Source organism: Sceloporus undulatus, chromosome 2, assembly GCF_019175285.1.
Source record: "Sceloporus undulatus isolate JIND9_A2432 ecotype Alabama chromosome 2, SceUnd_v1.1, whole genome shotgun sequence".
NCBI classification, from domain to species: Eukaryota; Metazoa; Chordata; class Lepidosauria; order Squamata; family Phrynosomatidae; genus Sceloporus; species Sceloporus undulatus.
In genome coordinates this window covers 102,999,769-103,135,405 of record NC_056523.1, presented here as the reverse complement: position 1 = coordinate 103,135,405, position 135,637 = coordinate 102,999,769, and the positions used below count along the sequence as shown (strand labels likewise).

The 135,637-nt window shown below is 40.8% G+C and overlaps 2 protein-coding genes across 6 annotated transcripts; one reads left to right on the top strand and one right to left on the bottom strand.

Moving 5' to 3' along the window:
• Positions 1-14,071: 14,071 nt before the first annotated feature.
• On the bottom strand, positions 14,072-16,618 carry SOWAHA (sosondowah ankyrin repeat domain family member A). Its single transcript, XM_042447685.1, has one exon. The coding sequence runs from the start codon at positions 16,457-16,459 to the stop codon at positions 14,864-14,866; it is 1,596 nt and encodes a 531-aa protein (XP_042303619.1). The 5' UTR covers positions 16,460-16,618; the 3' UTR covers positions 14,072-14,863.
• Positions 16,619-41,907: 25,289 nt separating this feature from the next.
• On the top strand, positions 41,908-128,296 carry SEPTIN8 (septin 8). 5 transcript variants are annotated; one of them, XM_042454075.1, is made up of 10 exons: positions 41,908-42,048; positions 82,165-82,279; positions 88,459-88,654; positions 92,233-92,413; positions 98,828-98,989; positions 100,865-100,961; positions 101,710-101,878; positions 102,178-102,310; positions 103,596-103,786; positions 126,782-128,296. In XM_042454075.1, exons 1-10 carry the CDS (start codon positions 42,019-42,021, stop codon positions 126,945-126,947), a joined length of 1,440 nt encoding a protein of 479 aa, XP_042310009.1. In that variant the 5' UTR covers positions 41,908-42,018; the 3' UTR covers positions 126,948-128,296. The 5 variants fall into 5 exon arrangements, with proteins under 5 accessions (XP_042310009.1, XP_042310008.1, XP_042310007.1 ...); XM_042454074.1 differs by having other exon boundaries at positions 92,227-92,413; positions 126,785-128,296; XM_042454073.1 differs by having other exon boundaries at positions 92,227-92,413.
• The last annotated feature ends 7,341 nt before the right edge of the window (positions 128,297-135,637 follow it).

The window sequence follows — 135,637 nt, the reverse complement described above, 5'->3', positions numbered from 1 at the left end:
AAAGATGTTGAATAGCACTGGGCACAGGAAAAAACCATGTGAGACCCGCCTGGTCACTTCTCTCCAGGATGAAAAGGAGCCATTGTTGAGCACCCTTTGGGTTTGGCCAGTCAACCAATTACAAATCCATGTAACAGTTACCTTGTCTAGCCCACATTTTACAAGTTTGTTTGCAAGAATGTCATGGGAAACCTTGTCAAAGGCCTTACTGAAATCAAGATATACTATAGCTGGTAATTTTATCAAAAAAAGATTTGTGTGGCATGACTTGTTTCTCTGAAACCCATGTTGACTCTTTGTGGTTATGGAATTGCCTTCTGGATGTTCACAGACTCTTTGTTTAATGATCTGCTCCAGAATCTTTCCTGGTATTGATGTCAGACTAACTGCATGATAATTGTTGGGATCCTCCCCCCCCCCCTTTAAAGATGGAGACAATGTTTGACGTCCTCCAGTCTACTGGGGCTTCTTCTGTTCTCCAGGGACAGTCATCCCACTCTGGCATCACTTACCTAGAGGAGAAAGTGAAGTAGCAGCATCAGAAATGGTGGTGGCTGTGGCCCCTTCACCTTCAGGGCCAAGTGACCAGTTCTTCCATTTCTTTGCCAGTGCCTTTTCCTCTGCCTGAAATTCTCCAGGCTGGCCTAGAATGGCCACAAAAGAGAGGTGTCAGCCTCTGGGTGCAGGTCAACTTGGGGCAGGTTAGGTGCTGCTTGTGACAGACAAAGACTGTGTATTCCTCCATCTCCACAATCTGCCATCATTTCCTTTCTCATCCCTGTTTGAAGAACATGAGATACAGTACTATCAAACTTTAGAATTTGTAAGAAAAGCTATATTTGTTTTTACAATGAAGACTCAAGTCCAAAACAGACTGCAGAAAAAATCTAGTTTGAGATCGCTTTAACTACCCTGGCTCAATGGTAGGGAATTCTGGGAACTGTAGTTTTGTGAGACATTTAGCCTTCTCTGTAAGAGAGCTCTGGTGACACGATAAACTACAATTCCAAAGATTCCCTAGCACTAAGCCAAAGCAGTTAAAGCTGTCTCAAACTGTATTATTTCTGCAGTGTATTTTGGACCTAAGGTCCCCCACCCCACCCAACTCTGATGGCTCCTGTGTGTGTTGGGTGGTTACATGGAACTGGTAGTTGCTCACCTTCTGCTTTCAAATACAATACTAATAAATCTAATTGTGAGAGACACTACTATCTCACATTCCTCAACTGTTTCTGTCTCCCATGTTACTTCTGTGTGCCTGTGCATATGCAGTGTTTGTACTGAGGTGGGAAAATCTGAACATGATTCTCTTTTACACACAAGTACAGTTCAGGAGAAAAGGCATACAATCCTTTACTTGAAAAGTGCAAAGTTGAGGAAGTAACTGCTGAATAAAATGAATCAGCTACTTTGTGCTAACACACGTATATGCACACATCGTGGTCCTACCTTCGCAGGCCATTATGCATGCGTGCCTTCCAGTGCATGAATCTCATTATGGGAGAAAGGCAGGTTGTAAATCCCCTAAATAAATAAAATAAAATAAATGGGGGTGGGGAAGTAGAACTGGATGTCCAGTGCTTGCGATTTCCATGTGTTACACTGAACAGTTACACTGTATAAGGCATGGCGATAAGACACACAGGCAAGCAAATAGACAGATAACACACATGAGTAACAGGCCAGTAAAACTAAGTTCATAGATACACCCTCTTTTTCCATCTCCATGGGTTACCTTAGAAGAAATGGCTACAGTTTTCCCTCTACTGTATTTTCTTTTGTTTTTGACACCCACTACTGGGTCCATATATTTCACAGAGCCAATGAAGAGGCCTGTATATTTTATACATTCTCTTAATGGAATTCTTTTTGCCTTTCTCTTCCCCTGAATTTTAGCAGTCCTTTATTGCTGTGACAGCTGCTGCCTTCCTTTGCCCGCTCACTTGAGGAAGGAGTATGTGAGGAGACAGATAACTTTTATGCATCACAACAGGGCACAAAGGAAAAGAAGCTGGACAAAACTAAACTGCAGCCTTGGCCTGTTTACAAGAACATGGATGGATGGCAGCAAAGTTCAGTTTAATCCACCATCATGTCTGAGAAGCACACAGGGCAGAACAAGGGTGGGGAATTTGTGGATCCTGAGATGGTCCTGTATAACAACTCCCATCATTTGCATCCACTCAGGCCAGGGCTGATGGAAACTGGAATCTATAACAATATTCAACACTTCATCCTGTTGCAGCCCATTGGTTGTCAACTCATGCCATTACCAAGGCAGAATCTGTCCAGTTTGCTTTCCCATGGGGTTGGATCTGCATGATTATTATAAATGCTGTACATATAGTGGTTTTACCTGAAATTCCACCTTTGGAAAAGAGATAGTTACTCTCTGCTCCCTCTGTCCTTCATCACATCTGGCTGCATGTTAACTTGCCACCTCTGACCCCCGATTAAGGCAGGCCATGAATTGCTAGATGGGCCTTTCCCCGTTCCCCCCGTCAGTCAAATCTCAATTTTTCCTTGGGCCAAACATATTAGACTAAGCAACCCAGTCCTTTAGAATTCACATTCCAACTTGTGTTCACAGACCTGGAAAATTACTGGTTTGCTGAGCTACATAGGGCAGTGGAACCTCCCCTTTTGCCCAAGCAGCTTAACCAGCTGGCTCAGTAATTGCAAACATTTTAAAAGCCAGATAAAGAATTCATGTACAAGGCACTCCATCACTTACTTTCATCCCACAGGATCTGTGAATAATCTAGGAACAGTCATTATTCACGCGTGGCTTTTCTTGTAACACTCCAAGAGATGAAAAAGAGGTGTCAAAAGGAGAATGCTTGTTGTTGTTGTTGTTGTTATGTAAGAGCTTATAATTTTGATATTGCTAAGTGCAACAGAAGAGTAGGTAGGTGCAGAGAGAATAACTACTAAGCTGAATGACAACAACAACAAAAAAAACTCCATAGCATTTAGTCAGGAATCAAAAGCTGCTGGGTACAAAGTAGGCAGAAGAAGCCTGAAGCCGATACACTGAAGAAAAATGGATTGATGGAATGTTTCTGAATTCTTTGCATGAGTCCCACTGCCACCACTGCTGCAAATACCTCACAGAAAACTAACAGATCAGGGGAAACATTAAGCTTCTCCCCCGACACTCATTTTATATGGGAAAGGAAGGACATTTTCCTCTTTTTTTGCAGGTAGGAGCTTTTAACCACAAATCATGATATGAATCTAATGTTGACAGGCCTAGAACCTTTTCACACTGCACAATTATAGTATTATGATTCCACTTTAAGTGCCATGGTTCGATCCTATGGAATCCTGAGATTTGTAATTTGGCCTGAGACACCGCAGGGACTCCCTGGCTGAGAGTTCTAAAGATCCCTCCCCCTAAACTTCAAATTCCAGGATTCCATAGGATGGGACCATAGCAGTTAAAGTGGCATCATAGTGCTATAGTTGTGTGGTGTGAAAGAGTCCACAGGTTAAGACATAGATTTATCAGATAGTGTCCAATCTATTTTCTGAGATATGGTCAAATTAATCTGATTTGTATAAAAAGTGGAAGGAATATGAAGACAGGGAATCTTACAGCATCTTTGTTTTTTGTTTGTTGTTGTATGCCTTTAAGTCATTTTCAATTTATGGCAACCCTAGGATGAACCTATCACAGGGTTTTCTTGCCATGTTTCTTCAGAGGGGGGTTGTCACTGACGTCATCTGAGGTTGAGAGTGTGTGACTTGCCCAAAGTCACCCAGTGAGTTTACATGGCTGAGCTGGGATTCAAACTCTGATCTCCAGAGTTGCAGTCCAACACTCAAACCACTATACCTCACTGGCTCCTTAGCATCTTTAAGACTGATCTTTTTGGTATGAAATTTTGTGTATTATAATCCATTTCTTTAGATCACAGATGGAGTATAATACACTTCAAGGTTTAAATGTAATTGTGTAAATGTGCATTTAGACCCTTGGCTTGAATATGGCACTCTATCAATGTATCTAAGGGAGTAGATTGCTAAATAAATCAGTTAGTTTCTGTCTTTCTCATAGCTGGTAAAGGTTCCTTCCAGACTTGTAGTTTTCTGTACTCTCTCTTCAAAGTAACCTGTGACATACAGGTATGTGCCAGTGTATGAGAGGGAATTACATGTTTTATCAATCATGGTTATTTTCATACTTTGCTGAAAAGTTCCTCTGGCACTAAATATAAGAATTTCAGAGAATGAACCCAAAAAGTGTTAGATTTCCAAGTCCTGTTATACTAAGTGTGAAATACCAAATATAAGTCCTCCTCCACAGAGAACATAATGAACCACATACACTTTTTCTATAACACTAAATAGAATCTTGGTGGGATGTGAGTGAAGGCAGGCATCCATGTGCAACATCACTCTGGCTCATTTGCTAGCCACAGCTTCAAAACTCCCTTTGGTGAAGAGCATTATGAAGAACATTAGGAGGAACTTCCTGACAGTGAGGGCTGTTCGACAGTGGAATGCACTCCCTCGGAGGGTGATAGAGTCTCCTTCCTTGGAGGTCTTTAAACAGAGGCTGGATGGCCATCTGTCAGGGATGCTTTGATTTGGATTTCCTGCATGGCAGGGGGTTGGACTGGATGGCCCTAGTGGTCTCTTCCAACTCTACGATTCTATGATTCTATGAATCTGAGAAGCCACCAACTGCTGAGTCAATTACTGGCTGATTTACTCACCTTTGTCTACAAGCGAAGGCAAACTTCAGGCCTGTGGGCAGAAGCAGCCAGTGGCCTTCACATCTAAGATGTGGTGAATCTGCTCTGGGTATTATACCATACTTTACAGGCAGCGGAGCTGTCCAAAGCACTGGGCTCTATCCCACAAATAGGATTAGCACTTTGGATAGCTAGCACCTATAAACCAAGCCTGGAATTAAACTTAGAGTGAATTTATCATCTCACTGACCTGGAAGGCTCTGGCCACCCACTGGATGTCAACACACAGCAATCATATGTATGTCAATACACGTTGAAAGTGTGTAGTCCAACACTCAAGCCCCTACACCATGCTTTACACATATATAATTTCTCTTATGCATGCAGTTGTACTTTTTTGGTCCATGGTAGCCTGCCTATTAAGGTAAAGGTTACAGAAATGGAATTACACACATAGTGCTAATGCATGTCATTGTACATTGTGTGTGTGTGTGTGTGGGGGGGTGTTGTGCACTCACTGTTTGGTTGTGCATCATTGCACAGCACACATTACTGATCAATGTGCATTAGGTTGTGCAGCATTGCAATTTTGTAACCTGGTAGCATAGTACATCCCAGACATAACTCCTTGAGTATAAAATTACATTACAGTGCACCCTTGCCTTACACAGGGGATCCGTTCTGGACCCCTCCGCGTAAGGAAAATAGCGCGTATGCTTGACCATCACTGAAAATGGTGTGCACGCCATTCCAAACCTGTTGTGCGGCTTTCAACGTAAGCTGAAAGCCGCATAAAAGGCGCCCACGTATGACGCAGGTGCACTGTATGTCTCTTTGAGGCAGGCCACAGTCTTTAAAGTCTTGTTATTTTCCCTCTGAGATGAACACAGCTATTTCTATGAGGGTTTATCCTTGGAAAGCTCATATCTATCAATTCAAAACTGGTGTCTCCTCCTCAAATTCCCCTCTGCAATCAAATTTTGCCATGCTTTTTTTCTTTTTCTTTTATAAAAATAAAAATTAGTCAGCTTCCAGTAAGCAATTCATAGGCAGTGTTTAGGGCTACAGCCTCTGTGAGATAGACAGTCTTGCCTAGCAAACATGGACCTGCCCAGCTAAGGACAAGATAGCACATACAAGCACTATATGCATAGACTTCCATTAGATAGTGGCAGATGGATCTCACTTTTCTACTGTGACCCGGGCAGCATCCTTCATGGCAGATGACATGAATGGACTAGCTTAAGGGGAGCATGTCAGGCAACATTGTACATGCAGTTCTGTCTGGCAATACGCTGCTGCTCACATTAGAACTTCTACTGCCTGAGGCAGCTACCTTATCCCCAATTCAAGTGCTGGGTCTGGCTCTTGTTTGGAAATGGGAAACATTCTCAAACATTCACCTATACAGCTTTTTTGCTCATATTTGCCTGACATAGTTTAGTCCCACTGGGTGTGGCTCTGGTTTTGTGTATTGTAGAGCACATGGAAATCCATTTAAGCTGCTTTGCCTAGCTCACAGGTGGTTATTTTTCCATATGTTTCTAATAAAAAAGAAGCTGTAGCCACAGGTTTGTGATCAGCTTGTTCATGTGGGGATTAAAAGTGTGTGAAGACATGTAAACATTCACACAAGACTCTCTCCCATGTCCATGTTTTTGCTTGCTCAGTGTGCAACCTACCTATGTTAGGGGGGGAAAGATTCAGGATGGGAGGCTTCTGATCAGAGGAAGGCTCTCTGTGATTTGGAGTCCCAGTTTGTTAATGTTCCTGACTGGATGGACAGTTGGATTTGTATTCAGGCATGTGTGACTAGAATCCACTTGCATATTTTGCTCCTTAATGTGGGGAAAGCAGAAACCTAAAAGATGAGAATTTGGAGGAGGGGTGCATCCATACCCAGACCATGGTTAGTCAAGTGAGAAGGCTGAATGCTTGCACCAGGCACTTTTGTCAACCTACCTGTGTCTGCTGAGTGCTAAGAACCCACTAGAGCACATAATCATGAGTAAACCAGCAGAAGGGAGCAGCAACAAACAGAGGCTGTCCTGGGTACCCCATGCTGATCTGTTTACTGCAGACAATTGCTGTCTTGTTTTTGCCTAACAAATTGCAACTACCAAGGGCATACTGTGAATACCTTCATTTAGCTGTTTCTCCATTAGCATTAATCACTGGAAACATCAATTCCTGTCACCCTGCCCACTTTGCTTGGATTCACATGCAAATCAAATAACAAAAGTACACCAAGGGAATGTAGGCCATGTCACTGCGAGTAGCAGGACAAAAAGAAGTCAACACACATGGAGAATTTAAAAGGGTATTTTCACAGAATTAGTTCTGTGGTGTTTGTGTCTTCCCCATCATGCAACTTAGCGTTCATTGATCACATATGGCTTATTTTCTGTCTTCAAGAAATGGTAGTAAATGACCTGATTTGAGATAGAATATCTACAGAGACGTGGTAGAAATGTCTGAAAGAGACAATGGCAAGCTGCTTGCCATCATTTTTCAAATTTGTGCAGCATGGTTTTTTAATGAGGAACAAGCTTCCCTGAATGAAAATCCAGAAGCAGAGCATTAATTGTAGTTGGTCTAATAGGGAAACTTTCTGCAAAAGGCTACATGAAAAGTTGATGATCCAAAATTGTTAATCTGCATGTTTAGTTTGGCAAGATTATATTCTTCCCCTTCAGCATTTTAGCTTCCATAACTGGATTTCCCTAGGAATCCCAGCAGAGCACTTTTCTGAAGGCTCTGAGCAACTCCTGGAATTTGGAAGATGTTCCATTCTTCTAAGACAGGGGTAGGCAACCTGCGGCCCACGGGCCGGATGCGACCCGGTGAGGTCTTGGGACTGGCCCCAGCCCGGTCCTGCCGCCGATTGCCACCGGGGCCTTTGGGGGGCAATTGTCTATAGAAGCCTCAGAAACATGCATTTATATTAACATTTTTTTAAAAAACAGCAAATTTTTTCGCGTGTCCTCCATTTTTTAAAAAAAAGTGTCTTCCATTTGAAAATTTTGTCCTACATTTGTCCTGGTTTATTTATATATTTAATTTTTTTTAAAAAAATATTTAATTATTTATTTTTTGGCTTCGGCCCCCCAGTTGTCTGAGGGACAGCAACCCGGCCCCCGGCTCAAAAAGGTTGCCTACCCCTGTTCTAAGAGATGGCAAGGGCTATTCATTTTTTCCAGAAAAAATGACCACAACTGGAATCCATTGAATGCCTCAGTCTTCTCAAATCTTAGCAAAGACCAAAAGCATTTGATCATGTGCCTGAGTCCTATTGGCCAGTCCCAACAATAGGAGACACATTATTGAATGTTAAGTCAACACATAGGTAAATTCCATTGATTCCATGCACTAACCCTAGTTGAGACTAAGCATAGCATACAGGCCATAACATGGTACCAAAGCTTGATGTTCCAAAGATGCCATTTGCCATTTATTGGGACCAATTTGGAATGATGGATATTTGTAATCTTTGAAAACTGAAGCATATAAAAAGAACTATAAACTAAAGCAAGACTGCCCATGGTCCACTTGCAGCCTGCCAAAGGATTTGGGTGGCCCACAAGGATTTCAAGGCTCCTCCACTGCCAGGCTTTTTCCTACAAAAGAACCAGGCCGTGAAGGAAGAAGAAGGGTGAATACGCACCTCTCAAGGCTCCTCTGGCACTGGGTTTTCTCCTGAAGGGGGAGGAATGGCAAACACGTGTCCTTCAAGGCTCCTCTGCCGCTGGGCTTTCTCCTGCAAAAGAACTAGGCTGCAGAGGAGGAGGAAGGGTGAACAGGCACCCCTCAAGGCTCCTTTTCAGGTGGGTTTTCTCCAAGGAAAGAACTGGGAGGTGGCAGAGAAGGATGAGTGAATGTTCTCCCCTCAAGGTTCCTCCACTGCTCAGCCTTCTCCCAAGGAGAGAGTCAGCAGAGGAGATGATGAAATTAATACTAATAATTTGTTGTTGTTTCTAACTGCCTTCACATCGATCTTGACCCATGGCAACCCCATTGAAGAGACATCTCCAAGTCTCCCTGTCCTTTGCTGCTCTGCTCAGCTCCTGCAAACTCCTATTTGTGGTCTCTTTAACACTTAATTATTATTACATAATAACAATTATTAATTATTAAACTAATTTATTCATTAATTATACCTTTACTTGGAAAGTGAGTCAGTAAAAACGTATCTGCGGTCCAAAGAAGTTTAGTTCATTTTAATTTTGGCCCCGACTTGCTGCTAAATTGTGCATGTCTGAACTAATGGAAACCACACTTTTAAGCGTGCTGGATTTTAAGTAACAAGTTGCCAGTCATCTTGGTTATATTTCTGGAACAATTTATGTACATTGAATCAACCAGAGTTCTTGGCATTTAGCTCGTTACAGTTATCTTCTGTGCAGTAAACCCTTGGAAGCCAAGGGCAAGATCCTTTGGAAGCAATCACTAGGCATGGGATAGACTGCAATCACTAGATCTTCTACCCACCCCCCACTGCCCTCTTTCCAGGGAAGAAAGAAAGAGAAGTCCACCACAGAGAGGAAGATCTAACCTCAGTTACTATTTGCAGGTATGGACAGGTCTTCAGTGGTACATCTCCGTTGCTGGAACTCTGACACAGAAAAAGGCCAAAAAAAAAAAAAAAAAAAAAAAAGGAAAAAGGAAGTGTGTTGAAAGAGCCCTGTGTTCTCCTTGGAGTTTATACATTTATTTTTTTTAGAGAAATCAAAATTAAAATTGGCAAAGCCCACCATCCCCACTTTCTGCTCTGCTTAAGAAAAAAATGGTTAGTCCACTGCAATTTCTCCCCTGCCCCAGCTTTCCCATGGGACTTCTGAGTCTACCTGCAAACTGAATCATTCTTGTCTATCTTTCTTCCTTTAGTAAGCAAAAGGCTGTTGTACCACCTTTGTAAGCAAAGGGGGGGGGGTATTGTAGCACCTTTGAGACTAAAGGAGAGAAAGAAAGAAATTGGTAGCATAAGTTTTTGTAGATTTCAGTCTACCCCTTTAGTAAAATACCCCTGTGCATACTGTGCTAGAATAACATGGCTATGTCTTTGAATTTCTCCCTTTAGGCTAGAATTCTTTAGAGTTCTGTAGAAGAGCAGTACTTGCTTAATGCCTGTTATGCCTCCAACAGCAGGATCTTAAAACCACTATCACAAGCTGTATCAATTTGGTGTAATAAATCAGGGTGTTTTTTTTTTCTCTTTAGCACAAAGGTGAACACGTAAGCACATATCTAGATGAACTTTAGTCTCTTGTTGCTGGGTGTTGCTGTCTTGTAAAGTTAGGTTCCAGTGAAAGCTTGTTTGAGGTCTGCTGATAAGACAGGCTCAGCCAGCAAACAAACATTTTTGGATGGGCATTTCAGTGGCGAGGAATTATAACAGTTGATTTTCAATTAAGAGTGTATGGAAAGGAATGAGATGACGCCAGAGCTCACCTGAAGCTTGAGATGCAGCAACAAATGGCACTGCCATCCTTCTCTTTCAAAATGTACAAGTACCCAAATCAGCCACATTATTTTGACACATGAGGCAAAAAGTTTGACAAGCCCCTTTCTCCACTTCTAGTGTTCAAAATAGAAGCATAGCAAAATTAATCATTAGCATTCACTGCTCTTTCATGATGCACAAAATCTGCCCACCCATGGCAGTCCCCTCATTTTGCCTAATGGCAGGGCCATTCCTCAATGAGGCTGTTGTGCAGTTGCCCTGCTTCATTCACCAACCCTTATGAGAGGCACAGAACTTTATGGGAGTCCACAGAATCCCTTCCGTTTGCAACTCTTCCTGGGACTTTTCACCAGGTCTTCTTCTGACTTCATTTTTCTTACCAAAAATGGTTAAAGAAGGAAATATGGAATACCTGTACACTGCCTTTTGGGAGGTGGAGCTGGGACTACCAGTCTTGAAACATCCAAAGGAGATTGATCAGATTTCTTCTCCCTTGTCAATCTCTCATAATTTCAGCAGGTATCAGGCTTGTTAAGAACTAAACAAAAACAACCCAGCATGTGGGAAGCCTTTTCTAGTCTAGAGATTCAGTGATGTGAACAGTGTCATATGCACTTCTGCTGCTCTCATATTTTCTAAGGATGGTGGATAAAAATTCTGAGAAGGCTCTGATACAAAGAAAACTGCTGCAAAGTTTGCTAAAAACAGCACAAGATAAAATAATACTAATGAAATACATGTTAATTTGTCTGGCACCTATTTTCCTCTTTTAGAATTTTGTATTTCATTCCAAAGGAGAAACCATTTTTACTTTGTCTCTTTATTCACTCTGCACACATTTCCAACTATTACTTCCAGAATTATAGATTCTAAAGCTACTAAAGACACGGCTTAGAAGTAAAATAAATACGGTAAACTAAGGTCCAAAACATGCTGCGGAAATATTCCAGTTTGAGACCACTTTGATTGCCTTGGCTCAATGCTAGGGAATTCTGGGAACTGTCATTTTGTGAGACATTTAGCCTTCTCTGTCAGAGATCTCTGGTGCCACAATAAACAACAATCCCCAGGATTCCCTAGCACTGAGCCAGGGCAGTTAAACCAGGATTATTTCTGTAGTGTGTTTTGAATCTTTTTGTTGTGCAATTGTAACTTTTTAAGTTACTTGTATATTTACAAGGATGTTGCCTCACTAATGGTAAAGGACAAAATATCACATGATCCATGCAGTGGCTCATATTGCTGCCCCATACTCTTGTTTGCAGTGTTGAGGTTATGATGAGGTAGAGAGGAAGAAAGCATGTTTTGTGTTATAGGACCCAGACCCATTGAGTTTATTGGCTGAATTTAGTCCCAGTAAAACAAACTCTCATCAGTCACTGCTCTTCTGTCCCTATTGCTGATAAAACTTGATCCCTTTGTATCTTAGTGAGGCAGATTTGATGGGTTTTTAAAACAACAACAACAACAACACACGGTCAAATCTAGTTCATCCCTAACTCTGTCTTGCTCTGTGGTCACTGTAACATATTTGCAAAGAAGGGAAACAGAAAATAATTCTCCTGTCACCTCTGCTGGAAAAGATTTTAGTGTCGAAATGCTTTAGTAAAGACTATTATGCATGCATGCACACACACAGTCAGGGGAGAAAAAGAAGGACTGAGTTTATAAATGCAAGGCTCATAGCAAAACATTCCAAGAACTACTGACCTTGAAAATAATTTCTCAACAGTCCAGCAGAATGTGATTGTTGAAATATAAAATACTTAACAGGATGTTAACAAGCAAACTATATTGTGATGAGATTTCCAACGTAATGGATCATTTTGTTGTAGCTGAAAAAGGATTTTAAAATACAAGTGTATGTATGTATACAGTTTAAATGTAGAATCATAGAATCACAGAGTTGGAAGAGACCACAAGGGCCATCCAGTCCAACCCACTGCCATGCAGGAACTATGGCTATGGCTTAAAGGCAGTGGAAGGAAAGAGACTTCCATCAGCAGTTGTTCATAAGACTCAAATTCTGTTCTGAACCCAAACAATCTTCCTTGGTGAAATTGATTTTGGTATGGACCAGTCTACATATAGCCTGTCTTGAGTTTTATATTCTCATGTAGCACAGCCTACAAATGTGTCTGGAATCTTGGTGGGATGTTGCTTGCTGTGGACTTGCATCTGCAGGAAATAGAATTGGAAATGTGTGCAAGATTCATATCCAGCAGATGATTGCCATTACATAATTATGTAGCAGAGCCAGCAAAAGGACCAATGTGCAACAGGACCAAAGCAAATTGGGACTGATTGACTACAGTCCCCCTACACGCATCAGACCCATGGGCACCCCCAATGTACAACTGGTACTTTTGCCAGTGTCCCATCTTGCAACTTTGCAATTCAGTAACCAGGTTACAGTAACTAGTGTGGTGTACTGGTTTGAGCATTGGACTATGGCTCTGGAGACCAAGGTTCGAATCCTGGCTCAGCCACGTAAACCCACTGGGTGACTCTTGGGAAGTTACACTCTCTCAGCCTTAGATGATGGCAATGGCAAACCCCTTCTGAAGAAATTTGCCAAGAAAAAAACTGCAAGTGAGTTGCCATAAGTTGGAAACGACCTGAAGGCACACGACAGCAACAACAACCAGGTTTTTAGCCCCTCTGCTACTTAGTTAAGTGTGGACAAATTTACTGGGGGTGGAAGGTCATACAGGATTCTGGTCATGAATATATAAGTGAGAAGTACTTCCTGGTAAAAACAAATAGATTCAGGTTGGAAGTCTCTACACAGCTTCACTGAATAGACAATGGTATCAATGAGATCAAGATTAACATCATGCCAAAAATGAATTTTCACTACAACTATATCTTTTTAAAACTTGCCACAGAAACATGGGCCTGTTACAAACGGGCCTATAGTACGGACTGGGTCTGTATTAGGGTTAGAAAGGGGTGTCCCTTCTGGACGCCCCTAACCCTAATACGAACCGAGTCCGTACAAAATGGCGGCACCCATTCCACACGGGGGCCGCCATCTTTACATAGCGGACACGCTGCATCCACACGTTGCGCAGCGCATATGACGCTGCGAGTGAGCCATTGGTGCCTCACGGTGTCATATCCGCGCCGCGGAAAGAAGTACCATTTTGGGGCTTCTTTTTACTCCGAGAGGGAGCCGCGCAGTTTGGCTGCTGTGGCTCCCTCGTGGAGCAACCGGCAGCAGTGCAAGACTGCCCCTTTTGGGATGGTCTGTAACGCACCATGGTTTTTCACAAATTGTAAGACTGCAGTCTTACCCACGCTTACCTGCAAGCAAGTCCCACTGAACTCAGTGGGCTTATTTCTCAGGAAACACAGAGATGATTATACTGTTAGTCATTTACTGATACTGCTGATAAAAACAATTCTTTTTTTTTTCTTTTTTGCTCTTAATTGTGATTGATAAAACATGCAACACATTCAAACTTTGTTTAAATGGTCATCACTGGAAATACATCAGTGATTCTCCATGTTCATTCAATGAACACTATAAAAACAATTTGCCTAAATTGTTATTTTTCCATTATTCTGTTCCTCCTATCAAAATATGTACCCCCAAAATTTATCTCCTGTTAACACACTATTTAAAAACAATCTGTTTCACGGAACAGCAGAGGGTTCTATTACATTTCCTCAAGATATCCCTGCATTCAGAATAGCACAGTATTTCGTAAGTTATTTTGTAAGTTTGCAGTTAGCACTGTATAGGTTTTCTATATAAAAGATAAAACTGAGTGGGCCACAAAAAGGTAGCATTGAGGTAGATATATTACTTGATAGATGGCATATAAAGAGATTTTTTAAAAAAAGTTATATATAGTAAAATATCTTCTCCATTGACTTTTCTTCCCTTTTCAATCACACTGAAAACTTTGATATAAAAGCAACATTTTTAATTTCTTGCTTCCACTTTATAAAATAGAGTACAGATTTTTACAGTGCCTTAATTTACTCGTGATTTTTAACCACAGGAATCACAGATACTCTCAAATGTAAGGTGCTTCTCATAAAACTGTATCCATTGTGAACGACAACACAAAGGGCTGAACATTTTTAACATGGAAAATGGCACATCGTTAGAGAAGGGAGTCCTTCTTTCAATTAACAAATTAATCTGCTTTAGAAGAGCTGGCTAGGACGCTATGGAATACTTTTCATTCCCAGTTCAGAAGTGTTCAAAGACTTTAAGTCAAATGTTCTGTTCCTGAAAACTCTTCATGCACTGAATTAAACATGGTGTTTTTGTTTCAAAATGCACTTTATATACAGGAGTACATGCAGACCAGACCTATCCTTGCTTACCCCAATGTACGTTCTTTGATTTCAGCAAGAGACAAGAGTTCAGCCTCACTCATTCAATTAATTTCAATTGAAATGCATAACAGATGAGGTTGAGGCAGCCTAAGCTAAGCACTTCCAGAAGATCCTACATTAAAGTTTGCTCACCAACACAAACCAACTCATCAAAACCCCAATGAAGCTTTGCATCAATTTAGTAAGAGTAACTTTTCTCAAGGCTATCTGTCTAAAGTCATACTCTGGAATGCTGCAACCAATTACAATGTTTAGATATACTCTCACAGAGGATCTACTTTAAATCACTGGATTATTAGACCAGCTAATACGCTCACTTCAGTGTTCATATTATTTGACATCAGGCAGACTAGTGGCCAAAAAACAACTCTGACATTGGTCTCCGTTTTGTTGTTGTTGTCGTTTCCTCCTGATCTTCCTCCAGTGCCTCAGACAAGGAAGAATAAGAAGAGAAAGTTCCTCTGGACTTCATCTTCCTCCTTGGGGCTGTGGCTGCATTCAGAAACTTATTAAAAGAGGCTGGCTTCTTTAAGCCTTTAGTCAGCTCATAGAAAGCTGTATCGTCAGACAAAAGTCCCAGGACGGTGCTGGTGGAGCTCAGAATAGAGGCGGCCACTTTGGGGTTCTTCTTGATGGAAGCGTTGTGTCCGGTGACGGTGTGAAGATGGGGGTCGCGCAAGAGATGCCGGACTGCGAAAGAAGACCCTTCCTTCAAATACTGAAATGGCTTCTTCCCACTGTAGTCCCTCAAGCTGACTTTGGCGTTGTAGTCCCTGACCAGCTGGGCGACAACTTCTTCTTGCCCGTGTATGGCGGCAACGTGGAGCGGGGTGTACCCTCCGTGGGACTTGACGTTGACGTTGACGCGAGCGCCTCCTTTCTCGGCCACCTCGATGACCTTGTGCAGCATGTCGCAGTTCCCGCTCTTAGCCGCCCAGTGCAGGACGGTGAACCCGCTCATGAAGTCCCTTTTGCTCACCAGGTCCTTGTCGCTCAGAAGCAGGCCGTGCAGCTGCGGGGACCACTCTCCAGATGTGGACTTCACCAGCCACTCATGCTCAGCTGCTTCCAAGGGGACAGTGGTTGCACTCTCGGCTTCCTCGCCTACCTTCTGAGACTTGGGCACACGGCGTAGATAAGGGGAGCCCGAGCCCGTCTCCTCCAACTGCCGTCTCTTGGCGTACGGAGACAGGGCACGGAGGGCCGAGGGAGCCACCTGCAGCAAGTCCCTGACTCCGGGCTGCTCTTCCTCGGGGGTGGGCTCCCTGAGGCCTTGACCAGGCGCCCCAGCAGAGGGCACTACACAGCGCACTGGCAACATGCAGGGCTTCAAGGGAGGGCCTTTGGGGGCCCACCTGTCTTGGCTGGAGGGCTTGGGGGCCTCCCCATCCTCCCTTTGAAACAGGCTCTTCAACTGGGACACAGGCAGGGCCTGCTTCTCCTCCTCAGGGAGGGGTCCCTGAAAAGGGCCTGGGGAGCCAGGGTTGGCAGGAGCCACAAGGATGGAGGCAGCTTCCTCTTCCTCCTCCTCCTCTTCTCCTTCCTTCTTCTCCAGGTTGTCTTTTTCTCCTTCTCCTCCCTCCTCCTCCTCCATGTGGTTGGGAGTCTCCTGGAGGGCTCTGGGTTCAGGAGCTGCCAGGGGGCGTCGGTATTTCTTCTTGAGCACCACGAACTTGACCCCTCCGAGCTCCTTGACCACGGCCACGGCGTTGACCCAGCCCTTGAAGCGCTCCCTCCGGGCGGCTGCCTCCTCCTGCTCCTGCTGCCCATCTCCTCCTCCTGCTCCTCTTGCTCCGTCATCCCCAGCAGCAGGGGCCCCCGCCGGGTCCAGCAGGGGCTTGAAGCGGCTCAGCAGCTCGGCGTTGCGCACCTGGCCGCCCTGCTCCTCCAGGAAGCTCAGCACCGAGGCTTGGCTCAGGGCCGGAGGAGGCAGCCCCGAGGCCATTCCCCGGGAGAGAGAAGGAGAGACCCTGGAGGCAGGCCCCGCTGCTGGCCCTGAGGGCTTCTCCAAGAGGGGCCAAGGCTCTTCGTCCTTGCCTGCTTCTCCTCCTCTCCCTCTCCACAGCCACCAATGGCTCCTTGCACCCCCCACTCGGCTGGGAGAAGAAAGCAGGGAGGAGGAGGAGGAGGAGAAGGCGGGAAGAGGGAGGAAGCCTGCCCCCTTCCCTCACGCCTCTCTCTCTCTCTCTCTCGCCTCCTGGAACACCTGCAGCCAAGGCGCCACTCAGGAGGCCCTGGGAGGCAGTGGCTGTCCCCAGGGGGCTGTCACCCGGGCTGGACCCAAAAGGTGTCACCCCCCCCCCCCTTGGCCCCCCCCCCTGCCCCCCCCCCCAGCAGCCCCCTCCAGCCATGCTTCTTGGCAAGTGGCAATGGGCTCCTCAGTCGGCCACCTGCCATGGAAGGACCTTCGAATGGTCGGGAGGGAGCCCCACAACCAGCGCAATTAAAACTCCACCTTTGGATGAAAACATCACCAGCACAACCTAAATGTAGTCACACAGACTGAGGGAAGATTGGGTTAAAATGCCAGGTTTTTAAAGAATTTCCAAAAAAATAAAAATCATTTTTTATTTTAAAAATATGTATTTATTTATTCATTCCTTCCAATGAAAATTTTGAAATTTTAATTTTATTAAAAATATTCCAGGGCCTCCCTCTTACTCCCCCCCCCTCCATCTCTTAAAGCAGGGGTCCCCAAACTGTGCCCTGAAGAGATTTGGGGAGTTCAGCCCCCATGAGCCTCAGCCATGTTGGCCAATAGTCTGGGATTCTGGGGGCTGAAGGCCAAAAGCCCTTAAAGAACACAGTTTGGGGACCAGTGTCTGAAAGCATTTTAAAGGGAAGCGGATGAATGCCACAGCCCCTTTCTGCCAAAAGGTTGGTGTCTGAGGAGATGTTGTGTCACACACACCCGCTTTAAGGTGTCACTCTGCACACACACACCCCAAACACACACTCCCCTCGTGATGCCGCTGGTGGGTACCACACCAATGCTCCCCAAAACCTCCCCCTTTGGGCACAAACAGACTGTGGCATTCACCTGTGTCCCTTTCAAACACCAAAGAGAGGGGCTGAATGGGGTGAGACTTAGTGGAAGGGAAAAGGAGAGGCTCCAAGTTTTAAATTTTAAAAAAATATATATTTAATTTTTTAAAATTATTTTTTCTTTAAAAACATCAGCTTTTACCAATTTTTTCACCTTAACCACATGAAACTATGTATAAAAAAGGAAAGGGTTTCCCCTTTGACAAGGTTTTAAGTCATATCTGTACTAAGCCAAAGAGACAGTTGGGTTGAATTCGACTTCCATGGTCATGCACTGACACACTGTTACCTTTCCACTGAAGTGGTACCTATTTATCTACTTGCACTTTTACATGCTTTCAAACTGCTAGGCCGGCAGAAGCTGGGACTAGTGATGGGAGCTCACTCCGTCACGCAGCACTTGGGCCTCGAACTACTGACCTGTCCATCTTGCAATCAACAGTCAGCATCTTAACCGCTGAGCCACCACATCCTGACACTATGTATATGTATATGTATATGTAAATGCATTGTGGCTGTGTGTATGATATTGTATGAAAGGTATAGTTTTAATTTTGCTAGTTGTTTTATGTTGCAGCTGTGACCATGGCATTCAGTGGTATGTGGGAATTACGATTAATGAGTAACATTAGTACAAAAAGGCATGGCTAAAGATTCTGTATGGTGTGGGTTGGGAATGGTCAAGGGGGAAAGTGTGGCACCATGAGTTGCCACACCAGGTGTTGCCTGGCACCTCCTGCTCCTGGAATTAAGGGGCAGCAAGGGAGGGGGAAGAGAGCCAATGTGGTGTAGTGGTTTGAGCCTTGGACTAGAATTCTCAAGACCAGGGTCCAAATCCCCACTCAGCCACAGAAACCCACTGGATGGCCTTGGGCAAGTCACACTCTCTTAGCCTCAGGATGGCAATGGTAATCCCTCTCTGAAGCTACTTGTCAAGAAAACTCTGTGATAGGTTCGCCTTAGGGTTGCCATAAATTGGAAATGACTTGAAGGCACACAACACCCACACACAAAGGAAGGGACAGAAAGAAAGGCTTTGTTTCTTTTTGCAAGGGTTCTTTTCTTTTTAAGCTCTTCCACAGTGCCTTTTTATTGTTCTTGTTAACTGCCCTCGCGTCGACCCTGACGCCTGGCCACCGTATGGGTGAGATATCTCCAAGCCCCCTGTCTGCCACTGCTCTGCTTAAGTCCTGTAGAATCAGGCCTGTGGTCCCTTTGATTGAGTCTACCCATCTGGCATGGATCCGAACAGAGCAGTGGAGGACAGCAGGGCTTAGAGGTGTCTCACTCCCAGCATTGCCATGAGTCAAGTCAACTGGAAGGCAGTTAACAAGAACAATAAAAAGGCCCGGTGGAAGAACTTTTTTAAAAAATAAAAAAGACCAGCTACGAAAGGTAACAAAGCCTTTGTTTCTCTCCGCTCCCTTGGTCTCCCTTAACACCTGGAGCAGCAGGTCCCAGGTTGGCTTCCACCCTTCTACTACCTTTTACCTTTCCTAGCATTATTATTTTTTCCAATGAGCCATACTGTCTCATGATGTGGCCAAAGTACAACAGCCTCAGTTTAATCATCTTGGCTTCCAGGGAGAGTTCAAGCTTGATCTGTTCCCATTGGTTTGTCTTTTTAGCAGTCCATGGTATCCATTCAACTCTTCCCAAGCATCACATATCAAATGAATTGATTTTCTTCCTGTCCACTTTCTTCACTGTCCAGCTTTCATAACCCTACATAGAAACTGGAAGTACAATGACAGGAATAACCCTAACATTAGTTTTCAATAATAGTCATCTTAGCTTTCAGGGAGAGTTCATGCTTGATCTGTTCTAGAAACCATTTGTTTGTTTTCTTGGCTGCCCATAGTATTCTCAGTACTTTTTTCCAGCACCACATCTCTAATGAGTTGATTTTTTTAATCCATTTTTTTCACTGTCCATCTAACATATCCATGCATGATGATCGGAAATACACTGGATTGGAGCATTCTAACTTGAATGCTCAGTTGTATATCTTTATACTTTAGACTCTTGTCTTGTTCTTTTATAGATGACAGCTCTTTTAAAAACCCTCATTGACAAGTTATATAATTTGGAGGAAAAATCAGAGTAGAATGCTTAAACAAGGAAAATAGCATGAGATTGCTGTTGTCATCAGCAGCATCAGGTAAAAGAAGCAACCTGCACATACCAAGGCCTGAAATATGGGGTGGGTGAGGTGGTTCTGTATTTGCAGAGGTGGGTGGCTTTCAGATCAGAAGGACAGTTCTGGGAGTTTCATTTAAACTTTTGAGGAGCTTTCCAAGGTGCTGGACCTATTTTGAATATAGGATTCAGCATGTTGGACAGTTTGGAGTGGTTTCACTCCTCTACAGATGTAGAAGCCACCAGCCAACACTGTGTGCATGTATACACAGGTGCATATGCAGATGCTCATCTCCTGAGTCACCTGATGACACCAGATATCAGGGTTTAAATGAACAAGAATGGCAAAAAGGAAAACATGAATATGGGAATGAGATAGTATAGGTCATCTACTCATTCAGTTATCACTTTTTTGTCTGTAATATTTGTTGTTGAAAGTCATGCATAGGGTCACCATAAGTTGGCTTGATGGCAATTAACAAGCATTATAAACAAAAAAGTGTAGTGATGACTGAATTGGTGGGTGATCTATATTTTCCCATTCACATATTTATGTTTTCTCTTTTTGTCATTCTTGCTCATTTTAAACCTGATATTTGGTGTCAACCACAGCCCTGCTCAGGTCTTGCAAACTCAGGGCTGTGGCTTCCTTGACTGAATATATGTAATATGGTTTGCCTACTTCCTTTTTCCTTACCAAGCATTCTTGTCTTTTCTAGGGAGACATGTCTCCACCTAATATCACCAAAGTATAACAGTCTCAGTTTAGTCATTTTGGTTTTTAAAGAGAGTTCTGGGTTGATTTGCTCTAGGATCCATTTAGTTGACTTTTAGCAGTCCACGGCATCCATACAACTTTTCTCCAGCACCACATTTCAAATGAGTTGATTTCCTTCTTATCTGCTTTCTTCACTGTCCAGCTTTCACAACCATACATAGAAACTGGATGTATAATGGCATGAATAATCCTAACGTTAGTATTCAATGATATGTCTTCGCACTTCAAGATCTTATCTAGTTTCCTCAAAACTGCCCTTCCAAGTCCCAGTCTTATTCTGATTTCTGGATTTCCCTATGAAAACTTTGGGGCTGGACAGACAGGGGAAAGGGGTGGACAGAGGCCACCCCTTTATCCCCTGCATTGTTGCCGTGGCGACAGCACATCGTGGCAACGATGCACTCATAAAAAGAAGCTGCGAAATGCACCATTTTCTGCTGCTGCCAAGGCACCATTAGCGCCCTGGAGTGGTGTGCTGACATCTGTTGTGCACTGTGCTGTTTGGATGTGGCACACAATGCACATCATTGACAAGCATGCTGTCTGAAGGCACACATACCAAAATGGTGCCAGGAGAGCATGGTAGGGCTCAGGAGCATGGGGACGCTCCATTCTCCTGAGCTCTTAAATCAGCCTCAGGCCGGCGCATAGCACCAGTCTGTACCCGGCCTTTGTTGTTAACTGCCTTCAGGTCAACTTTGGCCCTATGAATGAGAGACTTCCAAATCTCCCTGTCATCACCTGCCCGGCTTTGGTTTGGCAGAGCCATGGCGAATCTATCCATCTGGGATGCAGTCTTCCCCTTTTCCTACTGCCTTCTACCTCACCAAGCCCCAGTGGTGCACTGGTTAAATGCCAGTACTGCAGCCACTTACTCATAAACCACAAAGTTGTGAGTTCAATCCCAGCCAGGGGTTCAGGGGCAACTCAGTCCTGCATTCTTCTGAGGTCACTAAAATGACTTGTGGGGGGCAATTAGCTTACAGTTGTAAACCACTTAGAGACTGCTCAGTGCAGTATGAAGCGGTATATATATGAAGCTCCTATTGCTATTGCCGTTTCTATGAAGACAGGTCTACTCATGATGTGTCCAAAGTATGACAACCTCAGTTTAGTCATCATGCTTTCTAGAGAGGACTGATTTGCTTTAAGACCATTTATAGTGCTTTTTAGCAGACCACACTATCCACAGAACTCTTCTTTTCTCTATCATCATATTTCAAATCAGCTGATTTTCTCCCTACTTTCTATGGAGCAAAACAGAGAAAAGATATGAGCATTTGTGTTTAAGCAATCCACATGTCTTGGGGCACCATGCCTCCTTTGAGTGCTACCTTTTTGGTGTTACAAAGGCCATTGCAACCTCCAAAGTACAAGCTGACATCCAGAGATGCAATATAAACATATAGAAGTATCAAAAATACAGTGTGGGGATATTGGGGTGTGCACAGCAGGACCCCTGTGAAAGTAGGAAAATCAGAAATAAAAAACCCACTATTTTTTTACCTAAGAGAACATGTATCTAGGAATCTCCTGTTCATACACTGAAATTCTATAGCCAACCTCCACTGGAGACTGACCGTAGAATCATGCTGGAGGACCTACAAATGCCTAGAGAAGTGTTTTCTCTAGGAATCTCTACGTCCTTCATCATGACTCTATGGTCAACTTCCTGCTGGAGGACCTAGAGATTCCTAGAGAACATATTACTCAATTCGGTGAATAATCAAATCCATAATAGTCAGAGATGCAAAGTAGAGGGCTTATTGTTTACATTTGTACACTAAATGGAAGTCATAAGAGTGGAGGCTGGTTGGGGAAAAAATAATCTTTGGATACATTTTGGAAGAAGCCTTCAAGTGGTCTTTAGAAGGGTCAATATCTTTTGTTTACTTATGCAATGCTTACTTGGCTATTTCATTTCAAATGTGCATATTGTCAGTTCTGAATAAAAACTTTGCTGGTAAATGTTGAAATGCTCTTCTTTTTTGTAGCATGGAACATTCCATACTATTTTTGCCTCCAGTACCAAATTTTCTGTTAAAGAAGTAATGTCCAGGAATACATCCACTCAGTTAACTGAGATTCGTATGCATTATAAACATCCCAATAAAACAATTGCCACATAATTGTTTGAACAGAACATTTAAACCAGATGTGCTAAATGAGATAGTATTTATTCAGAGTTTTGCTTTTCTCAGAAAACACAATTAACTTCTCACATTGGCTGCTGCTCCATGTAGCAGTTGTGCTTTTGCACTCTGTACCTGTTGGATGTTTCTGAACTGTCTTTGAGGAGACCACTGTCTTGTAGTATCCAAATGAAAGAGGCTAGCTAGGTTGAAAGATAAACACTTGATCCCTGATGTTATTATTAAGATTTCATTGTAACTTCCTGGACTGGAGCAAAATTACAGGCACATAGTTCTTAAGACAGTGAAGATAACACAGGCAAGGACACATCTCTCCTAGGTATCTTAGCATCTTGCCCGAATTTGCCATCTCTTTATGTTGTAGAAAGAGGTCAGAGCACTGCTGTCTTTCCTCACATGAGTCACTGGTAAAGGCAGCATTATCTATAGGTAAGAAGATAGGTGGCTGCTTTTTCCTCTGCTGCTTTCCCCAACATATCATGTTATTTCTAAAATAAGAATGTTACAGTTTCATGAAACCTCCTCTTTCCTCTGGGGCTATTTGGTGAGGGCTGCTTGTGGTTACCTACTGGAGATGGGATGGCATGCTGCATTTCCTCTTGGCTACTTCCTTCTTTACTTTTATCACTGTACTTTAGAAGATTAATTTCTGAGCAATCCAAACAGGTGCAGGAACAAAGTTCCAGAAAGCTAATGAAGCTGCCTTACAATTAAATTACGAAGCTGCTTCATTAATCTAGCTCAACAAATATGTTCTTCTCTGTCTAGTATGCAGTCACACTGTACATTTCATAATTTAAAAATATGATTAAAACATAAAAACTGATCCATTAAAAATACATCAGTTAAGACCACCATTACTGTCATTGTTCAGTCTGTGCCTGGTCAAACTGTTCTCTAAGATTATGTTGTTCAAATTCCAAAAATGAAGGTAGCTGTGTTCGATCCAAAGAATGAAACAAAATCCAAAATCCATAAACAGGCAATAGAGGTATATAAGCCACTTGTTGTTTAAATTGAGTATTCTGAAAAAAGCACTGTTGTATCAGACGGATCCAAAGTAAACTGGGTTGCACAAATATTTCAGTGTTGATAATTAGGTTGCTACATTAACATTTAGCCTCCCTCTTGCCCTCATCAAGGAGTGGATAACAGCAGAAGAGACATCAGAAGGAATGTTAACAACCACCACCCCATTATAGCCAAAAATGAAACTGAGTGTTACATCCAGCTTTGAGTTTTGGCCATTTTCAACTAATTTTCTTTTTTCTTAATTTTTCTTTGTTTTGTTTCTTTGCTTCCATCATTCTGGTAAGTAAGTTTTTAATCAACTTTTGCATTATTTTCACTCAAAACCTTCTGGGGGCTCTTTGTCACTATACAGTTCTAACAATATGGTTGCACTTCAACTATTATGGCAATATCCTATAGACTCCTGGGATTTGTAGTTTATGGGGAGGTATATGTGGAACCCTCACCTGGGAGCTGCTCAGGTGCCTCTGACCAAAGTACAAAATCCAGAATCCCATAGGATGCAGCCATGGTAAGTGGAATCATAGTGCAATAACTGTGTCATGTGAAATAGTTCTGAGTGATGGTGCAACACAAGAAGGATTTGAAAGGTCTAAAAGACTGCTGGGAGGGAGGGGAAAGCACCCAGGAGCTGCATTTTGCCCACCACTGCTGTAATCTTTTTTTAAAAAAAACATGTAGGTATAAACTTCAGAGTGCTGAAAACAATCTTTTTGGATGAATAATTGTGCAATTGTATTATTTTTGCTGTCTTTGCTTTGCCTTGTTCTTGTCAAGGTCACACATTCTGAATGTTTGTTCTGAGGGATAATGATTCTGTGCCAGGGAGGTTCAATGTTTCATGTAAATGACTCCGAGGATCAAAAGGAAAAGGGAAAATGTATGTATGAAATATTAGCATGGCTTTTAGTGGTGGGCTCTATTACAGCTCATACAATTAGCTTTGGACTTTTAAAACATTTTTAACATACCCTTGGAACAGGAAAGGGCTGTATCTCAGTGATAGATCACAGAATTATAGAATCATAGAGTTGGAAGAGACCACAAGGGCCATACAGTCCATCCCCCTGCCATGCCTGTATGCTAAATGTCTCAGGGCTCTTCTAGTAAGGAAGGGGGGAAAGTGTTTCTTGACTCTCCTTCTTAGTGCACTTTCCTTACAATCTGTATATCATGGCTTAAAGTAAAGCAAGGGGAGTTTCCATGTTTGAGGTGCCAGAGCTGTTTCTTTTCCCCAGAAGCCCATGTAGTTTTCCTGGGGTCTGGTAGGGAATACAAAAGCCAGCTATTTAAAGGCAGCCTGGTTGGCTGGTGGTAGATGGAGATCAGCAGCAACTGACGTCTTCACACAACTCCACTTATACAGGCCAGAAGTATCTTCCCTTGCCATCTGGAAAGTCAGCCAGCTTCCATTTTTAAAGAACAGGAAACTCCAAAGCCTTTGAGACCTGTTTCCACTCAGTGTAGACAGTATTGAGTGAGATGGACCAGTGGTCTGACATGGCACAATCAGAATTTGGAAATATTGGCCAAAATCCTGTTTGGCAGTGCAAATATGTAACTTTCAGTTACACATTCACAATTGCTGTGTATTCATGATCCGTATGCAGCCCCTACTTTAGGGGCTATACAGGGGCCATCGAAGTTTCTTAAGCCCCATTTACTGATAAGCAGCTGCAGGGATTGACAGGAGTCTATTCCTTGTTGATCAGGAAACAGCTGCCTGATCTTTCCATCCCCTTTGTGCTAGCGATCTCTGGCATGAGGGGGAATTGCAACAGAAGTCCTTTTTCTACCTGTCATGCCAGAGCTAGTTCACAGAAGAGGGTGGGGATGTCAAGCAGTGGCTTCTCGCTCAACAGAGGAATAGCCCCCTATTGTTTTCAGTGGCTGCTTACTAGTTATTGGGGTGGGGTGGGGGAGACACACTGGAATTCACTAAGCAGAAATGCCATTATGGTGCTATGTATTATGCAATGGTTGCATAGGATTTCATCAGTTTGGGGCAGGCAGGCATACAGTTCCCAGCCAGCTAGGGGTTTCTTGAAACTGTAATCCAAAAACATAATTTTTCCAAACTCTAGCTAATAACATGGCTAAACATGTATTTGTAATGGAAATGTTATCCACATAAAGATTTATTTAAACAATTCAGTGTCTTTTAACAGTTGAATAAACTAATACAAATATTTTCAATAAGAAAAATTCCATTTTTAAGGATCCTGGAGGAGCTGGATAATTGACAAAGTACATTGTATCCAACACCTTTGCTTGGCTCACCAGCACTACTGTACTTGCAATGAAAACTATTGCCCATTGTTCTGATGTAGCAATTTCTAAATCACCACAACTGGGGATGTTGCTTTTCATGTCCCTTTCTTAGAAGCCACAGAAAGCTGGCACTGTTTATATCGTAAACACTTTTGGAACCAGCTGTATAGGCTGCCATTACAGATATGAACAAATGCAGAAATGGGGTGCTCAGCTTTTATGATGTGTAGGGAGCAAAGATATACATTTTAATCTATCTGAATTTCTAATTTCCTTGACCAGAACTTGAGATCAGCTATTTAGTTAAGTATCTTCTGGCTTGACACCCCCCCCCCCCCACTGTCTTAACTTACTGGGCAAGAGCTGTTGCAAATAACAGGGATCTGTTTTGTCAATCAAGAAAAAAACACTAACGTTTCCATTCACTCTTATCAGTAATCTCCGGTGTGAACATCAGAAATAGGATGTCTGTTGCAATTCCTCCTTACATCAGAAATTGCTGGTGGGGTATATGTGGAAATGTCAGTGTTCTGCATTTTGATTTATGGAAGAACAGACCTTCATTACTTGCAGTGGCTGCAGTTAATAGGTCATGGCTTGGATACTTTTACAATCCCTATGTATGGGGAGCCAGCGTGGCACAGTGGTTTGAGCATAGGACTAGGACCCTGGAGATCAGGGTTTGATTCCCTGTGATAGCTTCACTTTAGGGTTGCCATAAGTCGGAAATGGCTTGAAGGTACACAACAACAACAACAGATATATTTCCTACATTTAAATACATAGGGATTATGAATATGAAGCAGTTACAAATGTGTAACTCTCTTCAGAACTGCAATTGTGAATTACAGCCAAAGACTGCAATTTAAATACTCTAAATAAATTTTCTCTGGCCTGGATTTACTGTAGTTTGAGAACAGGGCAAGACATTTTTGAAAAAAGGCTGGAAAAATGCCTGTGCATATGTGTATACATATTTCCAAATACAGGTAATTATGGACTTTTCCTAGTGTGCACATTTTTGTCAGTAATTTGCCCAATACAATAGACTAAATTCAGTAGTTAGTACCAACTGGAGTAGATGTGTTGACTTACCAAGTGCCCATTAATTCAATTCTAACTGGGAGAGACTAGCCATTGGATTTAGTCCAATATCTGATGTATTTATTTTCCCTAGTATACACACTTTTGCATGTACTTTTACTTTATATATCTCTTCTTGTGCACAGTTTGAGTTGCAAATCAGATTACAAAATTATGAAAAACATGCATTTTGGTGCACTGCTGCATTCCAGTTTGCTTATACAGGCAGCACATCTGAAATTTGTTGAATTCATACAAAAATTCAGACCTGACAGCTTCTTCTTAATTTTCTGTGTGCTTTTCTACATTGTGCTTTTCTTTTGTTTTGAGGTGATGGATTTGATCACCCACCTAATCCTCTTTCCCTGCCTTCAGAGGAAGAAATGACAGATTCATTGACTATGCTCATTGCCAAGTGAGTCCACAAAATGCTTTCTCTCTCTATTAATGCAGTATAATCCTTTTGTTACTTGAAAACTGTTCTTGTTCATTGCTTAACACTGGCACCCTGCCTTTCACATTGTTTTTGCATACTACTCCACCCTTTAAGCTACCTGTGTGTGGGAATGTTGTAGAGATGACCTTTCCACTAGAATTTTTTTTTTAACTAAGCACTCCCATTGATCTCATTCTCTGAGTCCCCCCCCCCCTCTTGTAGACACACACACCATCCTCAGGCTCATCAGGTCACTGGGACACCAGGAGCAACCTGTGCATGTCTCTCAATCTGTCCTTACCTACTTGTAACACAAAATAACATGTTTTCAAACATCTTTCCCTACCACCACTCCTTTCCTTTTATTTTGAATGGCCTCTTTCTAGTGTGCAATCTTTTGCCAGGATGTGCTCCTTAATTCTATCTGAACTGATTCCATTCCTAGTACAGGCAAGAGAGAACATTCCAATATTGCTTGATTATCTAGAACATCCTCTACAGATCTATATGAGCTATATATGTGCTATAATGTGGGTGATCACATCTATTCTGTGGGGAGTAAAAAGGCGCAAGCTTAGAGCCCTTTTTTATTTATCTGTTTATAAATAAACTGAATTGAATGTGTAGTGTCAGCTTAAGTTGCCTGTCAACTTAAAGTGGTCACATTAATGTCATAGGGTTTTTCTAGGCAAGGAATAAGCAGAGATGGTTTTACCAGATTCTTTCTCTGAAATACAGCCCACATCACCTTGTATTCATTGGCAATCCAGGTACTAACCAAGGCTAACCCTGTTTAGCTTCCAAGATCAGATGGAAACTGGTGCCTTTAGAACTAAAGATGTGTAAATAGGCTTGATGTACCTTGGCTCAGATGAAATGTTGTGATCTGTGAAAACTTCCCATCATTGTCCCATGGGTGGTGCTAGCAACACAGGGAATGCCATTGGAATTTTCTGAGTTCTTCATACCAAGATCAGGGCCACAGAAAGGGTAGATCCACTGATATGGAACACAGACTGTCCATGAATATTTAGGAATTTAGGAATGGTGCGACTTCTGTAAACTGTGCTTGTTAGCAAAATACTCAAAAGCAACAGAAAATAATTGTATTCTGTGTGCTTGTATTTGGAATCAGAACTCATAATTTCCACTTGTGGGTGAAATTCATAAATAATGTACTAGCAAGCCTAAATACCCTAAAGGCACCAGATCCCATATGATTTTGAAAACCAAGCAGGGGGATCCCTGATTAGTACTTGGATGGGAGACCACCAATGACTACCAGATGTGGTAGGCTATAATTCAGTAGAAGGAACTGGCAAAACCACCTCTGAGCATTGCTTGCCTAAGAAAATCCTATGAAAGCTATGGGGTTGCCATAAATTGATATGTGACTTGAAGGCACCCAGAAAACTGGGGCTTGGGAATGCTTATGTGTGTGACAGAGACAACCAGCAATCTGCATACATAAAATATATAGTGCATGTTTACATACACTATACATTTTATGTACACAGATTGGGAAGTCACATGTGATCACCATATCACAAACAATAATGATGATGATTTTTTTTATTGTTAACTTTATTAATTTGTTATTAACATTATTTATACCCCTTATTTCCCCCTCCAAACCAAGACTTAAGACAGCTTACAAATTAAAATATAATACAGTTCAAGCATATAAAAGAGAAACAATAACATGGAATTAAACTATCATGGCATTTATAAAACAATTTAAACAATTTCACGTTGTGAAAAAGCAACGTACAAATACAAATATAACAGTCTGGTACTCTGTAAAAACCACTGTCTTAAAAAACCTTCATTTCTTAAAAGTCTGTCAGAATTTTTTTAAAAAGTCTTTGCCATCCTTAGGGGAGGGAGATCTGAAGCCTAGGGGCCTGTTTTGCTTTGTTTTGGGATTCCACAGGCCAGCGGCTAGTGAGCTGAACAGGAACCCCCCGATCCACTTTCTAGGCTCACCCTTTCTGGATGGAATGGGGCCACCATGAAATGGTGCCTACAGGTCCCATCTCATCAAGGCTGCTCAAGAAGATACCATGGTCAATAATATCAAAAGCCGCTGAGAGGGATTGCCCAACCAACAGAGACACACTTTCCTGTCCAGTTCATGCCAAAGATCATCCACCAAGGCCACCAAAGCTGTCTGTGTCCTATAACCAGGCCTGAAACCAGACTAGAATGAATCAAGATGACCCATTTCATTCAGGAACACCTGGACCTGGGAAGCCACCACACATTCTATTTACTTTGTCCCAAAATGGAATGCTGCACATTATAAATCCTGCCCCCCCTCCAGCATGGTATTGCAGCCCCTGATCCCTTTTTGGTAGTCAGGAAAATAAAAGTGAATTGGCTTTCCTGGAAGTAGTGGTTCACTTTTTAAGTGGGTGACAGCCCCCTTCCCTCTGTGGTTTAAAATGTTTAAATCCACACTTTTCAAAACATTTAGCCATTTCTGATTTCCTCTTGCCCCATTTTTTGGCAGTTTGTGCCATCTGTTTAGCACCCCCCCCCGAGGGTCCCAGGGGCTAGAAACTGACCCCCAGACCTGCAACAGTTGCCCATCTCTCCTTTTGTGAAACAGAATATTGTTAATCACTCAAACATCTACCAAGTGATCCAGCTTTATCTTCCGTCCATGTCTGTCTTCAAATATCTCATCCTGTGTTTGTCTGCAGCATCTGGTCATCAGAAGAGTACTATCTATCTACATTGAGCTCTTTGTACCACTGTTTGTTTACTTACTACATCTGAAGCCTGCCCTTTCAGCAAATAGACCTGCTAGGAAAAGTAGGAAAGCATAAAAAATATAGATTTTAAAATTAAAACAACAACTTAACTATTGACGGTAGTATTCACAAGCATGTGTCTGAGTCTTCCCTCTCTCAATGAAATAAAGGTAATCCCAATTTTGTCTCCTTTTTTCAAAACAGCCAGTTCGTTGTAGTGGTTGGAGTACTGGACTAGGATTTGGTAGTTCCAGGTTCAAGTCTCTATTCAGTCATGAGATTTACTGGGTGGAGTGGCCAGTCCTCTCTCTCTCTCTCTCTCTGCCTAATCTATCTCACTGGGTGGTACTAAGAATAAAGGGAAAAGGAGAAGAACCACATACACTATTGTGATCTCACTGGAAGAAAAGCAAGATACAAATGTAATTTTAAAAGTTTAAAATACATAAAGATATTTTCTAAGAATAGAACCAACATCTTGGGCTACATGTCATATTTTAGTTCCAGCTAGAATTGACCCATTTAAATTGTGAAATGGTGAACTGACAGATGGAGAAATTCTCTTGATTCATTGGGTCTATTTGAACTGGGACTAGGATTCAGGCCTTCATGTCGATTTTTCCTGATGGAATAATCTAAGGATCAAAGAAGGGTTGGGGAATTACAAGGTGTCCTCTAGATTGTGTTATCTGCTGACATAGCTGTGGTGCTTATTACTCTTTTCATTGTTTGTAAATTGTCCGGAGGTCTACAGGCCTGAAACCAGGAGAGGTCCACAGGCCAGAAACATGAACAGTCACAGCAAGTTTCTGGCTCCATCAGTACTTTACTAACAGTGACTTATATTGGGACTTAAGCTGTTCTGCATAATGGCGTCATTGACTCTACTGGACTGAATGGAGCTATACAAACACACACTATATTATCAAGAAAGTGGGATTTTCCATATTAATTTCTAGATATAGGTAACAGTTGTGCTGTTGTGTTGTAGTGGGCTGAGTATCGGATTATAACACTGGAGACCAAGGTTCAAATCCCCACTCAGCCATGGAAACCCATTGGGTGACCTTGGCCAAGTCACACTCTCTCAGGACTGTATCACATGAGGAAAATTGGGGGTTTAAACAGGAAAAATCACATGAAAACCCTGCAATTAACAATTTCACATGACGTTGTGATTAAAGTGCCATTATCCCAGGAATAAACAGGCAATAAACAGCAACAAATCATGCACGGGGGATCTTGTGAATGATTTGTTGCTGTTTATTGCCTGTTTATTCATGGAATAATGGCTCTTTAATAGCGATTGTGCGATTTTTGTGTGATTTCCGCTGATTTTCCACAGGTGATAAAGTCCTCAGCCTCAGAGGAAGGCCAAGGCAAACTCCCACTGAACAAATCCTGACAAGACAATCCCACAATAGGTTCACCATAGGCCAGAAATGACTTGAAGGCATAAAACAACAAAGTTAATGGTTACTAGAGTAATAATAACATCATCATCATCACCATCGTATATGTGCATAGCAACTTTAAAAGCTTAAAAATAAACTATCAAAGCAAAGGAAAGAGAAAGGGGAAAGGGCAATGGAGGGGGTCAGTGTGGTTTAGTGATTTGAGTATTGGCCTAGGAATTTGGGAGAACATGGTTCAAATCTCCACTAAGCCATGGAAACCCACTGGGTGTTCTTGTGCAAGCCACACTCTCTCAGCCTTAAAGGAAGGCAAAGGCAAACTCCCTCTGAACAATCTTGCCAAGAAAACGTTAGGATAGGGTCATCATATGCAGAGTTCACTTGGAGGCATATCACAACTACAGCAGTTTAATTTCTCCTACTAAAATTTGTTAAGAGTGATATGGGGGACCAAGGGGTTATATCAAAAGCTACTCTGGTGTATTTTACCCTTAAAAGTTCAGGGCCAATATGGGCACTTTTCCTGCCAGATTTTTGTTCCTGCCCAAACTTGCTGTTAAAAACAATTATGCTTCTGGCACAAGGTGTGCCCTCACATTGCAGTTCAGGTGACAAGGAAAGGTAGCAAGGCTGAATGAGCAGGAAGAATGAGATTTTTCCATCCAGCATGAACACATGGAAGTTCAAAGTTACAAGGCTGTTAGCTACCTGCTCCTTTCTCAAGAGCATTAAAAATAGTGGTGGGGATATTTTTAAACCTCCACTGCAGAACAAATCTGCTCCTGGAATACAATCTTATTCTCTGTAGCAAACAGAACCCACAGTGAAAGCTAGAGCCATTGAATTTCCTCATTCATATTTTTCTCCTAAACAGAGAGGATGCTCTGTAAAGGCAAACAGCTATTTCATTGTTCAGGAGAGAGATGCAGTAAAATGTCAATGGATAAACAATCCAACAAGAGCCTGTGGAGGGGATAAGAGGTGGGGGTGCCTACAGATAAAAGGCATTATTTCAGCAAAGACTTGGACACAAATCAAGAGCCTATTCTAAAATGTATCACTTTGTGTTGAGCAGTGGACAATATTACGTGCTGTTTTTCAAGCAGCTAACTGAATTGTGTTCTTGTTGTAGACAAGCTTTTGTTTCAAACTGATTATATGTATGTGTGTGTGCGCGCGCGTGCGCACGCGCACGCACTAAAGGTGAGGGTGGAGATAGACCTGATCTAGCCTTTCTAGTAGCTACGTTGTGATGACGTTGCTACTTCTGAATAGAGATGGAAGGAGTCACAAGAAACCTCCTTACCTTATGAAATGTGAACCTGTAATTTAGGGAACCAACAGCTTTGCAGCTCAGATTCTGGCAGCCTAACTGCAGTGAGGATTATTGTGGTTGTGTGCATTCAAGTCATTTCTGACTCATGGCAACCCTAAGGAAAACCTATCATGGGGTTTTCTTGGCAACAAAAGTGTGGTATAGTGGTTTGAGTGTTGTACTAGGACACTGGGAGGCCAGGGTTCAGATCCCCACTTGGCCATGGAAACCTACTACGTGACCTTGACCAAGTCACATTTGGCCACAGAGGAAGGCAGAGGCAGCCTCACTCTGAACAAATTCAGTCATGCAAACCCCATGGTAGGTTTGCCTTGGAAGACACACAAGACACACAGCAATAACAATTCTTCTCTAGCAATATGTAGTAGCTTCAAAATTGTTAAATAATTATATTATTTTCGATGTGGAAAAGCAATCGCTTTCTTCCAGAGCCCTCAAAATGTCTCCTTTATAGATTATTAGTTCATATATTTGTTGATGACAAATTAGTTGAAGGACAAATAATTATTCCATTAACTGTTTAAAAAATTGTTTGAAAAATGCAACTGTGTTGCAACACACACACAAACACACACATGTGTAAACTGCTTACAAATCTTGGTCTAGTTTCTGCTGGCTGACAAAATTATGGAAATACAAATAGGTGTGAAAGGACTGTCTTGGTAGGCAAATTGTAAATGAAACCTGTGGACACCTCTCTTAAAGAGCAATTTGAACATGACCATCCAGCTGAGTCTGAAAAATGTTCAGGGGTGGTTCTTTTGGATGATATCAGCCCACATAGTACAGCCTGGGTTGCCTTGCAGGGCCAAACTGGAGGGGTGAGTAGACTCTGCCAAGACAAATGGGATGTTGATTCTCTTTCATAAACATTGTTACACCCTGGCTGCAACTATGTTGTGTTAGGAGTGTCATAGGATGTGTCATTTATACCAGTACAGTACTTCCATACTAAACATTCCCTAGCTGTATTTAGGGATTAGCCAAATAGAGTACAAACAACATGCATAAGAAGGACTGGATTGTGCATGCCAGCTCCACCCTCAATGTCTTTGCATGTGCCAGCCCCTGTTTTGAAAAGAGAATTCTACAGGGAGCATGTATAGTCAGCCCTCTGTATTGGCAAGGGTTCGGTTCCAGACCTGCCCTCTGCTGCAGATACCAAAAATTGTGGAACCTCAAGTCAAATTATTGTCAGTGGCCAACAATGTACACATGTCTGTGTTGGCATGCCTGCAGGCACTCACCACCATTGACAACAATGGCATGTGGCCATCCATTGATACTCCAATCCATGGATGGCCAGTCTGCCAATGCGAAGGGGCAACTGTATTCCTATAAACAGAAATGGAGTAAACCCTTTAAGTCTGTGTGTGTGTGTGTGTGCGTGTGTGTGTGTCTTCAAGTTGCTTGTTGACGTATGGCAACCCTGTGAATTTTATAGGAATTTCTTAGGCAAGGAATCCTCAAAGGTGGTTTTGCCAGTTCCTTCCTCTGACACACAACCTATAGTAGCTAGTATTCATTAGTAATCTCCCATCCAAGTATTAATCAGGACTGACCCTCCTTAGCTTCCAAGATGAGATGGGATCTGATGCTTGAGAATATTAAGGCCTCAAACTCTTTAAGTAGTACCCCGATAAAGCAAAATTTCTAGCTGTGTGTAGGTTTTTAGCCAAATTAGAATGAATGGAAGCAAAGGCCCAGGAGACAGTCTTGCTCAATGAGAGGAGGCAGGAACATTGGAGTTCCTCTGGTATGGACAACTCCAACTGTCTTAGGCCTAAGTTCTATTAGTAACTCTCAAGTAGAGAAGTTGTTTGCCTTCAAATAATATCTGACATAGGGCGACTGTAAGGCGAAAATATCACAAGTGTTTCCTGACCAAATTTGTTCAGGGTGCACTTTGCCTTTCTCTTCCTCAAGCTTAGAGAGAGAGTGACTTGCCTAAGGTCACCCAGTGGGTTTCTATGGCTGAATGCAAATTTGAACCCTGGTCTCCCAGTTCCCTAGATCAACACTCAAACCAGTAAACGACATTTGCATTTGCTCAACTAGAATAGACCCATTTGACTCATTTAATCAATTGTTGAATGGCCAGTCAATACACAAGTAAATTCTACTTATTTAGTGAGTCTGCTCTAGTTGTGACTCACCAATAGGCTCTAGGCCCTTGTTTGTACCATATTTGGCATAAAGCCTAAACAGGGTTATACTAATATGGTTATATGTTTGAATGAAATCCAGCAGGCCCATATAAGATTAGGGCTTGGACTCACTGACCTCCTAGTTCATTCTATCTCAGTGTTTCTTGATGCAAATACAGAGGATGAATGGGCTTGAAACTTGTCAAGATCTAGCCTAGAATATTCCCTTTTTGGAACTAAGTGGAAGGATGATGGCTTGAAATGGGTTATCTTATCAATAGACAGCAAATATCTGAATGGGATGCCTCCCCTTCCTCCTAAGAAAAAGGATGTGGCAATCTCAGGATTTGGAAAAGTGTCCATGCTGACTCGAGGTTCCTGGGAGCTGTAATCCAAAAAGTAACTGAATAATTCAAGTGCCTCTGTAAAAAAATAGGATCTGTAGCTTGGAAGTAGGTAGGGACTGAAATAAACAAGGGGCTGGGAGTATTTTAGGGTACAGGCAAGTCCTGATATGGGAACTACAGAGGCTGAGCATCTGTTGGAATGCTATGCATTCCTGGTCTACAACCTGCATATTTCTAAATTAAAGTGGAGAAACTCTGGCCCTGTACAGATGAGGAGAAAGGGGCGACCAGAGCTCCTTGCCACACCGCCACCAAGGAGCCATTTCCGCCCTGGGGCATCATGGTGACACTGTTTGGACATGGTGTGTGTGTGACATCATTGATACATGCGCTGTGTGGACGGCGCTGTGTAACAATGGCGCCGTCCACATGAACAAGGGCTCAGGGGCGTGCAGTTGATGAGTGCTCCTGAGCCCTAGTTTTGGCCCGAGGATGCCACAAGGCACCCTTTTGTATCGGGCCTCTGTATCCTGAAATGAGCCCAGCCAAGTTTTAAGATCCTTGTGGGAGAGCTTTCTCACTTGCACTTGGTGAGGACATGGGTGAGAGCCTTCTCTGTGGTGGTTCCCAGGCTGTGGAATACCCTCCCAGGGAAGACTAGGTTGGCCCTTCTTTGCTGTGCCAGCAAATAAAGGCCTTTCTATTTACATAAGAGTTTGGTTGTTATCTGTGCATTGCAAAAGGTCTTTTAATTGGAGTGTGCAATATAGGATTGTTTGTTTAATTGTTCAATTGTTTTAACTTATATTGTGAGCCACCTTGATATAAATCAAATAAAATGATAGGCAGGTTCATACTTTCTATGCAACAGTTTTCAAGGAGATAAGTGTGTTAGTTTGTTTCAGCAGAAGAAGGAAAGTGTAGGAGGGGGGGAATCTACCCACAGCTAGGAGACTAATATATTTCTGCACAAGCTTTCATGGGAGACAGCATGGCATATACTTTGAACACTGCATTATGACTCTGAAGACCAGGGTTCAAATCCCTGCTCTGTCACAGAAACCCACTGGGTGACCTTGGGCAAGCCACACTCTCACAGCCTCAGAGCAAGGCAAAAGTAAACCCCCTTTGAACTAATTTTGCCAAAACCCCCTCAAACCCTGTGATAGGTTCACTTTAGGGTTGCCATAAGTCAAAAACAAAGACACACAACAACAACAAGATTTCATGGACTACAGTCCACTTCATCAGAGACATTAAAGCTTATGATGTCATCAGTTAGTCACAAAGGTAAGTAGTCTTTTTATAACCTCCGTATCACTGTCAGCTGCTTTTAACCACATTGTACCATGTATGGAAAAAGAAAGCAATTGACTTATAACTGTGGAAGTGGAGAACCAGTGAAAAGGGGGGGGGGGAGAAAACGCATGTTTATAACACAGCCCAACATTCTCCCACTGGCAATATTCATGGGAGCTTTAGGTTTAGAAAAAGAAAATATTGAGCTGTTGCTGGCAATTGCCCTGTGTGGTCTGAATCTAACAAAATTTGTGAGGTGAGAGGCAAATGAGTGGAATGAAATGCAAATATTATGTCCCTTGCAGAAGAGGCGGAAGTTGTCTGTGTACAGGGCTATGAAAAGATCTTGGCGATCATCATGGAGAAACAAAGAGGGACACATTTTCTTGGCACAGTTGCCCATTGTTTCTGTGCCAAGGCCTTTGCTTGTCTTCTCTGAGGGGAGCTTTATAGGCACTTTTTGGCATATCCTTTAATTTCAACTGCCTTGCTTCTAAGATATTTTGGACTTGGGTCTTGCCTTCTGCAGTTCCCTCCCCTGAACTTTTCATCCAGTGTCTATCATTCACAGACAGAGTTGGATCACTGCTAACACTGTTCTCAGTCTTCAAATTATGGTAAAGGTTTCCTCTGATGTGATCTACTTTCACCTACTGTGTTAGTGACAGAATATCATGTTTCATCTTTTATTTCTTTTTCATATAAATTAAACAGGTTTGGCCTGAGATTAACCATCTGATAGTGGAAGGGCTGTTCTTGCAGAATTTCACCCACCTGATTTTGGAGCAGTCTCCCTAATTCTCCTTCTGATAGCCTACAGCACTCAACAGGACTTCCTAATCCCAACTCTCTCTGTGTCATTTTCAGGCGGCTGGAGGAGTGGTGTGAGAAGAAACGAATAGGGAAGCTTGGTTGAGTATGAGTACTGATCTAATGCACACACACACACACACACAATCTGTTTGAATTTGTAACCCAAAATGTTTTTACATTGTTGTTGTTTTTGTGTCCCATCCTTGCTAAAAGACTAGGTGTGCTAGGATCCTTCACCTTCAGTAGCTGCAAAAAAGAATAAGCTTCAGTGGAGGTAGTTTAAATAACAAACTATACCCGGGTAAAATTATCTCTTTTAAACAAGAAGCTCTGTTCACTTTTTCTATCTGATCATCCTAATGGTTGTTGGTCACATTCAAAATGGCATCCACATTTAACAGATGCTATCTAATCTGCCATTACTGGGGCAAACCTAAAACAAACTCAGCTGTTAGGAGTCACAGCTCTCACATGAGAAGGGACTTATACAGGCCTGCCTAGAATATTTGATCCCTTGGGTAACAGGCACTCAGTAATCCCTTGCTACACTGAAGACCCCAGGGACACAGTACAGCAAATATCTCTTGGATCCACACAGCTTCATTGATTTCTCCTAAACATTTTGTCTCGTTTTTGTGACCTTGAGTTGCTTGTGCAATTGAGATGGCTCTGGAGACAAGATGAACAGTGTCTGAGACAAGTAAAAATGGATGACCACCCTAGTGCAGTCTTTCATATGTAACCTTCAGGGAGTTACAATACAGAAATTGTAAGACGTTTCATGCCCTAAATCCAAGTGCTGGTTCCAAACAAACTAGATTCATAAAACTAATTCTTGAATGGTAAGTCAGCATTGGATTTCAATAGGTCTATTTGGGCTGAGAATAGTGTGTAGTTTGGTTTGGAATAGTGTGGCCATCCAGGTGATGTAAATTGCTATTCCATCCTTAGCCAGAGTACACAATGGTGACAAATGCTGGGAATTGCAGTCTGAGAATATATGAACAGCCACACAGTTCCCATCCTGATTTAGGCCACTGAGTCCACTGTGGTTTACTCAAGACAATCTTGGAAAATCTAAGCCAAGTTCAGGTGTGAATATTTATGAGCCATTTGACTAGCAGCTGATAGCCTTACTGTGAGGAATGTGTGTGCAGGATTGCAGCCTATGGCCTGAATCTATGGCTATTTTGTTGTTGCTGTTATTTGCCATCAAGTTAACTTTAACTTATGGTAATCCTGTGAATGATAGGCCTCCAAGAGCCACAGTCATCAACTGCCCTATGTGGGTCTTGCAAACTAAGGGTCATGACTTCCTTGAATGAGTCTATCTACTTATAATGCCATCTCCTTCTTTTCCTACAGCCTTCCACGTTCTAAAGCATTTTATCATGTTTTCTAATGAATCATGCCATTTTATGTTATGTCTTGAATATAATTGCCTCAGTTTGATCATTTTGGCTTCTAGGGAGACTTCAGGCTTGAACTGCTAATTTATTTGTCTTTTTAGCAGTCCACAGTATCCATAGAATTCTACTCCAAGCACCACATTTCAAATGAGTTGATTTTCTTCCTATTAGGTTCCCTCACTCTCCAGCTTTTACTAACATACAGAGAAACTGAAAGCACTATGGCCTGACTGCTTTTGCTACATCATGCCTCACTTATCCTGTTTCTCCTTGGAATCTCAATTCCAACATGGTGCAATGATCTGACTATTATGGTTCACTTTAGCTTGTTCACATCCAATATGGCTTTGTGCATCAATTTTTAGATTTTCCTGATTTATGTTTCTCACGTAGGATATAAAGGAGATTATCACATGCCAAATCTGTGCCAGGATAGATGCAGGTTGTAACGTTATTGATGGATCTTATCGCACTACCCTGTGCCTTGGCAGTAGGCAGCCAGTATTCAACCTGGGCTTCTCCTGCAGCTTTTCAAGAACAGGAAAATCCCGTTCATGAAAAGCTGCAGGAGAAGCCCAGGTTGAATATTGGCCGCTTACTGTCTGGGCACAGGGCAGCACAATAAGAGCCATCAATGACAAGCTGCATCTATCCTGGCACGGATTTGGTGTGTGATGATCTCCATAGTATTCCTCTGGGATTTTTCTTTCACCTCCAAGCTTGGCAGCAGCTGAATATCTTTTCAGCTTGAGTTCAGTTGCACCATGAGACACAACACTGTTCATACTCATCCTCTACTCTCCCCAGTAGCTGCTTGAGTGTTCTGACTTGTGAATCTCACCTTCCAGCACCATCTCTTATTCCATTTTTCATTTGATCATAAGAGTCTTCATGGTAAAAGACATTCAGAAGTGGTTTACTGGTGCCTCCTTCTGTGCAGCACTAACAAACATTAGCTATGGTAAAAGTGCCTGCCAATAAGAGATCCTCCACCAGTGTCACTTCTGACTACTTCGGCTGCCCAGTAGCCGTTTGGCTCTTTTATTCTGGCTCATCATCAGCAAAAGCCTAACACAGAAGACCCCATAGGCAGCAATGCTGTATTCAGGATAGCCTCTTGCCTTACAGGAGTATACAATCCCACCATCATGGAGAGGTAGTGCCAAAGTGGTTCTCAACTATACTAAATCTATTGAATCAATGAGATCTGCATAAGTACTGACTCAGCATTCAGTGGTTCTGCTGTAATTGGATCTGCCAATAGGATTTATACCTAAATCTGTTAGCCATTATGCCTCATCAAAACACTTCAAATCCAAGCCATTGAATGAACTTTCTTCCCAGTAGACATGCACACAATTGCACTAAGCTGCACTGATTTAATTCAACACATAATCCTCCAAATTCTAGCAAGCATTTCGTTCTTGATTTATTTTTACTTTAGTTTTTACTTTCAAAGTTTTTTGTTTCCTCAGTGTTCAGACTTTTTGAGATTGAATCAGATAACTGGTTTCTCTTGGGGTGCATCTACACTGTAGATATAATGCAGTTTGACATCACTTTAAGTGCTAGAGCTCCAGATAGATGGACTCAGTTAAGGAGGTTATGGGTATGAATTTACAGGAACTAAGCAGAGAGAGACAGTGTGGTGTAGTGGTTTGAGTGTTGCACTACGACTGGAGACCAGGATTTGATTCCCAGCTTGACTATGAAACCCACTGGGCAAGTCACACTCTCTCAGCCCTAGGGGAAGGCAATGGCCAACCCCCTCTGAACAAACCTTGCCAAGAAAACCCCATGATACGTTTGCCTTAGGGTTGCTACAAGATGGAAACAACTTGAAGGCCCACAACAACAACAAGCAGAGAGGTGGAAGACAAAAAGTCTTGGAGATGTCTTCTCCACAGGGCTGCCATGAGCTGAGACCAACTTGGGAGCGGTTAAACACAACAAAAGAAGCAAAAATGAATTTCAACATGGAGAAATGTAAGGTACTACACTTTGGACAAAACAATAGATGCACAGATATAGGATGGGGGACACCTGGCTTGAAACAGTACATGTAAAAGGGATCTGGGAGTCCTAATAGACAGCAAATTGAACATGAGTCAGCAGTGCGATGTGGCAGCTAAAAAGGCCAATGCAATTTTAGGCTGCATCAATAGAAGTATAGTATCTAGATCAAGGGAAGTAATAGTGCCACTCTATTCTGCTTTGGTCAGGCCTCACCTGGAATATTGTGTCCAGTTCTGGGCACCACAATTCAAAAAGGACATTGAGAAACTGGAGCGTGTCCAAAGGAGGGTGACTAAAATGGTGAAAGGTCTGGAAACCATGCCCTATGAGGAACGCCTTAGGGAGCTGGGTATGTTTAGCCTGGAGAAAAGAAGGTTAAGAGGTGATATGATAGCCCTGTTTAAATATTTGAAGGGATGTCATATTGAAGAGGGAGCAAGCTTGTTTTCTGCTGCTCCAGAGAACAGGATCCGAAGCAACGGATGCAAGCTGCAGGAAAAGAGATTCCAGCTCAACATTAGGAAGAACTTCCTGACAGTAAGGGTTGTCTGACAGTGGAACAAACTCCTTCCTCGGAGTCTCCTTTGAAGGATTTTAAACAGGGGCTGGATGGCCATCTGTCAGGGATGCTGTGACTGAGAGTTCCTGCATGGCAGAAGGGGCTTGGCTGGATGGCCCTGGGGTCCCTTCCCACTGTCTGCTTCTAGGAGCTTATCTTTTTCTGGGTGCTTGGGGCTTTTCTTCGGTGTCTGCCTCCCTTGTTGTGTTGTATTCCTGGCGGGCCCTCCTCCCTGGTCCTCCGTGGCGGCGAGGAGGCGGCGCTGTCCCCGGCGGGGGCTGAGCTGCCCCTGGGCCGCTGCCTGGCTGCCTGCCTGGGGGCCGGTGGGGCGGGGCTGCTGGGAGGGAGGGGGAGTTTCCAGGAAGTGGCCATATTGGATCCATTCAGTCGCCTGCTGCTGCAGCCGGAGCGCCTCCGCCGAAGGGAGAGCAAAGAGAAGGAGAGGAGGAGGCCAGGCGCAGCTGCGGGCCATGGCTGCCACCGACCTGGAGCGCTTCTCGGTCAGTGAGGGGATGGGCCTCAGGAAGGCAAGAGCCACCCTGGCAGCCAGGGAGGGAGGGAGGGCTAAAGGGGCCCCAGGAAGGAGGGAGAGAGGGAGGAATGGAGGCCAGGTGCGTCCTCCTCCTCCTCCTCCTCCTCCTGCTCCCTGCAAAGGATAGAGGGCCTCCCGTCCCAGAAAACCTGGCGGAGGGCTCAGGCCCCCCCGAGGCTCTCCGGGCCAGAGATGCTCCAAACGGAGGACCCTTTGAGGGGATGCCTCCTGGACAGAGAATAGGAAAAGCTGAGGACACGCCTAGAAAGGGAAATGCAGGCTTCCTGGGCATGGCCTCCGAATGGAGGACGGTTTGGGATTCCTCCTTGGACCCAGAAGACAAGCTAAAAACACTCCTAGAAAGGGAAATGCAGGCTTCTTGGTCAGGCTCAGAATGGAGGACTTTTTGGAAAGCCTCCTGGGCAGAGACTAAAAGCTAAAAAGACTCCTAGACATATAAAGGCCTGCTTCTTGGTCATGCTTAGAATGGAGGACGTTTTGGAAAGCCTCCTGGACAGCAAACAAAAACTACAAACACCCCTAGAAATAGAAATGTAGGCTTCTTGGTCATGCTAAGGATGGAGGACATTTTGGAAATCCTCCTGGAGAGGAGGCTGAAATGTAGGACGTGTCCTGGGAAAGGAGGACATGCCTGGTCACCCTGGACATGAGGAAACATTGAGGTGGGGATGTAGAGACGTCAGCAAGGTAACCAGAGGTCCTCCCTGCAAGGGAGGCGAAGGCACAGCAAAATGGAGGACCTGACCAAATGCCAGCTCAAAACACTGGTAGAGAAATGTAAATTCAGGCTTTGTAGTTCTGCTCCAAATGGAGGGCATTTTGGAATGCCTCGTTGAAATGTAGGATGTGTCCGGATAGAGGAGGAGACCAGGGCACCCTGCTTCTGGAGGCTCAGTGCCCACCAGAACCTCTCCCCCAAAAGCGCCTGCTGAAATAACAAGGAAGGATGCTGCCAGGTTGCCTTTTTCTCTCCTCCTTCCCTTCCTCCTTTTAATCAAAAGGCCCCTTTGCAGCCCTGGTGAGGAGGAAGGGAAGAAGTCTCCTCCTGCCCCCCAGCCTTGGAGATCAGGAGGAGAAGGGACTTTTGATGCATTTTGACTGACCCAGGTCAGAATTCTGCACAGGGACTAGGAGTTCACCAGTAGGATCATGTTAGGCATGTTGCCCAGAGATACCCCAGCTTTCCTAGGCTTGGCCTGCAGTCAAGGAGGGGGATTTGTAGCAAGGATAGCTCTCCTCCCCAATTGTTTGGGGGACCTAAGCATTCCAGGGGACCAGGGTTGGGTTGGGTTTTTTTGTCTTGCTGCAGTCCTCCTTTTCAGCTCTGCAGAGGAGATGTGGAGCCATGGCTGCTGTTGTTGCATGCCTTCAAGTCATTTCCAGTTTATGGCGAACCTCAAGCAAATGTATCACAGGGCTTTCTTGGCATGTTTCTTCAGAGGGGATTTGCCATGGCATCATCCTTTTGACGCTGAGAGTGTGTGACATGCCCAAGGTCACTCAATGGGTTTTCATGGCCAAGCTGGGATTCAAACCCTGATCTCCCAGTTTCCTAGTCCATGCCCAAAGCATTACACCACGCTGGTGTTACTTGGAAGTAAGCCACACTGCATTCATTGGGGCTCACCCTTCCCTCCCATAAGTCTCACTGAAAACATGGGGGCTTTGGCAGAATTTTGTCTGTTGGTGTGTATGTGTAGAGAGTTATGTCTCTTTAGTTCAGAATTGCTTAAAGGGGCCTAAGAAGAGCCCTGCAGAATCAGGCCAAAGGCTTATCCCATCCAACACTTTGTGCCCACAGTGGCTGGCCAGCCAGTTGCCCCAGGAAGCCATCCAGCAGGACTTAAGTGCAAAATGGATGGTCTTGTGATGAAATGGGAATTCTCTTTGCTGGGGAATATTACATGGCCTCAGCCTCAGGGGAAGGCAATGGCAAACCTCCTCTGAACAAATCTTGTCAAGAAAAAAGCATGGTCATTATAAGTCAGAAACAATTCAAAGGCACACAACATGAACAATTACACATTTAATGCCTTCTCAATGGGTGGAAAGTCTGATTATCAGCATAAGCTGTGGTTGGTTGGAAAGTTGCTTCTCTGCTAGATATTACATGTTGACGTTTTCTTTTAAACCGTATCAAGCTCTAGTGATCAAGCAGTTGGGCATGAAGTCGGCTTTTGTATTTGATGATGGCATTTACTCCAGAAATGAGGAGAATTTGTGATTGTGTGTTTGTGTCTGTAGATGAACTGAGGCTAAATTGTTTGTTTCTGTCAACCTAAGTTAACACAATTGTAGCAATGCAGTGATGCACCCTGGCTGTTCAAGGCCCATTTGTTCCATTGATGCTCCTCACAGCAGTTGTTAAGAGCATCAGCCCCTATATCAGATTACCTTGGGAATGCTAGAATAGTCTAGATAATAAAAACTTCAGGCCTTTATTAGCTTTGAATTCCACAAGTGGTTTCTCACAAGTCCGTGATGCAATGTGTCAGATAAGAACGTGCTCTGAACAAAATCAGATGTCTAATGCATTTATAATAACTAATCCATGAGGCTCTGTTTATGACAGTTGTTATGTAGCTCTGTGCAAGAATAGGATTTTGCTTTCCTTAATACAGTTTTATCTGCGCCATAAATTCTGGCTGGTGTTTACTAAAACAAACAGCTATTTTTCCCTCTTTTTCTCTTACAGAATAATTTTGGAAGGCTGATTGTCAGACTTCTGTATGTGCCATTATCTTTATTCAGAACACAGCCAATGTTTTGTTTGAGTTGCCAGATGTCATTGGCCATTGCAAATCCTTAATTGTATAAATGTTGGCATCCAAACAAGACAGAAGCAAGGCGATGGCTTTCTAAGCCAACACTGTGGGTGTCTCTGAATGGCAAAATCAATTAAAGGTTGCTTTGCACATGTATAAAGCACACATTGAGCTGTGTAGTGCTCTGTGTTTGAACGGTCAGATGGAAAAGTTTGGAGAGTGTTCTGTATCTTGATATGGTGAACCTGAAAGAGCTGATTATACTCCAGTTGAGAAGAATTGGGATATTGTACAGTATGCATAATATACAGCTGTTTGCATATACATTATGTATAAGTAACTATACATTGTGTAATCTCATTACACTCAGTGAAAGTTGCTGTCTAAATCAATCTAATGCTGCTTTGCATTGTATGTTTCTCATTCCTCAATTGAGCAATTATAATGTTTCCTGCATGGCCTTTGTCACTTGCATTGATCCACACAAGCATTTTCTGTGGCCATCTGGAGACATTTGTTTTTGTTGCTGCTGCTGTTTTGATACCATCCTATGGCAAGAAGCCAAGTGGAACTCTAGCTTCTAAAAGGATATAAAGTGCATTTCATTTGCAACAACCACACAGCCACTTGGATTTCAACAGCTGACTCGTGCGTTGGGCATTTTCTCAAGATATAAGTTCTTTATGTAGATCTTGTCAATATAAGTTATAAATATGGCCATAAAGTGGGAAAAAGTTACCCATATTACAGATAAGAGACATTTAATCAACTAGATGTTGTTGGGTTGTAGGTCCCAGCATTCTTCACCATTGGCTATTGTAGATGGGGCATGTAATTCAGTAGTTTTGGGCAGATTGCACCTGAACCAGGAATGTAGTGAGACAGTAGGGACAGATATTAGTAAGGCAGAGGTATACAGTATTTCACTTGCTTGGTAAAGGGCTGACCCATTTCCTATATGAAAATCACATATGAATAGGAAAAAGAACCATATGTCCATGGCTGGATTAAGGCATGATGAGGCACTAAGCTATACTGAGTTGAAAAGGCCCCGTAGTATTGCCCAGGAAAATGTGTTTTATTCTTACAGATAATTTTGTTGTGATTTTTATTTATATTTAGAAATACTTCATAATCTGAAGCCCTAAGAAGTAGCATATTTAATTTGTGCAGAAATCTGACATTGCATATGCCCATCACTTGTGGACTTGTTTCACTGCAAATGTTTGTGAAATTTCTAGCCGTGACTAGTGTTAAGCATGCATTACTTGTAGATATCATGAAACAGATTGTGTGTGTGAGGGAGGGGGATGGGGTTCAGTGTTAATAGCAACTGTCAGTTTTGCAAAAGTACTGTTGGTTTTTTGTGGGTTTTTCGGTCTATGTGGCCATGTTCTAGAAGAGTTTCTTCCTGACGTTTCTTTCTCTGAAGATGCCAGATGCCACAGATGCTGGCAAAACATCAGGAAGAAACTCTTCTAGAACGTGGCCACATAGCCCAAAAAACCCACAAAAAATCATGGATGCCGGCCATGAAGGCCTTCGACTTCACAAAAGTACTGCTGTTTTTCTTGTTCTTTTTTTCTTCCTTTTTTAATATGGGTAGATCTGTTGTTTCTGATTGTTAAAAATATTTTTAAAAAAGATTTGCAAAAAGTCACATTTGAAGCAGTCCATGGAGGAGGACAATTCAAAAGGAATGGCAAGTTTCTCAATCAGTTGCTGAATCGTAAGTCATATAGAAGATGGAGCAAGCTTGCTTTCTGCTGTTCTGAGACTGGAAGAGCTGTTTGACAGTGGAATGGGCAGCCTGAGAGGGTGATTGATTCTCTGCTTTTGGAAGTATTTAGAGAGAGGTTGGATGACCATCTTTGAGGATTGCTGTAATTGTGGGTGTCTTCTTTGTCCATCATGGTGGTGTTATTTCAACAGTCAAAGCATGAATAATGTATGATTGTGGCAACCTCAAATTGTAACAAGAGGGTACTAATTTTTAATGTTGCCACCCTTTTGGGTGTTCAGAGCATATTTAGAAAATTGATATAAAGGGGATAAAAATAAACAGCTCATTTGTTTGGTTTTGTGCTGATGCTTTGATACTTTGCCAAAAACATGTTCTCAGTAGCTACTGTGTTTCTATTGAGAAGCCAGCTCAGAGGAAAATTGTTCCTGAGCTAATGCTAGCAGCAGTTAGGAGTGCAGAAACATAACAAGCAAACAACCAAAAATAATAAGTGGTGCTTGAGTGCTAATGTGCATGTGCTAACAGCTAAATAAATAATCTAAAATACAATTGACAGAATCTAAACGGAGCAGGTTGAGTAATTGTTCCCATAAACTGAACTGGGTGGGATCTGTGTAAGTTTGAAGCTGTGGTTAGTAGTGCTGTTCATAAGCTTGCATCCTGTTGTAAAGTTCTTGGAAAGTAATTGAAATAATAAAGAATAAAATGCTTTTCTGTGCTTGGAATAGTTCTGCTTCCTAAAATAGAGCAATGGTGCCTCTTCTCCCTTCAAGAATGAATTTATCCTTCTCGGCCATCTATTCTCCCATCCTTCTCCAAAATCTCAATGGGATTTTGTGGACCCTATTTTATGCGTTGTTATCATTATTATTATTTTACATAGCACTGTCAAATGTGCAGTGTAGACATCAGTGTAAAAAAAAAAGATTAAACCAAAATCCCTGCCTATATCACCACTAGTTTAATTTCATTTAATATAAAAAGGAGATCCGTATGTGTATTATCTCTCTCTTTGTATTAACAAATGATTAACAAACAAATTAGGGAAGTATTTCAGAAGCAAGCTGCATGCAAGATGGCAGTTTAAATCCTAGATTTTATACACATGTGTAGTGTGTATTTGGCGGATGCGGTGGCTTAGTGGTTAAGATGCCAATTCTGACAATTGGAAGATCGAATGGTTGGCAATTCAAGGCCCAAGTGCTGTATGATGAAGTGAGCTCTTGTCACTAATCCCAGCTTCTGCTAACCTAGCAGTTCAAAAGCATACAATGTAAGTAGATAGATAGGTACCACTTCAGTGGGAAGGTAACACCATTTGGTGTAGTCATGCTGGCCACATGACCACCAGAGTCATCTTCCCACAACTTTAGCTCTTCAGCTTAGTAATGGAGATGAACACAAACACACACACCATGGTTGGTTATGACTAGATATTCATGTCAAGGGACTACCCTTACCTTTATAGTGTGCGTCCACACTGCAAATGTAGAGCAGTGTGGCTACTTTTAACTGCCATGACTATCCTACAGAATCCTGGGATGTGTATTTTGGTGGGGCACCTGAGCTCTGTGACAGACCAGACTGAATACCTCCCCAAACCAACTATTAAAAACATACATTAAAAATAAACAAAAGCAAGCAAGTGTGGCTACAGTTCAGTTGGTTGGTGTCCACATGGCCAAAAGGAATGGCATCTGCCTGCATGGATATCCCTCCATACTATCTTAACAGAGAACAATATCTTGACAAAATGTAGGCCTGTAACTTTAACATCATCATATATTTTTCTTTCTCCTGTATGGTTTTTAACTCCTTTGCCAGATGAAGAAGCCGGTGGAGCTTCAAAAGCTTGCAACATGTATTTTATGCATTTGGGTTAGCACAATCACTGTTTTATGGATTTTGGATATTTTACATACATATATAAGAGAAGAAAGGGACAAATACCATTTTAAAAATAAAAATGAAGAACAATTGTCTGAGAACTCTGGTAGCAGTGGGGCAAGAGCAACAAATGGAGAGAGATGCAGTATGATATTGTGGTTAGAGTGTTGGGCTAGGACTTAAATCCAGGTTAAAGTCTTAGTTGGTTTGTAACACTCACTTCATGACCTTGAGCTACTTAAATTTTCAGCTTTACTCACCTTACAGGGTTGCTGCGAGGATAAAATGAGAAGATGATTCATGTACTGTACATTGCCTTGAGCTTACTGTGGGAAAGGTGTGGGAAAACTTGGTGTTCAAAACTGAGGAGGTTTTGAAAATATCACATTTAGATAAATGTAGCGTGGCCTAGCCATTCTTTGCTTAGACATGCTTTCTGCAAGGAACAAATACTAGGTTGAAAATTAGGAATTCTGTCCCTGCGATTTGGCACTACCTGAATAGACCTAAGAAGTTAACAAAAGGGCCTGGGGGGCATATTGTGAAGATTAAATATGCTTAGCTGTAATTTAAAATGTAGGCATACAATATTGATATTGTAAGTATCCTGTCACATACCACATGCTGCTTTAGAAATTTGCTGTGTTTGTCTCTGCAGGTATGTGTGGCAGTAATTAAGAAGGACTGTGAATACCACCACTAGTTCCACCTCTGGCTCCAGTTGTTATGTAAAATTCCCCATCCCACCTCCAACCAGAACACCGGGGTGCTCTTCTCTGCATGTGACCTTAATGCTGGCTTCAGAATGAGTTGGTCAATACTAATTAGCGATGTGAGCAAACAGAGCAACCATGAAGCTCCCTGGGTTGCCTTGGGCAAGTCACGCACGCTCTCTCCACTTCATCTATGTTATAGGGTGGCTGCAAGTGTAACATTTAAATCTGTATACTGAATTGGTCCATGAGATGGATGCTTTTTGTTTTGTTATAGTCTCGTCTTAAACCCCTCCTCCAGGGCCATTAGCTAATATTCACCAAACTGATCCAATAACTTCCAAACAGTGATGCCTTTATCATTGTTTGGATGTTATAGGATTTGCTATATAGTCAACACAGCTACCCCTGTATGTTTTTTACCATACTGGTATTTGCTTGGTGCTCATGAAGAGGTATAATATCTATTAAATGGCATGGAAGGCTGCATTCCCATCCATGCTTGGGAGTGACACCCATTGGTCTCTGTGGGAACAGCTTGTGTGGATGGGGCTGTGCAGCATGTGTTGTTTGTGGATTTGACCTGGAGGCTGGGTGCTTCACTTTGTTCAGGTGCCAAAAGGGAACCTGAGTGATTTGTATCTTTGGGTGTGTGAAAATATGGTTGACATTGTAGCCCTACAGGCTGGGGAGTTCAGTTGGTGAAACGAAATTCAACATAGGCAGTATGAGGCGTGGGTTTCTCTGCCTGCATATTTCTTCCCGTCGAAGCACTGAGATCTGACAAGGGAGACTTCATAGTTTTTTGTGGGGTTTTTGGGCTATGTGGCATCTTCAGAGAATGCTTGCCTGGAAAAGAGTTGTGTGTGTGTGTGTGTGTGTGTGTGTGTGTGTGTGTGTATATGTGTGTGTGTGTGTATGTGTATATATATATATATATATACACACACACACACACACTGTGTCACCCTGGAAAAGGAGGAGTGATTTGCATGTATATTGTTTTGTTGCTAATGGCAGGCCACAGGGTGGGAGGATATGCAAAGGAGGATTAATGTCTGCTTGACATTGTCTGCTGGGAAGCCCCTGATCCATTTCTCATTTGCATTTGTTGAGTCTTCAGCTTGCTGTTTTTCAGGACTGGTAGCCAAATCTTGTTTACATTGAGGGTTTCCTCTTTCCTGTTGAAATTGTCCAGGTGTTTGTGGATTTCAATGGCTTCCCTGTGCATCCTGACATGGTAGTTGTTGGCATGGTCCAGAATTTCAGTGTTTTCAAACAGTATTTTATGCCCAGGATGGTTTATAACATGTTCTGCTACTGCTGATTTTTCTGGCTGACTCAGTCTGCAGTGTCTCTGGTGTTCCTTGATTCTTGTTTGCACACTGCGTTTGGTGGTCCCTATGTAGACTTTTCCGCAGCTGCATGGTATGTGGTAAACTCCTGTGGCTGTGAGAGGGTCTCTCTTGTGCTTTGCTGAGTGCAGCATTTGCTGGATTTTCTTCGTCAGTTTGTAAACCATTTGAAGGTTGTGCTTCCTCACCACTTTCCCTATTCTGTCTGTGATTCCTTTGATGTATGGTAAAAATACCTTCCCTTTGAGTGGTTGTTTGTCTTCCCTCATCTGGGTTTTCTGGGCCTGACTGCCCTTCTGATGTCTGAGTTGGAATAACCATTAGCCTGTAGAGCTTGGTCCAGGTGCTTCAGTTCATCTTCCAAGAAGTGGGGTTCCCAGATGCATTTTGCCCGGCCTACCAGTGTTTTTATTGTGCTTCTTTTTTGTCTTGGGTGATGGTTGGAGTTCTTGTGCAGGTATCTATCCGTATGTGTAGTTTTTCTGTATACTGTGTGGACCAAATGTTGGTTCGGTTTGAGATGACAAGGACATCCAAGAATGACAGTGTTCCTTCCTTTTCTTTTTTCCATTGTGAATTAGATGTTAGGGTGGATGTTGTTCAGATGGTTCAGTCAGAAGGGAGACTTTATCTGCCTCCCACCATTGGGAGCAGTATACTGTGTGGAGATGTGAGGGAAGGCCTTTTCAGTCATGGCATCCTTGTTGTGGAAGGCTCCTTTTGGAGGCCTGACTGGCACTAGTATTGGCCCCATTTTGGTACTCAGGATTGTGAACTTTATTTTATTTTAAAAAGCTGTTAACTTTTTTTAAAAAAACCTTAAAATGTATTTATTCCTTGTAGCCTGCCTTGTGGGCTTTGAGTACAGTCAGCCCTCTGCATTTGCAGTGTTGACTTTTGTAGATTTGATTATTCACGGATTTGAGTAACTTGTTCTCTCTAAGGATCTCTGCCAGAAGTTGACCATAGAGCCATGCTGGAGGACCTGGAGATTCTTAGAAAAACCCTTTCTCTAGATATTTGTAAGTCCTGCAGCATAATTCTGTGGTCACCCTCTGCAAGATGTTGACCATAGAGTTGACCGACCTGGACGGCCTAGAGATTCCTAGAGGTAAAAAAATAGTGTTTTTTATTTTATTTTACAAGAGTCCTGTGCCCCTAATCCCAGCGAATGTGGAGGGCTCACTGTATTTTATTTCTAACCTGTTACCTATTTTAAGCTCTGTCCTTTGTTAAATTGGGAGTCCTTCTGAGTATGTGTAGAGTGCACACCTCTGTTTTTCCTTGTGCTGGGATCTTGTCTGAGTTTCTGTGTACCAAAGGCAGAAACATTTGTTGTTTTCTTGTGCTTTTGTTCTTCTCTCTTCTTCCTTGTAGCGAGATCCCTTTTGCAGTTGTTCATAAGGAACGGTTATCTTTTATGCATGTCCTCAGTATGCAAAGAAGAAGCTGGCTGGGTTGGAGGGCCTTATTAAATATACCTTGTCAGCTGTTGACACTTCTAAAGCTGGGTTTGAGGATTGATTGACTGATTGTTTTGGAGAGCTGCCATCACTTCCTAGGCTATCAGTTAAAAGAAGCCAACCTCCCAGCCACCCACCCAAAAAATGAAATACAGTATGACTGAAGGAACAATTGTGAGAACCTTACAGTTGATGACAGACAATCTGGGAAGCCAACGTTGTTATGAAAAACTCAAGCAAAACACACATGGTTTTCCCTGGGATGGATGTGAAGCTTTTAGATGATCAGGTGTTCTTGACAAATCAAGGAATTATGGGTGTGTGGGGGGTGAGAGTGAGGAAGAACATTTTAAAATGGTACAAATAGCTGGCAACAGTGTGAGAACTGGTCATGTGGGTCTCTGCTCTCATTTCATAACAGACCACAACTGTGAAATGTTCTGCGGGGGCATTGCTGTGGGAAAGTGAGTTGCTGTGATTTCCTTTTGAATTGTCTTGGCTCTGCTTCCTACCTAACCAAAAAAAAAAAAAGAGGGGAGGGGAGGGCCAAAGACGCTCTCCCCAAAAGGAACTGAGAGGGTGATGGAGCTCTTAGATTCCTCCCCACCCCCAAAAAAATACATCCAGTGGCTTATTTCTTCCCCATATGAGCCTTTGGGGATATGTGCTTGCTTCAGCTCCTCTTTCTCTTTGGAAGCTTCTTCTATTAGTGTACCATTCACTAAAAAGTATAAAATAATGATCATGAATACATAATTTAACAATAAAAACAAACAAAGAGATACCAAGACAGCAGTAAGCATTCAGCAGAGCAGATAAAACTACTGTTGAAATCAGCTCGTGTTATATGCTGGAGGAATGTTGGGTGAATAAAAACATCTTTGCCTAATGCTGGCTGGAATGACATCACAGTTGGCAAAGATCCCTGGCAGGAAGGCTGTTTTGTAGGAGAGCTTGGGAAAGTTCCTCCCCCCCCCCCTTAGTTCTTGGAATTCCTCTGCTACCATGCCCATGTTGGTGGGGTGGTAGTGGTTCTAAGAGTCATGGTCCAGAAAAGTAACTTTTCCAAGTTCTATTCTATAAATAAGATGTTATGACCAAGATGGTTTCCTCCCCAATAGCTACCCATGTAATTTCAGTGGAGGGACATGGCAGAGACCCAGATCTGACCCTGAGGTGGCACTGGTTATCAAATGTGGTGAATGGGATAGAACGTGGCCAAGAGTTGTTAGGCAAAGTGAAATACCATTTATTCCTTCACCAGTGGAAACCACTGCTTTTGATATATTGCTACCATTGGGCTGTAGTAGAGGAGGGAGCTGAGTATTTGCTTTATTTTGAGAGAGGCCACTGAGTTTCCTCAGAAATGCCAAACAGAAGCAGATGTTAAACTAAGTGGGTTACTGTATACAAAACAGATGGAAATGTAAGTGCAAAATTCCTGTGCTGTTATATTATATATAATTTAAAAAATTAAAAAAGGAACACAGTTCTAGCTATAAATAAAACACCTTTCTACCAGTGCTGCTCAAAGGAGAGAGAGAAAGGAAGAGAGCAACATTGTTTTGTGTATCTGTAGGGAGAAGGGAAGGGGGACCTTGATTCAGACCTTGATTCAGGAGATAGATTCTCAGCTAGGTTCAAAAGCTGAGTCTTTAGTATATTTAAGTTTTTAAAAAAAATACACAAAAAGCATCTGTTGCGATGACTCTAAACATCTAATAATAATCAGAGTTATGCACATATATGGTCATCAGATATGTCTGAAATACGAGGGTGGGAGGTAATGAAAGCTTGCTACCCTGCAGGTGTTGACACATTTGGGGTAGCTTCCTTTGCCAGGCAGAATTGGTGGCTCTTGGGAACCTGTTCCTTTCTGAAGAGAGGAGGACTTGATTTCATTTGAGGACATTGCATGGTGCCTAGATTTCCTCTGAAGGGCAGCATAATGTCAGAGCTGAGCCTCTTTGCCTTCATCCTGAGCTTGATAGGGATCTTCCTCCTAGTTTTACAGCATGTTTCAGATTCCTCCAATACATGAAAGCCATAGTGCAACCATGTGGCTGATCACTGATTCATCCAAACAAGCTCAGGAAAAGTGGTCTGAGGCTCCTCACATTCATTCAGAGCACATAAGAGCTGGGAGCATAAAAACATATAGTGATAGGAGCACCAAACCACAACAATACTATCCTTTGCTGGAACTTCCCAATACAATAGGAATCACAGGCTATCAGTGGGAGAAGATGGCAGTGTTTGTGGCTGAAGTACTGTTAAGTACCACTAGGAAAGTTTCACCATACATGTGTGCAGTGTGGCATTGTGCTTAAAATCCCCAGTCCTCAAAATCTCAAATCCTTACTTTTTGTTTCAAAGTAGTTTTCACTGCTTCCTGTTTGTACAGGCAGCCATTTTATTTAACTAGCAGTAAAATAGTCTCAGTGTTATATTAGGGCTCGGGGAGATCAGGGGACAAATTCTCACTCAGCCATGGAGACTCACTGTCCAAGTCCCACTCCCTCAGTCCCAGAGGAAGTCAATGGCAAAACTCCTCCGGTTCCTAGGAGAGGGTTACCATAACTTGGTATTGGGTTGAAGGCACAAAACCAAAACAAAATCTGCAAAGATAAGCTCAACATTGTGTAAGCATTATCTGTTTAAAAAAAAAAAAGGGGGGGGATAGATAAACAGGTCTATCTGGGTGAGAAAACTTCAGAGCCCTCCACAGTTCCCGGTCTAGCTATTAGAAATTGTGTCTTTTGTTTGTGTTTCCACCCACAGAAATAATTCCCATTAAAACTAGCAGAGCTTGCTCTTAGTTAAGTGAGCATAAGTTTGCAGCCTTCATTTACATAGTTTATCCAGGATATAGAAGTAATGTTCTTGGACTAGAATTTGAGGGATTAAAAAATATCCTAGTGTACAGTTGCTCCTATATTTGTGTAGTACAGAGCAGGAACAAGCTGGGTTTCTTTGCTGCAGGGTGCTGATTCCCATTTGGAGGGTGTGATATAGTGGCTATAGCAAGGCTGAGAAGCATTGGACTACAATTCCTGAATGGCCAATTATAAGGGATTATGGGAGTGGTGGTCCAGGACATTGGTAGGACAAAATATTGACCATCCTGGGACAGTGGATCTTCTGTTGGCTGTACTATCCCTGCTGGGGTTTGTATGTGGCTTGTGGATCATCTTCATCCCTGCTGTAAAGAAGAAAAGTGGAGTGACCCTCTTCACTCAGAACCACCTCACCTTCTCAAAGGAGAGGTGTTGTATGACTGTGATGAAACCAGATCTGTAGTCATTCTGGGGTCTGAGCTCAACATTTTCAAAGAAAGGCTTAATAAGCAATGTAAATGCACAGCAGCTCTGCAAACCTGGAGTATGTGTGTGCGAAGTATGATAGTCTCTTTCCATTACTGAGGAACTCTGATGCTGTGAGGGAAAGCATAACTCCTGTGAAAGTTTAGATGAGTGGTGACTTGTTAGTGTTACTGACTTGGCCTTTCTTCTTCTTTCTTAAAGAACCAGACCATGTTTTCCATTTCTGAGTGTGACCTCATTTGGGGAATGGAATTTTAGTACTGCTGAAGCAGTGACCTTTCTCATCCCCTAAGGTCATCCTGGAGGAAATAGCTGTCATTTTTTGTGTGTGTGTATGTTGTGGCCTCCCTCTATGTTCAATCACTTTGTCAAGGCACGATTTGTGTCTATAAAAATTCATTCTGTATATCAGTGTTAGAGGCAGGATCCTGGTGTGCCACTGAAGTCTGCTGATTGAGATTCACATGATTTAATTGCTCCTTCATTTTTTTAATCACTTAGTTGTTAACTGCCATGTAGGCAACATCAACTTATGGTGACTCTATGAATGAGAGCCCTTAAAGAACCATGTTTTCCTTGATTGAGTCCATCCATCTGTAATCTGGGCTTCCTCTTTCCCAACTGCCTTCTACCTTACCAAGCATTATTGTCTTTTCTAGTGAATCATGTCTTCTCATGAGATGCCCAAAGTATGGCAATCTCATTTTAGTCATATTGGCTTCTATGAAGTGTTCAGACTTGATTTGCCCTAGGACCCATTTATTTGTCTTTTTAGCACTCAAGGCTATGCTCAGAATTTGTTGATTTGCTTAATAATGCAAATCTGTTTTTCAAATTATCTTCACATTCTACGGGAATTTTCTTCAAGGTGTATTTTGGCATGATGGTTAGTTTAGTGTTCTTCTTTAGCTTTACTTTAATTTTTGATATCAGCAGTACATGGCATGTGCCACAATGCTTCTGGTCTTGTTTTTGCAGAGACAATGGAATTTCTCCATCTTCTGCTTTCAGTTATGTAATATATTTGTTTTGTGTGTTAGCCACTGGGTGATGTCCATGTACACAGTCACCTCTCTGGTTGTTTGAAGAATACGTTAAAAAAATTGCATACGGTAGGGGGGAAGGAGGTTTTTGACCTTGTATCCTACCTAGTTTTCTAACTACAGTATAGGAAATATTTCTATGGGGGAATAAGCATGAGCCCATCCCTTGCAAGCTGAAATTGTATAATACAGACACGTTTCCTTCTACACTTAGAGCTAGGCCAGAGCAAACCTTATTTTCTCTTTCTTTCTTATCTCTGTAAACATTAGGCTGCTTAGCTTGTGTAGAATAAATCTGAAAATCTTGGTCCTTGCAGCATTCTTGTAGTTTGCATAGGGTGGAGAGGCTTCATTCCTAGAGGGTGGAGAGGCATCATTCCTAGAGCCTTACCCATATGTATAAATAAGTAGATGGCTATTCTTTCAGTGTAAGCAGAGTGACAGGATTAGCATTTTGAGGCCAACTATGTGGGTTTGGCTTGCTTGTCTGGTCCAGGAAATGTATTACTTTTTCAATCTATGGATGTTTCTCCAGTTCTACAATTGATGCTTCTATAAAGCTTCCAAGAGAATAGTTATTCATTTCATTTCATTTTATTTTTTAAAATAAGATGGCTGGGTAAACAGATTGTACAGAATAAGCAGGCAAAGGCCTCTTTATTTTGATCCACCTTTACTCCATAAGTTGATTGATTAAAGCGTCATTCTTAGCTTTAATTCTATGTTTTAACTGAGGTTTTACCTGTCGTGTGTGATTTTAACTTTATGCTTATAGTATTATATTTGTATTATGCTCAGACCACTTGAGTATCATTTGAATGGAAAGATGAGTTAAAAGTACTGTAAAAGAAAAATTGAAAACCTTCTTTTTAAAGTGTAGTTTGTGATAAGGGGATTTAGGATTTAGGACACAGCAAAGTTCAACATTTCAGCAAAGGTCAGGATTAACAGAACCTTGTGTAAATGACAAAAGTAATTCTGTGTTCTCAGGAGAAGTTTCAAAACTCCTCTCCCCTCACCAAATTCATCTGTTCTTCATTACAATGCTCCTTGAAATACACAAATGATTGTAGTCACAAGGGGAGCCCAGCACATGAAGAAAACTTTGTGCATGGCTTATAGGATCCCATCCCTTGAGATTCTAATGTCTTAGGATTTAAGAGACAGCATTCTACCTCTCAAATCCTGAGATATCTGGAATAAAATTAAACAATACATTTGTCACATACACCCCAAAAGTGCTCCCTTAATGACAAAAAACAGCAGTTTGTCATAGCGTGGGATTGTCCTCATTTATAAATCTTGCATTTAACATACCATTTTTTTGTGAGTTACAAATCATAAAAGGTAAACATTGGCTGACATTGCCAGTCTGATTGCAGAGACGCATACGTCTGTGGGAGAGAAAGCAGGTTAATTGTGTATGCCCCTTAATATCTTGCTTCACAGATATCTTAAATTTAACATATATTAGATAAGGAAGAGAATTATCATACAAAATACCATAGAGTTTTCAGATACATAAGGCATAGTGCAAGTCAAACATGTATAATGGATTTTTTTTGTGCTAGTTGTATATAATTATGTCCAGCCTTGTATTCAAAAATAGGCTGTTGCTCACTTTTCATGAGTGCTTTAGATTATTTTTTAAAAGTTAAGAAATGCAGTAGAAAAGGACAAGTAGGTGTGTTCATGTGGTGTGTGTGTGAATACATGAGAGAAATACACTCTTTGCTATTATGAATGGGATGGGCAACTGGGAGAGCATGTGTTTCTGGACTAAGCAGCTGTTTCTTTTGCAACCTGACTTTTTAATATCTTGATGATCTTTAGGCTTTGTTTAGCAATTAAGATGCTTGGGGGTTGAGCAATACTTAGGCAAAGATAAGTGAAGTTATTGTTTCCTTTTGAAGACTAAAGAACAGAACTTAGATAAAGGGATTAAAAGGGGAGGGTGTGTGCGCATATAGAATTTGTTTTTTGAGGGTGAAGATGTCTCAGTGGCACAACATTACTGATTATAGTTTTGGCCCAGCCATCCTTCAAGTAGCTCAGGGTGGCATACTGGAGGTTATTCCAGTCTGATGACAAACAGTACTGTTGGATAGGGTAGAATGATAGAGCTTATTGACTCAAGACCACCTACTGTACTTTGTGGGCTGGTAGAAATTAATTTGTAAACTAGACTGGGTTTCTCCATTCTCAGGCCAGTGTTCCAGACAATTACCACTGGCTGCATTCAAATGTAAAACTAAATCACAGTTTAGCAATGCATGAACTTTCCAGAGAGACTCTTAGGGTCATGAATTTCCCATACTCTCCTCTGTACTCCAGTCCTCCTGTTGCTGTTGTTTTCAGCTATTCATGGTTACTCATTTCATCCAAACCAGGAAGAGTACTTAGTTTAGCCCAGGGGTAGGCAACCTTTTTGAGCCGGGGCTGGGTTGCTGTCCCTCAGACAACTGGGGGGCCGAAGCCGGGGGTGTGGAGCTTCCACTCACCGGGGGCGGGGCTGCATGCCGGGGCGGAGCTTCCACCGAAGCCCTGCGGAGTGGAGGAGGCATGTGCCCGCCCTCTCCTCCTTGGTCCCTTTCTGGCCAAATACCCCCAACCTGCATTCCAAAACACACACAACAGCACATTTGTCCATTTCACATGGCTTTACTTAACGTGGCCTCTTGCATATTTCAGAGGCTTATTCCATAACCAAACCCCTTGGGTTTAACACTTAGCATGGTTTAACATGGCTATGCATATTGAACATGTCAAGGTGGTTTCACCGTGCTTGCACCAAGTGTACTTCTCAGAAGTGTGTACTTGGTCAAGGGACTTTGTTTTTTCTTCACTGCGCATGAGTTTGTAAAAATCACAGCAATTTACATTGGCCAAGCCTCAGAGGCTTGCTGATATCAATATCACCATTAAAAAACCAAAAACACACAGAAAAGGCATTTTGGAAAGTCACACTCTCTTGGCTTCAGAAACAGTGCTTGCATGCCTCTGAAGCTGAGTCATATCATCATCACACTATCATTGTCAAAGCAAGGGAGACTTGTTAGCATTAAAAGCACCCAAAACACACTTTGGAAGGTGACACTCTCTCAGCTTCTGAAACAGTGCCTGCATGCCTCTCAAGCTGACTCATATCATCATCATCATCATCATCATCATCATCATCATCATCATCACACTATCATTGTCAAAGCAAGGGAGACTTGTTAGCACTTAAAGCACACAAAATAAAATTAAAAAAACCTTGAGGCCTCTGGCCACTCACCATCTCCTCCTTCTGCTCTCCCTCCTCCTCTTCCTCCTCCTCCTCCTTCTGCTCCTCCTCTTCCTCCTCCCCCTCCTCCTCCATGCGCCGTGCGGCCTGTGGGCGGGGCGGAGGAGGCAGAAGAGAAGGAGGTGGGCGGCAGAGGGCAGGGAGGGCTGCAGGGGGCCGCGCGTGGAGGAGGAGGAGGGCAGCGCGGTCAAGCGGTCGTATGGCTGAGGGGGAGGGGGAGGGGGAGGAGGCGGCAGCCAGGGGTTGCCGACCCCTGGTTTAGCCTAACTATCGTTTAAGCTAGGTTGGGAACAGTGTGGCCTTCCAAATGGTGCATCTCTGACTGGCCTGAGTCAGATTCTATGATTCTATGAAATAAGAATTGCTGATAATGAGGAATGTTGCCATTGTAGTCCAACCTGTGGAGGGCTATCCTATGCCTATTCCTGTTTTAAAGAAACAAGCCAGTATCGTAAGTCATTGTTTGAAATTGGCTGTTGGCCGCTCTCAACTGTAGTTAGCTGTAGCTAAACTAACATTTGTGAAGTCGAAGGCTTTCATGGCTGGCATCCTTAGTTTTTTGTGGGTTTTTCAGGCTATGTGGCTATGTTCTAGAAGAGTTTATTCTTGACATTTTGCCAGCATCTGTGGCTGGTATCTTCAGATAATGTTGGCATAGACTAACATAAACTAACATTTGTTTGTGCTTGGACATAATGAGGAACTGTAGTTAGTTGAAAATGGAAAAGAGAATTTCAGATCTCTTCTTCATGGTCATAAAGCTGGAGAGAAGAATGGTGAGAGTACAGGTCTTGAGGCGCCCATATTTAACTCAGATTGTATTCTGCCTCTGCTTGAGACCAAGGTTTTGCAAAGCATAAATATTAACATGGCTTTGACAGGTGGGGAGGAGCAGATTGACAAATACAGTGTCTAATTATCCTGCTTGAATGTCCAATATGTTGGGGTATCATAAAGTTTTAATTATCACCTTTAAAAAAATTTGACAGAAAGTTTGTTTTGATTTGTAGTTAACTTTTCTCTACATAGTCACCATTCAGATTTACACATTTTCCCCAACATTTCTTGACCCTCCAAATACCGCTATTTTAGAAGTCTGTAGATTGTGCCTTAAACCACTCTTCCACTTCATGAATGACATAATCTGTGTTGTCAAATTGGCGACCCCGCAACAGATTTTTCATTTTTTGGAACAAGAAAGAGTTTTTTGGTGGGGAGAATAAGGCAGATGCTGCAAGATCTCAAAGCCACATGCCCTTGCTTTGTTAACTTCAACTTGAGATGGCTGAGCTGGTGCATTGTCAGCTAGGAGACAAATGCCTCTAGAGAGCGTACTCCGGCGATTACTTTTCAGAGCATCTCGCAAATTGTCCAGAAGATTGCTGTAATATGTGCCAGTGATTGTTTGTCCCTTTGCAAGGTAATCTGTGAGAATTACTACATGACAGTCCCAAAAAACTGAGAGCATGACCTGCCCTGCTGACTTTTGCACCTTTTTTGCGGGAGGGGAATTAGCATGCTTCCACTCCATGTTCATGGTTTTGGTCTCTGGATCATACTGATAGATCCAAGATTCATGCATGGTTACCAGATGACCAAAAAAATCCTCTTCATCCTGTTCCAACAGTGTCAACATCTGTCCTGTTTCCTTTCTGGAAAGGGGGTAGCAAACGTGGAACCCAGTATGCAGACACCTTAGACATGCAGTTCATCATGAATCATTTCCCACACACTAACATAACTGAGACCAGTTTCATTCATGATCATTTGGATGGTTGCTCATCTGTCTTCCCGGATTAAACACTCCACTTTCTTCACTGTAGCTGCAGGCTGTCAATGATGGTCTTCCAGGTCTTGGCTCATCTGTGAGGGACATGTGACCAGTTTGGAAGTTCCTTTTCTACCTCACAATAGTGTCATAAGATGGGCAATCGTTTCCATAAACTACCATCATCTCATCATGAATTTGCCAGGCACTATTACCCTTCAAATGCAAGAACTTGATTACTCTGCGAGTCTCAATCTTCTCCATCTTACACTTTAGTCATTTCTAGAACAACCTGTAACAAAAATACAGGACACAGTGAGTTGATCATGCACTTAGAGACCAATTATGACACTGAAAAAATTTCATCAATATACCATTCTAACTTCCAGGTGATAATTAAAACTTTACGATACCCCCTGGTATAGGCTAAAATCATCCTGTCCAAATTCAAAGCATGGATTTAATACTATGGCAAGGAAAATACCATGATCTCTAGAGCTCTTTTTAAAATGTATCTTCTGTATTTAATTACTCTGTGACATTTTTGCTATTATCTGTGAAGCTTCAATTATAAGAAAGGCTTGAACAATAGTGTGTGTGTGGGGGGGGGGGGACTACCCATTATGGGCAGTTCAGTTCTTTTTCCTGTTTTTAAAAAAGCAGTGGGTACTTCAAGGTCTCCCCACCACCACCCCAAGCTGCTTTTCTGTTTGTGGAAGGAAAAATAGGGTTGCTCCATTAGTATAAGGACTGACAGTGCTAATGTGTCTTTTGGCCCTCAGTGTTGCCTGGAAATTTTTGACATTCCAAGAAAGAGATAAAAGGGTTATTTTCTTTCCTTTTCAGTGAAAACATAAACACAGTGATGGAGAGCTCCAGTTTGGCTGGGTGCTCTATTATTCTTATCTTGAATCCTTTGAGGAATCAAGCAATGAATATGTACCTGAGACTGCAAAAAGAAATCTTAAATATTTAACATTCTTCCTTGGTTATTAATTTTGAAGTATCTATAGATTTAAAAATGGAAGAAATTATTAAAATTGAAAGGCACCTTACTTTGGTGAGGACAGTAAGATTATCCAGAAACCCTAACTTTCATGTTACAATTCCCATTATTCACAGGTAGTATGTGTAAGAACTGTGCCAGATAGGATTGATGGGATTTCTAGTTCAATGTATCTAGAGGGTGCCAGATTGGCGCAGGCTATCCTGGACCCTATATCTCAGCCAGGTAGTCTGGCTAGGAAATCATAGTAAAAAGGGAGAGAGAAAGACCAAAATTATGATTTAAAACCTTGTTTATGATTTACAGAATAGCTGGTAAGTTTATTTTACCACTTGAAAAGAATATCTGATGATGGCTGTGTCCAGATTCTGTTCGCAGGCCCAAGTATACTATCAACTTTTCCTGCACAAACTTGTATGACAAGCTTGTCTTACTGTATATTACATGCTATACATTGTCAATTTAAAATGGATGTTATACAGTTGTAACTTGAATGTAAAAGTTGACAAATAATGTTAGAAATAGAAAGGGAATAAAATATTTTGAAAGTGAGATAGAGAGATGTAAGAAAAGGCAAAATGCAGAAATAGATTCTGTGCACAGCTTTGATAATTGTGCTCAGATACAATTTTTTTTTAAAATCACAACTGAATTCAAGGAGCAAGGAGAATTTGAGGAGTCTGTTTTACCATTTTAAAAAAAAATCACTTTAAAGGGACATGGAAAAGGTAAGTAATGGGTGGGGACCTTTGAATTAGAAATTAGTTTATTGTCTTCACATTTGGAATGAAACTTAGTGTTTGCTTTGCAATGTAGCTGAACATATAAGAAGAATTGGATGCTATTGTTGGTACCTTGTCTGCTCTGTGTGTGGTGGGAGAGAGGAGCGTGAGAACATCTTGCTCTGTAACTCAGTTTCCCTGTTTGGAAAGAAGTAGAGTTTATTTTAGAACTGCCTGGAGCCACAGAGTTTGATGAAACATTTTGCTGCTGCTTCCTCCCTTTTCCTTGATCTGCATTCTGGGATTGTACTGCTGGTTGCAAATGAACAAACAGAAGGGAATGTAATCCTTCCTGTGTTCTTTCCCAACCTCACACAATCTGTCCTAGTTGGCTACTGTGTTGTGTTGCTCAACACAGATCCAGCTGAATTTTTGATGTCTGAAAGCTTTTGCTTTGTAGTAATGATAGAGCAACTAACTTGAATAAGACTTTGTGGTAAATTAAACTGTCATTCTTGGCTGATACCTGGTTGCTGACAAGAGTGTTTCTCTGTGTGAGCTGAATAAAAACTGAAGCCTCAATGCGATGAAATGGTTGGTGTATCTCTGGGCTGTACTAACTTGAGTAGAAGGTAGAGGCTGTTTTATCTGAGTTTTTCTCCATTCAAAAACACAAAGCTAGATCTCACAGAGAAGGGTTCCCTGCCGGCAAGTTTTATATACAATGATATATTTATGTAGAAACATTCAATCATGCAAATTCACACCTGCAGTAGTTTAACCCAGATGCAGGTTTATCATCTCAAAAAACCAACCAAAACGCCTAGAGTTATTTGATGTTGCAATTGATCAAATAACTGTCCTCCTCACATTGGCAGTTCTTTTCATGGCTTGCAGAGCTTTCCCAAAGATAAAGGATGCTGCATTTTAACCAATGAACCATTAGCTGGCTGACGTGGACTGCTCAGATCCAGTCTGTGAGTGTGGAGAGGAAGTACAATCCAAAAGCACAGTAGACATGTAGGACAAGGCCTCAAAAGTGCTTGAAATGCTGGAGAGGCAGGGACCACATACTGATCAGCTGTAATTCTGAGTGATACCAAAGCTATTGAGCTAGTGCTGTAATTAGTTTAGAGCAGGGATGGGCAAAGTGCAATTTGCAAGCTTCATGTGGTCTTCTTGAACTCCTTTTGTGGCTCCAAGGGGCTATGTGGATCAGAAATATTTTTACAACAACTTTTTTTTTGCCCCAGAATGCTCACAAATTCACTCTAGTGGGCATGGAGGGCATTACCTTCATTTTTGAAGGGCCCCTGCATTCCCCAGAGGCCAAAAACAATTTTTACCCCGAAATGCTGCAAACCTTCCTCTAGGGGGGCATGAGTGCATTCCCACCACATTTTGTGGGGGCCCTGGCCTAGTTTGGGCCAGGAGAGCCTTTTTTGAAACCCAAAATGTATTAAAATGTTTTGTATGTTTTTAACTGTTTTTTTTTAATTGTAAGCTGGTTTGTATCCCAATTTTGGGGGGAAAGCAGGATACTGTATAAATAAATAGAGGATTTTGAAGGAAAATAGGTGTCAGTAATGTTTGTTTGCTTGTTTCTTTTTGTGGGAGAGGAACAGGCCTCCAAGGCCTTTTGGGGAGCTAATGTGGCCTTCTACAGTTGCTCACCCCTGCTTTAGATTGACAGTGTTTTCAGTATTCTCTGAAGGTGCCAGCCACAGATGCTGACAAAATGACTCTTCTAGAACATGGCCACACAGCCTGAAAAACCCACAAAAAAAAAAAACACTACAGTATAGTGTTTGTCAGTGTTTGTGTTAAATTTGCCATCTTATAAGGAAGGTCACTTTGGCAATTCATTGTGAGCCACATAACAATAGCTAATTGGTATGTTTAACTGCATACTATTAATATAGCTATAAGGTTCTTGCTATCAGTCATCATCCTGATCTTCCAGGAGTTTCATTCAGCAGTCTTTTTCTCAGGACAGACTACAGGAGCATGCCTTCTTTCGACTACAACTCCCAGAGTAGATAAGAGAGCCTGCATGGCCATAGTGGTTTGAGTGTAGGACTATGACTCTGGAGATCAGGGTTCGATTCCCAGCTCAGCCAAGAAACACACTGGGTAATCTTGGGCAAGCTACATGCTTTCAGCCTCAAGGGAAGGTAATGGCAAACCTCCTCTGAACAAATCTTGCAAAGAAAACTCCATGATAGCATTGCCATAAGTTGGAAACAACTTGAAGCCACATAACAATAACAAACTGATGATGGAAGCAAGATGGCTTCTATCTAAATGCAGGGCAAATAACCAGTTTATTCTTAGAATCTTTGCACCTTTCTATTAATTCTCTTTGTGGGGTCTGAATTATGTCTGAGCACCAGAGAAGGAACTTTTTATAAGCGCTTAAACTTTTCAGAAAGCAAAGGAATGGCATTTTAATCAGTGCCATTTACATGGAATGTAATCAGAGTGTTTGATGCATTGTGCCCCTCAGTGCCATAGACAGACATACAAAAGGTCTGAAAATGCTTCAGGGTAAAATCTAATCCATTTTTTCCCCACTGATGTAACTACTTCCATCAGCAGAACTGGGACAGTGTGTATGATTCCCTTTTCACCTACACACTGTGTAAATATGCTCTAGAGAGTTGGGGCACTTATCAGAACCAGTTTCCAGAGGGATGGGTGTGTTGCATTGGGGAGGAGGGAAAGGGAAGTTCAGTTGTGTAAGTTGTCTTGGCTGCTGTTTCCTTTTCCTGCTCTCCAGAACTTGTGGTTCTCGTTCCATTCCTTAACTTAAGATGGACATGAAGCCTTATTCCTGTAATGGTACTGGATGTCTTAAGCAGCTATCATCTTTGCAACCTCTCCATATTGAAAGCCATACTTCCCCTTGTGTCTTCTGCTGGTACAACAGATATCGGATGCCTTTCTAGAACCAGAGGTTTAAATGCAAGAGATTTATCATGAAACCTTAATTAATAACATACAGTGGTACATTAAGGCATTCTTTGCTTCTTATAAAGGTTTGAGCAGTGAACTCACACATATTTTATTTGTGAAATTATTTTCTAACTTTTTAAAATAGTTTTTTTTTGCTTGTGATAATGTTAATAATGTGAAGAATCTCATTAAGCCAACATTTACTTACTTTAAAAACAGTTAAAAGCAGTTAAAAACAAGATAAATAAAGCTATTAAGAGCAATAAAAACAAACAGTAAAAGAGCAAAATTACAGTACATTACAAGTCTGGGCAAATAAACCTTGCACACCTAAAACTAATTATATGTCGAAAAGTCCTAGGTCCAGGGATATAGTTCCAGATTGCTCCACTGTAGAAAGCTCCATTCTTCATCTGGGGCAGGAACCTATGGATTCAGCTTAAACAATTATACTTCAGAAAGTAGTTCCTACTAATATTATCAAAATAAGATACAGTGTTTACCAAAATCGTAATGTGTTTTGACCTGAATGAGCCTTTAGTTACATCCTGTAATGTTTAGCAGGCTGATAGTTGGCTTTTGAAAGGCCATCTGTAGTGAACATACAATTTTTCAACATTTAGACCCATAGTCCTTATGGCCTGAGTTGCCAGTGGACAGATTAGGGGCACAGGGAAGTCTGTGAAGTAAAGTGAATGCTTCAGTAATGGTGTTGGTTAGAAACCAGACAAACAGAAGTTGTAATATATCTCTCCTGTGCAACTTCTTAAGGGCCAGATGTGTATCCCTGTTCCCCATGCCTAGGGATGCCATATCCCGGTGGCCCCTGGGACAAATCTGCTTTTGGGGGGGCCCTCACCGCCCCGCCCCGGTTGCCCCACAATTGGGGCCTTTGTCCCGGGCCCAGCCTCTGGGCCGGGCGCGGTCATGCGGCTATTACCGCGGCCGCTAACGTGGCTGGCTGGCCACCGACCTCCTCCTCCTCCTCCTCCATGGCCACGCCGCCCTCTGCCTCCACCGCTCCTCCTCCACCTCCCCCCCAGCGCAGCTGCTGAGCAGCCCGCGGCGCTTGCCTGGGCCACGGCCGGCAGCAGCGCACACTCGCCCCTTTTGTGCGCTGGCGCACGGGGCTTAAGGGGTCGCGCTCGCCTCCTAAGCCTTCTGGCCAATGGCAGACGAGCAGGGGCTGGCCTAGTTTCCAGCCCCAGTCTGCCATTGGCCAGTGTCAGGAGCCTTGGAGGAGGAGGCGGAGGCAGAGGAGGAGGAAGAGGAGGCAGAGGAGGAGGAAGAGGAAGAAGAGGAGGCAAAGGAGGACGAGGAGGAGGAGGAGGCAAAGGAGGAGGATAGGCCTCTGGGCCAGGGGGAGGGAAAAGTTATTTTTATTTTTAAAAATATACAACCCAGCCTTGGTTTTTTATTTTATTTCATTTTATTTTTAAAAATATACAACCCAGCCCTGGTTATTTTATTTTATTTTATTTTTGTTATTAAATAACAAAGTGCCCTCCATTTTGACCATGTCTAAGAAACATGCATTTATATTAACATTTTTTAAAAAATCATTATTTTTTTGGCGTGTCCTCCATTTTTTTAAAAAAATGTGTCCTACATTTGTAAATCTTGTCCTACATTTTCCCGGTTTGGAGCTCCTGACTTATGGCAACCCTACCCACGCCTGCTGTTTACATTGGCTAGAAAGCTCTGATTGGCATCAAGATGAGGACATATGTGTGTGGGGGGGGGGGATGACAAGTGCAGGAATCATCATATGGCATCCTATGATCTTTCCTTTAAAAAAAAAGATGTGATTTCCTCTGTTTCATTCATAGAGTGGGCCTGGCTGGTTCACAGAAAGTAGAAAAGAGAGTTAGAAGCTTTGATTGTAGGAAGTTCTTTGCCTTGACCCAGAAGGCCCTCTTTCTGTTCATTCCCACCTCTTGAATGTAGCCAAGCAAATTCGAGATTCTTGATTAGGGCTACGAAACCTGCTCTTGTTGTAGTATACCTCTTACTTACAGTTGGGATTGCAGGATGAAGGGAGGAGATGCAAATAAAAAGTCATTGAACAGTTAAAGTACAATTAAATAAAACAATTTTATTAAAATCAAACACTGAATTGAAACCAGTTTTAAAATATGTAAAAACATAACAGAGAGTAAGGCGTCAACATCACTCATGTGCAGACATTTCATGGGCAAAAGCCTGTTTGAATAAAAAGCTTTTTGCCTGCAATCAAAAGGAGAGTAGAGAAGAGGCCAACCTAACTTCTTGTGAAAGAGAATGCCAGAGACATGCAGCTGCCACTGAGAAGGCTCCCTATCTGTGCGGGTGGCAAGACTGAGAGAAAGCCTTCCTATGAAGATCTCAAAATTTGGCAAGGCTCATAGAGAGATGCAGTCTTTTAGGAAATCTGAACCTAAACTTTATGCAGTTTTGTACTTTGAATTGTACCTGGAAATGGACTAACAGGCAGTGAAGTTGTAATTTCTGTTCTGCTTCTGTGTCCTGGCACACTTTTGTTAAATTTGGCATCAGCACTGACACTCACCTTTAATGCCAACAGCTTAGTGCTCAGCATATTCTAATTTAATTGTGCACTTTGGGTGGTATTAACCAGGTCAAAGACTTCCTCCTGATGGTTTATTTTTAAAATAATCAGTGGATCCTGTAGGCTCCAGGAGTTGTTTGTCAAGCTTTTGCCAAATCTTACACAGAGATTTGTTTTACATACCACTTGTATTTACAGCTAATTGCTTTTGCCTTAAAAGTTAGCAGTCTTAATTGTTGTGTTATGCTTTTCTTTCCTATTTGGTGAGCTGGGGGCTGTACACTTTAATTTCACTTGACTGTAATATTTTTGTTTGTTACCCAAGAGAGTTTTTGTGATTATCAAATACAATTGTACTGGATTTAAAAAAAAAAAGTCCCTATGCCTCACAGGGCTGGTTTTTTTTTTTTCTATACTTAAACATTGTTGCATGTTCACTGTATCCAGTACTGTCTGCTCAGGTTGGCAGTTCGAGAGGTTCAGGTACTGGGTGACAGAATGAGTACCCATCACTAGTCCCAGCTTCTGCCAACCTGGCAGTTCAAAAACATGCAAAGGCAAGTAGGTAAATAGGTACCAATTTGGTGGGATGGTAAACTGCATTCTGTGCAGTCATTCCGGCCACACGACTCACAGAGTTGTCTTTGACAGTGCTGGCTCTTCAGCTTAATAACGGAGATGAGCACTGCCCCTTACAGTCAGACATGACTTGACAACCTTGTCAAAGTGGAATACCTTGATCTAACTCATAACCTATAAATTCTCCAACATAGTGGTGGATTTTTTGTTGTTATGTGCCTTCATGTCATTTCCGACTTATGGTGACCCTAAAGTGAACCTTTCACAGGGCTTTCTTGGCAAGATTTTTGCCTTTGCCTGCCTCTGAAACTGTGCCTTGCCCTAGGTCACCCAGTGAGCCTCCATGGCCAAGTGGAGATTTGAACCCTGGTCTACCAGTGTTCTAGTCCAGCACGGAAACCACTGCTGGCTCTCTCACCTTGGATACATAATTTAAATAATAGGGTTAAATCCTCAGTCTTCATGTGAACAATGATCTGACAGAAATCATTGTAAAAAAAATGCACAAAGTTTAGAAAAATAAAAACATAAAGCAGGATTTTCATTTGTTCTGTGAATTTAGAACACATGTTGAGGCAGAACTTTATAGTATCTACATTTGGCTACGCTAGAGATTCCAGCTTCTGTTGCCATTCTTTGTATGTCTCAGACCATTCCTGGCTGTAGAATCATAGGACTTTATTCAGGAGGATATTATCTCAGTCCATGTTTTTTCAGGTTTCAGGTACTGCCTGCAAACTTATCCTTGGCCATTCCTGGCACTGATATTAAAAAGCACAACCCTGCCTTCTCCATTGCAGTTGTATTGAGGGCCATTGCTGGCAGCACAAATCTGTGGAAGCTGTTGGAAAAGACCTTCTGACCAGGAATTACTCACATTCTTCCCTCATCAGTTGAAAAAGTCCTATGAAGTAAAGTCACAATGCTTGGGAGACTCAGAGAAAGATAGCAGCCCATATAAACCACTCTGTACCTTGCAAGAAAGAAAGCAGTAGTATATTAACATTATTTGCAAGAGAGCTCTACTTTCAAGCATTTTTGTAACTTCAAAAGATTTAAACAAAGAGAGCTTTCATGATGAAAGTAACATACATTCTAGGAATATTGTCAGCACAGTTAATTTTGCAACACAGTTGAAAAGGAAGATAAAGAAAAGGCTCTGGTGATTTCTATATCATTTTTGACATATTCTATGTTCTACTCTTCATTATTTTATTTATTTCATTTCTATGCTGCCTTTCTCCCAATGCGGGACCCAAGGCAGCTCACAAATAAAACCATCTAAAAATTTTACTAGAAAAAAATTAAAAACAATCAAAATCAACTACAGTGGTACCCCGGGATACGAATTGATCGCGGAAATTTCCGGGATACGAAAAAGTTAGATTGGAAAAAACTGTTCTGGGATACGAAGGTTTTTTCGGGTTACGAAATTTTTTTCGGCGCGAAATTCAAACGCGCGGCTTTCCAGCGCTAACGGAAAGCCTTTTCGGGTTGCGAAATGCATCGGGTTACGAACGGGGCGGCGGAATGAATTAATTTCGTAACCCGAGGTAGCACTGTAGTATAAAACTACATAAACATGCAAAAGTTAAAAATATAACTAAAGCACACACCCTGTATAAAAGCCTCCCTGGCATGATTATATATTAAGAGCCTAGTTGAATAAAAATGGCTTTGCCTGCTGGCGAAAGGAAAGTAGGGAAGGACCCAGCCTATTCTCCCATGGGAGGGAGTCCCAGAGGTTGGGAGCAGCCACTGAGAAGGTTCTCATGTTCTCACCAAGCAAGCCTTTCATGGTGATGTGACCAAGAGAAAGCCTTCCACTGTAGATCTTAGGATCCTTACAGGTTCATATGAGGAGATATGGTCTTTCAAATAGACATGTAGTCATTCCCAAAGAGTTCTCAGTGCAGCTGATGATAAATGGTAATCACTTAAAAACAACAAATCCTTGATAATGAAATATTACAAATAAATATCAAGAAGATGTATCCTTTGACCCAGACACATTTTACCCAATCACGTTGGTTATACAGTGAATTTATATTATTTATACCCTGTATATTCACATTTCTTTCATAGTAGCTTACTGATGTTGTGTGAACAACCGAGGGGAGAAAGAGGAGAAATGAAACAATGCAGTAGTGTGTATGATTACTCAGAGGCAATAGGTTCAGTGGGACTTACTCCCTGGTAGTGGATTGTGTGTTGTACTGCAACTTTGCAGACCAGGGTTCAATTTCTCTTTGGCCATGAAAACCACTGGGTGGCCTTGGGCAAGTTGCATGCTCTCAGCCTCAGGGGAAGGCAATGACAAACATCCTCTGAACAAATCTTGCCAAGAAAACCCCATGATAGGTTCACCTTAGAGTCACCATAAGTCGGAAATGACTTAAAGACATACAGCAAAGGATTGGAACTTGAGGCAAGAGGAAACATGAGATCAATATGTCTGTTGGATTTCCTACAATAAATATTTGTTACATTGAACATCTGGCAAGCTATTTGAAAGACAGTGAATAGAAAATGGGTCCTGGATTCACAGCAACAGAAAACAACACTAAATCACAAACTAAAAATGCAAAGGAGGAAAAATGCATGCAGGTACAGTTTGAGTGTCACTTATTGGAATTCCAAAATCTGAAATACTCCAAAATCATCCACAGAACATCTCAGCCATACTCAGCAGACTTCATTTCGGAGATCAAGAAAACATCTTTGGTCCAAAAAGGGGTGAGGCGGAGGAGAAAAAGAAAATTCCTCTTGACTTTCCCACATGTCGCTTGTATGTATTCTGGGGATATCCCCCCTCCTTTTCTTCCCCTTCCAATGCAACCTCTTATGTTGAATTGGAAGCCACTTCTCAGTGTATGCCAAATTTTGGAAGCATCTTGTCAGGAAGCATGGAGGCTGCAATCGGAAAGAGAAGCTTTAGAAGTCCTGCTGTGATTAACACAGTATTTGGTGGCTTACGGCCCAGACTCGGTATAATATAGATTACATGCACTGTAGCTGTTTCCAGAGTTAAAAAGAGAAAAAATGACCTCCTTGTAGCAGCTCAGCTTGTAGTTAGTGCAGGAACTTTAAAACTTTCAAATTACACAGACTTCCTGTTGGAAAGAACAGAAAGATAGTTGTACAAATTGGATACAAATGCACACAAAGATTTATTTTAGCTATCTAATAATCTATGCATATAATATGTTGGCTAGCTGTAGGTTAGAAAGACTTGAAAGCCCAAGATCTAAGCAAATCTTCCCCCTGTTCAGCAAGGTATTTTAGCACTGATTTTCAGTAACTGATTTTTTTTTTAATGTTCAGGAATATTAAGATAGAAGAGTCATACTTCCCTCTAAAATAAAAGATCCTGTTCTTCACAATCACTTTTGCCAAATAAAAAAAATATTTAGCTCTTAGAAATATATTGTTTGTTTCTTCTACCATGGATAATTCAGGGTTTCAGACTTCCAATATCATTGTGGTGACAGATAGTATTTTGTCATAAAAGGTCTGCTAACAAATTTAAAATATATGTACAGTACATTATATGTTAGTCTGCTACAGCAGAAAGGGGGTGTGTGAGGGTGAGGCAGGATTAACAGCGTTTCAGATAATGCAGTTGTTCCAGACCTCTCACTGCCTAGGGACCAAGGCTGAAAGAAGAAGATGTTGCCTGTGTCTTCCTTTTCCACATCACTTCCTTAATGCCCTAATACTTCTGATATCACTAGTAAATTATGTGTTACTTGAGTAAAAATATATGGATTAGGATGTTGGTCTCATGGATGTTGCAAGGTTGAAAATGCATAAATTTTAGAGCTGTTCTCTATTGTATGTTGCATTTTGTTAATCTTTTACCTATGCCACTGTTCCTAGAATAGCTCATACATGTGCACAAAGGAGGAGCTGTTTTGGAACTGTTCAAGCCTTAACCAGGCTGGAGTGGTAGACAAATTTATATTGTCTTTGACTGAAGCCTGCTTCATCAGATGCATGAAGTATATATACAGTACACATGGTTGAAGACAAAAAATTATTGTGAGGTCAAGTGACAATTACACAAAAAATTATGGATCATCGTACAAATTCCTAGCACTTGGTGAACCAGCACATTGATAGATTTTTAAAAACACACTAACAGCCACACTCAGCCCCAGAAAACCCCATGATAGGTTTGTCTTAGTGCCACCAAAGTCAGAAACAACTTGAAGGCTCACAACAACAATATGCAGTACAATTCCACAAAATTCTCTTAATTGACAACTTCTGTTGCTGAGGCTGTTGAACTTTGGCCACATCATGAGAAGGCATGACTCATTAGAAAAGACAATGATGCTGGGAAATGTAGAAGGCAGTAGAAAGAAAGGAAGACCGCACACCAGGTGGATGGACTCAATCATGAAGGTCATGAACCTGAATTTACAGGACCTGAGAAGAGAAGTTGAGAATAGGGAGACACGGGGATGTCTCATTCTCAGGGCCGCAATAAGTTGGAGCTGACTCTTATCTTAGAAAGTATTTGAATTGTAATTGTAAGAGGTTGGGTTGAAAAAGGTTGAATTTCTTGTAAGCAATATTGTATTGCAATATATTCCAGTTCCTAGAGTATATGAGTGTGGACTATATAATGTCAATGTTTATATAAACTGTACCTCTAAGGAGGATGTACCTATACCTGTTAAACTCATTCAAGAGAAATAAACATTACTTTTAAAGCTGCTAACCTATTCTCCTGCAATAATTTCCCTTTAGATAAAGGTCTCCTTAAGGATATTGCTCTGATATTGCTGTGATTACTTTATTTGCAAGCCCAGGTGACCAAAATAGAGACTTTTGGGAAATCTGGCTAGACACAGATTTACAGGTATAAGGCAAAGACCCTTCAGTCTTCTTGTACAAGATATAGGGGCGGAAGAGCAATGCTTTTATTGCTATCACACCTCCTTGAACCACTACTCATCCATTATTGACTTGCTTGATCTGATGATATCTAGATTTAACTTTTTAACAACAAGAAATCTGTGGTAGTAGCTGATGCATGTAAAAATATATCAGTGTCTTAATACAATTTCAGGGGAGTTAGCTTACTTTCTAGCTAATTTCATAGTTACAAAACTATTTTCAGTCTTTTTAGAATGTATGCTTGAAAGCCCAGTGTAAGATTTTTGTCTGGTAATGCAAAACAGTTGCACTATAATGCATACTAGTAAAAAATCAGCCTTTGCCCCCTTTTTGTTAGTTGAAATATACACCATTTTATTAAGTTTAAGTAGGCTTGTTCACACTTATTAAATCAGACTTTTTTGGCACATGTACTAGAGCAGTCAGATATGAGAAAAGGTACAGAGGTACCCCGGGTTACGAAATTAATTCGTTCCGCCGCCACTTTCGTAACCCGAAAAGCTTTCGCAAGCCGAAAACCCATAGGCGCTAATAGCGAAAGCCGCGATTTGGTGCGAAAAAGCGCCAAAAAGCACCAAAAATTTCCTTCGTAACCCGAAATAACCTTCGTAACCCGGAACAGTTTTTTTAATTGATTTTTTTTTGTAACCCGGAAATTTCGTAAGGCGGCGCATTCGTATCCCGGGGTACCACTGTACTTGGTTGGATTATAACACCGAATGCCCTAGCCAGCATGACTACTGTCCATGCTAGCTGGGGGATTCTGGGAGCTGTAGTACAAAAAAAGTAATTTCCCCAAACCCTGGCTGTACTAGTATATTTTGAACTGTTGGAGCTTTTGATCATCCCAATTTATTGAAGTACCAGCTCAATGGAAGACCATGTGAACATAACCTCTTCTGAAGACAGTACCTTGTAGAATGAAATTTCAAGCATGTGACCTTCACTACATCACCTGACATAACTTGTTGCCCCAACTACATGACCTGATCAGTCTATATAAGTATGTTTCAACAGGTGGATTCATGGTACACTTTCATTCCTGATTGCTCTGTTCTTCTGTACTTTGCTCAAAACAGTTGTTATGAAATAGATGGAAAATTGCACTGGGGGAGCACAGTTTGCAACAGTAACACTCTTCATTTTGCATACTTAATTGCTTTTACTATATTATTATTATTGCTATTATTTTTATTATTATTATTATTATTACAAAATTATCTAATACAGCCTGGCCAAGCTCTGGACACATCAGAGGACTGAGGCAAGTAGCAGGTGAAATTCCCATTTTCCCCCTTCCCTTTTGCAATTACCGTATTTTCTGGCGTATAAGACGACTGGGCATATAAGACGACCCCCAACTTTTCCAGTTAAAATATAGAGTTTGGGATGTACTCACTGTATAAGACTACCCCTCTTCCAACGCACATCAAATAAAAATTTAAAAAACATCAGATTTGATTTCAATATGGTAATTTAAATTCAAATGCTTATGACATGCAGGTCCTTAGCAGGAAACCTTGTTGTATACAAAGCCTGCTTGGATTGTTCAGCTCTCCTTGCCTGCCCAGTGCTCCCTGTCTCCAAGACTATCAGAGCGATAGCTGCTTTCATATGGTGGGGATGTGGCCGCAGCCATTTTTGAGTTCCCCCCACCATATGTGGTGACCGCAGATTCTCCAGTCCAGCTTGGAAGTTTCAGCACCTGCCCTATAATAAGACATCCGGCGTTTAAGACGACCACTGACTTTTGAGAAGATTTTCCTGGGTTAAAAAGTAGTCTTATACGCCAGAAAATACAGTATCTTAGTTTGTGACTTGGCTTGGATATAGTTGACCTTTCTTTTAAACTCATAATACTGTACTGGTGCCGGCTGTTGCCTAGAAACATCTCTCTTGGTCTTTTGGGACATTCATATTCTAATCATATCTTTCTGGCAAAGCCTTGTTTACTTCTCTTTCCAGGCAGATACTGATTTAGGCCTTCAAAAAAGCTGATTTTGTTGGTGTGTTTATATTTGCATTTTCTCCACTAATGCATATGCATCACCCAGGCAACTTTTTCATTTAGAATGCAGTTTGCCACTCAGAATGATTTGATTGCTTTTAATTTGTGTTTGCATTTTGATTAAAAAGTTGGCCTTGTAAAATGACACATGCCTGGTTTCCTGTGGCGAGGAAGGTAGAATTGTCTTCAGGGGGCCAGAAGAGAAGATTCTGTACGCTGTTAAAAGGGTTGATTCTTTTCTCTGCCACTCTCCCCCTTCCAATATATCATGAAGGACTAAAGGACAAACATTGCATGATATAAGCATGTAACATGAATTGTCTTTTTTTAAAAAAAGTTGAAATATGAATAGAGAAAGCAGAATTGAGAACATGGTGGCTGGGACGAATGGTTATGCTCTTTTGGTTATGCTAAAAATTCCTTACCCTATCCAACCCAACTGTTGAAATTAGTGGGAGGTTTGAGGTTCCAGAAATGAGAGCGTCCTTCATGGGACTAAAAAACTATATGCGGGGGTTGTGCGCAACTTTGGGAGCACATAGTTCTATCCTGCATGGAGTTGAGTCCTAGTTGGCCCAGGATTGCAGATTCTTCTCACAGCCATTGGACTTTGGTGTGATGGGAAGGGATAGTCTGTTCATTTAAAGTTTGATTCCCACCCTAACTTGATCCAAGGCTTTGTTCTAAAGTTTCCAGTGTTATTGTAAGGGAAAAGGAGACAATTACTCCATTAAAGTTGATGTGTTGTGGTCTGAGAGGGACAAAATCCAGATGTTTAGTCATTATCCAGTGTTCCATGTTATGATGGAGTTTTCTCTGCCTGATACTTCAGCTCATTTGCTCTACAACTACTTGGAATCTGTTAGGATGGTACCTTGACTGTGCAATATTACAAGTGGCTCCTGTACTGCCAAATAGAATACTAGAATTGTAGAGTTGCAAGAGACCACAAGGGTGATCCAGTCCAACCCCCTGCCATGCAGGAACTCTCAGTCAAAGCATCCCCAACAGATGGACATCCAGCCTCTGCTTAAAGACCTCCAAGGAAGGAGACTCCACCACAGTCCGAGAGAGTATGTTCCACTGTCGAACAGCTCTTACTGTCAGGAAGTTCCTCCTAATGTTGAGGTGGAATCTCTTTTCCTGTAGCTTGCATCCATTATACTGGGTCCTGTTCTCTGGAGCAGCAGAAAAAAAAGTTTGCTCCATCCTCAATATGACATCCTTTCAAATATTTAAACAGGGCTATCATATTACCTCTTAACCTTCTGTTCTCCAGGGTAAACATCCCCAGCTCCTGAAGTCGTTCCTCATAGGACATGGTTTCCAGACTTTTCACCATTTTAGTCGCCATCCATTGGACACGCTCCAGTTTTTGAATTGTGGTGCCCAGAACTGGACACAGTATTCCAGGTGGGGCCAGACCAGGGCAGAATAGAGTGGCACTATTACTTTCCTTGATGTAGACACTATACAGTGGACCCTTGTAATACGCTGGGGTTTGGTTCCAAGATCTCCCATGTATAACAAAATTTGTGTATGCTCAAGTGCCATTAAATATAATGACATAGCAAAATGGTGTCCCTTATAAAAAATGGAAAATCGTGGTTTGATAGTTGAAATTTATACTTTTTTTGAATATTTTCAAACTGTGTATGCTTGAATCTGTGTATAAAAATCCGTTTATAAGAAGAGCTGACCATACTTCTGTTGATGCAGCCTAAAATTGCATTGGCCTTTTTAGCTGCCACATCACACTGTTGACTCATGTTCAATTTGTGGTTTACTTGGCCCCGTTCCGCACGGGCATATAGTACGTGCTCTGCACATACTAGGGTTAGAAAGGAACGTCACTTCCTGACACCCCTAATCCTAATACGCACGGAGCGCGTACAAAACAGCGGTGCCTGTTCCACACGAGCACCGCCAACTTGACGTAGCGGACGCATTGCGTCTGCATGTCGCGTGGCACAAATGACACTGCGAGTGCACCATTGGCGTCTCGTGACATCATAAGCGTGCCGCAAAGAGAAGCGCCATTTTGGGGCTTCTTTTTGCAGTGCGAAGGAGCTGCGTGGTTTGGACGCTGGGCCTCCTCTGCGCTGCAAATGGTGGCGGTGGCAGACCACCCATTTTGGGCGGTCTGTAACACGCCTTGTACTACTAGATCCCTTTCACACATAGTTTCATTCAGCCAGCTGTCCCCCATCCTATATCTGTGCATTGCATTTGTTTGCTCTAAGTGCAGTACATTTCTTTTTGTTGAATATTACTTTGTTAGCTTTGGCCCAGCTTTCCAGTTTGTTCAGGTCATTTTGAATTTTGATCCTGTCCTCTGGGTTGTTAGCTACTCCTCGTAATTTGGTGTGATCTTCAAATTTGATACGTATGCCCCCAATTCTGTCATCCAAGTCATTTATAAAGTTGTTGAATAGCACTGGACCCAGGACAGAGCCCTGTGGGACCCCACTGGTCACTTCTCTCCAGGATTGGTATCTTACCATTAGATTAACTCTATGATTTGTCATTATTGCAAGAGGTGCAGTTTTACATTGCAGATACAATACGGTCCATGTATCTGTGTAGGATATATTTATAGACTTACTGTGCAAATGCAAAACTGCATATAATAGTGAAACCTATTGAGATAAATTACTTCTGACAGAAGTTGACCATAGAGCATACATTCTTAGAGAGAATGCCTTTCTGGGCATTTCTAGATCCTTCAGCATGACTCTGGTCAACATCCGCTGGAAGCATACCATGGAATCAATGTTACAGGTGAAATGTCAAGAGTAAATTCTTCTAGGATGTAGCCACACAGTCCAAAAAAACCACAGAAAACTATGGATGCCTTCAATTTCACAAAAGCCATGAGAAACCAGGCAACAGCACCAAGAGTCCTCTGGTATGGGAACAGTATGATTCATTGCTATTGGTACCCTGCTGCCTGAGGGGGCTGCCTCATTCTGTTGTTGTTGTTTGTCTTCAAGTTGTTTCCAACTTATGAGAAATGTAAAGTGAATCTACCATGGAGTTTTCTTGGCAAAATTTGTTCAGAAGGGGTGATTTTCTGTTCTGTCAACCTCTTTTGTAGACTCTCCTGCTGTACTTCTTTGGGAATGTTAAAAAGGAAGAATCAATGTCTATCAGTATGTTCAAGAGAAATACAGTAGTTAGGTCATTTCAAAGAAGACTTTAATGCCAGAGTTCTGTCAGAGAACAGGAAAGAAGCTTTTGGTTTCTTTTCCTTTAATATAAAAAAGCATGTGTTTGGTCTTTTGAAAGAAAGTAGTAGAAAAGGCCCTAGTTGTGTTAAAGGGGAATAAATTAATATTTGGTTTTTTGTTTTTTTTTGTTTTGTGTGTTTTTTTTGTTTTTGTTTTTTTTTTGGGGGGGGGTTGGGTTATTTTGAGGATGGTGAGAAAACTTTTAATTTTTTTTTTTTTGAAAATAGATTTTGAAATTGGCAGCCATTCAAGGCTTTCATAAATATTTAGCTTTGTTAAACTGTCCTGCTTACTGGAACATCATGGCAGGATTTATGGGGATGGGAACTGAGAGATGATCTGACAACATGGAAATTTATATGTTTCTCACTGTCTTTTAAAGCCTGCATTATCTGATAGGACTAGACACAGGAATTGCCAACATTTTTTAGCAGATCTCCTGTGCCTCTTGGAACTGTAGGAGAAACATATATTTAATATCTGAAGCTTTTCTCAACAGAGGGGTACAGTGATATATGGTGGGGAAAGTCTTTCTTCTTTGTCTGCTTTTGGCATGGTTGTTAATGAACAAAAGCTTGTAGGTCCAGAGAAAGGTTGATATTTTTCATGTTGCAAGAAAGCTGTAATCCTATAAAACTGAATGGGCAACTTTTGGAATAATACATGAGTGCAGTTCTTCTCTGAATGGGGTCATGCCATTGAAGCTGACGGAAATCTAGGGGTCTTGGCCCCTAGATTTCTGGAAGTCAGAGCAGTTTGGAACAGTATATGGAAGACTTGAAGAATTCACTGATGGACTTTGTATCCCATCTATCATTCTTCTTCCTTGCAATGTACGCTGTTGGCTTCACTTTATGACACATGTATAGGGAGACAGGGTTTAATTTAAAAATAATAATAAATAAATAAATAACAGGAAAGCAAGACCAGAAAATCAGCTAGGAAGAATCCGAGAAAGCTATGCTTGACTCTCATCTCCCAAGTGCCAAATTAAGTTGCTTTTCTATTTTTGATTTTTCTAAGTAGGCAATAAGTGCACCTAATACATGCAGTGGTGGTTGGTGGCTCCTATTTCATTGGGGAAGTGGATCCACTCTGGGTTTTAAGACTGAACTGTAAAGGTGCTGAACCTGTTTGAGAGATAAGGCTTTGCATAGCTTTTTAAAGGTCTGGGCTAAAAAATGGAGCAGAATTACCTCTGCTGGCATGGAAACCTTCAGCTACCAATGATCAGTTATAAAATTAAATCAGTGAAAAGGGATTTATTATAATTTAATATCAATATCATTTCATCTTGCAGTCTTGATGCTCCCATTTGTAGCCCTGCTAGGTTCAGGAATGTTGGTTCAGTGGGTCTTGCTGTCACAGGGTTTTCTTGGCAAGATTTATTCAGAGGGGGGTTGCCATTGCCTTCCTCTGATTCAAAGATATACTGTAACTTGCCCATAATCACCTGGTGGGTTTCCATGGCCCAAGTGAAGATTTGAGCCCAGGTCTTCAGAGTCATAGTCCAGTATTCAAACCACTATGCCACTCTGTCTCTCTATATCATGCAAAATTTCATTTTGAGATAAATTGCTTAGCACATCACTGCCATCCCTGGAATTGAATGTCATGGCCACATCTATGGCATTATCACAAGTGTTGACATATGATTGCAGCACATGGAAAGTTTTGCTCTAGACTGTGAATGTATATGTCACCTCCCCTTGCAGAATATGGCTTGATCCTCTTGCTTAAGGAGTTAAGGCAATGGAGTGGACTAGCTTGACTGGAGCTTTTCTGCCTTGTGACAGCATGTAACACAGCCTGCTATGAACTGCATGGATCATCCTGTATGTAGTACCAAGCTTGGGAATGTTACTGTTTTTGGACTATAGCTCTCACAATCCTAGCAGGTTCTAGAAGTTATAGTCTCAAGAAATAATATTCCTAAACTCTGTTTTAAAACTAGTTAGTGTGTGATCTCTTCTAATGCCCTGATTTGTACATGGTATTAACTTTCTAAAATGTTAGATATATCTGATATAAACAAAGCTCTTGCAAAAACATTTTCAGCCTAATGCTGAGAGGAAAGGAACAGGTGGATGTTCCCGGGGATGGGAAGGAGATGAGGTTAGAACAAGATATTTCTATCACAAGAGAAAGCGATGCAGTCACAGATGGTGAGGTGAGCTGGTTCACTACTCTTGTAGCATAGTACCCACCCCCACCTCCACTCTCCCGGAGAGTATGATTGAACAAAGCTGCTTACAGTAGAGCTCAAGGAAACTGATCAAGGACTCTTACGAAGCACCACTTGGGTAACATGATTCAGATGCAGGACACCTTAGGAAATGAAAGGGTTCAAAGTGATTAAATAAATATGTTAATTGTATCCCCCCCCCAATTACTTTAATTATGTTGCGCAGGATCTTATGGTATTTTGATTTTCCTTTGAACCATAAATTCACAATTTAGTCTCCTGTCTCTTTAAGATAATTCCCTGTTAAGATCAGGGAGGGATTTTCTTTTCCTTCTGATGCTTGACGATAATTACCAGTATGTCTGGAATGTGGCACACATAAAAATATAATAAACCTCTGTGTGGGTGGCAGTAGGGTTGCTTCTGTGATGAAGGAAGTCAGCTGTGCTTCAGGGAAAATGGTAACCTTCCTTTATAACTTGTAAAATAATTTTTCTCAAGCTCTTTCTGACTCTACAAGCTGTCACCGACTTCCCTTCTGTAGACCCTGGCTAAATGGTATCCCTTGTTTTTAACAGAATGAGGAGAAGCGGAATCTTTCTCTAGGAGGCCATGTCGGGTTTGACAGCCTTCCTGATCAACTTGTCAGCAAGTCTGTGGCACAAGGCTTCAGCTTCAACATCCTCTGTGTGGGTGAGTAGAGTGTTTACTATGAAGGAGGAGTGCCTGGGAATAAAAACACAGAAACCAACTTGTCAGAAGGGAGTGGGAGGCCAGTAGCTCATTGGAAGGATTGCTGCTCTGCATGCAGCAATCTTACATTCAGGCATTTCCATATGAAAGGATCAGGAATTAAGTGATGGGAAAGACCCCTACCTGAGATCCAGAGAGTCAAAGACAGTGTGGCTGGGGATTCTGAGAGTCAGTAACCTAAATCAAGTTGCTTGTTCCAACTAGACTAGAGCCATTAAATCAGTGGGATTTAAATATGTGTTGGCCTACCTTTCAGCAATAGGTCTGCTCTAGTTGGATCTAAGAATTTGATTTAGATTCCCAAAAGCAAGCTTTTCAGCCCCTGATTAGGTAAATCGGTACACCAACTGGAAGTGAAGGTTTTTCTGTTCTCTTAAGCCTCTCTTTTCAAATCATGCTTTTGTGTCTTCTGTTGGTGTGCTAGGAACTCCGCAATTGAATCCCAGTTGGAAAGGTGCTCCTGAGTGATATCATCCAACTAATTTAGTGTTATCTTGATATTTTTGTTGTTGTTCATTGCTATGTAACAGAGGAATATAAAAGAGAAAAATGCATAATAAAAGAGAGAAATATGTCAAGCAAAAATGCTGGCATGTTGGTTGTTATTGCTGTTATTGCTCCTGTTGCTGTTGTTATTGCCTGTCTTTTTCCCAGTCCAGGATTCGAGGCAGTTTATGAAAGCATGATACAGCTTAAAAAGATTCATCATACAGAGTTAAAAAATATAATTACAATAAATATAAACAACATAGTACATGAAAGGCTCTTTCCTTTGAGCAGTCAACCCTCAAAGGCCTGCTGAGCTGAAAATTTCTCTCTCTACCCACAAAAGATAGCATGGAGGACGCCAGTCTAAACTCTTCAGGAAGTGAGTTCCAGAGCCTGGGAGCAGTTCCAAGAAAGCTCTCCCCTCTATTCTTGCCAGATGTATCTGTGGTGGGACAGACAGCAGAGCCTCTCTAGAAGATCTCAAGACACTGGAACGGAAGGACAAAAAAGATGGTGGAGGGGACATAAAATATACAGATATTTCAACATAGTTGGAATATGTTGGCATAGTGGGCCAGATCTTGCCAGGGGGCATAGACACTCTCAATTCTGGCATTCTCAATGTCAGGGTGCCCTCTGGTGTTACTGACTTCATTGCAGAAGTGCCAGTGGAAGCTTTTCCACCTGGAGCTATGGCCAGGAACCTGAATGGGCTCTTCTTCCTCATTTGGGGTGGGGCAAAAGGAGAGAGAAACTCACAGCTGGTACTTGCAAGAGGCCTTGGGGCTCAGCTGCTGCTTGCAGATGGACTCTCAGAGCCAGAGATTAGAAGTAATATAATACCATGCACAACATTTCTACATACTACTTTTGTGTGTAAGAAGAGACAATGATATTAGTTTTAAAAGGTACTATAATTGCAAATGTTGATGGGGTGGGTATAATAAGTCATGTTATCTCATTGCTAAAAATACTATCTTACAAGTGCCCCCCCCCCCGCCATTTTTGTATTTTAAAATTATTTTTCTCATTCTGCTCCTATTTAAAATTAACATTTAAGTAATGCCTTATTAGAAACCAATACAGTGTGTTGCCTCATCGGCAAGAAATGACTAATAAGTATATTATAAAGTAAGGCAAAAAAGGGACAGATAAAGGGTGTTTCTCTGAACATCGTTGGATTCCATTTTCCAACATTCATCACCTTTAGCAATTATGGTTAGGGCTTATGGAAGTTGCAGTTCAACAGCATCCACTGGAATACGTTGCCCATTTTTGCATTCACACACTAGCATTTTGAAAGGAATTCCAAGTTCTGCTTGTAGGAGGCCTGGTGACACAGTGGTTAAAATGCTGGCACTGCAGCCAAAATGTTGTGAGTTTGATCCTGCAGGGCTCCAGGTTGACTCAGCTTTCCATCCTTTGGAGGTCAGTAAAATGAGTACCCAGCTTGTTGGGAGCAATTGGCTTACACGTTATGAACCACTTAGAGAGTACTTATTTCAATATGAAGTGGTATAGAAATGTAAAGTGCTATTGCTATTGCTACTGAGAGCTCCCACTTCACTCTCCCTCTCAGTTGGGTGTGAGAATGCTGCACAGGAGAATGCTGCACAAATAACATTTCTATACCACTTCATAGTGAAATAAGTACCCTCTATTGGTGGTCACTGAGCAGTCAGAGATAACCAGGGGATTTCCCTCCAGGAGGTAGAGCTGTAGGAGGGAGGGACATAGTACTTCCAGCAGACCATATTCTGACCTTTGGCAGGGTTGGATTAGGCCTGTGGCTTGAAGCATTCCCCTTCACTGCTTTAACATTCAGCAGGGAAAGCAAAATTGATATATACAAAAACAAATATCTTTATAACATAGAAAAAAAGATATATCATTATCCTTCATTTGTAAATTTGTTACTAGAATGTCAATAAACAGTTACTATTTCTTTCTACATCTGTCTATTTGTTTACTATTGTAGCTTTTTCTGAAAGGGATCAGTTAAGGATGTTTTACCAGATTATTTCAAGCCATTTTTAAAGTTGTGGAACGTGTGTGTTGTTTTCTGGTATTGTACCAGATTTTATTTTTTATTATTTATTTATTTATTGCAGCTGCCAGTAAATTTTGAACAGGTTGTGAGACTAGCCACAGTTCAGCCATGTTCACATGCAACACTGATTTTTGGTTAATTATAAATGAGAACCAGTGCTTCTGTTCTCACTTTGGAGGGAAAGTGGCGAGTGCATCAGCCCAAGGCTTATCCACGCTGTGAGAAACCACATCATTAATGCTGCGCCCAAATGCTGCTAGCATGTTTAAGTTTTTCCTCCCTTACTTGTGTTGTGGTGTCATCATGGGACCAGAATTGCTAGGAGCAGAATGATGTCACACCATTAACAAGACCAAAACATGAGGGAGTAATAATGTAACATATGAGTTGCTGTTTTAAAGAACTAAGGGAAATGTTTCATTATCAAGACTACTTGTTTGTCATCTAGCTTGTAAACTTCCAGGAGCCATGCCTCATCTCCTAAAAGCAAAAAATGGAAGTGGCCAGACTTCCAGTTGTACAGAATTGTTTTTATTAGTGGTGGGCTTGAGAAAAAAACAAGGCATGAGAGAGCCCTGTTTCTCATTTCAAGACCGTTGCTGTTCCTGGAAGCTCCAAGGAGTGGCAATTGCTCTTATTTAACCTAAACAATTTGGGTGCAGAGAGTGCTGTCTTAGGCATCCCCTCTACTTGGTCCCTTTTTAAATGGAAGATGTCAGATAGTGAAGATGTCTGGGTCCTTCTACCTGTAAATCATGTAAACTGTGACTCAGCTATGCTTCCTTTACCTTACCCTGATTGGAAGAAATACGGTGAATTATCAGGAAATGTATCTTTAATAGAAGTGAGTGATGATACCACATCTTGGAAAATTGTCTTAAATATTCTTGCATGCAAAGTACTTTTCTTCCTGTGGCTTCTTACAAAACAGACCCACGTCTCCTAGTTACTGTATGAACTATATTTGAAAAAAATTGTATTTGTACGCAAATGTGAGGGGTCAACTGTACTTGGACAAACCTCTGTGAGTCTGGGTGAAGCTTCAGTTCACAGCCATCCTTTCCCTCTCTTCTTCCTGTTCATTTAGGAGGAGGAATTTACCAAGATGGTTTCTGCAGTTTCTGGATTTTCCTTATATAGTAAAAAGGAAACCTGGCTTCACACAAACAAAGTTTAGTCAAACTATAAAACATCTTCATACTGCAGTTATGGTTTAAGGTTAGCATAAATGCAGATACTGAACACAAGATTGGATGTGAGGAAAAGAACTGTATGTGTAACTTCCTAGGTTTTTTTTTCTTTCTTTCCTTTTCCTATGTTGACAGATGCACCACTCATGACTTTCACATGGAGCATTACTGTTAGGTTTGTATAATTGTTATCGTGTTGGAACAGTTTGCTAATGGCAATGATTATTCAGTCCTATGATATTTTCCCCCTGCATCAGTGCTTATGATCTGTTTTATTGGCAGGGGAAGAGGTCCTGGCCTGAGGGCAAACCAGTCTACAGGGCCAAATGCTGCTTTACTTTGCAAAATTAGCTGAAACAAAATAATCCATAAATGCCTCCTGTTCTTATTATATATAAACTTGCCAGCCAATATGGAAAGTATCAGAAAAGCCTTGAATTCAGAGCTTTAAAAAAATATACAGTCAACCCTCTATTTTTGTGGGGGATTCGTTCTGGACCCTCTCCCTCACAAAAACAGAAATCTGCTGATATTCAAGCCCTTTTGGCTTGAATGGTGGCATGACCCCTCAGATGCACGATGTGGGCATGCACCCCATTTTAAGTCCCTCTGTTTGCCCCTCACAGGTAAGTGAGGGACACGGATCTGAAATCCGCATAAACAGAGGGACGATTGTATATCAACGTGCTTATGATCTGTGTTTAGCAAAAAATATCTCAGAAAAGAATTGTAATATATTTAAGGTCCCTATTGATAACCAAAAGTGTAGTTTTAGAATAATCTTGGAGAATCTCTCATTTGGGTGAACATCCTTCTTGTTTTTCACAACATACTTTTCTGCTTAGCTAAGATATTTAACCAGACTACCAAATGCTTTAGTTTTGATTCACACCTTTGAAACGCAGCTCTTCCCTTGCTCTAAGACTTGTTCTTCTGACCCGATAACAAGAAGAAATTAAATGTATTTCTAGAACAGTGATTGTACCAGCCTTTCATATCCTACACTGCACTCATCAGTCTTATCAGAGGACCTAGGTAAATACAGAGAAACCAGAAATTATTCCATAATTATTTGGAAAATAGTAACAAAACTGTTGACTTTAAATTTTACTGTCTTGTTAACTGTAAAACATAAAGGTAACAGCACACCACATTTTAAGGACATGGGTATAGATGGAAAGTAAACTCACAATAATTCTGTTGAAAATGCTGTATCCTACCTAGACGATGGCTGTGGCACAAGTGGTTGAGAACCGCTGCCCTAGGAAATGAAACTAATTTGATCTTAATTACTAAGGACTCAAAATACTTTGAATCTCTGCCTCTTTTCAGCATTCAACACAAATTAATATGGTAAAACAAAGATGATGTCAGTTTTGACAGGAGGATCAAGCCCTGAGTGCTGATGCAGCATTATGGGTGGGGGAAAGCAATGAAAGTTTAAGCTATAAATCAAAAGCAGTATATGAATAATCTTTCTATAGCTTGGAACAGCTTAAAAGAATCTCAATTATTATTTGGCCTGGGCCAGCTTTGAAAGCTTTTTGTTGGCTCATATTTCAAAATATACTCACATTTCATTGCCTCTCTGGTGAAACAGTGCTACTATTTCACAAACCTGGGTAGCTGCCAGCCATAGCCAGGAGTAAAATATTCTCCGCTTCTGTTCCTATTTGCTCTGCCAACCTTGCCAACTGTGTATCTTTGCAACATCAAGTGCCAGCCCAGAGGTGTTCTGATGCTCTGCACTCTGTTGAAATGTATTGATATGCAGAGATTTTCAAAATAATTCCTTGTGAATCAAGAGGTTCTTGTTTTTTGGCTAATAATTTGAATATTGTAGGTGTTATCTCTGTTAAAATTCTGCATATCTATACACCTGCTGTGCTAAGCCCCCCCCCCCAAAAGATTACCTTTCTGAGATGATAGTCCCTTGATATAGGCTGAGATTGTATAGACATTTGCCTTACTGGTCTTTGCATCTTGCTGCTCTTTTAATTTTGTAGTGAAAAGGGCAAAACCAACTTGCAGCTACTTAAAAGTACAGAGGGCTGAACTTCACTGAAGAAAACTGAGCTTCAAAGACTGGAAATGTTTAGAGTAGTGAAAGGAAAGGATACTGCTGTATGCTATTAAAATAAAGGAAGTGGGAAGGGAATAGAATACAACATTTGTATTTAAGCAGAGGTTGAAGAATTGCAGAATTGTTGTTCTTTAGGAGTCTGGATTTAAAAACAAAGTCATAAGAATATCAAAAAGAGTGCCTTTATTTCTAACCCTGTGGATTATGCAGTGTTCCCTGGGCATAGTTTACTTTAAAATCTCCAGAAATGGCCAGTGGAAAAAGTACTGATCTCTCTTATCCTTTTTAAATTTCTTAAATTTTGTAGGTGAAACTGGCATTGGGAAATCCACACTGATGAATACACTTTTTAATACAACATTTGAGACTGAAGAAGCCAGTCACTATGAGCACACAGTTCGCTTACGGCCACGGACTTATGACCTGCAAGAAAGCAATGTCCATCTGAAGCTGACTATTGTAGATGCTGTGGGGTTTGGCGATCAGATAAATAAAGATGAAAGGCAAGTCACGTTCTGATTTTGTGCAGCAGAAATTTGCTTGCTTATAAAGGAATATAATTCTACTTGGAATGCATTAGACCTGCTTACAGCATTTCTTGTGTCTCAAAAACAAGAACAGAACAGGAACAGGGAACTCCTGTCTCTACCTACATACAGTCAAGTCCAGGCCTTCCTTGGGTGTATTTACAGTTAAAGCAGTCCAATACAGCTTTGTATGCCATGGCTCTGTGCTACAGAATCCTGAGATTTCTAGTTTGCCGAGGAAGCATTGTAATTCAGAGAAATGAGCTACAGTTCTCTACCAAAGAATTCTAATTGCTGCTTCAAACTATGTATTAAAACAACCCAGTCTACAGATTCGTGAAAAAATGTTGGCCCTCAACTTTTGGCTTTGAAGCCAAAGGAGGATTTAGGGACTAGAATCTGAAATGCTCCTTCTTAATTTCCGTCGGTTGTTCCATTGATCCTGACTTCTTTTCTGCAAATACTTTAAGCTTGCAGTTGCTTTGGCCCATTTAATTTCCAAGATGATGGCTGGTATGCCTGTTGTGACAGGAAGGAAATCTAGGAGAGGCCATTGATGCGGAGTTACTACAGGGGCCCATTCACATCACACAATTATAATTTCTGTGGTTACTATATAACTGTATGAAATCCTGCAGTTTGTGGTTTGACTGGTGGCACTAGAAGAGTTCTCTGGCTCCCCCTAAAACAAACAGTCCCAGTATTCCATAGGATAGAAGAACCATAGCAATTAAATTACCTCTATAATTTTTTAGTGTGAAAAGGCCTCTGGAGGGAACTAAGGCTTTCACGTCATATTTCTAGGTTTCCCAACAGCATCTGTTTGACCAATGTGGAAAGTAAGATCTAGAGCTGAGCAAATTTACTTGTTTGGACTACCACTTCCCAAAAACCCAGCCAATGCAGTGACTGAAGTAGATGGGCCATAATCCTCTGTAGCAGTTCTGCTATTACTTGTGAGAATGATAGCCTGTGTTTTTACTGTTACTTCCTGCTATTTTATTCTGCATGTAATTTCCCCTCCTGCAACTTCCTTGAAACAAGCTACCAAAGGTAGTTTCCATCTGAGTAAATGATTCAACAGCAGACAATACTTGCCACATGGGAAGGGTAAGAGGACCATTTACAGTCTGTAGCAACCATTTTCTCTCTGCTTGTTTCTTTGGCTATGCTTGACCAGTCCAGTCAGTACTTGTTGTCTGTGATTGCATTTTTCAGACACACAAGTTAGAAGTAAATGTGGTTGTAATTAGAGGACTTCGTCATGTTAGTAGCAGTGTTCTGTTGAATACCAAATTCCTATTTAGATTTCAAATAATATTGAATACATAGCATTTCAGTTAATTTGTGTACATGTGTACAAACTCACACACATCTGATATTAGCAGAATGCCTCTCAATGAGGATATGCCAAGGTATAACTGATCAAAGCAACAATGCCAAAGCCTAGGTTGGCTTAAGCCCACCAATACAGCAATCCAAAGACTACATGCTACTTATTGTACAGATAAATTTAGTTTATCACATAATCAAACAATGGGAAGCAATATCAGAGGCTGAACAGAAAAAAAACAGAACCTATAGGTTTGTATAATCTAGTTTAGTTTTCTTTTACTGCTTGTTCCTCTGAATTAAAGTGGAGTGATGCAGTGTCTATCATGGTATATTTAGCTTGGAGAATTAAAAACAAATAAGTAATTTGATAGCTATCTTTAAATATGTAAAGGGCTGTCATGTGGAAGATGGAGAGAGCTTGTTTTCTGCTGCTCCAGATACTAGAAGACAAACTGATGGGTTCAAATGACAAAAATGGAGATTCCAATTAAACATCAGGAAGACCTTCCTGACAGTAAGATCTATTCAGTAGTGGAAGAGACTGTCTCAGAATGTAGTGGATAACTCTACCTCATTGGAGGTAGTTAAAGCTGAGGTTAGATGGCTGTCCCTTAAATGATTCAGCTGCGGATTCCTGCATTGATGGTAGGTTGGAATAGATAGCCCTTTGAGTCACTCCCAGTTTTATGATTCTGTGATCAGCAAGACCACCTTAGCCTCTGAAGGATGGTTGGGGAAGAGAGTCCTATTTTGTGGCTTTAGGTTACATTCCTCCAGCCTGGTTGCCCTTGGCTTATTTGTCTTGAAAAGCTGGATCTGTTTATGTGTCGTAAAAGTGCTAAGGAAAGGAGAGATTACTTTTATAATGCATTGATTAGAACAGGGGTTCCCAACCTTTTTGACTTACAGTGCTTTTTAGAATCAGTTTCTATGGCAGAGCCCCTGTCTTACAAATTAATGGTGTTTAGGAGTAGTGTTACCTTTTGTTTCTTATTCTTTAATTTCATTCAATTTTTATTTCTTTTATTTTCCTGGAGCGGCCACGGAACAACTGGGAAGTGCACATGGAGCCCTAAGGGCTCCTCAGAGCACAGGTTGGGAATTGCTGGATTAGATAGTCCTTTTGATCAATTAAAAGAAAATTAAAATTAATGGTAGGGCAGGGCTGGGGAGTTGTTGGATTCCAGCTGCCATTGGCCCATCTTCCATGACCAATGCTTGATGATACAGTAGTTGTAGTTCATCAATGTCTGGAGGGCCAATGATTTCACACCCAGTAACGGAGTAATATCTATCATAGAATCAGCCCAAATGTTAGAAATCTGTGAGTAAGCTTTTGAGGCCCTTTATCCTGTTTCTCAAGATGGATGCTAACCAATGAATGCATGAAGAAGGCAATGAGGTGAGGGGGAAACTTTTTCTTTTCCTTTCCTCTTAGCAAAAAAGACAACTTATCAATAAGAAAATGAAGACCTGGGCTTCTTCACTGTGTTTCAGAACATCTTTTCTTTTTTTCCCTTTTTTTTTTTCCACACCCCCCCCCCCTTGCTTTTTTGAATGTGCAGCCTGAAGAAGATTTCTGAAAGCTCCTGTAAAGATCAAATCCTTGGCTTTGCTCAAAACCACTTGTTAATTCTCAGGGAAGCTAATTGGGGAAGTCTGGTGAGATATCCCAGACTTCCCTTCTGTATAACATTTGAAAGAGAGCTGGTGAAAGTGAAAAGAAAAGCAAAACATACGTTTTTGTATTTTTCTTCATCATATCATATGCTTATTAGTTACATTCTTACTCTGCCAGGAACACCATTTTAGTCTTACAGAGAGCCCTCTGAGGTTGGTTCTTGGGGGTTGGGTAGTGACTAGCTCAAAGCTGTTCAGTGGACTTCATAAATAAAGCATCATTGGATGCTCTTTTGAACATTGGCAGCCCTAGGTTTTGGGTTGTGGCATTTTCACCCCAAAGCCTTTTTGGCCCTGTTTCCCTTTCTTGCTCATACACATCACCTTCTGCTAATTTTAGCTTGAAGGAATGACACAAAGAGTATAATTCTCCTTCTCTTCTATTTGCATCTGGTCAAAGGCTTGTAGATGGGAGAAATTGGGCCATCCCTCTTAAGGATAGATAACCTGGAAAAATTAAAACACATACCTGAAAGTACCTAACTATTCTCAGTTACTGTACCATTCAGGTTGCTAATGGAATTCGTTTTTAGTTACAGGCCGATAGTAGATTACATTGACACGCAGTTTGAAAACTACTTGCAAGAAGAGCTGAAGATCCGACGCTCCCTCTTTAATTATCATGATACAAGGATCCATGTCTGCCTTTACTTTATCACTCCAACTGGCCACTCACTGAAGTCTTTGGATCTGGTAACCATGAAAAACTTGGATAGTAAGGTATGTATCTGAGTGTACATATTTCCCATGAGTCTTGACTTTCAGTGAATGTATGTTTCTAGGGCTGTGTCTGCATGAGCCAGAATACTCTGGGAGCAGCCTGGAGTATTTTGGCTGCAAAACTGCCCCAAAGCCCCCCCCCCACCTATTACCTAGTCACTCTGGAGTGATGCTGGGTGGTTGTTTACAATGTGTCCTGCTGCTGCTCTCTCTGAGGCTGAAAACGAGGTGCCCAGCATTAACCCTATGGCTGGGTGCCTCGTTCAGACTTCAAAGGAGCAGCTTGCATGGCAGTGGGTGGCACAGTGGGAAGTGTTGTAAATAGCCACCTGACATTGATCCAGAGGGATTTAGATTTTCTAGGAAGATCCAGAGCAAAATCAGAGTTTTAAAAATTTGGTTTAAGTATGGTATACCATGAGTTTGGTGCTGAACTGGCCATACATTGTCAGGACAGTTCACACAGGAATCGTGGATTGGGTGCCATATTGTCCAGACTGATTGCCATGAGGACAGGGGAAGATATGTTATTTGGCCCTTGTGGACACAGCCTAACCCAGGACAGAATGGTTCCTTTTTGGACTGTAGTTCCCCAAATCCATCAGTCAACATAGCTAGTCGATTCTGGATGTTCTGGTCCAAAAGTAACTTTTGCAAGCTTTGGTCTAACAACAGGCTTAGTGGGCATTTTTCCTTTACTTTTCTGGAAGCATTTCAAATGTCAGATACCAAAGATTTTCCAGCCCTGAAATAAGGAAAGGAAATCTTGTTGGCCTGTGTAGCTTCATTATCACTGCTGTGCTTCTAGCATGTTCTGCCCCAGTAGTTGTTCAGAGAACAATTTAACAGGGAAGTGACAAGAAGATGGTTAATGGAGTAAACTGGCCTGTATGTGTTTCTGTTTTTAATGCAGAAGTTACTGTGAGAAATGTCTCTTTTAGAGTGCATCTAAGGCAACAGCCATTTGCAACAAGGGTAGCCAAACAGAGCCCTTAGGAACACAGATAATTTTCTTCCTTACAGTGTGTGTTCATTGAACCTAGCTGATAAATGGTCACTTGATTTATTGCAAGATGGTGCAGAGAGAAAAAAACAAGTCTTCTGAAGTTTATGTTGTAAGGGGAGCTTGGGGCAGACAGCAAAGGTCATTGACGTCAAAAGATTCATGTTTGAAACAAAAAACAGACATGTTCACATCTTATTTCTAATGAGTGACCTTTTGAAACTTAAAGAATATTTAATACTTAGAGCAAATAAGCAGTGTCCTTTTCCAAATATGAAAAGAAACATCTTGTCTGCTGGAGAGTAGAAATGAATTCACTTCTCATGTATTTCTGTTCTCCACCTATAATCATCACCTTTGATCCAAGAGCATTGAATTATGGTCAGTATGTGTAGAACAGTTACAGTGGTACAGGGATGGTAGTGGAGTATCTCCTCACCTAACAGGGTATACCTGACTATTTCTCCAAACCAGAAGAGACTGGAAGTTCACTTACAGTTTTAACAATTATAGTGTAGAGCCATTGTAACAGAGCCCCTCCTGAGGCTGGCCCAGTGTTCCAACCCTTGGGTTGCTGTCAGTCACATTGCCCCCTTGATCCTCAAGATAACCTTCCCTGGACCACAGCTACTTGAGCCGCAGGGTGATTCCTGTCATGGATAAGTAAGTAGCCATGTTGATCGCTGAGTTCAGTATGGTAAGCGTGACCAACCTCCATATCAGTTTGTAAATGGAACAGTCAGACTCAGTTATAGAAAATAAAACAAGTACAGTCCGCCCTCTCTATATGTGGGGGATCCGTTCCAGATCCCCCCACGTATGGGGGAAAGAGTGTATTCCCAAGCCCATAGAAAATAATGGGGCACACACTCACAGTGGCACACGGGTGCACAGCACGGGTACATGCCCCATTATTTATACCGGAGCTTGCCTTCTGCATAAGCTCAAAGCCATGAAAGGCAAACCCACCTATGGGAAGGGCTGACTGTAAATATTTATTATATAACATGTAAGTTAAACAAGGTATATCCCTGAAATCTTCTCTTATTCACAATCTACAAAATGCTATTAAGATCTTCATTTTGGTGCATCGTATTGTAGAAGCAATGCAATTTGACACCACTTTCTGTAGCTCCATCCTATGAAATTCTGGGATTTGTAGTTTTACAGGGTCTTTAACCTTTTCTAGCAAAGAGTGCTGGTGCCTCACAAAACTACAAATCTTAGGATTTTGTAGGATGGAGCCATGGCAGTTAAAGTGGTGTCAAATTCAATTATTTCCACAGTGTAGCTGCACCCTCTCTCTCTGACTGCCCTAACTCTGCATCATCTTTTCCCTATCTCATTCCTATCTGACTTTGACAGGTAAGGCTCTCATTTTTATCTCCCCCATCCTTAGGCTCCCTTCACAGCATTCTCTGAGCTGTGATTAGCTGGCTTTAATCAGCTTTCTTTATTCACAGCCATTTTGGAGGGATATTTTTGGCTCTCCCTCTCACTTTTTAGGATCAGTCGAGAGTTTCCATATATCCCCACTAAATGAAGCCTATTGATTCCATAATTCTTAGGTAATGTGGAGTGCTGCCTATTAACAGAAGTGTGAAGCTGCGACTGTCATGTTGACATTTCCACAAATATGGCTTATATTCAGTACAATATTTGGACAGATATCATACCTGCATATTTATATTCATATATGTATTCCTTGAAGAAGAAAAAACCCAACATGAGACTCATTCCCAAGTAAATAAGCTTATGATGGGTTGGTTAAGCTTCACTTTGGCCAGCCTTCATGTGTGACGTACTGAAGCGTGAGGCATTCATCCAGGATCAGTCATCAGAAAACTGGCTAACTACGGCTGTGCAATTCCACCGCAGAACCTTTTTCATTATGTTGCCCTCTCTTCATACAGATCAATTGAGGTTCTTAAATAGTGGTATGATTGCTAATAAAATAGTAAGCCCTTCTAAAAGCCCATAGATAATGTCTATTTTTTGCAGAAGAATGTAAAGGACAGTAAGAATATTAAGGATTCAGGGAATCAGGCTGGATTTGAGAGATAAAAGAATTTATTTAAGATATGTGGAAATAATGCCAGGGTTAGCTCTACAGTACCTTAGGCAGAGTGGGGTAAATGCCTCAAGTAGTAGATACTGAGAGATACACATTAGGCAGAGATATATGTATCATGTAATCATACCAGTGCCCAGGCCACTGTCCCTGGGTAGAGTGGACAATGTTATCTTGTCACCAGTGTTAAGCTTTAGCTGCCAATTTGATGGACTGTTATAGATGGAATCGAGGAGTGGGGTGAGATCACACCATATTGTCCTTTGCTTCAGCTGGCAAAATATTTTGGGCTCGCCCCTGTTAATACTCTCATTTCCTTGCTTTCACTTCTGCCGCTTTCCTAGAACTCCTCCTAGGTCGGATGTGACTTGGACACCACATTGGCTGGAGATCAGACATCTGCATAGGAAAGTTGTATTTTGTTAGGCATATGAATTGGTAATGCATCAATGGGGGCAGCTGTTCAACACTCTGCAGTGTCAGCACAATGATGTCAGACACAGGGAGACTGTCTGGGTTTCTTGTGATACTAATGTATCTTGTTCATCCAAGTGATTTCACCAGGCTTTTCCAGGGCAGAAGCTATTTCTGCACAGTTTCCATCATGCATTTATGTGTGGCTGAACTTATAACCAAAGCAGCTGTTGCCTGCTGTATGTGATTACTTCCAGACAGCCAAAAAGTAAATCATCTACAAAGCTAAATTCTTCAGCATTGTAATACAGTATATGGACGGAGTTGCCACTGAAACATGTGAAGTAGACTGGAATTGAACCATGTCTAGCTGTCTGTGTCAAATAACCACAAAGTTCAAAGGAGCCAGCCCTATCTGATTGACCCCTGTATCTTGACTCACCATATGTGATGGCCCCATCAAGTACAGCTCTGTTTGGAGAAATGTTTGTGTCTCTTAAAAACATTTGGGGTGTGTGTGTCTAAAACTGTTTTATTTTAACCAAAAGCAAAATTCCCAAGCAGGCAATTTATTGTTTAAATAAGTTCCACCATACCATGTTGAAAGTGGGAGAAGGACTCCGAAAGATCTGCCTCATGCCCATGCACAAGAGGCACCCTGGGCGTTTTATTTCAGCTGCTGAACCTTGAGGCATGGCACCACGCAACCTGTTACCTTTGCAACTCTGTTCCCTTTTGAAATCAGTTGCCAGGTGGCATGAGGGAGTAGGGAGGCTGCTAACGGAGAGGAGGAGGGGGTTGCTGATAAACCTAAAGACTCTCTGGACTGACTCAACAAGTTCTGCAGTTCTTTGAACCCTGGCCTGTGTTGACAGTTCACCATGCTAATGGCCTCAGTAGTGCCTTGGTACACAGAGCCAGAGACACACTTCAGTTTTCATACAACAAGCCAATCATCTGTAGATTAAATGCAATTAGGATTTCCTAGGGACCTTTTGCTTCCTCCTTTTTCTTTTTCTTTTTGCATTGGTAAGCACATGGGAAAGCCATTACTGATGTATCTGGGTATTGGTGGGTAGACAGGTATTCACCTTTAGGCTTAGTTTCAGCAATGTTTCCTAACTGATTTTACAATCCTGATTTCTAGTAGCCCAGTGGTAAATTATTCTTCTTATTATTTTAACTTTTTATGGAACACATGGATGTCTTTTATTCTTTCTCACCTAATTCACTTTTTTAAAAAAAACACTGCTGTGTTTCTTAACAGTTAGTTGGCAGTCACTGAATGAATAGTCTGGCAATTAGTTTTGATAAATGTTAACACTGGGATTGGCTGCCAGCTGTTCATAAATTCTATTAGTTCACAAAGCCTCCTAGGCAGGGCATTAAAGTCAAAGGCTGAGAGCCAAATGATCATATTCAGGGTTCTGCTAAAGCATTGGGGAAATGTGTGTGGGGGGGGGGAGGCTTTTCAGTCCTCACTCCCTCCAGTACCTTCAGGGTGGTCCTGCCTAGTACTCAAGGAGGCCTCCAGAACTGCAAAGAATTGCCATGGCAAATAAGTGTCCTCACCCTCCCCAGCCATATGGTTGGTTGGTTGGTTCTATATAGAGTGGGGAGCAGGGGTGGTTCCTAGTCAAATTCTTTGCTTTTTCCAATTCATTTTCCTTTTCAAAGCAAAAGACTGTAATCGGAAGGGATTACCATAAACTCTAGCCCTTCTTGGCTTTTCTTTATCCCTTTAGTGCAGGGCCTCAGGGAAAATAGATATTTGGGATGGAAAGCCAATTTCTGGCATGAGTTAGGTTTAATGAGTTGTGTGGCGATTGCTAAGCAACTGTTTCTGCCTTGCACATTAATTCACAGCATTCTGTGCAGTTCTGATCTTTCCTAGCTTTATTCTGCTAAGAGTACCAACAAGAATAAACTAAATTGTGGAGGGGGCAGGTATTGTCAGAATGGAAGAAAATCAAGGCTGTAGATAACTAAATGCACAAAACCTGAGTGGTAACATACGCTAACTCAGCTGTTTGATGTAACAGAGTAGTACTAATATTGTGAAGAACATTTTCCTTCTGGCTCTGGCGCTAGAGGATGGAGGGTAGATGGTGACAGCAATTATTTTAATACTCAGGAATATAATTTAACAGAATAATTTGTGATGTGTATACAGATCTGAACAAATGAACACATTTTAAGTTTACTTTTTCTGTTTAGAAGGATTATGAGTGGATTGTGAAGAAATATGCTTGAGTGGATTGTGAAGAAATATGCTTGATTTGCTACCTGGGCTAAAGTCAGGTAGCAAATCCACAGAAGTAATATGGTAGATCTAGTTAACAGATACCTGCTGTAATTATTTCGATCTCTGTTTCCTTCTATGTTTGCATTTATATCACATATGTACTATACAGTAGGGTCTAACACATCTGCATTACATTTGTATATACATTATACATATATCTGTTTTTAAACTAATTATGTAGCCTACAAATTATTAATTCTAATATTAAATAAGCATTAAATAAGTTGGTCAAATAACTTCAGTTAGTTCAGTATTAAAAACGCCCTCAGTACCTTGGAGCATTCCAGTCAAAATTGCCAAGAAGGCATTCTTATTAAGCCATGCATTTCAGTAACTTACAGACCTGATCTGAAGTTCATAAATTATTTCCTCTGGCATTTCCATTCCTTCATAGAGCTGTGCCACACACACATATGTAAGGTATTTCAATCTATCTTAAATCACTCCACTAAATGAGAAATCTCAGCCTTTTTGCTTTTTCTACTTACCTCAATGTTGGCAGTATTTCTTACTGACTGCAGTCTGGTTTCAGAGCCAGAACTTGATTAACTGCAGCTCAACGAATGACAAGTTTTAAAATCACATTTTAAATTATTTTCACTGGTTTTATTTCCTGTGTAGGTGAACATTATCCCAATAATTGCCAAAGCTGACACGATCTCCAAAAGTGAATTGCACAAGTTCAAGATTAAAATAATGAGTGAACTGGTCAGTAATGGAGTCCAGATTTATCAGTTCCCCACAGATGATGATGCTGTAGCTGAGATTAACTCAGTAATGAATGTGAGTAATGCCTTTGCTACTTGGTTTGTATAGTTCTGTGTTTCTGTGACATTTTTTAAAAATGAAGGTTATTCTAATAGAGATCACTGTGATACTTAGGGGCTGCTATTCCCATTTCTCTGATGGGTGCTCATTTTTGTTTGAGGAAGGAGTAGAGTCCTATGATGCTGGTGACTATGCAGTATCAAATAAAACTTATCCTTTGTTTGAGTCTCAGTGCCTAAATACCCACAGGTATTTTGGTATATCTTGATGGATGGAGAGCTAAAAGTGGTACCTTTGTACCCTAAGCAACCTGATTACTAGACTGGGACAGTTTTATACCTCTTGCTTAAATTTGTAGTATGGTATTGTATGTGTATGTACCTTCCGGTCACCTGTCAACTTAAGGTGACCCCATTAATTTCATAGGGTTTTCTTTGTCAAGAAATACTCAGAAGTGGTTTTGCTAGTTTCTTCCTATAAAGTTTAGTCTACAACAGCTGGTATTCATTGACAACCTCCCATTCAAGTACTAACCAGAGCACGAGTGCCTTTAAGTTATTTAGGCCCCATCTCATTTTCACTGTGCTTCACTGTGTTTCACTGTGACATTTTTGTGCGTTTTTGTCTTGATCATTCTTGTATCAGATTTTTTCCTTATGGCTGAGATATGTGTGTATGTTTTTTCCTAAAAGTATACTGTACTTTTTTGTATAGATTTGTATTATACAAGTGCATTTTCCCTGTTGCCTAAATTGTGCTTGTGAGCATTTCTCCATTATTCCCCTTTCTGAGTCATGAACATTTTAAAACTGTTTTTGCACATTTTTTCTTCACTGAAATGTATCAAAAGCCTCAGAAAGGTACAGATTTTCCCAGTGAGATGCCTTTTGTCCCACTGCCAGTGTTAGAAGATGCAAAATAGATAAATTTGGAGGGTAATGTGAACCCAATGATGTCCTCCACAATTTCTATATATAGTATGCTCATACTGTATTAGCAGACAGCATCCAGCCAGACAGCTAGTGAAGAAATGTAAGGACAATCCACAACTTCCCCCCCTTGTGTCCATTAACATTCCCTGGAATGAAAAAGTAGCTTTGGAGTACCAGAATCAAAACATGCTTGCAGTGCAACAGAGTACCGAAGGGATTCTACAAATTCTCACTTTATCCACTTAATTGTGGAAGATGAAGCAGTGAAAATGACAAACTTTTAAGTGCTCAGACAACTATACCATACTGGCTTTCAGTGTTCCAAGTGACTAGTTAAAAATCACGCAGTTTGTTTTATGGCCTAGAGCAGAATTTCATCCAGAGTCTCTCACTCCTGACATTCAGATGTCTTCACTAGCTGGGCTCTGGACCAATGATATTAGCTGTCACTGCTGAATGCAGATTGTACTGTTAGGTATTCCTGTAGTATTTTGAACACCCAAGAATTTTTGCTACTGCACAGTCATTCTTTTGCCTCTATTAATTTGATTCAGTCCCATAATGCAGTTCTGAGAAAGGGACCTAAAACAGCCAGGTAGAGTATTGGAATAAGATCTGTATATTTCATTGATTGAAAAACATCTTGGCAAAACCTGTGTATGTTGACATTTTCTACATCACTATGTGAAATCTAAGTTGGTGCTTAGTTAGAAATTTTACAATTTTATAGCTGTAAAAAAAAGTGTATGGGGCTGAAGATCTTTCCAAGTAAGTTTTTGATGTGTGAAGCTTCTGCCTTTACTTCTTGCTATCACAGATAGAGAAAACAAGACTGCATTCAGAGAGACTTTAGGAGCTAAATTGATACCAGACTGATATTGGCAGTGTTGCAGGACTGAGAAGTGACATTTCAACTTCTGCACTGAATTTCATGATTTGATTAAATATGATTTTTCAGGCTCATCTACCATTTGCTGTTGTTGGTAGCACAGAAGAGGTAAAGGTTGGAAATAAAATGGTGAGAGCTCGGCAGTATCCATGGGGTGTTGTACAAGGTAAGTTGGACTCTGGGCACATCTGACAGTGTTGTGCATCCTTGCCTTTTGTGGTGATTATGGAATGCCTACTTGTATTGAGCCATTGCAAGTGGTGAGCTCACTGACACTGCTTTAGAGCCAGACCCTGCTTTCCTTGGATTCCATTAAATGCCAAGGTAAGATGTTACTTAAACAAATCTCCATAAACAATGCATCTGTAAGAATTCAAAACATTTCCCAACCATAACAAACATTTAAAATATAAATATTATTTCAGTCAGTCTGTCAACATATCCATATCAGTGTTATTATCAAAATGTAGCAGAAATGCAAGAAAAACAATTCAGCAAACATTTCAAATATAATTCCATATAATTCTGCAACAATTTTCCCCAAATTGATACTTGATATAAGCCCTTCTAAGTAAATAAGCTTAAAATCAGTACATTGAAATTGAACAAAAATGTAAATATTATATATCCTTATAAGGATTTGGATCATACCAAGATTGCTAGAGAATATGCTACTTTGAACATGTATGACTTAATTGTGAATAAACATGCATGAGGTTGCTAATTTCCTATGGTAAATTTTAACATTTGCTAATTTCTACTTTGGGAAGCTCTGAATTTGTTGCCAAGTGAATGATTATTTTAATTCCATTTATGATGACATTCCAACAAAAAAAGATGTTAGTCTAGAGACGGTGAGAGAGCAAAACATCAATTTTCACCATTGGTTCCACTACATCTCTTTGTTTGATCAGTTGAAAATGAAAGCCACTGTGACTTTGTAAAGCTGCGGGAAATGCTGATTCGTGTCAACATGGAAGATCTTCGGGAACAAACTCATACTCGCCACTATGAGCTCTACAGGCGGTGTAAACTAGAAGAAATGGGGTTCAAAGATACTGATCCTGACAGCCAGCCATTCAGGTGAGAGAGGTTCCTTTCATTCTCTTTTTTCCTTGTCAAACTTGCATGGATGTTCCACTGAAATCTAGGATTTTTGCCTGATGACAGGAACACAACTTGTTTTAATGGTGATCTTCTATCTTTGCCTGCCTGCTGGGATATTTTATGTCTTTGCCATGCTCACACTTTGTGTAAAAAAGCAACACTGAAGACAGGCGTGTCTTCACGGCTGCTTATAATCATTATTTTTCCAAATATTTTTAAATGTTTACATGATACAGAGTTTGTATGTATTGCATTGTTGTTTTTGTTTTTGCCAGCCTTCAAGAAACATATGAGACCAAAAGAAAAGAATTCCTTTGTGAATTGCAGAGGAAAGAGGAAGAAATGAGACAAATGTTCGTAAACAGGGTCAAGGAGACAGAATCAGAATTGAAAGAGAAGGAGAGAGAAGTGAGTATGACAGAGAATGAACCTGGGCTGTAGACTGATGTGTGTGATAAAGGCCTTCTTTCAGTTTCTGGGCATATCAAACATGTAAAGGAGGGGAATATGCTGGGATTTGGAAGCACGAGTCTGGCTGAGAGGCATGGCCACTGGTGGGTTGGCAGCCCCTGGGTCCCCAAAAGTGGCTTAACTCCATTGTCAACTCTACAGTCTTCCCAAAGTGGTTTGTAGTTCACTAACAATTTAATGTATTCATTAAACCATAAATCATCCATTTTAAACAAATTCAAGAACAAATCACTTAATTAAAACTGAATCCAAAACTTAGATAACCAAGAAAAGCAGCACATATACTGTATAATACAAATATTTTTGGTTAAAATGCTCCTGTCCCAAAGTATATATCTTAAACCCTCTCCTTATTTATTTGTTTATTTATTCCAAGGATTTATATCCCGTCTTTGTTCCATAATGGGATTCAAGGTCGGACAATGGGATTCAAGGTGTATAGCAGATGGAACTAGCCATATATCTGTCATGTAGCAGTTCTACAGAGTAGGGATTGCTAATGAGTAGTCTTGTAGATTTTAACAGTGGGAGAGCAAGTAGGTCCCTTAACAGCGATCTTGAGACACATCCAGATTCTTAAGAGTGTAAGCCCATATACAATCTATAAATAAAATGAATTTTCAAATGTTTTCCTTTTTTGTTGCCATCATCACATCTTGGGACAGTATGTTTCTTGTCCTTTTGCAGAGAAACAGCTGGTGACTAACTTTATTGGTTGTCTTGGTGCTGAAAAAATAGGGAGAGAGTTTTCTGCAACAATCACCACATTGTTATAGCTTGCTTAAATGTCCCTGAATTTATGTTATATTTCATTTTCACACCTTACCAAAAAAGGCTACTGAAGTGTCTTCCATGTGACCAATAAATGACAACCCATGGCAACATGCCCACTGTCTAAAAAGGGCAACACATGAGAAAAGAAGGCAGGAAAGGAAAGAAAGCAAGTAGGGTTTTTGTTGTTGTTTTAGCAGGCTGATGGAATTGTCTGATTTATCACCACTTCTCTCTCTGTGGCAGCCTTCTGGTGGTGACAGTTGAGGGAGGGGCCTGGTGGAGGTAATATGGAATGGAAGAATAGTTGCTGGAATTATCTTCTTCTGTGACTTCTGCAGTCTGGCTTGAATCATAGGCCCCTTACAATAGGAGAGGGTCTGGTCTTCTTGCCAGGTAGAAATGAAAACAGCATGGACTGCCCATTTTGTTGTTCTTCTTCATCTTTTAGCTGCATGAGAAGTTTGAACATCTTAAAAGAATACATCAGGAAGAAAAGAGGAAGGTGGAGGAGAAACGGAGAGAGCTGGAAGAGGAAATGAATGCTTTCAACAGACGGAAGGTGGCAGTCGAAACCCTGCAGTGCCAATCCCTGCAAGCCACTTCACAGCAACCACTGAAGAAAGATAAAGACAAGAAAAAGTAAGCATTTTAACCAAATCTTTTCTTTATGTCCACATTTAATGGAAGGAAATTCATTTACAGTCATAGAACAATCAAATACGATACCATTTACAAAATTTAAGAATCACATTAGATTAAAACAGTATAAAAACAGTATAAAATTACAGTATAAAATTTTAATACTGTAATTTTATACTGTTTTTATACTGTTTTAATCTAATGTGATTCTTACATTTTGTAAATAGTATCTTCTTTTATTGGACTATGGCCGTAAATAAATTTCCTTCCACTTCATCTTAGAAAATGACTTAGTTATATAAAAACTGTTCCAATCATTTAGGTCCAAAATACACTGCAGAAATAATCCAGTTTGAGACCGCTTTAACTGCTCTAGCTCAGTGCTAGGGAATCCTGGAAACTATAGTTTTGTGAGCCATTTAGCTTTCTTTGTCAGAGTTCTGGTGCCACAATAAACTCCAGCACTGAGCCACGGCAGTTAAACTGGTCTCAAACTGGATTATTTCTGCACTGCTTTTTTGTGGGTTTTTCGGGCTATGTGGCCATGTTCCAGAAGAGTTTCTTCCTGATGTTTCGCCAGCATCTGGAAAAAACTCTTCTGGAACATGGCCACATAGCCCGAAAAACCCACAAAAAACTATGAATGCCGGCCATGAAAGCCTTCAATTTCTGCAGTGTGTTTTGGACCTTTGTTAGCTGAAACAATAAACACTTGGGGATGTAGGTAGCTGACAGACTGATAAAGCAGCACTAGTTTTCCATAATAGCCAAGGCATAGGTGTATAAATTTAACACTTAGAACTGTTTCAGAATTACAGAGAGAAAAGCCTTATATCTGCCCAGGCCCCAGGATCCTGTAATGACCCAAGGATTGCCTCAGTGATATTCCTAGAATTTTTGTCTTTAAAGGAATGTTGTATCTGATGGCCACCATGGAAGTCAAACAAGAACAGAACTTTATTGACATAACCATCAACAGCAGCAAGGATTTTTGAACTATAGGAGCTTGAAAGTTAGTTTTTAAAATATTATTACAGAACACAAAATAATCAGTGTTGAGAGCAGGGTAGAGCACACTAGGAATGGGGAAATATGTTCTTGACGTTCATGACAGCCTTGCTCATTGCCCTAAAGAATTGAAGTGTTGCCTTCTTTCCCATAGAAGCATATTCTGCTGCCTTATAAAAAAAATCAATCCATGGGTCCATGGCTCATACAACTTTTTTTTGAGTGGTGGCAGCTGGCTTCTGGGCTTCCATCAGAGACCTATCCCAGATCATTTTAAATAGAACTGATATGCCTCTTCCTCATACACAGCATACTCTGTCATTCAGCCACTGAAAACCATTGTGTGTACATGGGAATTATTGGAACAACTGATAGTTTTATCTCAGCATAGACAACCAGATGTTCTTGAGCTGCAGCTTCCGTCATCCCCCTACTGCTTGCTGTGGCTGGTTGAAACTGTAGTCCAACAACATCTAGAAAGGTGCAACTTGCCTGGCCCTTATTCACTAAATCCACATGTCCCAGCAAAACCCACAAAGAAAGCTTGATAGAGAGTGCAGGCGCTTCCCTCTCATGTTTGTTTCCAATTATCTGTTAACTGGCATGGTAAGTAAAACTGAAGCTCCATATTCTGAGATATTGGGTCTCTCTCAATTATGAATTTATATGGTCCTCTTGTATAGCCATTTGAACCCAATGGCTACGACACCGCTGTGTATCACTGAATTTCTTAACATAGGTTTTCATCATATGAAAAGATACACTGTGTTTGTGCTGAATAACTCAACCTCTGAAAGGGGCAAAGGGAACTCCTGGCTCACAGGCTTTGTCTGCCCTCTGGGCTCTCCAATATAGCCCACCAAGGTTTCACCATCCTCTTGCCGACTCCTTGAACGGCTTGGTTGGATGCAGATCCAGTCTGCTACCCCCTATGTTAAAATGGAGTATATTTTTGGTGTGCCTTATCATCAGGTTGTGATTTATCGCTGTTGCTTTTGATTAATTTGTCTGCCCTTAAGAAATTGTAAAAGGATTTGGATGAAACCCATGCCACACATCATTGTTAGCTACACATAATATGTTTATATTTCTTGAATTAAAATACTGATGTTCAGGGAGATCCAGATCTTTCTCCTCTCTCCCCAAGGATGGGATAACCGTTTGTAACAATGTTAATAATGGAGAGAATATAAGCTCAGGTTTAGCGTAGTATTTCAAGTTGACACTTAAATGCACAGTTTCATGAGTTTCTTCTTTACCTCCATGAGTGTTTCAAAGATGTGAAATCCTCCCATCCCAAATTAATGGTGCCATTCCCTGTATATAATGCCTTATAATTTCTGTTTATTTTTGGAGTCCACAGCATTTTGGACTGTTACTCCCAGAATTGTCTGAGCCAGCATGGCTACAAACATGAGAAATGCTGACTGTGGGAGCTGTAGCCCAGGAAGGCTTTGCTCTTGCCAGTACCATGGATGTTGCCTATCTTGGTCCTTCATGTAGTTATATCATGGGACACATTAAGAAGGGAGGCTAGTCCATGAGCTATTAATTGTTCATCATTGTCAGCTGTAGCTCTTGCAGCCTGGGTCCCATGTGGAATTGCTTTCTTCTAGGCTAATGTATAGCCGGGCAGTGGCTGTATAAGCTCTGTAGTGCCACTGCAAATGCATAAGGACACTTTTGTCTGTATGTAAACTGGGAGAGTACCAAAAAATGGAGGCATGAAGGGAGTTATAGCACAGAGTTAGTGAGCTCTGAAACCCCCTAGCTTAGTATTGTCCACCGCAAAGCTAGGCAGCTCTGAGAGGCTAGGGGACTGCATTAACTCCCCCAGGAGACTTTGAAGGATCCCTACCACCCCAATCCCTGTGCCACAAAAATCAAAGTTTTGCCCCCAAATGCTCTTAAATAACCTCTAAGGATCAGGGAGGGGGGCATTTTTGTCATATTTTGAGGGACTTGGAGCCATTTTAGGCCCAAAGAGGTCTGAATTCCAAAAAGAAATGCCTCGATTTTTTAAAGTCTTTTTAAAAGACTTCCACAGGTTTAAAATGGTTCAGGGGGCAAAACATGGAAAAGTGGAGGCTTTGGGAACAAAAACGTTTGGTTTTTTTTTTTAAATAGAAAACTATTTTCTTTTATTCCTGGAGGCCACTTACAGCCCATAGGCAACACTTTGCATAACCTTGGTCTGTGATGATTGACACCAACTCCTTGAGGGAATCTTTCCTAATCATACTGACGGGCTGAGGGCTGAACCTGCTCCTTCTGTAAGCAGAATGTCCACTCTACCCTCCCTGGCCCAAATTATACATACTTAGGGATGAAACAGGCAGACAGAAGGCGTGGCTTCAAGCCATCCCTTCCACAGATGGATTGGGGCTGCAGCAAACACACAATGGCCCCATTTTTTTCCATTGTGGTGTGAACCTCAGCTAAGGAGAAAGTTAGCACTGAAAGGCAATGTAGTTTGTGCTTCTGCACCAGAATGGACATACACATTTTTTTGTTGTTAACAGCCCTCAAGTTGACCTCAACTCATGGGACTCATGGCAACCCTGTGGATACTACTCCCTAGTGTTACTCAGTGTAGTAGTCTCCACATCCCATAGGTGGCAGTTGTTAGATAAATTGTCCAATCTCTTATTATGAATTCATACTATCATATCTAGCATAAGACATAGAGAAGTTAGAAAATCAAGCAACAACACTGCGCCAAAGGGCTTGTGTCTAGCCAGTTTTGACATGTTTCTTTGTTTTTTATTCCAATGCTTGTTATTATTATCTAGGAATTATGAATGATACTGATCTGAGTTTACATGTAACCTCAATATGGACATTTGCTGTTGTGAAATCTCCAGTTAATGTTAGTTATGACTAAAGTTGGGAGAAGCCTAAATACCCTGAAGGCACCAGATCTCGTCTTATCTTGGAACCTAAGCAAAGTCAGCCCTGGTTTGTACCTGAATAGGCGACTGCCAATGAAAACCAGGTGCTGTATTTCAGAAGAAGGAACTGGCCAAACCACTTCTAAGTATTCCATATCTAAGAAAATCTTGTGATGCTGATGGGACTTCTTTAAGTCAACAAGTGACTTGAAGACACATTTATGTTTTTAATTCTAGTAGCTTTGCTCAACAATCTGTTCTAGCACATCATTTCAGCTGGAACTGGCAAAAGTATAAATGGCATCAAATGACAGTGTAACTGTCATTTCTATCATGACCAAGCTAATTTGAGACATTTTGAGCTGTCAGATACTGAATCACTGAGCATGTTTGCACTACACAGATGTAGCACTATTATACCACTTTAACTGCCATGGCTCCATCTTCTGAAATTCCATGATTTGTAGTCTGCTGGGGTACTTTGAATTCTCTGCTAAGAGAGTTCAGTTGCTGCAGCTGTAGAAAATACTTAGAGCTCACTAACAGATTTTTTAGTATCTTATCAAACTATAAATCCCAAGATTTCAAAGGGCAGAACCATGACAGTAAAAGTGCAATCAAGCTGTTATAAACTGTGCAGGGTAGATCCGCACACAGAATGTCTGTTTACTGTGTGTGGATCTAGACTGTCAGTGATAATTCAGAGCCCGCCTGTTAGCAGAGATCTTAAAAAATGGTGGAAAGCCAAGGGCACAACTTGTGCCCTTATATTATTAATAATTATTCTCTGCCATTAAGTTGAATTCTTAGAACAAGGACAGGGAGCACCCTTCACTTTAAGGCCCATATTCAGTTGCAGAGAAGTTTGTGGTATGTGTATGTTGGGAGGTACATTTCAGTGCTGGGTAGAGCCAAAGATAAAAGGTTGGGACCAGTTTTAGCAGCATATTTTGGCTTCAAGCGCTTATTGCCAAGAGAAAAGCAAGAGAGTTCAAATTGAGAAGCCACCAACATGCTGGTGGCATGAGGAAAGTAGCATGTCCATTTGGAGGAGCCCAAAGGGCCAGGCTGGCACCCCATGAATCTTTCTACACTGGGTTACATCTTAGCTCTATGACCTGTATCAACTTGTGGCTTTCTAAGAACAGAAGTAGTTTAGATTTGATCACAGTGTGTGTCAAAGATTCATGTCACGTTTTTCACCAATTATATTTATATTTTCTACTTTGTTTTCTTTCTGTTGTATTTCTGTTGTTTTAATTCATGCTTTTTATGTTTTTGTTTCAGTTAATCTTAACACCCAGGTTTATATGCCAGGAGTGGACTCTGTGCAGTCATATGTTTTAGTTGCTTTGCTTTCCCACCCTGTGAATCGTTCTGTCATACCATTGTCCAGGGGAAACAACATGAAAGACAAATAGATCATCTGCCTTTTTCAGAGAATGGATTGTGACTGTGCAGGATATTAACACTGTTAAGAAGAGGAAATATTTCCTTTCTCTTTGCAAATTCTCTGTAAAAAAAAAAATTATTTTGTATGTCTAGTTTTGAAATGCTGGGAGTTTTCTTTGATGTAAATCCATTTGTTTTAAACCCGTCAAATGGCCATTCATTTATAAACCACTTCTAAATGCATCCAGTACGTATTTAGTTTTAATTTTTTGAAATTGATGTTGGTATAAAGATCAACAAAAAGTAATATAACGGTGCTGACTATTACGTAAAACTTTGAAAAAAACTTTGAAAAAGAAACTCTTCATGACTTACACATGATTAATGGTTTTGTTAAGCAACATACATCTTGGATGCTGTGTGTAAAATGCAGGGGTGATAGAAAAGGCATATGTCAGAGTTTAATTTTTCCATTTTTGAGATACCACCTGATTCACCAGGAATCTGTTCACTGTGCACTGGGGTACGCAACTTCACTGGGTCTGGGGACCAGTCCCCCCCCCCCCCGGAACCTACTGTGGTCTGCCCCATTGATGCCAAAAGTGCATCATCAAATTTGGGTGGAAAATGTAGGAAAGCCATTAAAACAAGTAGAACATGCTTGTTTTAAGGTGATTTTATTTATTTGCTGCTGTTTCAGTGGGGTTGTGTTGTGGGGGGAGGCAGGACCTTGGGGATCAAAAAGCACATGTTGCTCACCCTGTTATAAAATGCAAAGGAGACATACAACTACTTTTTGTTCATCAGTGTAGATGCACCTATGTGAGATTATGTTTCTTCCTCAAACTTACTTTTAAAAAGTAAAATAAAGACCACCATCATAATGAAAAGTAGGATACAAAAATTGCTGGGTTTTTTTTTTTTTTTATCAATCTCCACTCTTTCAAGGATTGTGCTTCTCCCTTTAATTTTCAACACATAGGATTTGATGATCTCTGTAGCTAATAGCTACTGTCATTTGTTCTGTATGAAAGGTAGTCAGATAATAAGTGGCTTTCATAATAAGAATTCCATGTATTTAAAATTTAGTGGAAGTTGTTACCTAAAGCAGTGCTACTCAAAGTGACGGTCCATAGGCCAATGCTAGTCCATGAACCATTGGCTGATGGTCCCAGGAGAGTTTCCAAGAAAGAAGCAGATGTAGCCAATGGGCACCAGTATGGTACCAGTCCTTAGCCCGTTAGCAACAAAATGTCAGTCACCCACATTAGAGAATTGTCTGAGAAGCACTGGCCTAAAGTAAACTCACAACAGCTTAGAGATAAATATTTATGAAGATCATGCCACCTCCTTATGTTGTGCTGTTAAATTAGACAAGTGTGCACGTTGTACTTGCTTGTGGTGACCATCTGAGCAAAGGGAAATGCTTTTGACCCCTAAGCAGAAATTCACTTGATTTAAACATGCCCTCCTTCTTTTTCCCTATTGCTTTGAGAAAAGATATGTTTGCAATGGAGCCTTTGAAAGGCATGCACTTTCAGGAATTTCCCAGTTTACAGAAGAGTGGGCAATCCAGGGATTCAGTAGGGTTGCCCATATGGGTGGAGATCCAGATGTGTGATAGTTCTAAGCATTAGAACTTCAGTGTGAAGTCGAAGGCTTTCATGTTTGGCATCTTTAGTTTTTTTGTGGGGGGGGGTTCAGGTTATGTGGCCATATTCTAGAAGAGTTTCTTCCTGACGTTTCGCCAGCATCTGTGGCTGGTATCTTCAGAGATGCCAGCCACAAATGCTGGCGAAACGTCAGGAAGAAACTCTTCTAGAATATGGCCACATAGCCGGAAAAACCACACAAACTTTTAGAACTTCGAACGTATCTTGATAAATCCAGGCCCTCCTTTGCAAAGGAACTGCTTGTGATGTCAAATCTTATGCACAATCTGAATAATTGCAGGAACAAGGATGCCAGATGGCAGAACAGAGTTGAATTAGGTCATATACCCTCTTAACATTTGATGCCTTCAAAGAGTGCAGTCTGTTCTTTCTATAAGAGAAAACACCTTTAACTAGTTGCTAAAACTAGTTTGTGCATTAAATTGAAAAGCAGATGAGTGCACAAAAGAAATATTAGGTGTCACTTATCAATACTTCTGTGCTATTTTTTACTTAGTGAGATGCATCTCTCACATGCGTGCAACATCTGTAAGCCCAGAGAGTGCCCTGAATCCAGTTGTGAGTCCCAACTGGACCCATTAAATGAGTGGGATTTCCATAACTATTGGCTTATCATTCTAATGGGTCTACTGTAGTTAGGACTAGCATTGGATTTTGACCATCATGCCCTGGTCTCCACACCACACCACCTCTACATCATACTAGTGATTGTTCCAAGATAATTTTGCTCTGGACATATTTTAGCCTTCCACTTAAAATTCCCTTCAGTTGCTTAGCCTATAATTTAATCTTTATAACATGAGGGGCATGTTGATTGCCTTTCCAGAAGTAGCATTTAGTTATGTTGTAGACTTGAGCTTCTTCATCTTGTACATCCTCTTACAGAAGCCTATTATACATGCTTTGGTGATTAAATATTGTCTAGTTCTGGATTCCCCCCCCCCATTAAAGGCCAATGTCTGAATATATTGAAAAATGTGTAACAGTATTACTTGATATTTTATGGAGATTAACAAAACCTCATGAAAGAATTATACAGGTACTTTTTAATGGCAGATCACCTAATGGGTGATATAGTGAATATTTACACTTTTTAAAGGAGTTTTGTTATAGTCTGACTCTCCTTTTTTAAGAAAAAAAAGGCTGTGCCTCTATTAAACTAAATATATTTTCTAAAAGGTAACTGTCAAAATGCTAGGTAAGGGGACTGGCTGTGTACAGGATCAGATACAGTTTAATGTTATATTCATGATAATCCTGATACATGACCAATTAGTTACAAAGAAAAACAAGATTTCCTTTGTGAAGCCAAGATTTTTTACTGAGTCTGAAAATAAACACAAAGGAGATAGCAGGATGGTAGAAGAATTTTTTTATTTGATATGCAAACTAGTGCAGCTTGGGAGGGTTTTTTTTTAGCAATTCTTAAAGCCAACAAGATTTTCTATGCAAATCTTTTCTCTCTGATTGGCTTTCTGGAACTCATGTTTGTTCCTGCCCTTTTTTGGAAGTTTTTGAAAATGTGGTAGTAATAATGGAACAATAAAACATGTAGAAACATAGCCACAGTGGCAGTATATTTCTGATAAAGACATTCAGAATGTATGTAACAATATATTAATTATTATTATTATTATTATTATTATTATTATTATTATTTTGTTTATGTGTGTGTGTATACTTTATGTTGTGCTGACCATGTTGTCATTTTGGGTGAAATACTGGCCTCATTTGCCTCTGTCTTTGTTAATCTATTTGTTAGCAGACGTCTCTTACAGAAGCCCATACCTTTCTCTTGGATGGGATTCTGTTTGGTACAGTACAGTACTTCATATTTTTTGTATGAGACCAAATTGCATATGGTAATTCTACACATTATTATTATTTAATATTTTCCTGGTTGTTATAATGTGACACTAATCTTAAATTAAATCTTAAACTAAGCTTGAAGGTGCACCTCACTACTTGTGTGAGGTAAAAAAAAAACTAACAGGAAAACATAACAACCAACTCTGATTTTCCTGTTCTAGTAGTTTTCCTAATGGAAAGAGGTATTTTTTGAACCTTAGCTACCCTATATTTTTCTGTCTTCAAAGTTTGTGTATTTTAGCTGGCTATTAATTTGTAGTGTGTTTACATGAGAGGAAAGCAGAGGATTCCACCTGGAAGAATGTTCCTTGAAAGAAGCCAACAGAAAAACCAATGGATCTACTTTCATGAAATGTTAACATGTCACTCTCATTTTTTTGTTTTAAGCATTTTTTTAAAAAAAAAGCTCCCCCCCCTCAAATTTCCTTTGTACTTCTTTATTTCTTTTTATTAAATGTTAATTTTTAGTTTGAGTTCTGTGGTGCTTTATTTTTGTACATTTCCTTTGATTTTATTATATCTATAACTGGGAGGGGGGATAGTTGGATCATTCTGTCCTTGGCTTGTGCAGCTGTAACCCATCAGCCACTTGAGTTGATGTTTACCTGGGCTGAAACCATAATCTCATTGATGTCAATGGACCTGAGTCATTTTTACACACAGGAGCAGTAGTAATTAGTGTTTGTCTGGAGTTAAAAGTAGATAGCACAGTTGATACAGCAGACATAAAATAATTTTGCTGCAGAAAAGTATAGGAAATTCAAACTTCAAGTGTATTTTTCTGGGTACATAAGGACTTGCCTTTAAAAGAATTGTCCACATGACTTGCCACAGTGCTGAAAGGCCAAACCCATTCTGGATGGGTATGATGCTTATTTTCTGGTCAGATTCTGAGTGATGCAGTTTGGCTTGCATGTTCATGAATGCATTCATAGATATTGGAAAGGTAAGGAACTTGTGGCTCTCCACACGTTTGTTGTGGGGCTCCTAGCTTTGACATGTCATGATCTGGGACAATGGAAGCTGAAGTCCAGCAACATCCTTATGGAAATACCTAGTCCAATGTTTGCATATATAGTGTCTTGGTACTGGTTAGAGAAAGTTTTAAGCACGTTGCATTACGATATATTATAATCAGTGCCTTCTCAAGAGTCAATTGTTATCTTAGTTTCAGCATCACAAATGATAAAGGGATGGACAATATGAAGAGGCCAAATGGGAAAGCTGAGAATAGCCTCCCTCCTTAACTTGATAGAATGAACTAGAGAAATAGACGTTTTTTCCAACTGCTGAGGAGGGTAAGAGTAAGCCCACCTAGAAGGTGCATTAGTATCATAACGGAGTGTTCATAGCTGAGAATGAGAAGTGAACAAGGTAATAAAAGTAATAAAAGCGCCTGGAAGACAAAGCAGTTCTGATCTATGGGCCGGGGGTCTCAGTTTGCTTCAAAGGAGTTGCACATGTCCATTAAGAAGAAAGTGTACTGAAGTGCAGTAAACTTAGTGCTTAATGGGTGTTCCTTCTGTTGACTGCTTCAAGTTATATTGGAAGTTACATGCACTTTTATAGGCCTCCCTAAGAGATTTTATAGAATCATAAGAGTTGGAAGAGACCACAAGAAACATCCAGTTCAACTCCCTGCCATGCAGGAACACACAGTCAAAGTGCTCCCAGGAGATAGCCATCCAGTTTCTGTTTAAAAACCTCCCAAGGAAGAGACTACCACACACTAAGGCAGCATATTGCATTGTCAAACAGCTCTTACCATCACAGTTCATTTGCAACAGAACTTCCTTTCTAGGCTGGATAAGGATATTTTTAGTAATATGATTCTTTAAACATTTATAGAATTAATGATAAGATCTAATTCTGTTGGATTCAGAATTTAATATTGCATTTAATGCATAATCTGAAGAAGATCATTGTGAAATACGTGTGAAATACCAGTTAATAGTTTAATTGTAATTTGGACATTCGGATGTATTGGTGAAATTAACCTTTCCTAACGTAGAGTCCCTCCAGATTTGCTGGTTGGCTAAGGATGGTGTGACTTGTCATCCAAAGCATCCAACAGTTTCAGGTTAGGAAAGACTTACGTTGTCTTAGTCTGCAAAACACTGCACTTAGCTATGTGATTTATTTAATTTATTTACAAACTTTGCCCCAGACCTAGAATCCCCTAAGGTATCCCAGAACAAAATTAAAACAGATGGCAGGAAACATAGGTTAAACTGGTATAGAGAAAACATAAAAGTCTATTATGTTAAAACACACTTTAATAACTGGAGAGTATGTAGTCTGTGTGAACTGAAGTGCTGAATGAGCACATCAATTCATGGATACAAAGCAATATTCTATGAGTGGCCTTTTTTAGAAGAGTCGTTACAGTAGTGGAGTCCCATTTGCTGCTGAAGACAGTATAGTTTCACACTTGGGAGTTGCTTGGCATACTGGTAAGTGTGTTAAGAAAGTAACATGCGTGGACATTAAATCTGAAAAAAATGAGACCAGCATTGTAAAAAGAATGTGCATTTAATAATAATAATAATAATAATTATTATTATTATTATTATTATTATTATTTCTATTTCCCGGCTCTCCCTGTGGATTGAGGCAGGATTACAACAATCAAATATTTCAACAGTAAAACATATCAATTACATACATTAAAACTAGCATTATTATCAATATAGTGTGAATAACTCTTCATAAAACCATGCAATACTAACAGAGGTGAGATGTTTTACAGCAGGTTTGGTGGATAGGCTCGCCGGAAGAGATCAATCTTAAGTGCTTTCTTGAAAGCGTCTAGGGTGGTAATAAGACAGATCTCTTCCAGCAAATCATTCCATAACTTGGGAGCCATGGCGGAAAATGCTCTGTGGGAAGTTGTTGTTAGTCTGGTTTTTACACTCTAATAATTTCTTCCCAGATGTCTGAGAGTGCAGGGCAGATTGTGTAGGGAGAGGCGTTCCCTCAAGTAACTCGGGCCCAAGCCATATAGAGCTTTAAAGGTGATAACCAACACTTTATATTGGGCCCGGAAGCTAATCAGCAGCCAATGAAGAGATTTTAATATTGGTGTTATGTGGTCAAACCTAGATGCTCCGGTGACCAATCTAGCTGCTGCGTTTTGGACCAATTGAAGCTTCCAAACTTGGTACAAGGGTAGCCCCATGTAGAGTGTATTACAGAAGTCTAATTACATAGCACTTCCTACTTTTGAGGGCAAATGATATAAACACAGGGCAGTTTGCTCAAGTCAAAAACTGGTAGCTGATGTCCTTTAAAAATGATTATTACCTATATGCTACCACATCCTTTGGCTAAGGGTTAAATTAATTCTAATATAGGCAGCTGCAATGATATCTGTGCTCATTACATACTTTTTTCCAAGGCTTTTTTTTTTTTTTTTACTATTGAAATGACTTGTGGAGGTCATGAACATGAAGTATTGTTCATATGGCAACAGGAAATTGAGAGATCACAGAACTATTTGGAATAACCATTTATTTGAAATAGGGTTTATATGGTACCTTGAATAAAAACTGGCTTTGTCCTGTAGTTGGGTTTTTAAAAAAACATAAAAAGGGAGAATGAGGTGAACCACTAGGTTGTTCTTGTGCCATATTATGATTGGTGGCAAGAACTGGGGGAAGGCCAGACCAAATGTAAGCTTCTTGAATTGAATTGAAACCACTATGTTGATGGCCCAATGTGTCATTTAAGGTAGAAGATCCCTTGACCTGGTTAAGAACTGAGTATCTATCAGTATCTCCTTCTTTAGTGTATGACAGGCCTTTCTGCACAGCCAGATCCTTCTTCCAAACTTTATCTCATTTCTTGTTAAAGATGCTGATCTCTGAGTTTCTTTGATTTATGAATTGGCTATCCTCTGTTCTAAACAAGTGTTTAGAGCAAGTCACTCATGACAATATTTCCATCACTTAAAAGGAGATAAAGAATTACGGTATCCTGTGGGTTAATGGTTTGAGCATTGGACTATGACTCTGGAGACCAGGTTTCGAATCCCCACTCGGCCATGGAAACCCATTAGGTGACCTGGGGCAAGTCACACACTCTCAACCTCAGAGGAGCATATAATAAAACTCTCTGAACAAATCTTGCCAAGAAAACCCAATGGTAGGGTCAGAAACAGCTTGAAGGTACACAACAACAAAGTCTTGACTAGAGTAGACTCAGTTGTTAATACATAGATAAATCTCATTGATTCCTGATTGGGACTAACAACAAGATTTAACCCTTGTTATGACAAAAAAAATCATTAAACTTACCTGTCACCGCCATTTTCCTATATAAAATAGTGGTGTCTCCTAAGGTCTAGCTGCTGGTTTAAATGTCTTCTGACTCTAAGCAAGATGGGAGAATACATCCCCTCTCTACAGCAGCTTTTGTGTCTCTCTGAATTAAACAAGCTATCACCATGCTTCCTTTGCTTTTGGAGAAAATGCTTTCATGCTGTACAGTGAATGTCATTAAGTAAACCTGCAAGCTAAATACTGGTTCTCTCTTGTTTTATTATAGCTTCTTTAGTCTTCCCAGTTCGTCCTCCATAACAACAGGAAGATATGTAAATTAGAAGATTTATTAAGGCCAAAACACCTCACACCGAAGAAATATAATTGGTGCTTCTACTTTTTAATACTTGCCAAGTATTGCACAGAAGAGATTTTAAAGTGAAAGCTGATCTGGACCACATTGCCTGACCCAGGTTTCTTGATTAAGCAGAAACTCTAACAATAAATCTGTTAAATCTGGCTAAATGCATGGCATGCACTAAAACCAAAATACTAATCTTATTTGATGGTGAAAGAACATAAAACCTCCTCAGTGGTCAATTGAACACACTTGGGGTACTGTTCAACATGAAATGGAAATTGCAACCTTACACATGTAAGTTATTGTAAATAGGCACATGAACAAAAATTGACCTATACATTTTGCTTTGGATCTGTAAAGTAACATTCTGTATCCTACCTGCCCCAAAACCCCACTCTTCCTAATATTCTTATATAAGATTAATGGCCATTTATTTTTTCTATATTGGGGCATTAAACAACTATTTAATTACCCTAACCTTCTGAGGAATTCTAGTATGTTTAGCACTAACTATTGTGCAGGGATTTCACTCATGTAAACTTATATGAAAATCTTTACATGAAATAGTCCACTTGTTCGGTTTCTTAAGGTATAATGTGCCTAATTTGATAGTGAAGTTTGTTTCTTTTCCCTGAGCCACTTTTTTCTCCTGCAATTCTGTATTTGCCTATGTTCCTTGTTCCATCAAATGGCCAGAGTATCCTTTCTTATCTGCATACTATAAATCAAACCTAAGCAGGAAACCATTTTTAAAGGACAACTAAATTGGGATGAATGGGGGCAGATTAAAAAGCAAGGGAATGCCACACATGATGTTAGCTGAATCTCATCGTCTTGGAATAATGGAACCAGACAGTTACATGTTTAAAAAAGTAAGCAACTGCTTTGGGTGACCATGAAACCCAAGCTCCAAAAATGATTTAATGGCACCAAAAAAGCAATAGTTGGCTGAGCTTTTATCTTTCATTTTGCCAAATTTCACAATGCACTGATAAGGTAAACTGAATGCAATGTAAACTGACCAGGCAAATTAAACTGGAGGGTGTAAACTGACCCTCATCTTATACCTTTCTGTTGTGAGGGGATAATGAAATTCTGGCAACATCTGTTATTACAGTATCCACATGCTTTTTAAATAATCCCTAGCAGACACAACTCTTTCAGCAAACCCAATCTTATGAAAATTTGTCTGACCTCACTGATTTTCATCTCTAAATGAATAGTAAGATATTAGTAAGCAGCAGTAGTGATTTGTTTTACAAACAGATAATGAATTATGTTTGGAAGGCAAAGGTATGCCCAAAATATGTAGTCCTCTGTTCTTGAAGAAAGATCCCACTTAGAATGCATTAGCTTTGAAATTGTAGAAATGTGATGCATAGATGAAGAGAAGCTTTGATGCTACTGAAGAGTTCCTTTGCAATGAGGAAAAAAGTTCTATGTTACACTACAGTATTAATATATATTGTAGATATATGTTTATATGCAGCCCTTTGTCATAGGATCTCCGAGTGGGGGGTAAATAAAATCAATTTAAAACAATTTAAATTTGAAAGAATGCAAGATAATTTAAACAGACTTAAAGCATATTAAAGAGCCTGTGCGGGGCAGTGGTTTGAGTATTGGAGCATGACTCTGGAGATCAGCATTCGAGTCCACATTCAGCCACAGAAACCCACTGGGTGACTTTAGGCAAGTCACACTCGCTCAGCCTCAGAGGAAGGCAATGCCAAACACCACAGGCAAGAACAAATCTTGCTTAGAAAGCCCCATGAAAAGTTTACCTTGGGGAGGCCAAACATCAGAAAGGAAGGCACACAACAAACAAAATCATATTATATAATTTAAGAAATTGAAACAGTTTTGAAGCCACATCCATGACACCAAGGTCCCTCAGAGTCTTTGCAGGACTCAGCATTGCTTAACTGAACCAAAGATGAAATATGTGCATTGGAATCCTTTTAGAGTGGCTTTTGTCAAGATTCTTGCCATGAAATAAATTTTGCTCTTTTATCCAAACAGCCTTTATTTTGTGAAGTCGAAGGCTTTCATGGCCGACATCCATAGATTTTTGTGGGTTTTTCAGGCTATGTGGACATGTTCTAGAAAAACATGGTTATTTTTGGCAGTAGAATTACTGTCGTCAGACTAAGAAAATCTGCTGAAATGTGGTGGCAGAATTTACAAGCTTGGCCCCACCCTGTGCATGTCTGTCCAGGTGCAAGATCCACTTGCTCAGTGATGCTTACTCCCAGTTGTGTAGGATTTGTAGCTTTAGGCACACTTATTTTTTTTTTGGTTTCCATAAGCTGTGGGACCCTGGACATTTTCTTTTTAATTAATTAATGCAGATGTAAGATTTCCATTTTTTTATTAACAAAACAGATGGGGGGAGTACAAAACAAAAACACAGACATGCCAATGTTAAAAATACAAGTCACAGTTTGTGATCAAAGAAAAAGAGTAGTGCTTTTGGTCCCGTAGCTGAAAAGCAAGAGCAAGAACTTTTTTGTTCCAAGTTTTCCCTTAATAACCAGACATCCATACATGTGGAAGCCTCATGCAGATTTGGCTGCATAGTATGCTGCATAATTTAAATTCCTACATTCCTAGCTTATTTGCAGTGCATTAGCAGCACTCAAATGCTGCTGTTCTGTCCACATGCTCCTTTGGGCTCTTGAGCACTACACAGACCATTCACAGTTGGTGCTTTGGGGAAGCGGTAACTTTCATGTCGCTGCTTCCCTACTGCAATACCTATTCCATCCTGCCTCCAAAGTGCTTCATCAGGCATGTGGTTACCTCAGGGAAAATGTGTAAGAATGCAGTGTAGGCTAGGTGATCAGGTACACTCTCTGTGTCTCTCACAATGAGAACTGACTCCCAGCAGGACACCCGATTTTGCATTTGACACATCTGGAGTTTACCTACATCCAACTGATCAATAAGCTGGCAATGAGAACAACATTTTGAAGGCTTTCTGTAGCTACCATGTTATGAAGTAGTCATGTAAAAGACCCCTCCGTGTTAATACCAAACATCACTTTGATATCATCACATTCAGCACCATTTTGCAGACATCCCTCTCTCTTTAATTTAGTTTTTTGCCCACTGCAGTGTTGATTCTCCTAGTCCTACCATTAGAGAAACTGGAACAGTCCACATCAAACTGTAACAATTTGGGTACCATTCAGTGGACAGCAGCTTCTCAATTATTGAATACTGTATATTGTATTTTACCATTTTGTCCATGTGTGCCCATTGGTTTATTTTCTGGATTTGGTTGTCAAAGACTGTCCTGTTAGTCAGTCCCAATTGTTGAATAGTGAATCAGCATATAGGTAAATGCTGTTGAATTAGTGGTTCTACTCTCAGCGTGAGTAACAATAGGGTCATTCAGTTTTTTGGGCCATCTCTGATTCTCATACTATTTGTTTTTAAAGTAATCCCAGCTGCAGTGTGGGGTAACAATGATCTTTAAGGATTTCAAGCAAAACATCCAAAGCATGTGTGTATCATTGCACTTATTGATCAATGGTTTTTCAGCATGGTGATGCCAACATTTGCACGAAGTCTCTTGTGCAGTGATTTTTTGATTTTTATATAAAGAGGGTCTAGGGTGGGAGACTGTTCATCCAGCACTAATGGAATTGCACTTGTACCTGTACCACCACTGATCTCAGCTGCTACCTGGAGACTACAAATCCCATGATCTAGCATCTCTGTGAGTACTGCAGTATCTTTTAGTCATAGCTAAGTTATTCTTGCTCTACCTCACCCTGTAACTTTATAAACCCTTAACAAATTTCATTGCACAGTTCAACAATGATGCCATAACAGACTAACCTAGTGCTTTCTTCATGGAAATCTTTTAAACTGCCTAGCAAATTATTTGATCCTTCATAGATTTGTGTGTGTGTGCGTGCATGTGCGTGTGTGTATGAGTTTGTATGTGTGTGAGAAAACCAACATAATATGCTCAAGTAATATCAGTGCAACATCAGGAAAAGCTAAAACCTGTGATCTGTGTAAATTATGAGAATTAAGCATCCCCTTCCTCATATGACACTATTCATTTAACTAAGCACTGTCTGCTTAATCCTCTTTACTGCCGAGAGTTCACCAACTGGAGAAACTTGAACTCATATGCCTCCTCAGCCACAGAAGCTCACTTGGGAAATCTTCACCAGTAACCTCTCAGCCTTACATAGCTCACAGAGTGACTGTAAGGATAAACAAGAGGGAATGCACATGCCATACTGACTTATTCAAATGAAGGACAGCGTAACTGATTTTATTTTAGAAAGGTAGGTATATAAAAATTATGAATACATAAGAATCCAACTTTTGGACAGAACTGTTGTTACGTCTTAGCTATCTGATTTGCCAAACACAGATCATCAGAAATCTGACAGGGATGGGCAAGCCTGTCAATTTTGCTTTCTTTGGGTTTTTTTTTAAAATCATAAGCTCTTTTTATCCTATTTATGAGGAAGTTTTGATAGATTTCTTTATAAATCTAACTGAACAAATGCTTAACCCTCTACAGCTATCTAATTCAATAGGTACAACTACTCTGAACTGGAGATGACTGTGTAGTATGTGTCTGCCATGTTAACTGCTAAACCTGAGAAACATCATGGGGGGCAAAAGAAACAGCAGATTTGATTCAGCACCAGAATCATGGTTGAATACACACACAGTCAAAGTCTTAGCTCAGCACTCCAAGTCCTAACCTGCACAAGCAGTTAGGTCAATTGTTTTATCCCACATTTAAGGTTTTTTTTAATTTCACATTCTTCCGCTCAAATTGATTTTTAAAAATTGCAAATTTGGGGAAACCTTTATACACACAAACTAGATGAAAGTTCAACCACTCCCATGACAGTGGTTAGAAATACAAGGAGGTTGACAACCTGACAATTGGACTGTGTCAAACTGTATGTGGGAAAAATGGTTCAGGTATATTTTGCATATGCCCAAAGCAACATTTTTAAAATGCAATAATAATAATAATAATATTTATTTTTAATAATAAAACAGATGCTTGGGGTGCTGAATTCTGTACCATTCCAGAGCTGCACATCATAAATGAGGAATGAAAGAGCTGTGACCCTTTCACGTTGCAGTGCAACTTCTATCATCCCTGGGAGTTGCAGTCTGACAAATTCTGGAGGGGCACATCAGTAGGACAAATGACTTAAGACCCCCTTTTCAGAGATAAGGTACAGAAAATGTTTCATCTCTACCCCCACTCCATATTATGAAGCTACAGTAGCTAAAGTAGCTAAAGACTGCTCTTTTCTGCTTTGTGACAGTCAAGCTCTTCTCATCTCACTAGCAAGCATATGTCATCTTATATTAATGCAGGTCTACGCCATGTATCTATTCGAACAGTCATCTACTCAGCTGGATAAATGATGTATGGTCTTAGTAATTTTTCATTCACATCTGAGTCACACAAACCCCTGACTGTATGCCTGGCATCTTTTTTCCAACAGAGCACATATAGGCATGCACCAGCAGACCACCTCTGACTTGGCACACCACTGTAAAACAATCATTTTAGTGGATGCTAGTGGTGTGCGCCCTGATTAATATTGATATTAATAGTATCAATAGTATTAGTTGTTATTATTATTATTATTATTATTATTATTATTATTATTATTATTATCACCTTCATCATCATCATTTCTTACCCACCTCTCTCCATGGATCACTACTGTTCACATCTTTTTGTGGCACAGTTTAATTTTAAGCTGAGAGAAGCAAACCTGTGGCCCTAAAGAGTATAGACTCCAACCCTAGTTCATCCATCACCACTGGTTATACAGGCCAGCCTTGATGGACACTAGCCTCTGAAAACAAATGTAAGATTTGAGATTCCCCACACCTAATTTACACCCAGCTCAGACATTTTTATCCAAGTATTGATCTGTTTGATTGCTGCCTGTTGTATCCCTGAACCAAACATTAAAATATCAGGTCTACCATCTTATTTATGCAGCTAAGCTAAGGTGGCTTGTTACTTGAAAAGAGAGCTACCCAGCTCTAGAACTAATTTTCAGAATGTATCAGCTGTTCATCAGTAACACCCAGTAGTTTCATGTATGCAGGAGAATAAAGCCATTGTCAGAATAGAAACAATTCTTAAAACTGTCCTGAGTAAAAATTTAGCAAGTTTCCCTTCTGTCCTGGAATTATGTTTGACCTGATACTTCTAGAACATGACCTGGCCTATTGAATGTTGATCCCTGAGGTATTGTCCGTGTATAGCTCTAATCTTTATCTTCTACCCTGATATGACCAGATCTTGATATGAACATACCAAAACAAAACATGCATAGTGTAGTAATGCAGAAAGCAATTTTAACAATTGAGTGTTACAAGCTAAAAAACAGGCAGTGTTTTCTAATAAAAGCTCTGCTAACCTTTGAAATATTAGATAGCTTTTGGAGCTATCTGATCCCTTGTTACCATACAGACATCAGCTAGTCAATCTGAGGGGCAGGCTGCAGTGGTGGACAAGTGCTGTTACTTTCCTCTTGCCTATGATAATCCATACCATCCATATCGGTGGTCTGCCCAGCTTCTGGCATCCCATCTTCATTGTACAGGCACTTGAACCCATCAAAAAAATCATCAGTCTGTGTCTCCTCTTCCTGGGCTTTGGCTCTAAAGCCAGACCAGTTTCCCTGGGCTTGTGAATGACTTTGCATTGTCTTTTTCATTATGGAAGAACAGCAGGGTAACCTTTCATCTAGGTAAGTTTGGATGCTTCGGTTTGCTGGGTTGAAAATATAGACGGCGTTGGTTGACTGAAAGCTCAGGAGCTGCTGATCAACAAGTTCTTTACAGTGGATGAACTGGGTGCTATTCATCTGTAATACAATGTATCAACAAACCCATTTTCCCCAGCTTCTGAAATTATTAACTTATTGTTTTCAGTATTAACCAATATGCTGTTGTAAGGACATGAAAAAGAAAGATGGTCGCTCTAATATTTCCAAGTAAACAGCTATTTGAAATTATTCAAGTCATCATTCAACTTGGGGCATGTGTACAGAGTAGCCACTATTAATTAATTCTGCTGCATATAGTAAATAGGCAGTCTGTACACACCAGATGTGGGCAAGACACAGCCTCCAGATGCTGATAGACTACAACTCCCGGTTGCCTCACAAGAACTAGAACTATGTTGGCTAAGGATGATAGGAGGTACACTTTAACCCAATCTGGAGGGCTGCTCTTCCCCATGTACACTCTGTGATTGGGTTCCAATGAAGCATGAAACTGATTTGCTTTAACCTCTGAAGTTGAGCCTGCCATAAATCCTAATAGGTTTTTTTGTGGTCAACAAACTAAGTGCTGCAGCCACAGATCAAAATTATTCTACAAGCTACTGTTTGTGCTGACCCTGCCTTGCTAGAACGTCTGAATCTATAGATCACCAGTAAACCACAGTTAAGCTTACCAGTCTACTATTAACAGTTACTTTACCCATGGAGTGGGTACACTAAACTGATAAGCAGGTGAGAAACTAAATCAGATAAGCAGCTCACAACCATGGTTTCCCTGTTGTACAACAGGATACTAAAACAATGGTGCAGGGTCTTAGCTATGCTTAGCAAAAAATCAAATCAGTTTCATATTCTGCACCGCACTCAGATTCTACAAGATGGTCAACAATAAATGGCATTGTACCAATAGAATACCTGATGGTTTGTAAGCTGCCACAATGCAACAATCTTATCAAAATACTTAAATTATGTCCTTACACAGACGTATCCTCTAGAACTGGGGTGGGAAACATGGGGACCTACAGATGTTGATAAACTCACCATTGGCCATTGGGTGGTGGTGGTAAAAACACCTGAGTGGCCTCATGATTTTCATCCCTACTACTCTTTAAAATCTCTTAACAACTGCTTGAAGGGCAGGAGGAAATCAGCAGGAGAGACCACAATGGGGAAACATTTGCTCTCCTGGTGTTACTGGATTCCACTTATCCCAAGAATAGGAATCTATGGTGCAGTAGCACAAAGACCTGAAAAATAAGGCAAGGTGCAATGTTCTGTACTACACTATGGCTGATATCCTGTTAATGAATTTAATATTGTTAATGAATTTTGATGACATAGATCAGCTCAACTTTCTGGTCATTGCAAAGGTTGGAATTCTGTTTCACCCACTGAGTGTCCAAAATCCCACCCAATCTCTACTTGTAAGCTGCATAGCTCCCCTCTTACAAGCAGTGTAGCTCCCCAACTCAGAGAGTGGGTTGACCAGCAGGGATGTGTCCCGCTATTTTACTATATCTGCACACCCTACAAGGGTGTCATCTACAAGGAGGGCCCAAGGTTGCTTGGTGGTCCCTGTCAATACCTGTGGCAGCACATCCAACAAAAGGGAAAGCGCTTGACATGTCCTCACTGATCCCGCTACTCTCTGGCCACAAAGAAATAGTTGTGTTGGGAGGGGGAGTGTCCTGCTTTCAAGGTGGGTTTGAGAGGGTTAGGATTGGAAGATATAGTTCCAGAAACATAGATATGTGATACATGTATGTCTCCCAATGCTGCATCTAACCTATATTGTTTTATCAGGGTTGGTAAACCTCTGCAAATGTTGCTGTAGCCCAATTTCCTTTGTGGAGTCCATCAATGTCTGAAGTGGCAATGGTTCTCCAGCCTAGTTTTACAGTACTGACTGTCAGAACCACTGATCTATTCTAATCTTCCCTATTCAGACCCATGGAAAACAATAAATTTATTGATAACTACAGTGAACCCATGCAATACTCAGGTGTGCCATACACGTGGAAGGTAAGCCCTGTTTAAAACAATGGTGACTGCACGCACCACCGTGCATAGGAGCATGTGCCCATTGTTTTAAATGGTGCTTGAGCATATGCGTTTTTCCATTTATGTGGGGTGGGTGGATCCAGAACAGATCCACCGCGTATGGGAAGGGTCCACTGTACCAACACATCTAGCAATTTCCTGTTTTCCTTGGATCTCAGTTAGAGCTTGGCTTGTGAGCTGGTCACTTGCTATGAAACCACATGAAATTTAAATGCACTGTAACATGACAGGTTAAAGATTGGAGTGTGATAAATCCCCTACATGTGAAAAAATGGTTATTTTAATGTTTTGATGAGAACATCAAGCGTCCATGTTGGACAATTCTGAAAGTATGTTCTACAACAAGTGCAATGTCATGAATGTATCACTTAATCTAGTAATGGACTTTCAGTGGCCATTAGTATTCATCAGGATATTAACTCCCATTAAACTAACCCAGAGTTCGCACTGCACAGAAACAACATCTTAACACAGAAACTGCATCCTAACACAAAAGCTACATCCTAATAAGCATTCCTGAGAAGTATAAGTTTAAAAACATGCAAGTTTTTTTTTTCAAGTATTGAAAACATTTGTTATTGGTTTATCTTTTAAAAATCTCTTTATAAACAAATCTTTCTGTGGGCCTCAGATTTATCTTGCAGAGCCTGCTTTGACTCCTACCTGTGCTTTTTTTAGCAGATCAGTTGTCACAGGAAACCAGTCAGGAGTCAGCCTCTCCAACTCCAAGGTGATGATCACCAAAGCCAATGTGGAGCCCTTAAACTGCAACACTTGGTGGCATGCCATACAGTGCTGTAGCTGTCTTGTCAAGAATGCAACATGGCGGGAAGGATTCCTCTGAGGCAGCCCATTTAGTAGATGGGGCCACTTGGATATCACCATGGCATGGAACTGGAGAGAAGAGAAACATTTATTTATATTATATATCTTTCTCTTTAAAAATACACCCATAAAAAGATATATATTTAAAAAGAAACACACCAAGACCAATGTGAACAATGAACTTTGTACGTTTTCATATGTCATTGACCAGAAGTGCAAACCAATTCTTATTCATAGCAGGAAACCTCTTAACTTTGTTAAATATATTTTTGTCCTACTGTTACCATTTGTGTCGTATTTGCCAAATATTGAAATGTTTAAGCTTATACTGAATGTAACTAATTCTGAATTCATTGCATTGTTGCAATTGTAAATTCAGACCCTTTGACTTCTCATTTGTTATAATTAAGAAATAGGTGATATTGAAGCCAGCAAAAAAAGCAAACAAGGGTGGGGTGTATAATGATTGACAATGCTGGAAGCAGGTTTAACCCAGCCTTAATGTCCAGGTTGTGACTAGGTCTGTTGCCTGAACCATCTCCCACCAGGATGGAACATGAATCCAACCTTTGCCATAAAGAGATGAGCTCTGAGACATTGTTCTATCACATGATTTTTGCCTTACTATATAGCACATGGTAACTTCTTAAAGAGGAGTTTTCTTTCTATAAATGTTAAGCAAATAAAATGTGAATTAAGTGCCAGATCAGAATGATCTATTTTGTCTAAATATGAGGGTCCAGTGTGTTAATGCAGGGTGAACAAAAGAAAGCTGATCTGAGATTTGTGAAATGTAGCAAAAATTCTGAAAGCTTTTAATGTACAGTATTAAGAGTACAGAGTTAGAAATATTTTTGCAATGTGTATTTAAATCAATAAACAGAAGATCCCTAGGAGTACAGTTGGAATATCCTTACAAAAAGTCAAATATTGTCCTTTCAAAGTTGTCCTTTCAAAATGGGAATTTACATCATTTGGAAATCAAAAGTTCAGCATTTGGAATGGAGGGGTGTCGGTACAGAAATTCTGTACCTTTCTGTTAATACACTTCAAAAGAGTTGCAGATAGTTAAGAATGTGTGGCCTGAGGCTAACTAGAAGGAAATGTATGTGCACCCTTGGTGTTTTCTAGTCTTATTTGGTGCAAGAAGCCAAACATTCAGTGCTTACAATGTTTAAGAAATCCATTGATGTTGCTGTGTAAAGATCCCAGTGAAGTTTATCCAGTATAATTCTTTCCATCCTCAAAATCTCAGCTGAAGAACATTTACAACCACTCTGCACTGCAAGCTTCTTCACTGATGGTATTATCTATTTCGAAACAAAAGAAAATAATAATAATAATAAAAGAAGCCAAATTCCTATGAAATTTTGTGTGGTGTTATATATATATATAATGTGCTGAAAAATGAGGAGTTGCTTTTTAGACTACAGACCTTACTATCAGCCTACACTGGGTTTGAAATATTTTCTGTCAGAAATGTAAAAATCCAAATGTCTCCCACACTGCATTTTATAGAACAATATTCATAAATGTTTTAATAAAACTAATTGACTCCCCTTATTGAATTGCCTTATGGGCAAGAGGAACTTCAGCTACGTGATCCAGACAAAGGAGGAAGATTAGAAAGGTTTTGCTACAACTAGACTCTGTTTTCAGAGATTTGCCGATCCCAGCTGTAATCTTCCTTGCTTGTTCATCTTCTCTAGTCTATTAATCTAAAAAAATGGTGAAGAACCTGTGTAGTTTTGGAGACTCTCTCACAGAAGAAAGAAAATTATTTGTTGCTAAAAATGCTTTCCTTTCCTTTCCATTCCATTCCTATTTATTTATTTATTTATTTAGAACAAAATTAACAAAGAATTACTATCCTACTACATGGCAGATTCCACTTGATGTCTGTTGGTAAACTGCTTCCTTGTTCTCACTGTGACTACAGTCATATGGCATAAATCAGACCTAGCCACTAACACTGTACTTTAAAGGAAAGAGTAAGAAAGGGAAAAATTGTTATTTTACAGCCCAGTCAACTAAACAACAGAGTTTATAGGAATTTCATGAAACCAGGTGAAGATTATTCTACAATCTGGAATTTAGACAAATGATTATGCAGCATGTTTGTTTCACACACAACTGCAAAATGGAAAGAGCACATATGTGACACATGAAGACTAAATTTAAACCTAGTGCTTGCTCTTAAAAGATATGATACTGGGTGGAATTCTCCATCATGATCTACTTTACGTAACTTTCTGTATACGTAGCTACCATAGAAGAGGTACTCAGGGCTTATTTACATGGGCAAATTAAATCAGTTTCCTCCTGCCTTCACTGTGACCTATCTACATGATGCAGAACCAAATATCTGATTTGAGTATGAAATGTCTGCACAACATGCGGCCAGTTCCACACTGAATATACCCTATCCCTGCCTTAATATGCCTTTTGCTTTGGATTTTGCACTCTGTAGTGACAACAGGCAGCTGTCTACACACATGTCTCTGTGTTGCCGACCACCACAGCAAGCATGATCTGCTCCCTCTAAAATCACACCGAGGCACCCAGCCATGTAATTAATGCTGGGCTTTATTTCTGACATAAGAGAGAGAGGGACCTGTACCAGCAGTGGTACCACCAGGCAGGACATTGGGACACATATATAGATGGCCACCCAGCACTACTACAGAGTGCAGAGTTGATGGAGGGAATCGGGCAGGTCCAGGCCAGAATACTCCCCGAGTTTTAAGTGAATTGCAATCATGTAACAGGATACCAGAAAGAATGTCCTGTGGTGCATAGGGCTCTAATACCATTGGCACCAGCATCGCTTAACTGATGTTCCTGTTGTGCATTGGGCATTCTGTCAGCTCACCTATATAGTAATGTGACAGCAGTCTCTTACTAGAGATGGATGTTATAGAACTGTCCAGTTCTAATTCCCACAGATGTAAGTCCACATCTGAAGATGTAAGGCCCCAACAGCATTCTAGACATTTTTACTACTAAAGGGCCAATTTTGACAGTCCAAAGGATTAGTAGCCTTACTGGCCATAAAAAAAAATCCAGTCTATACAAAGGGTAGTATGTTTTATAGCAAACAATACATCACAAAATAATATACAAACTTTCAAGTTCTGAAAAGTGCCTCATGTTAGTTGGTTAAAAAAAAAAAAGCAAGGATGTTGAAGCCATTTAATCATAGGCTGAAGAGGGAATGGACACATAGTTAACAGATGTTAAAATCGGCATCCATCTATTAGGTGCTATCAAGGTTTCAGATTACTCCTAAGACTGCTGAGATGACGAAATGTACTGGGGTTGATCCCACATTTCTGGAAATTTAAAATCCAGCTGAAACATTTATTAAAAAAAAAAAATGGGATCAACCATTGTATGCTTCTTTGTCCCAGCAATTCCAGGGCAATCTGACGTCATCATAGCACTTAACAGATGGAAGATAGTTTGAATGTCTACTAGTTTGTCCCACATTTCATTTTAAGATTATGACTAAATGCAGACATTTTGTGTTTATCAGCTACCCCTTCCATCTGGCACCCACTACTCTGTTTACAATCTAAACTGAGGAAGAGTTCTGTAGAATTTGAAAACTAGTGCCTTATTTTGTGAGAACTACTGTAGGTCAATATAACTCTGCACATCTGATATACTGACATATTTAAAATGGGATTGCAGCAGACAGCTAGCTTAGTGGGACACCTGTTTTTCACAGAATGATGCATATTACACAGACTACCACAGTAGGTTAAGCCATTGTAGCTATATCGTGACAACAAGGTAGACATTCTTATCATATTTCAAACCAAACATACCTCATCTTCTTCATTGATTTTTGCTGCAAGAACCAGGCATGCTATTGCAATGCATCTGAGATATTTCAACTGTGTCTAAAGCAGACAGGTAAATAAAATGAGGATAATAATAAAATATGACACCAAAGTGGGGGAAACAACTTTATTTATTTATTTATTTATTTATTTATTTATTTATTTATGTAAAGTATTATAATCTCTCAGCTTGCCAGGGCTTCAGATAAGCTGCACAATAGATAAAACTAGGTGAAAGCATTCCTTTAAAAGATATTAAAGAAATTTTTGAATAATCAGTTTTAAAAGTATATAATTAAAATGATCCAGAACAATACTGCATCAACCACCTGAGCTGCTAGTGTGGCATGTAATGAGAATCCCAACTGTAAAGAGGAAGTTTTGCAGCAATACACTTTGAAGCTACACTGTCCAATGCAGAATGCCCTTGAGTAATGCACGATGGAAAGGCATAATGTAAAATATTCAACCACTTCTGATTTTTTTCCTCGTTTCTGGTTTTTGGTTGTTGTCCTTAACCTCTTCTGAATCCAGGATCATGAGGAATATATAAATGAGTAGAGTGGAATCCCTTTATTTCCAAAGAAAATAAGGCATGAGGTATTGTACAAGCCTTGCTTATGCTTCAGTTGATGGAGAAGCTGCACACACACACCCATTACAGATGCTGCTGAATTCCAATTCCCATAAGCCTTTGTCAGCCCAGCAGATGGAGAAAGATGATGAGAACAGGTGGAGGGTCCAATGTTCCCAAGCCTGGAGCTATGCCATAATGTGAGTAGAGGTGGCACATTGACGTAGATCTCAGCTAGAGCTTGTACTAGGTATATGTTGTCAACACAATTTCAGTTCTATGTCACCAGCTACCTGATCTCCAGAGCCAACCCCTGCAACCACCTTTTAAGTTCTATCTCCAACATGGCCATTTCCATGTTTTTGTAGAGCAATGAGATTAGCAGAAAGACACTTCCAACGATTTTCCTGTAGCTGGATGCACTGCAACAGGCATCTTCAGGGACTTCCCAGAGGTACCAAGTGACAACCAGCTACAGGCAAATAGCTGGATGTGTCTCCACTGAACCCCCTGCTCTCCAATGACACAGAAATGTTTTTTGGGTTTTTTTGTGGGAGCTGTGTCACTTAAAATGTGTTTGTGTGTGTGTGGGGGGGGGTTGTTGCTGTGTTGTCAGTAAAGAATTCTGACCTCTGCAACAATTAAAAAGTATGTTATAATAGCCTAAGTTGGACCTACAGTACTTTATTTTAATCACTAACAGGCTGCCATCCATTATTTCCTGAGGCCAATCTTCATTTTGACATTACTGGCTGGGAATTTCAATTGAAAATAAAAGTTAAAATGAACAAACAGAAAGTCCTATGCACAACAATACAAAGAAGACCCCTAATTCTTTGTAAATGACAGTCCCAAGCTGTCTTCTAAGGTTTTCTCTCAAATGAAGGAGAAGTACTGGGCTGTGCTCACTGCTCCTTTGCTTTCTGTTCTGTCTTTGCTGCTTAGCTCTGTTGCCTCCCAAATGCTGGATCAGGGAAGCCTGAAGGAGGAAGCCCATTCAACACACCTGGTTTAGACCCCTTGACAGAAAGGAGACCTCCACAAGTACAGCTGACTTCTTCCTTCATATCTTTTCAGTTCAGAACATGAAAGGCAGCAGGGCCAAGTGGCATGGACATAACAGATGGCAGTACCTGTAAGTGCATGCCTACCCTACCACTTAATAAGAGGCTAATTACATAGAGCACAAAATAGGCTTTACAATTTATCATCTTTTTCACTATGGGTAAATTTGTGGGGAAACTACAGGGAAGAAGCCAAAGAGATACAACCCAATACATACAATAAGCTTCACTGAAATCAGTGAGACTTTTTCTGGATACACACCTAGGACTGCACTGTATGTTCAACCCCTTGAGATTTCATATATTTGTATGTCGCAGCCAATGAGATCACCATAATATTATCAATTCTTAATAAAAATGATATGCAGAGCACTTTACCTTCACTGATGCCAGCAACCGGTTCAGAAAGCTGACAGTCAATGCAAATGTTTCAGAGCAAAACTGAAACAGTGCATTCAGTTCTGCGATCCACAAAACTGCTTTCTCATAATACAAGGGAGAGATGTCTGTACCCTAAAATGGAAGTAGGAAGTTAATGCAAACACCAAAGCATTTGAGATCTGCAAGGATTAAAAAATCATCTTTGTCAGTAAGGCTAGAAATATATTGCATTATTGTTTAAATTCTAAGTTGCTGCATAGTTGTTTTGCTCACTGTAATCAATGTGCAATGCCAATTTCCATATGGAAGACGTTTTTGAGATTTAATGTTTTAAGGACACCTAGGGTCTCTTCCCCAAGTGGAATAGGATAATCAGTGGTGTAGTGGTAATTTTTTAAACTGCTTTCCCCCTCCCCATGACATTTCCCAATAAGAGTCTAAAAATGCAAGCAGTTGCACTGATTCACATCAGAAAACCATTTCTGGAAGTTTTTCCTTCCAAGAGCAGAACATATATAGCATTACTGGGTTTAACTATCCATTTTAAACCATGCCACTTCAGATTACTTTTCTTTAGAACATGAGTGGGCAAAGTGTGGCCCATGGGCCATGTATGGCCTTTGAGGCCATTTTGTGGCCCCCAGAACCCCATAGGGGTCAATATTTTAAAAAATGATTGTAATATGGGCTCTAGGGAATGGGGACGAAATTTCCTCTATATTTGGAAACCCCTGGCTCCCAGAAGTAAAAAAAAAAAAAAAAAAAGCTCCCCTCCCCAAAATGCTTTTGCATCCAGATGCCCTCTAAGGGGTGTGTGAGGGGTTTCCACCACATTTTGAGAGTCCCCTAAGACACTATAGGCCCAGAAGAGGATTTTTAAAGAAGGATTCTATGATTCTATGATTCTAGGAAGTAACTTCTCATTTACTTTTTTTTAAAGATTTATCTTGAACCTCAGATAGCCCAGGAAGACCCCAAATCACAGTGGGGAAAAACCGTAAAAGGGCATTTGGGTACAAATATATATATTTGGAGGAGGGAGGTGGCAGGAAAAGATGTGGTGATGAGTGTGTAGGCTTTTGCCACACTGCAAAATTAATGCAGTTTGGCACTGTCATAGCTCCATCCTATGAAATTCTGGGATTTGTAGTTTGTTGTGGCACCAGAGCTCTAAATCCCATAGTATTAAGCCATGGCAGTTAAAGCAGTGTCAAACTTCATTAATTCTCCAGTATAGATGTAGCCATAGAAGGCCCTTAGCTGTCCACAGTTGCCCACCCCTACTTTAGAACAAGAATAACTTACAACAATATACTTTAATTGAACCAATCCAGCCTCCCCGCTCCCCTCTGTATACTGTATACATAACTAAGTTCAGAGGGTACAGAGAAGCAGAAGGGAACTGGGAGAGGACATCATTCCCTTACTAATCTGAATGTCCTGCTGCATAAACTCTCTATGAGCCCTGGCTCTACTACACCACTGAAGAGGATAAAAGGTAAGGGTAGCCAATGAAATTGAAAACAGGGTATCTAGTTTTTCTCTAGACTCAGTCTTAGGAATGAGTCTGTTGTGCAAATGTTATTAAATGTATGCAACATATTAGATGTCCATCTATAATAAACACTGGGTCCTTAGTATCCATTGAGGTTTAGTTCCAGGACCTAATGTAGATAACAAAATCCGTGGATGTTCAAGTCCCATTAAATACAATGGTAGAGTAAAATGGTGTCCCATATATAAAATGGCAAAATCAAGGTTTCTCTTTTGGATTTTTTTTAAAGTTTTCAAGCTGTGGATAAAGAATCTGTGGCTGGAGAGGGACGACTGTATGCCATATCAAGATGGATTTGCATGTGGATGCCTAAGGACTGGGAAGCAGGACTTTTGCAGGAGAACATTCATCATAATTAATCATTTCAAAGGAAAGCTAGAAGAACATACCTTCAACGTGAAATTGTGGACAATTGGCACCTTCCAAATCTTTGCCTCTCTTGCTAGAGCCCACTTCAGTGCCAGGGCAAGTTTCTCGCTCTCTGGAATCCCTGCACACTTCATATTAGTTACTCAACTGGCTTCTGTTAGACAGGAGCCACTACCTGCAACCCAAACAATAAAAACAATAATAATTATTATTTTATTTCCAAATTGCTATCCCATCAGCAAATAGATTTCCTCAGAGCTGAGAGGGAGGCATCTATCCCTCCAGATGTTGCTGGACTGCCATTCCCATTAGCACCAGATAAGAAATAGTAGCAGATGTACCCAGCAACATGTGAAGGGCCACCCCTTCCTAGCTCAGATTTAGGTGATAGTCAAACAGAAATGAGCAAAGGCATATAAAATACATGGATTAGGAGTCTGAAGCCTATTCTGTTTTTTCAATGAGTAGGAGATCTAACCAAGACTCAGCACGTAAACATAATTTCCTGTTATGTCTGAACTTGCTTTAAAACTGGATTCTGACCATGGCTTGTTTAGGTGAACTTAATTATAGTTCCCTGTTTGGATAATGATTTGAAGGCACACAGCAACAAACAAATTTGGATGGAATGGGAGCCCATGTTTAAGTGGTTTTTGAGGAAAATTACTGAGTTACTCTGTCACAACACTAAAAAAGAAAAGAAAAAGGAGGAGGGAAGAGGAATCTTGCAGCACTTTTAGAACTAACTGAACTGGTTTTTATGGGTTTTCACAGGTATCAGTTCATTTTTTCAGATACCCTGATAAGAGTTATATTAAAATCACAGGTAGGTTTTTAAGTATAGTTTCACAGTTGTGGGAGTGAGACAGAGTGTAATAGGATGCAATATTAATAATAGTAACAGAATACAACTGTAATAAT

Excerpts from the sequence above, each read along its gene's own strand:
- SOWAHA (XM_042447685.1), bottom strand. The coding sequence starts at position 16,459 with ATGGCCTCGGGGCTGCCTCCTCCGGCCCTGAGCCAAGCCTCGGTGCTG.
- SEPTIN8 (XM_042454073.1), top strand. The coding sequence starts at position 42,019 with ATGGCTGCCACCGACCTGGAGCGCTTCTCG. Across the intron at positions 82,280-88,458 it reads CTTCAACATCCTCTGTGTGG|GTGAAACTGGCATTGGGAAA; the intron begins GTGAGTAGAGTG and ends TAAATTTTGTAG. Across the intron at positions 88,655-92,226 it reads CAGATAAATAAAGATGAAAG|TTACAGGCCGATAGTAGATT; the intron begins GCAAGTCACGTT and ends ATTCGTTTTTAG.